We start from the raw sequence: 144,179 nt of genomic DNA, 5'->3' as shown, positions 1-144,179 counted from the left end.
TCAAAGTGAACCGCAGTCATTAGTGTTTCCTAACCTGCTCTCTTTTTCCTCAGCTGTCATGTCCAGGTTTGCTATTTCTAGCTCAGACATGCTGGCAAAAGAGATGCTTATGAAGTGAAGCTCAAGTGCCAAGTCCGAAAGTCCCTTGAGGCTGTGGATTATTTTGCTTGGAGACTCATCTCCACTCTGGCTAAGCAGAAGAGTGAAATCATGACAAATCTGATCAGTCTTTTTTCAGCCCACAAGTATGTGACTTCTGCTACTGTAAAAACTAGAATCCGAGGCTCTGGTCATGCAAAAACCTTAAAATTGTTCTAGAAAGGAAAGAGCTACCTGCAGGAGCACTTGAGCTGTGACAGCAGTGCTTCAAGCCTGTAGAGGAGAAAAACTGTGGACACCTCATCCCATGCTGGAGCTTGACGCACAGTGCCTGCTGACTCTGCACTGCTAGCGGCGTGTGCGGGAGGCTCACGAGAGTACGGTGGGAGCATTAGGCTGGTCCGGGAAGCCCCTGTTGAGTTTTGGACTCCTCCTGTGTCGGGCAGCCTGTGGGACTGGTACATGACCGTCAGCAGAAGCGGCTTTCTCCAGTCAGATTTTTGCTTTTAAGTCAAAGGGTATTGGATTGCACCCAAAGCTGCAGAAGTATTTGGGAAGTGTGAAAAAGACTTAGGATCATAACTGCAGATTTTCATTAGCAAAGATTAAAAGCTACTTTAAGTTAGCCTGACTAGAGGCTTTAGTTACTAATATAGCATTATACATTTCCAAGTCCCTATAAGTACAGCCAGAGGTGCAGTGTCAGCTGCTTTGCCTGTGTGACTACAGTTGGTGTCTGGAGACCGCCCATGTCCTTCGGTTAATGCCGTGGGATGTTGTTAGGCAGGCTGCCACAGGTGCTGCACTAAAATGTCCTGCTGCTTAGCTATCACCGCAGAGGCAGGATTTATATAAAGAGATATATGAGACATGCTTTTCTAAATTAGTAATGGCTTTATTAATCTGGACAGGAGTATTCTGACCGTGGACATCTAACAACAAATGAGAGAGCTATTTTTGTTCTTCTGTGTCTGTGCAGATACACGTTTGGTAACGCTGGTAGCAGCCAGCTTGCCAAGACATCTATCAGAGATGCTGAAGCTCGGAGTTACAGTGGAGCATTCGTTCGTGACAGCACCCCCAGCCATCCTGGCCCTTCAGGAAGTTTGTATCTCCCACTGGCTCCGTGGGCCACAGTACTGGCTTGCTGTTGTCACGGCTCTGGATTTGCTACCACCTCCATCTAAGCCTTTATTCACTTGAGTGAAGCACAGCATACTGAAAAGCAGCAGCGAAATCTCAAGCTTTGTGGGGTGCCTTGTTTGATAAACTTCACAGCTCTGCTATGGCTCCGGTTTGTCATAATAAAGTAACTGGTTTAGCGTACGCAGAGATTGTTTCTTTTTCCTTTCAGTCCCCTGTGCTTCTGATTTATTGTGGTTCCATTACGTGTCCCCTAGGAACTGCTCTCACCACATTTTCAGCAGACACGTCTTGCAGCAGATTGCTATTTAGAAGGTAAGCAGTTATTCCTGTTTCAAGATTTGCCATTCAGCACCTCTATGGAGAAAACTCACATTAATAAAGGAGAAAGCTGAGTGCACACAGCTCCTCAAATACAGTCCAGAAGTCAGACTGCAGAGCTAAGCAGAGAGCCCTGCCTTCACACGCTGTGCTGGCTGAGAGGCTTCAGCAGCGTTTTCCCTGGTTCTCCCCGTGGGGTGGGACGGCAGCTCAGGTCCGGTGTAGCAGTCCTGCGTCTGCTCAAAACAGAGAGAGAGAAAGACTGGGTTTGGTTACACTGTTTAATTTGTGATGGGATCCGGACATGTTTTCTGTTCCTCTTACATACAGTTCATGTCTTAAATACAGAGACAAGTCGTAACTGATACTACCTGAACTCACTTGCCCTTATGGATTTAATGCTTAGAGATTATTTTTTTTTAAATGTAATTTTAGTCCAAAGCCTTTTGACTGAGGAGGATTTAAAAAAAGAATAAATACAGGGATATCACATCTCTAGCTCCTAATATCTCTGAGATAATTTTCAACCCAACTCACCGAGTTCATTACTGGGCAGAAGCTGAGACTGACTTGCTTTCACTGTTTTTGATGTTTATTTGATGAGAGAATACTTGTTAACAAAGCTGCATGGAGGTTTAAGAAATACTTCAAGGTAGCATTAGAAAACTGCCTTGTAGTTTTCTCCAATTTGAATAACACACTTTTGTCTAAGTGACCCACATTTCATGTCTATTATCCTCATAAAATAAAAGCAAAAGTAGAAGGTCTGCCTAACATAGGGCGGTTCCCAAAGGACTGATAAAGAGCCATTCCTTCCTGATGCTTTCTAAAATTTACCCATCAAAACTAGAATGAATATTCAGATAAGTTTTTTTGTTTCGGGCCATCCTGCCTAGTTACTGACAAAGAAAAAAATAATATACCTTAAAGAAATAAGTAGCAAGGGCACTTAAAAAAAGAAATTAAGTACATTTATGATTATATTGGTCTCAGCTGTGTAAGTTTCCACTAAAGTTAAAATCCAGTGGTGCATTTCCCATGCTTACTTCAGAACATAACCCACTGTTTGTACTTCATCGAGACTATGTATTAATTGCTCACAGCCACAACAGGCTAACACCTTGATCATTACTTAAACACTTTCATGCTTTTTCTAAATTATTTTTTATATTTTTGTTCACCAAAACCTACTTGTGTTGCTAAATTATATTACTGGTTTAATCAAGTTTCATTAGAATAAGTTCTGCCTAAAGTTTAGTCTCTAATAATTTTTACGCATGCCCTCTACAAGATTTATTCTACTATCGGCAAAATCAGTTTAAGACTCTTACCCATCTTGAGTGGTATGCATCTGAGGATCAGCTACACCCTGATAGCTGAAGGTGTATAAATAATGAGTTGCAAAAATGAACCTGTAGGATTAAAGCATGCAGCAGTACTCACAGCACTGAATGCAGGGAATTGTGAGAGATTTTGCAGATTTCCTCTCGCTGTGAGATCCTGAAGCCCCAGGAAGCTTCCCAGCCTACCCGGCTGTAAGTTGAGGGGAAAAACTTCCATGGGTTTTCCTGAAGTAAAACTACAGTTCTACTTCTGACAGGCTCTGTGGAAAACAGGACAGTAACAGTAATTTAAATAATTGCTTTAAAATAAGTGTGCATGAGAAATATCTTTTTAGATGAGTTTTCCCAACAGAACAGTGGTTTCAGACTGAACTGTTAAATAGATCAGTTCTAGATGGGACCTAGCACTACCAGTGCAAACTGTTTACACTTCAGTACACAGTCACTAGGTCCCAGTGGAAATGTTTACTCTTAACTACATCCCTCAAGGAAAAAAAAAGCAAAAATTTAGGTTGTTACTATTCAACTGCTGATTCATTTATCTTCCATTTTCTGCTTCCAGTATGAATTAAGCTGTGTGATAGATCCCAAGAATCATTAATCTGTTTAAATAAAAAATATGACACACACCAGCCCAGAAGAGCCATCTGACACTGATGTCTTTTGTTTCCATTTGTGGAGCAGGCAAATTATATACTGGCTGGTTTGAACAAACCTATCCATTTGATTTCATCAAAGAAAGATCTTCATCTGTGGTGGTAAGTTCCACCACACCATTTGATGGTCTGTTTTTCATAAATGGAAACATTTCTGGCTCTTGGAGGGTGAAGGAGATGACATTTCCATGAGAGGAGCTGCTACATGTACTTTTGTGGTTCTCTCATTGGCATAAAGCTAGTAAATGCCAAACTCACAGGGTTCAGGATGGTATATATGTTAACCACAAACCTGTTTCTCCTCTGAAGAAGTTGAAAAGGAGCTTGCTGGAAACATTTTTCCACCCATTTGTGATATGTTTTACAGGTTAGGAAGGCTAACTTTATAGGTACCATTTACTCCCATTCAGCAAGATTGTTTCCATAAGAAAAGTGGCACTATTCCCTGTTCTAAATATACATTAAGTTAAAAGACTTCTTGCAGCCAGAGTTTCAAATTCTACAGGCATTGATTGAGCAATTAAGCCAACGTTCAGCCCCTGAGACTGGAACTCGCCAAGTTCTGGGAGGTACCACAGGAGAATAGACGTAGCCTCCATTTCAGGAGCATGTCTCCCCTCCACAGGGAAGAGGATGCCTTGTAGCACAGGGCTCCTCTCCCTGCCTCAAGGAAGTGTCTCCTTAAGATTCCCCCTACAACCACCCAGGGGACATAGAGGCCACCCAGGTCCAACAGACTCAATGGAGTTAAGGCTGCACCATCAACATTTCCTTCTTGGTCCTTAGCCTCACGTATTTGACTCTCTGGATTTGACCTGTGTTGTCAAGCCCCCGGAAACAGCAAAGCCAAGCCTCTACAAGCAAAGCCTCTGAGGATCCCTGAGCAAAAGAAGGTTAGAGGAAAATAAATTGCCCAGAGGAAAACATGTGAGGGAGCTCCAATGACTCCCTAACACAGAGAGCGAAGAAACCTAATGCCAGGTGCCAGATGGTTACATCATCTTCAGCAGCTCACCCAGTCCTCTTGCCATGCAACAGTGACATTGAATATGGGGAAAAGTATTTGAAGCAGCATGGGGGTTTTAATTTTTTCTTAGATAGTGCTCTTTACATGCCAGAGAACTTTTTCTTTATGTACAAGGCCTTACAGCCAGAAGTGTTCATATTCTACACAAGTATTTCTCCATTTATTTTTACCAAATAAAGGATAACATTTTTTCTACAGACAGTTTATTTTGTTCCCTGAGCATTACTTTAGACTATTGGCAGTCTAACTGCCTACTATTTATCAGAAAGCTAATTTGATCAATCCCATAGCAGGCAGATCCATGGCCCTCCTCCAGACAATATTGAAAATGCTGGTTTAGCATCAGGGAGGTTATAAATCCACACTGTGCAATCAAGCTGAAGGTTCAAGGAACAGCTATACTGAAAAAAAAACTAGTTATGTTCTTGCTACAGCCTTGAGATAATTTCTAAGCTAGCTGGTCCCTCTGGAGTCTGACTTATGTGCCAGAACAGCATATAAACTCCAACAATATTCTGATGTTAAAAGATAACCACATGGATTGCCAGAGGGAATAAGAAAATATTTGAGAGAAAATTAAATCTTCTGGGTCCTGCACATGTAAAAAAATTGAACTTCCCCATATTTAGACATCCCAGGAGAGTTTTCAGACCATGTGCTTCCTGCACTTGGGAAGCCCTTGATACTCTGAGAAAACCAGTAAATGTGACTTGTGTTAAAGATCACATGTTCTGGCAATATAACTTACTTTCCCATTAACATGGTCAGGAATACCTTTGTCTTGGAGATTGATGTATGCATGGACTTCTGCCTGGCCTGGCAGAAGCTGTAGCAAGGAATGGCCCACGTTTGGACAGAGTTGTTGGTAACTTGTTTGCCTGCACTGCATCTCGAGTAGCAGGCTCTCTGCATGCCTATGATGGAGGTGCTAACTTCTGTGTGGAAGTGTTAATTAACAATACATAGGGTCACCTCTCTACAGTTGAAATTCCTTCCCCTTGGAGAAGAACAGAGAGCAGCAGTGATGCAGAAGAGCATGCTAAAGCCACTGTAAATATAACGAGTGGGCATGTCTATTCCCTGAGCTTCTCTTCTTACAAGAAAAGAAGAACTATTTGGATGCTAGAATATCACTTCTCACAGATTACAAGCACAGACAGATCCTCTGCTGCAGAACAGGCATCTCAATTTACCTAATAAAGATTTACTGATTTGTAGGAAAAGCTTGTAAGTTGGTAACAAAGTGAAAAAGGAATGCAATACAGCCATGTCATCTCTTTCTGTGAAAAAATACGTGAGACAATGTACAACTCCTGCAATTCCTGCCTAAGCATCCTCTCTGAGAAAAATGCTTCTGGGACAGCAGGGTGAGGAAGATGGTAATTCTGGGGAATATGAAGATCAAGATTTTCCTTAAGGATTCCCTAGGCTCTGGGGTCAGTTTTCACTTGTAGGGATTTGTCTTCAGACCTATCTCCTCAAATGGCTTATCTCAGTCAAAAATTAAACCCAGGGAGGATGCTAAGAGGCTAGTTCAGAATGTAATAAAAACTATGCAGGACAGGTACTTTCCCCGGTCTTTTCTCCTGGCCAAGAGGGTACTAAATCAGGTAAAAGAGCAAGCAAAGACCTGGCTTTGTTGAATTATACAACAGAGAAAGAGAAAACCCTTTGTGTAAGCCCTTTTCCTACATGGCGAGTAAGGGAATTTACCTCCCATTACGTGTTCAGCAAGAAGTGTGAAAATACAACTCCTTCAAGCCTGTATGAATAGACATTCAATCTACATGACAAAGCCTTTGTTTTCAGTACCCTATGTGCTAGACCTTCACATAGACAATGAGCAAGGAATTTCAACTAAAAAAAAAATCGATAGGGTATGAATTAACATTTGATTATGTCAGATCTATGAAGGCTGGATGATCTCAGACATGCAAATAATATGATGGGATTATCCTATTACATATCTGCACTCATTTTTGTTGCATGATTGAGACAAACATGGCCAGAAAAGCAGTGACGCTGCCAGCCAATATGGAGGTGATAGGTGAGGAAGCTCTGTGGTCTGGAGTTAGGCTATAGCCAAGTTATACAGTCATTTGGAGAGAGATATTAGTTACACTCTCTTCTGATAACTGAGGTCCCTACATCCAGAAAGCTGCTTCTCTAAATTTTGTCTGGGAGGAAGGGACCAGGCATCCTTCCCCATGTGGGAGCAGCTGGAAGAGTGCTTGGATGAGCCCTGCAGCCCATATGGGACTGTGCCTGGTATGTCTCTATGTTTACCAGAAACTCACAGTTTTTGCACTCAGGTTTGAGTTATGCAACTCCTTCTGAGCAAATGGAGTTGCAGCTTCTTTATCCATCTGCCATGGTGTGTGCTAGCTGTGCTGCTATAGATCCTTGTATTGAATTTAGCCCTAAAGCTATTAGAGTTTCACAGGTACTAAATTCTCCAACATAATTTTCAGAAATATAAAATAAGGCAATAAAGTTGTTAACTTAGAACTCACTTGATATATTGTCAGCTCGAGGCCTTTCTAAGAAAACACATGGCAGAAAAGCAAAACAAAACTAAACAGCAACATAAATTCTGAGTTCATAAAATGTTCAGTGCAATTTGCAGCATTGATAGTTGTTACAGTCCTGTCTTATACTGCCAGGAAATATTTAAACATACTTAAATATATATGCATGATCCACCTTGCCAGACAAAACTATGTGCTACATAAAGACAGATGGGAATGAGCTGTGTATTCTGTACTTGACCACTGGATTGTGTCATACTAAGTCTGGTTGTAGTCATAAAGTTGGTTTATGCAGCTATTCATATTTACATAGAAGTTCTCAAGATAGTAATTGAAACAATAGTTCTTTTCTTACCCAAGAAAAAATAACGCAGAGAGTTTGAAAGTACCCGAGCTCTTCTGGAAGATGCTATTGTAAGCAAAGCTTGCTTAACATTGCCTTCTTTTCAATTGCACAGGAAGGTGGATCAAGTGTAGCAGTCACCGGACAGAAAATAAAACAAAGCACTTGGAGCTCGGAGCCAGAGCAATATAATGCAGCAAAAGTTGGAGACAAAGCCTGTGAATCATTCCAGATATAAAGTGGTAGGGATTTAAGCTTTGGACAAATATTACTCTGCATTAAAGACATGTGAATCTTCATCAAGAAATAAATCTAAAACAGGATTATTTTTTTAAAGGACCTGAAAATTATATACCTCTGTCGTCCACTAACCCTGGATTTTACAAGAGAAGTATAGACCATCTGTTCAAGAGACCAGTAACACAATCTGTGCAGCTAATCAGCACAATAGTAGTAGCAAATGATTTCATGGGGGCCTATCACATCTGGTTTTAAAACTAGTAGACTTTTTCATTTTTAATACATTCTCTGCATCTCTCATAAAACCTCTTTTCTGATAGGATTTATGCTTTAGTAGACAGCTTTTAAAATTTTTTATCAGTCTCTGAACAGGAATAGGCGTGAGTACATAAATACATATGCAGTATGGTGCATGGGTATTCCTGAAGCCAATTACTGCCTCTGTGAATAGCAGTTAGGGTTATGTCAGCAATGGAGAACATCACTATTATCATAAAAGATTAATATAAAACCTTCTTGCATGGACTCTCTTGATTAATTATACAAAAAAAAAAAAACAAAAAAAAAATCAGCAGTCCATTAACTGAACTCCCTAGCTATTTTTCATCTTTACTATCCTATATAACTATTATCTGGGTATAATTTTTACTAATTTTACACATTTTATTAAATTCTGAATGTGGAAATCTGGAACACTTTACTGGGTGAATTTTTGATCAATTTATTTTTGCCAAGAATTTAATAAAATGTGTAATAAAAAGTGCTACAGTGTTCAGAAATCTACTTACTACTTCTCCCAATGGCAGGAATACCTGATACAAAACATCTACGTGAACATATCTTAAAGCATTTAGGGAAAAAAGTGTTATCAGGTGTTTCAGAGGATAGTGGGAGATGCAATGGCTTTTTTACAGCAATGTTATACAGATCTGATACAAATATCCTGGCTATTGTACCAAAACATCTTCAATACTTCAGTGAACCTCACTAACATTTCCTTTTGCATTTACCTCTATAAAGTCTACCTGACTGCTTCCCTGGAAGGATGGCTGTGTGCACCGCACTTTCTTTTCAGGGCACAAATAGAAAACTGTGACCTAAGAATTTCAAGAAACAAATGGAAATGCATGAAAAACCTGACCTCGTGACCATGTTCCTGTCTGTCATCCACCAGTACAGAAGGAATTACAGAGAAAAAGCCACACTTTCTGTTGGTGCTGCACTCTGTAGGAACAACATTACTGAAACAAAAAAGGAAAAGCCTCCCTGAGTGGATCCCATGATGGACCAGCTGCAGTTCCCCTGCACTAGGCGTGAGCAGAAAGTGACAGCAAGTCTCGGGTGGCACTAACGCCCCAGAAGGGTCTGACCGCCCCTGGCCAAGTGAGCATGGACCAAGGGGGTCCATACCTTTACCTTGCTAACAGTACAAAAGGGATTTGTTGGCCTGTGCCAAGAAAAGGTGTGGATGGCACTGTGCATTGGAAGCTCTGAGTTCTTTGGTACCACCTCACTGTGAAGGAGTCATTTTATAAGTAGAGCAAATATAGTCTTTAGAGCTAGCTGGAAAAAAGAAACAGGAAGGATGTGTATTTCTCTTTTTTATTTTTAAATCTGAAAACTACTTTGACATTTACCATGTCTTCATGTTCAAGTGCCAGAAACATTGAAATAAAAATTGCCTCATTATGAACCACTTCTGTGTGCTTCTCTAAGACCTCTGGCTCATAAGCACAAATAAGTTCAAACTGCCTGATAATTGTAATGACCCTAGATCTGGACATTCTACATCTGGAAACTGAATATTGTTTGCTTCCTGACAATAAGGCATTAAAAACAACTTTGGAGTACACAAAACTGATTTAATTACTTCTTGCATGTATGAATTTGGAAGAAAAAAAATCCGAGAAATAAATTGATAGAAAATAGACCTTTTGATTTCACACAAAAAGCAGTAGGAATGCTGTTGTTCATATCACTGTCTGTCAGCAACTTGGAAAGTCAGTATGACCAAATAAAAATACAGCAATGTGCTCTGCAGCTTTATTCCAGCAGAAATATTGGCTCTGAACACCATGTGCCTCCAGATGTGTAACTCTGGTGGTTTATGGGATTTTCACCTAATTTCTCTAAGTCATTATGTCTCCAAATGGTTAAATCAATCAGGAAAGTTAAAGAATATAAAATATCTATCTTCCATATGCAGCAAGAATGGGAAAGCAGGAATGGTTATGAGGAATAAATAAATAAGAACTGGAAATATTTGAATGACCTCATTACTGAAAATATTGTTTATATATCTTTGTCCTGCATTATTATTATATGCAGGATTTTCCCCTTTCACACTCCTGAACTACTACTTGTATTTTTTCTGGCAGCGTGAAGGAGTTAATAGTACTCAAAAGAAATCTGTGCGAGGGAAGAAACTCACGGCCTTCCCTCCCACACCCCTGTTGTTCATGCCAGCAATTCCCCAGCAAGCTGGAATTTCCTTTTCTTATGGCAGCTAGCCCAGAGCTCAGTCCTCCAGCCTTGGGACCCCAGGACATTCCTGTGTCATCTGCTGAAGTCTGGCTCTTACACAATGGGCCAGTGTTGCAACCCTCTTCCCAAGAAGACCTGTTCCTCTGGTAGCCTTATAAGCTTAAACCCTCCCTCTTTCTTCCACAAGAAATAAGACCAGAGGAGACTTCTGCCTAATCAGGTCTGCTCCTTTGCTCTTGCATCTTAGTGAGCTCTACCAGAATGACAACTCGTCTCAATTCAGAGATGATCAATCTAAGCAGTTAGCGTTTCTAATGGGGGTATTCAGACTAGGTATTGAACTGGTTCAGGAAACTTAAAGATCCATTCTTATGGGATGGGGCTTATTCTAGGCTCTTAGCTCTGCCCAGAGACCAAACACTGTCATTGATGGATTTGGAAGCAGGACTGCATTTACATATTCTGCTCATCTCATTGTTAAAATTCTGGTCAGTTCTACTGATAACAGGGATGCAACTTGAACCTGTGAGAAAATGAACCGGGCCCTGCTAAGTTAGGAGCAACGTAACGGTGATGTATCAACCAGGAGAGTTTGTATTTTTCCTGAAAACAAATTTGACTTGTTTGTTATGCTCATCTGTTTGCAAATGGCATGTGCTTTCAATGTATTGACTGCAGTAGTTCCAACATATGGATTGGCTTTAAGGGAAAGAAGCTTTTCTGCACATGAACTCCACTCAAAAGCAAGGGTGGGCAGAAAGGGTCAATGTACTTTTGCAATTTATGAACAGTTTTTGATCAGCTTAATTTAGGTGGTCTTTAGACAATGTAGATGAATATTTAAAGCTATCTTATTATGATTAGGCTAATTAAATTAATTTTGAGCCACAGATACTGAGTTTTAATAATAGATTATTGATGTGTAAGAAAGTAAAAGAGACCATTTGGATTTAATTTTGATTCCAGATCTGATCTTTGCAAGACATTGCCTAAGCAGGGAACTCCCCAGATTCCCATCTATCTTCTGCTCCCACCCTACTCTTATCCTTATCATAACAAAAAAATTCCAGCTGTGAACAGTTTGACGACTGAGTTGCTTATCACCACTGGTCTGTAACCAGAGCTTTAAAAAATGCTAACACAAACAACACAAAGCTCGCATAGAAAATTAGCTCACTTAAAAATATAAAGTGGAATGGCAGGAAAATGTTAGTGCAAGGCCTTTAAGTTACCTGCTAAATCACAAGGAATTACAAGTGTATTTGGCAAGCTATTACTGTTAGTCCCTTAAGTGCTCTGGAGGTATGTAGTTATGCCTGCAGGCCAATGGACATAAACAGAGGACTTAATTCTCCTCCCAGTTTCCCTCCACCTGATTTGCTGAAGTGGTCTAGCAGCTTCTGCAACATTAGCATGTGCTCCAACAATAATGATGCAGTTTAGTAAGTATAATGACAAAATCTGTAAGATATTTAGGCCCAAAATTCAGGCTTTCTTGCAGATTTCTAAAGGTCTTTTTTTTAAAAAAAAAAGTACTTCATGAAACATGTTTTTGAGTTGAATGGTTAAAGGATGACTTGCAGTCAGGCACTTTCTGCTACATTTGCAATTAAGAATTGCATTATCATGTAGGTGGCATAGCATGTCTACAAACCTATGGGAAAATAAAAGGAGTGGGGCTGGTGGGGTCATCAGCAATGACCACCTTGCTCTATGCTTCCAGTCCCTCACCTCCCAGGAGGGCACAGATGAGAACAAGCTACAGTGGTCATCTCTGAATTCAAACTGCCACACTCTCCTATTGCATCTGGAATAACTGTCCCAAACAAACATTACACATACACATACAGAGTTAAATATTTTAGATCTGCACCTACATTCTTCAAGGCACAGAAAAAGAGGAGACATTTTGGCACCTGTAGCAGAATGCAACCCTCCTGCTTTCAGGGAGGACCGACCAGCCTCCAAAACAGGGAAATACTTATCAACAAATTTTACATTTGTTAATTTTTTTAGTCTCAGAGTCTTTTCCAATCTTTATTTTCAATGCTGAAAACCGGGCAGCTTCTCGGGAAGAAAGGAGTAATAGTTCTGTCTGAGAAAGAAAGTGCTTCAGAGAATGATGTGCTTTGCTAGACGTTGTACACAAAGCAGAGCATCTTCTGTCTGAGGATTTGAAAGTAAGCACCGGCTTTCTCCTTCACCACTGTGGATGCTTTACAGTGCCCAAGTGGCAGCACCTAAAAGAAAATGTGAGTTACTATAGGACATTTTCCCACCGCTGTGCAAATATTATGCTTCAGTGACAGAGCTTTCTATAATCAGTGTAATAGTCAGTACTATCACCTAACGCAGAGTATAGCAGAGTATAACCTGCCTGTGTAACTCACTGCTGCAGTGACAGAAACAGTTTGGTTTCAGCCACTTCATTTAGAATATTGATCCCAAAATAAAAGGCTCATGTTTTAAAGCCTTCTTACTATAACACTTTCAAAACATTTCAATGAACTTTTTATACTACTAAATTTGATCTAATATGTCCCACATATTTAGCATGTTAATCAGATACAGAAATTGCTAAATCAGGAAATTTGAGGGCACTATAGTGTGCATTTGGTACCTAACTGCTAATTTTTTTACCACGATAAAGAATCTGTGCTTTGACTCTATTTTGTCTTCATTATTAAATGATCAGTAATTCTGTCTGCCACAGAAGCCACCTACACATTACAGGCTTCATGGCTGTAGATGCTGCTGAATGGAAACCAGCAGACATCCACAAACAGACGTTTTACTGATCATTTTTACTGTCATGGAAACAGTCATACAGCAATTTGCATAGCCACAGCATCACTGAACTTGTGTGTCAACATGAGCAACAGAAAGAATGGATTGGGCAGGGAGCATGAGAATAAATGTATCTTTAATACTGCCACAACAGTTTCCATCCAGTCCAAAGCTTCCTACAGATCTTTATGCAGGAGAGAGGATATAATTTTCAGTGCACAACAGGTTATGTTGCAGAACAGTGTTTTCTGTTCAATGGCAATAGAGAGACTTTTTGTGTAGCAAGAATTTTCTCCTACATTTAGGAAGGCAGTTCTGATACTCCAGTAATAAGAAGGTGGGAGATTGAGAAAAATAGATTATCATGGGATGGTAGCCAGGTTATGTTATGATAGCAGGGAGTGCTGCCCACTGCAACGTTGGTTACCAACACTCTGAACTAGTCAGCACCACCATTTTGGCCACATCAGCAAAGCAGAGTTTTGCACTAAATGGACTTACTGCTCTTAAGCTCGACTGAAAACAAAACAACCCTTAAAGATTGGAGCAACATGAGATATGACGCAGACCTCAACACTTGAACCCTTCAAGACCTAGATCTCTTTGTTTTGCCACTGAAGATCCCTCCAATGAGGTGCTAAGCAGCAAACCATACGTGGAAGACAGACACAAGTCTCAGCAAAGTAATAATGTACAATCGTCAAAGATCATGGAGCAATTTCTAAAGATGAAACTACCTGAAAACTGTCTTTTCTTGCAGCCTCACCAGTTTCACTGGTAGTCGGCAACTGAAATTCAACTTTACAGCTCTTAACAGATTTCTGTATATTAACGGTGAAAGGGTTTTACAGGCATCATCCCCTGCAGTTCTCTAGTCTACTCCAGCTGTATAGACCCTGAATGTTAAAAAGGCAAAAATTTTACTTACAAGGATTTTGTTTCCACCAAGAGATAAATTATAGACCACTTCTTTGTAACAAACAAGAAAAAAAAAGATATGTGAGAGTGGTTTGAAATATTAGCGTGTTAATGATGTTTTAATATATTTTTGAAAGTTATACTTGCAGATAGTTATTCTAAAATAAGTGTGGATATTTATATACATAGATATAGATCTAGCTGACAACATTATCATTATAAATAACAACATCAAATGAGGAATATCTGGAAAAGCACCACTCAAGTTTTATTTTCATCTATTAAAAAGATGTTGAAATCCTGTTCAATTTTTTTCTTTTTCCAAAGCCAAGGTTGTCCTGACTTTTCTGGGGTTTCCTGTGTTTGTCCTTAGATAACCTTGAGGACAATAAAGAAAGTCAGAATACCTGATGGGTTTTTTTTAGACAACAGCTATTTTTTCACAGCTGTATCAAGAATGGTGATCTTTTAAGACTTCTCAATTTCCTTTGCCTGTAATAGTAAAGACTTTGTCCAGGAGAAAAATTCATTGGTAAAATTGCGACAAGTTGCCCATCAAATACATATATGAAAGTCAAATAATAAAAATAATTTCTAGAAACTTTGTTCAAGAGAATGACTACTTAACAGTTTAGCAAAAATAAACACTTTATTCAACATGAGATACAAAACATCATCTAGGTAGCAAAGCAATGGGTGGCAAAAACATTGCAAAATATTTGAAAGCAAGTCTCAGTGGTAGCTTGTAAAAGGATGTACTTCACTTTTCATTCTGAAACAGAAATTAGGACCCTTTTACTCATTTACTCAGCTAGTACTAATTACATTCAGATTACACATGACTGTAAGCAACATAATCAGAAAAGTAGGAGGAAATTTTCTAATTCCCTTGGCTAAGTTAAAATTCCTAAATATGTAAAAGCAAGCTAGGCACTTAAAAAATTTGCTTTATAGCCTTAATGACTGTAAAGGAGGACTGAAAAAACATTATGTTGGGTTTTTTTTTTCAGGACTTTTTTCTCTTTAAAGAGTTATAAAGAGAAATATCAGCAATACCCATTTTTCAATTTTCATCATCAAGTAATCAAGGATGACTACTACAACTCCAAATCCTGTGCTCTGAATGCATGAACACATAAGAAATTATTCCATTCTTGATTTCTGATAGAAACTGTATTTAAAAAAACAAGCCACCATGAAATGTTTTTAATAATTTGGTTAAAATTCTTATTTGTTCTTAATGACTAAAAGTTTGATTCCTGGTATCTCTAATGTCAGTAATGCATTAGTTCTCTAATAATTGAAGCATGGGGCAGGGAAGGATCTCTAAGAAAAAGAACTAACAAAAACATCTTTCTTAAGCTTTAGAAACCATTATATAGGAAGATTTATAGTCCACCTTTAAACAAAGCCAATCTAGCTTTTACTGAGAATATAAACTGTATGTGTTCCTTCTCCAATTGTCCCTTTGAGTCATGAGGTTCAGAATGGGTGCCCTTGCTTTCTAAACTCCTTCCAAGAGAGAAGTCTAGGTACAGCTGGATCCAGACAGTCCCAGACTTAGCCAATGGTTTATGTCTAATGGAATTCAGGGACAACTCAAATTGGGCTCATCCTGTGATCCATCATTGGTAAAAGGTCTCTCTGCCTCGAGGAGCAACCTTGAAAGGCATCCCACCTAGAGGGGAGATCACCACCATGCAGCCACAATGCCTAGCAGAGAGAGCTCTAAGAAGGGAAGAGTGGCTGGAAAGCTGCCCGGCAGAGAAAGTCCTGGGGGTGTTGGTCAACAGCCGGCTGAATATGAGCCAGCAGTGTGCCCAGGTGGCCAAGAAGGCCAATGGCATCCTGGCCTGTATCAGAACTAGTGTGGCCAGCAGGTGCAGGGAGGTGATTGTTCCCCTGTACTCAGCACTGGTGAGGCCGCACCTCGAGTACTGTGTTCAGTTTTGGGCCCCCCACTACAGGAAAGACATTGAGGTGCTGGAACATGTCTAGAGAAGGGCAACGAGGCTGGTGAGGGGCCTGGAGCACAAGTCTTATGAGGAGCGGCTGAGGGAGCTGGGGCTGTTCAGTCTGGAGAAGAGGAGGCTGAGGGGAGACCTTATCGCTCTCTACAACTACCTGAAGGGGGGTTGTAGTGAGGTGGGTGCTGGTCTCTTCTGTCAGGTGGCTGGAGATAGGACGAGAGGAAATGGCCTCAAGTTGCGGCAAGGGAGATTTAGGTTGAATGTTAGGAAAAATTTCTTTCCTGAGAGGGTCGTCCGACATTGGAATAGGCTGCCCAGGGAAGTGGTTGAGTCACCATACCTGGAGGTATTCAAAAAGCGTGTGGATGGGGTTTAGTGGGCATGGATGATGGTTGGACTCGATGATCTTGAAGGTCTTTTCCAACCTAAAAGATTCTATGATTCTATGGCTCACTGAGGCTGTCATATTTATGGGCTAAAGTGGTTTGCTCATAGCCAAATTGCATACTGTGGGAGAGGTATGCATGAGACTCCGTGTACCCACAATTTTCTTTGCTCCTTGATAAATGAATCTTGGAAAAACCACCCACTTTTCACATGCTAATCACATGATCGGTGAGCCAAGCTCATATGCATCAGTGCTCACTGGGTCACTCTGCTCCTTTGTGGGTTGTCTAGAGGAGTTCTTGGCCTGGCTATGACTCAGGCCTTTACCTCCTCTGGAGCTGCACCAAACTACTGCGAGGTTGGCTAAGGGGGTCGAGTGCATCCCTTACACTTAGGCACTGTAGCTGCATGGTGGTGGTCTCCCCTTGAGGTGGGATGCCTCTCAAGGCTGCTCCTCGAGGCAGAGAGACTTTTTACTGATGACAGGTCATTGGATGAGCCCAGTTTGAGTTCTCCCTGAATTGCAACTGGACTGCACACCAGGCAACTCTCCCTTGAGCAGGGATGCTTCTCAAGGTTTGAGATCCCTTACCAGAGATTAAGAGATCCTTTCTTACCCAAGGCAGAGAGACACCTTATTTGCAACAGATCCTCAGTAAGTGACTGATAGCATGCTGAATTAATACTAGTGAAATCCATGTGCCTAATTCCATTAGACATAAACCCTTGACCAAGTCTGGGACTAGGTCTGGATCCAGCCGCACCCAGACTCCTCTCTGAGAAGGAGTTTAGAAAGTGACGGGGTCTGCTCCAAACCCTGTGACTCAATGGGAGTTTTTCCTTACCCTTTGCATTGATTCCATTAGACATAAACCATTGTCTAAGTCTGAGACGAAGTTTGGACCTACACTCCATCAGGAGTTTAGAAAGCAAGGGGTCCACTCTGAACCTTGTGACTCAAGAGGAGGGTCTCCCTTTCAACATTTTGCATCTCCGGTCTCTGTGTGAATCATTCTAACTCGATTCTAACTCAACTCTCCTTTGTGTGTTTCTTCCATGCAGTAATTAATAGAGTGAACCTTGCCATCGAACCTTGTGAAGTCATACTTTTACAACATCATATTAAAATCACTTTTGCTAACACCTTTGACAGTGATTCTTTAAGCGATCTAAATCACTCATCCACGACAAATTGGTGTAGTTGGCAGGATCCTAAATCAGGATTCACGACACCAGTGTAGACCTGTCCTTCCCATTTTGTACCAAAATCCTACTTAGGCTTCAATATAAGTTAGATTTAAACCAAGGCATCAAAAGCAAACAACTCTGATAACCTAAAATTCTGTGCAGGTGTTTTTCTAGTAATGAATAATTAAGTATTTTGATTAATTCCTACTCTTCAAGCCAATAGGGGTTTTATCATCAGTTTTAAATGTAATAAGCACGCCCTTAAAATTTTTAAATACATTAAATAAAGACATTTTAATAAAAAGACTGCTTATTTAAGAGCATTTTATATCAATTTCTAAAATGGAATTTTTACACTTAGAATAAATGATGGAAAAAGACCGGTTACTCTCCCAGCTTTGCATACCTACCAATTCAAATTGCTTTCTAAGTATTTCAGCATTAAAATATTGCAGACTCTGAACATAATGGCTTACATCTGCTTCTTTGGGGCTTTTACATCTCCAGCTCAGAGCTAGAGCATGAGAGCACAAAGCACAGGAGGAAGGGAAAGCCACTGCCCATGGGTCTCGCAGGACTCCGAGCAGTTCTTCTTATATACCACTCCTCCATACAGTGCCAGACAACCCCCAAAGGGTGGGATAGGTTTATATGTGTTGTCACATAGGTCCATGAGCACCACAAGGACAAGCTTGGTTTCTGGTGGTTTGGGTCTTGCCCTTGGGAAGAGAAGGTGGCGCCCAGCAGCTGCGGCACAGCCTGGGGCTGGACGTGGGCTTGGTGCTGTGGTGCACAGCTTGGAGCCCTGGAAATGTCCCTGTCTCTCTCACATCAGATCACGCACAAATAATGAGAAAGAATAGAGAGACTGGGTTAGAGGCACAAAGAAGCACAACCTCGCATACTTAGGAAGCCAGGCTAGAAGAAAAAAAATAATCTCTGGCGGATTAAACTCCCTGTCTATCCTCATGCCATTGAGCTGAAATGTGTGAGCAGGAGATGTAAGTGGTATCAGACTTTACCTTGGAGGACAACATTATCCGGCTATCACTTTCAGAAACATCTTTCTAAAAGATGAGCCAAGACTCAAAGGCATTTTAACCTGGGAATTAAAGAATTGAGAGGAATTATTCCTCAAAGGAAACCACCCATGTAGTTAATTAGCAATGAGCCCTTCCACGACAGGGTGCTTTTTCATAATTTTACTTTCACTGAACTCAAATGAATTGTATATTAGCTTTTAAAAATGCTTTGAAATGAAGATTTTTGGACTTAATGTAAGTAGGCATAAGAGAATGTAAAGGGGGTTAAAAGTTCAGGAAGATACTCGAGACAAATAATTGCATAGAATGTGTCAGTACATTCTTGAGGAGGAGAAAAAGCAATGGTCGTTTATGAATGTTTAATGATTTTACTCCAGGATCAGCGAAGTCTTAATCAAAGTGGGATGCATACTTAGCCTGATCAAATAAGGCATGAAGATTCAAACATTCTTTCTGAATACTAATGTGGTATTATACTTGGACTTTTAAGTAATCAAGATTTGAAAAATGTCAGAAGACCTCCAGAGCACATGGAAGAAATATATGATTTGCTTAAACATTTTAAATTTCATGTCTTAACAAGGATATTATCCTAATTACTGAAATTAAAGTGTCTACTAAACTTTTTTCCAAGCAGACTCAGGAATGCTGAATGTCATTTGGCAAGCATACTCTCAGAAAGGTATCTGAATATTCTCTTTAGCATCTGAAGCTATTTATCTTCTCTTCACCAAAGAGTACAGCATGCAATAGTAACACATGCACAGAAATGTTGAAAGTTAGGAAACTCCACCCTTCTGTGTTATGTCAAGACTGCTATATTTACCCTACATCCAGCTCAGATCCCCTCAAAGTGTTCCTTCAGTGGGAGAGGTTCCTATTTTATTTTTACATGGAATCTGCAATACACATATACATATCTATAGATCTACAGAGCAAGTCACAAAACAGGCCCACTAAAGGAGATACGTGCCTTTAGGTGTCCATAATATCACAAAAAACATTTTTTCTCTGTTCAAAAATCCTGCTACTTGAAATTTTGTGGGTTATATTCAGAATAATTGAAATCTGAATTGACAATCCAGGTTTTTCTACTGACGCATTCTGTTCAACCAAAATAATATTTTCAGGTAGGTTTTTTTTTGAGGGGGGAGAAAAATTAATATTAAACTGAAAGTTTTCAAAATTTTGGCTTAATCGTTTCCTCCAAATGTAGATGCGCACAGTATACAAGTCTGTGTGTCTGGTTGCCCTATTCATGCCACGAGGAGATTCCTTGAAGGACACTGAGGCTCTCCTGAGTCTTACCTATCTCCAATGCTATAAGCCTCTATGCAGACACAGACTAAATGCTAGTGGCCTGTGCTAGCACAAGGATCTTGTTTGCTCCAGAAAGATGTGAAAACGGTTAAGTATTTCCCAGGAACAAAAAGAACTGGCAGGAGAAATATCCTGCTGGTTTGGTTTTGTAAAACTTTTTTTTTTTTAAAATACTTAATTTACTTTGTTTTCTAATCAATATTAGTGCATTTAACTCCAAATATGACCTAACAGTTTATTAGGTTTTGTAGTGAATTAAGGCTACAGCTACAACAAACAAGATTTTAACTTAGCTCTGCTAAATTGGCCAATCTCCAAAGATAGCCCAGTATGAGTTCTTCTGCGCTCCTGGGCTTTGCTTTTATTATTTTCACTGTTATTAGATATATATACACACATTGTATAAACCTGAAATAGGAATGATTATGAAAGCACAGCTAGTAGTAACCTCACTCATCCATGATTTGTAAAGCTCCTTGTAATAGCTCTTCATATCAGAAGGAGACTGCTTCATCAGTTGTATAGAAGTTCAGCGATGGTCAATGATTGCAAGTCAAAGTCTCTTACTTTCAAGACACAAGGTCTATACAGAGAAAGTCAAAGATATTTAACAGCAGGCAGTACAGACCAGCCAACACACACATTTATTTTAATGAGAAGCGATTGATGTTAAGGTGTCCAATGCAGAAATACTTTTACATAATGTATGTCTCCCACAAAAGTATATTTAATATTTCAATATTTATTTAAATTATATACATAGGAAAAAGCCCAGCATCCCATTGTAAAAGAATTAATGGATTGAGCTATGCAATTATTTTTAATGAGTAAGGTTTGTGCGGTTAATCTTTAGGGGCTGAAGCAGTAGGTGGATAAGTTACTTATGAAAGAGGGTAGTGCCCATATGATTTTACTGTAGTGAGACTATCCAAAATCTGTTCCTTGCTAAATGTATACCATATAAATCTATGAGAAGATAGCAAGCAGAGAGAAAACTCAGTGCATGTATGAAGATCAATTACATGCACAGGACAAATAATCGTTAATCTTGAACTTTGGGAAATGGATGGTTGTCCCTTGTTTACTTTAATAAAGAACCAGGATTAGTAGTTCCTTCTAGTATATACACTGAAATAACTTCTCCTTCCTAAAAGGACATTACTAGGTTCCTGCCACTAGCTAAAACTAATATGCAGAAGTACTAGACAGCAAAAAGTACTATGAATTGGGTTTTTTGCCTACATCTAAATATGTGTCATTAGAATTTTAAAATAAATTCTTGTAATGTGCATTTAGAAGTGCTAGTAACCCACCCACTTTGCCTGTACTTTTCTAGGGTCTTTTAAAGTGTTTGATGGAAATAATTCCACTGTTATGGTAGTCAGAATACCTTGCTTTAACCATTATAGCTGTGATGTAAAAAATGCAAACCAGCCATACCCAGGGAGAGCTGGATCCAAACAGAATATTCTGACATTTATGTTGGTGGTATTTCTTTCTATGGCTTGATGGAATAAGTCTTGAAAGTATGAAAATCATCAGCACTCACAGCACTCTGGAAAATATTACTAGAGCTGTGTTGTTGAACTTGTCTTTTGCTCCTGGAGGTGGCCCTTTCAAAACACAGCTGAGCATCTTTGCCAGTGCTCAGTGCCAGTGTTGATATTGCTCATTTTGTGCATATGCTGAACTCATAGTTTCCACCACCGCTGACATTTGGCAGAATTTCTTTTTAGGAAGAAGTGAAAGAGAAATCCTTATTTTAATGGACTATCTGAAAGAGCAGCTTTTCAAACAACAAAAAGTCTAGCACAGCTTTCTAAAGTCAGGTGCTTCTGTTTACAGAGTTCCTAAGGGAAAAGGGTCCAGTCAGTTCAAATCAACAGCATCTAGCCCTTAGCAGATTTTCAAGGATACTGGGTTTGTGGGTTAGTGCTATTAGTTGTGTCTAGCCAAAAAGGATACTACAGCTTACAGTCTTATGGATCCCTTATTTGATAAAGGAGTTTGGCACCAAGTATTTGATCCCGCAGTCAAGAACTGATTTCTGGTCACTGCTCCCAGCAGTTAAAGGAATACCCAGGGAGGCACAAACACCAGCTCTGAGGCTCTGCTCTTCCAGACAGTATTGGCCTATTGCTGGATCTAATGGTTCCTGACTCCAGTTTGACAACTGAGAGCACAGATTTATCTATACTTGCTGGGCAGATAATTGCTCCTGGCAATTAGATTGACAAATCCTCAAAAAACTTAGATAATCTCAAACTTAAAATAGTCGTTCTTTTACTTTCTTTCCCTTATGGTACTTACTCTTGAAAAATCACTCTTTTCTCCCCTAGCAATGCAGATATTTTGAACTAATAAGGTAAAGCAAATATATAGGGCCATCTATACTGCTGCTTCCCCCAAATGGGAACATCACATGCTCCATGTAGTTAATGTTTCCAGATATATTGGCTCCTTGACTGTTCACTCTAAAATGTTTTCATAAGTATTTTCTCCAGAAGTGACATTTCTGCTCAAAATACCAGTAGAAAAAGCATAAGAAAAGGTTGTTTTATTATCTGTGTCTCTCTATTGGAGGTTTTATTTTCTGTCACTACACAAATACTAAGTGTTTAGAACTTAGAATAGGTATCAATTATTAACAAAGATGGTGGAGAAAGAAAGCACAGTTTTTCATGACAAATTACACCATAAGCAGAGTTCCATGATTTGGCATGCTGCCTTTTCATTCTTCAGAGGACAAAGAGAAGAATGACTAATACATCAAATTCAGTCCTGTTCCCTTGGTTTTTTTGAAAAGCACCTTGCTATCTAGGACCACCCTTAATTTACCATCTTCTGAAGACAGAAAATGTAATGAAAACATCCGTCTCTGGTTTCCGCTAGCCCGTAATATTAAACATCAGAGTAACAGTTATTCTCCACCCACTCATCAATCATGCCCCTACTCCATGCATACTCCTCTGCTCTTCTGACACGTTATTTAAATTACCTAAAACGGTAGTTCTCCCACGGTTGCTGGCAGAGCATGGGAAACTGAAAATCCTTGACTTAGGTAGGATAAGCACTACTTAGCAACAACTAAAATATCAGTATGTTATCAACATTATTCTCATATTAAATCTAAAATAGGGCAGTGTACTAGTTACTGGGAAGAAATTTAACTCTGTCCCAGCCAAAACCAGCTTAAAGAAATTTCCACTGTTGCAGAAGGGAATGAAAACTCTGACTTCTATGAAGTTAAGATGTACAGTACTTTCTTTACTTTGATGATCCAAGGCTTTGGATTTTAATTCCTTAGTACTCTTAAGGATTTTAGAATTCCTGGACTTCAACTCATCACAACATGCCAAGTGCCAAAACCCCACAGCAAGAGGTTTGTAGGAGCTACATAGCCAGCCACTTCAGGGATATTAAGGTATTTATATCCACCCACAAGCTTCCCATCCCTCTTACAATTAAATAAACAAATTGTCTTATACCTACATATGACACTCGGAGCCAACCTGGGTTCGCTCTGCCTGTGCCCTGGAGTGGCAGGACACAAGCCAGCCCTGTTCTAAAAGCCATCTGACAGCATGAGTGTGGCACAAAGCCCACACTAATATACTTGTTCCTCTGCAGGACTGACTTATTCAGTAGTGCCACGCTAATACGGTGATGTAGCTCTCCTCTCAGCTGGCTCAGAGCACCACCAGGGTGGGCTCGTTTCTGCCACATACCATGTCACCATACCCATCTCGGGAGCAGGCTCACCAGTTTGTGAAGCAGGGCTGCGCCATGGGAAGATTTACGAGACACAGCTGAACATCACCAGTCTCTGTGTTGTCAAAAACTAATGGCAATTTCCTTTTAGTTTTAGTAGTAGGGGCTGTGCTTTTTAGCTGCACAAACTCTGCTTGTTAACCTCACTGCTGCCACAAGGCTCTCTGTGGCTGCAACTCACAGCCTCCTGCTGACCAGTCTGTCGTCCCAAGCCTCCTGCAGCCCTGCTTCACAAAGCTCTCTTCATTTTCCCAGCCCTTCAAAGCTATATCTGAGGTTTTTTTGCATATAGTCACTCAGTACTGGTCCCAGAACATTTTGTAGAGTCCCTGACTCTTCCTCCACAGTAGGAAGTCACTGCCGGCCAATAAATTTCAAATCATTTATGAATGTTCAAGGGCTAGGAAGTTGGGTGTCTAAGGGTTTACATATGAAGGGTGCAGTGCATGCTGAGCCCTTCAATTTTATGGAGAACAATAACAATTTGCATGTGTGTGCACACGAGCGCAGGTGCTTCTTGAACAAATTTTTCAGTGACAGAATTTGGAAACATCAGTTAATTTTTCTCATCCTTTCAACTACTTCATTGACCTAGGCATAGACTCTGCATATCCCTGAATAAGATGATCACTACAGCTGTATGGATTTCTGCCACATCCTTAGTTACTCCTGAAGGTCTCAACAGCAGTGAATCATAGCTTAGTCCTGGCATTCATACCAAGGGCCCAGAGGCCAAGGAACTAATTGAAATCAGTGAGTTTATACATAAACACACATACATGTGTACAAAAATGCACGCTTCGCTTTGAAATGCATTAATATTTTCCAATCGAAAAATCAAACCAAGCCAGAAAAGTACTCACAAGTATTTGCTAGCTGCAAACTACTGGACTGGATACCATCCTAACTGCTAAGTTTGATGTGTGCAGCTTTGTCCAAGAGGTTGTCATCGTTGTTCAATATTTAAAAAAGATGTTATCTGAAGCTTTTGATTTATCAAGGCTATGGAGTAAGGAACAGAAGTCCTTCATGTTTATGTTGAAGAAATACTAACTCCTGAAATAATGCACTATCCTGTCTCCTCCCCCAATTTCAGATTTTGCTCTAGGTTTTGTCATTTGCCACTTTTTAGTGTAGAAATCTGGGCTATAACTGGATCTAGTCCAAATACTTCATGTTCTTTGGAGATGGAGGGGGAGAAAAGGGGTTTTATTTCAAAGGGCTGTGTTTTTGTGAATATCGTATTTCCATATGACATCATCCCACTTGCTATAAATCAACTGCCAATGAGAATTTAAAACTCCAGCTTCACAGGCATTTCTCATAGCAACAGTGATGCCTTTGAGATGTTCCTCATCCCATCACACACACAGTTTGTGCAACTCCTCAGCAGCAAAGACTCATCTGGTGCTGTCACAGCAATGCAGCGGTGCAGGGCCTGGGAGGAGGCACTGCCACAAGAAATAGCTTGTGAAACTACAAACTCCTCCTGACAACAAGTAGAGCACTCCAGGAGGAGAAAAAGAGAACAGGGATTAGAGGTGGCATGAGAAGGGCTTTTCTAGAAGGAGAGAGAAATTGAGCTAGCTTGCGGAACCTCAGTTTGAGGCAAGTCAGGGCAGATTGTGCTTATCTGAAATAACGTCTTAGCCATTCTTGTTATGTCAACCTAGGATTTCTAGATATAACCAAGGAGTGAAAGGGAGGACTTTGGCAGGTCTGGGATTGCTTCGCCCATTGTGTGAGCATTTCGCTGCGATGGCAGACACAGCTGACAGATCACTAGTGGCTACCTCTGCTGCAGGGACTCCTATGGCCAGAGAAGGTGCTGTGTTGGACACAAGCCTGAGCCCTCCTTCTCCCCATCCACAGCATGACCACACCTGCATATTTTCATGTGCTCACCTCTATGTGCTTCTTTTGCCTTTTTTTTTTCTTTCTTTTCTTTTTCGTATTTGATATACCTCACTGCTCTTATCTTTACTGGGCAGTCCTCCCCGTGTAAAGATGCATGGAGCATCTTGCTCCCACTGGATTTTGACAAAGCAGTAGGAGGAGGTAAAATATGAGTGGGACAAACCCCCTGAAACCTTTCCACATAAGCCGTCAAAAATGAGTCAAATGCACATATAGAAACTAGAGTTACTTTTAACAAACTTTCTCTGCTAACCAGCTCGGCTTGTGTTTTTTCTTTTAAGTTATTTTATTAACATAATTGAACTTTACATAAAAACACTAAGTGTTTTTATTACTCACCTTGAAACAGACCATTCTGATTAATCTCTTAGTATCTGTACTTACCCTTTGTTGATAATGAGCTGAGTAAACGCATCTGAAGACCTACACTTCTTACTGGCAAGGCCAGGACAGCACAGACAAACAAAACTGTTGTTATAGAGTCCAACAATGCAAGGCCAACAGAGTAGGTTTGAAGGCCAAATCACTTCCAGACTGACTTTTTTTTTTTTTTCCCTTCATTAAAGCATAATGCTTTGGAATGTTTTTCAAATGCAAGTCTGGTTCCCAAGGACCTGAAAAGGGCATTTGCTGATAAAGAGCAAAATGGACACGGGCCTGTTCTTCTACTTGAGGTTTTTTTGAGTCTTTGATATTTTGGGAAACTAGCAATCTTGCAATCCACAGAGAGTTAATCTTACTAGCTATATGAAACTATATATCTGCCTCTGGCTAAACTAGAAGTGATACACATCCAAACAATTACTTTTCTAATGAAATACTAGAAGGTATCCTTTACACACCAATCCATCATCTATAACGTCCTGTCAAAGCTGTTTTAGTATATGCCAATATACCATGGGAGTCCCCAGAAAAAAAAAAAAAGGAAAAAAAGGGGGGGCAGGAGGGAGGCCTAGCTCATTCTTGCCTGCTTGGAACATTAAAAAGGGACTTCAAATATTATCCACTTGCAGAACCATGGAACTTGGCACAAAATCCATGCCTTGTTACAGGCTCCTGGTTTTCACTTTCAAAAATGCTTTTACCTTATACGGCTGGGGGGTGAAAAAAAGCTTCCAAACTATAAATTTTGTTTGAATTGGCAACATGTTATCTCTCTGAGACCGCAAAGCGCCTGAATGAAGATCTCTTAACCATACCATTAACATCCATGCAGTATGGGCATAAAACCTGAAAGCTCCCCCAACCTGACTGTAAATCAGTTAGTCTAATAAAAGACACCACTTCGACTGAATAACTTCACCTTGTTTATCCCTCCAGATCATTTTGGTTAGTAACACCGATGTTATTAGTGCCTGGTACACCACAACCTCCACCTGGGTCTTCACCACCCTTACAGAAAAAGGCCTGAAAGTTCAGGCACCCTGGTAATTCCCCCAGCAAAAACAGCTTTGCTAGCCAAAGGGATACAGCAGCGGTGAGGCTTGAAGAAAGGTTTGTGATGTCCCTGTTGCAGTCACTGGCTCACTCTCTCTTCCTTATCTCTCACTACCAGCTCAGCCATCACCTGGGGCTCAGCATCCTCTGGTGGAAATGGGTACCAGACCGTAGAGTAAGCCCCTGCATATTGCATCTCCTTAGGCATCTCCTTACTAAGTCTTTAGCCATTTATTCTTTACCACTCTCCCCCATTTCATCTACACAAAGGTTTGTGGCAATAACAATAAAGAGGTCTCTATATACCCATAATAAAAAAAGCAAAACACCTCAGTCCTGCCCTCTTCATCCAGCCTGAGGCCACAGCTCACAGGTCCCGTGCTCCCATGCTTGGAGCAGCCTGTTTGTCTTGCCCTCCTGAAGGTCTCCGCACCCTTTCACGTACCAGCACGATGCTCGGTGCTCTCATTCCACTTGGTTAGCCTAGAGCTTTGAGGTAGGTAGACTGCTGCACGTGCTTCTTGGACTGCTCTGCCGTGCTCCAGCTCTGAGCCTACTCACCCTTGCACAGCAACACAGGCAAGGGTACCAAACACCTGCTCTCATTCCTGCCCTGATATGCCTTTGCTCCTGCTTAATATTTCTAGCATGTTCTGCTACCTGTACAGAGGAAGAAATGCTTTATTTTAGTAACTGGCTGCAACCTGAAAACATCACATGTCCAAAGTCTCAGAAAGCATAAGTGTCAAGCTCCCTCTGACCTAGCTTCTCAGCCTCTTAGGATCTGGCATACCTACCTCATCTCTCAGCTCTTTGAGAGTCAGGCTTCTAAGCCTCCCAAAGCATCTAGCTCCAGACTGTGATCAGAATTTGTGGAGACTACAGGTTATCGCAAAACAGGAACCCTTCGTGCAGCTACACTTGCTATACTACTAGGACTCCTGAAAACCACCTGCATTAAACGCTACAGCTGGTATGTTGTCCAAATAACTGAACTTCAAACCATCAGTATCACACAATTCTCAGCCTGCGATCCTTGTAACATAGTCCTTAACATAGGTGTACTCTTAGGTAACTACACAATTCAAAATCATAATCCTAATAGTCCATTCTCCTCAATGCAACACTTAACTATGCAATACAGTTTGGGAAGAGAAGTATGATGAAAAAGAACAGAGCTACCATCTAACAAACAACTTTGCCTTATTCTTCACAACACATTGCTTTTGTCATCTGTGGCCAACGAGAATTTAGGACAATTACAGATTAACCACAAATACAACCAAACACAAAGTCAGAGTGAACGCAGACCGACACACCACTAAATAGCCATAATCTATAACATTTCTAAATTAGATAATTCGTTTCAATTCATTAATTCTTAAATTAGTAAACTGTACACCTGCTTTGGCAAAGCCTGTTAGCTTCAGCTGCAGCTCGATGTTGCCCTCCTGTGGGCCGAAAAAAGGGAGATGAGTTGTGTTTCTTCATGCCTTTGCCATATCGAGAGAAATGTGTGCACGGTCCGCGCCTTTCCAGCTGAGACAGGGTAAGCACAGGTGAGCTGAGTCCCTGGGAATCATGTAAATGTAACATTATTCTCCAGATTTAATGCTTCTGGGCTACTTGTGGTACAAGTCTGCTCCAGGTCAGTCAAAGGAATAAACATCTGCATCTTGCCAAATTAGGAGCAGCTTACAATATGGTATTTATGCTGACTTTCTTCCAGCGGAGGGAAGAGAGGTGATACATGAAGTTTGCTGGAACAAAAAACTACTCTTTAATTTTTTCAGCAGGTTTGAATGGCGGAGTGAATTTTTTTTCATCCTTTGCCTCCTGACAGTACAGGTGCCCAACAGTGGGGTTTTCAGTCTTGAGGATCCCCAGACATAAGTCATTTTTGCTTCCAATTTGATGAAGGCCTGTCTCTTGCCTAGGCTGGGGTGGATTTGTCTGCAACAGCCTCCTTGTAACACAGTTAAGTGCTTGTTACTCATATGACACTTCCCATGTTGTTGTCACTTGGGGACTGTAGGTCCCCATTTCTGTAACAGACTGAATTTGAGACCCATCTGAATTCTGAACTATGGCTGAATTGATTTGGGGATGCCACATAGTTAGGTTGGTCTCCAGTTAGTCTTCCATTTCCTAAGGATAGAATAAAGGGGCAAATTCCCTACCAGTAGGAGGTAGGAAATGCTCCAAAACCAGTGACTTGTGAAACACAGATGGCACTTAAAGACTGGAAAGCTAATAACTGACCTCTTCAAGCCTGAAGCAACAGCCAGGAGACAGGATGGGAGTACCTGGGCTATGTAAGGAAGACCATACTCCTTTTCTTGTGCGTGATGCACAAGTAGTGAGAGCCGTGAGGAACACAGGGTAGTAGGGCTTCTTTTGTTATTTAAATTAATTAAATTCAATTAATTAATTAATTAATAATTCTTCCTGCATCAAAGCCCCTAGAGAATTATTTATAGTGCTGTCATGGCTGTCACTCCAGCAAGGTTGACTCCCCCGAGACTCCTCCAGGACCTGCACAGTGCTAAGGGAAGGAAAAGGTGGTTGACGCAGCCACAGGAAGAAACTGAGCTTCAATTCCTTTTATCAGAGCAGCAAAGCTCAGGTCTGTGCCAGGGTCACTGCAAACCTCAGGGACAGATGGTCTCACTTCCAGCCTTCCTTCCCAAGATTATATTTATGTCACTCTGGAGCAAAATCATATCAAGCTCAGATTTCCAGGTCATTTATTTTCACTGAAGATGCAAGTTGCCCATAGCATTGTTCCAAACAAAAACGGGAGTTAAATATTTAGCAATAGAGTTTGACTCTACACGTAGTCAACATGAAGCAATAAGTTGTGTAGTCTTGGATCCTTGGCAAAATCCACCTCCGAATTCAGAAATGAACTTTGTGGCTGGGTTTGACTGCTGCTATAGGCCAAACCAACATCTCAAATCCAAACATAACCTCAAACTGAGGAAGCTGAGGTCAGACAATTGCGGCTTGGGTTCATGTCTAGTTGTTACCAAGTCAAAGGCTTCCCTCTCAAAAACAGAGTGCTAATGATCAAGCAACAATCCAAATGCAAATGCGAAAGAAGCACCAAGAAAACATCTGGAAGCAATATTGGTAGGAAGAGAACATGGAGACGTGGCCAAATGTTTCACTGCCAAAGAGGGGAAAAAAAAATTAAAAAAAAATTAATGACAAGGGGCTTTTCCCTGCCTGCATTCAAAGATCATCAGCAGACCATCTGTGTAGAATAAAAGACTAGGAGAGAAAGTACATACGTGGCTAGGGAATGAGGAAAGAAGAAACTGCTAGAAAAGCAACTCCAGACTAGCTAAGGAAAAAGCTGATTAGCATGCAGTCAGCTGAGATCTACACAATAAATAGCATAATCAACATTCATATACATCTGTCCAATAAAGCCTGTGACAGCCACCATTTTTCCTTAACAATCACCAAGTTTATATCAGAAGTTACCACATGCTGGCAAACAAAGTCAAATTTCTGAAATCTTTCTTGCCACAATTGATCTGTTGATTAAGCATCAGGATAATGCAAGGAGTCAAATTAATGAAAGCCACTGGAAACTTACATTAATGCTTAGGCTACAGTGGCTGCTGACACAAAGAATTTAAATGAATTCCAGAGACCAGCTGGCAAAGAAAATATGTTGAAGCAGAGGGAAATTTTTAAAGCAAATCTGAAAAGGTAATTTTGCTGGGGCTTGTTTCTGAAAAAAAAAAAAAAAAAAAAAAAAAAAAAGTTTTCACTTTCCTGCAGCAGCTTTAACTTCAACAGAAACATTGCTCCTTATTGCCCGGCCAGTTCTTACACATGCACCCCTTCAGGGCAGACTTCCAAATATTAGATGGACAGAGATGCTGCGCAAATATTTACTCTGTTCTGTGAGGTAGAAAGCGAGGGGCAGTAAAATGCAGGTTTGTAATGTCTTATAAAAAGACAGAGAGATGCATGTTGCCAACCCATCGCTTGGTTTCCATTTCCCAGCTCCCAACACCTCTCTGCAGGATGCTGAGGGTCCCGTCGGGGTGGGGAGAGCCCACTGCCCAGCTGCAAGCAGGGCTCATGGTCTGTGTCCTCAGGGACAAGCTTTGGCACACACCTTCAAGCTGAGCTTCTTCCTCACGGGCTGCAAATACAGGAGCCAGTACCCCTCACAAAAAGTCAGGACACAGGAAAATCTGTTGTCCATACAAACTGCTTTTAGAAGAGCTGGTTCTGCAGCTGAAAGCACTTTTAACCTACTGTCAAATTATATAATGGAGCAAGGGACAAATTACTGCCTCTTTCCAGCCCTGCTCAAAGTGAGTTTCACAGGCTTCATTCTTCCTCGGAATCACTTCAGCTCTAGCACAGTTTTCCAGTTAAAAAGCCATTTCTGAAAGTGCCTTCACCCAAACGACAATTCAAATAAAACATACTACACGTAGACATTTATTTGTCCTTAATAGCACCTTCCTTGATGGATATATACTTTCGGTACATCTAGGAAATGAAACCCGACCAGAGATGTGAAGAATTTGCGAGGAGGCGAGATCCGATGAGTAAGCAGCTGCCTTATTAGCAGCTGTACAGCTCTTGATTTAGAGGCTTCATTCACTCAGAGCTGAGGAACATCTTCTGCGCCTGATGCTATAAATGTCGGTCGGGACTAAAAATGGCAACAGGACATTTTTGTTGTTGCTTCCCAGCCATGTCACCTGAGTCCAACAAAGCTGCATGGGTGATAGAGGAAGCGGATCCTCTGGCAGTGGCACATCAGTCCCGTCCCTCGCATCCGTGCCTCCTCCTTCACTCCTGCAGCAGGGACGGCTGTTGAGCGAAAGCAGAGCCATGAAAACAAACAGGTCTCCCAGCGACCGCCCGGCAGCCCCACACTCGCACCGAGTCCGCTCTGCATCTCTAAACTTTCCACCGATGCGACGAAACCCTGGTCTCTCCAGAATGGCTTCGTACTTTCAAAACTATCTGGATTGTCAGATCTGTATTCATTCCTGGCCAAGAATGACCTCTTAAGATAAACACAGCATGATTTAGCCAGCTGACAGCCCAGCTGTGGTTGAAGAGTGCCATAGGATAACCAGGGCATCCAGCGGGACACTGGAAGAGACCAGCACCATGGGATTTGTGAAACAGTGCTGACACGTGGCACAAGAGCAACTCGATGTACCTTTGTATTTCCAGCAACCTGCTTTCTTTTTAAAGAAAGCTGTTCTTTCCCCCTCGCCCCAGAAGTCTGCTTTAACCTGACTCAGTACAAGCAACCACAGAAATCCCTGAGCAATTACAAAGATATTTGCTACATTTTCCATTCTTATAGGAAAGAAGGTTCTTAACCCTTTATGGTCCTTTGGGGTTTAGTCTGCGTTTAGAAGGAGCAGAACCTTAAGTAACCACCCAACAAAATACAGATTTTTTGCTGGATTAGACTTTAAGGCTAGTTTAGGAGTTTATTTTCCAGTTAGTATTTTAAAAATGCTATTCCCACTCACCACATCTAGAAAGGAAATCCCACAGCATGAAAAGGCTCCATGTGGTTCAAAACTGTAACTTTTCCACTCACATAGAAGAGGGAGCTAATAACCTCTAATATGAAAACAATTCTGCAGTTGTATTCTCTGATCTGTCACATCCATAAATTCAAACGCCAATCCAAAAAACTCAAACTGGCTTTACTCACTAAGAAATTGCCTCTTCTCCTGATAATGACTTCCTCCGACAACAAAATTACATTGAAACAATTGAACTTTGCCAACAGAGAATTTATGAGATAGAAAGTGAAACCTTTGTGCTATCGGAGTCAGCAGCTCAAGATCTAGTCCACAGCAGTTAATGGAAATGGAATTATTATTAACAATGAATATTTATAAAACATAATAGTCCAAGCATTTTACAGTTTTAAGGTGTAAAATGGAAATCATTTTTCCATTTTGTCTTTTCCTCTGCAGCCTACAAACCACATAACCAGTTAATATACTCACTGAAGTATACAAAGAGTTTCCATTTAACTTTTTGCTACTTGACTAAAATCAGCAGGCAAACCCATCAAACTAGAGCTGATAAAAATGGCTCTATCCATCTACCTCTTGTTTTTAAAAGACTTGAAGAAATGGTTCTGTGCAGATTTTTTTTTTAATATAGTTTTAAGTTCTATAATCTTTTTTGACCTGGCTTTGCCAAGGTACAATCAAACATGTATGTCAGTGGTCACTTGAAATATTTGACAGTGTTTTGGTACGGACTGAAGACATCAAAACAAAATAAAACAAAAAAAATAAAAAATCAGGGTTTCAATCTTTGGAACAATAAGTGATTTCAAAGAAAATAAGATGAAATTTTACTTTTAGTTCTGGGAGATAACAGTTATTTTCTCACATCCAAATAATTAGCAGAAAGGCTTGGAAAAGGGGTCCCACCTTTCCAGGTACTTCACACTCACCACACGCGCCATACAGAAAGGGCACATCCAACTAACATCCAGGAAAACAAGTTATTTGCTCCATCGTGTATTAACACATCCCCTATATATTAATACTCAAACAACAGCATAAGAGTCAGAAATAACATTTCCTTAGAACGTCAAACGAGTGCGTAAGTGCCAGGCGCAGGAGAGATTGTGTGTGGCATAGGGAGGTGGAGAGCTCCCCACAGACAAGACAAGGGAAGGGAAGAGATGCTCCCACGGCACCGCATTGGCTGGCGTCGCTCTTGGCTCCTACAGTCCGGGAGGTTTTGGTTTCATACCAGAAGCCATTTTTAGAAAGGCACAGAATAGGACCAGGGAAGAGATCCCACACTAGACATCAGCTTGTTGGTAAAGTTTTGTCTTACTTTTTGCTCTGCACATCGAGCTGGCACAGAGCTCTGTCTGGTATTTGAAGCACGTCCCTCCTCACAGCCCCCTCCCATCCCGCCACCCCCAGACTCGAGCGAGGCTGCCGGGAAGGCGGTCGGATGAATCGTGGATGCTCGCCTGGCTACTGAGTCACTCAGCTGGAGGTCAAAGCCAAGACTGCAAACTGAGACTCTGCAGTCTCTTCCCAGAACTGTTGCCAAACGGTATGAACAAATGTTTTTCTGAGCCTCAGTTTTCCCATCTACTTGCAAAATACTTGGACGCATTTAGATGAAAGGCTATACAAGTACTGCTCTCGTACCAGACACTGTTTCATCCTCTCTCAGGTTATAAATTGCAAGTACTACCTAAAAATCTGGGTATGCAAGTATTTTTCAAGGTTTTTTAGGTATACATGTACAAACGCGCACTGCCCAAATGTGAACATATTACTAGACTTGAATTCTAAAACTGTATCTTAAGTATTATGTTTAAGTATTTTTGCAGTTATTTTGTCTATCCTAATTTCTATTATCCAGACCCCATCCTGTCTTTAATAAGCATCTGTAAAATTCGATTTTGGCCACAGGATGGCAGACAGAGTATAAAGGCACTATTTTATCTTCAACTTCTACTCACCAGGCAAAAAGTATATACATAAGGCAAAGTGTTTTTTCTTTCCGCTGTCTCTGTTTGCTCATACTTTTATTAACTAGGTTAAATACTTTGACCTCCCCAGCAAATTACAGAAGTGAGTTTATGGAACAGACATATCATGAAATCAAATTGAGAAAGGTTATTTCCAAGAAGAACCTTCAGTCAGATGTGCAGAAATTCAGCAATTTGCAGGCATGGTCCCAAAACAGATCTCACTATTTTATTGTTCATACATAGTGCTATTTTAATTGTGTTAAAATTACTGTTATTTCCTTTTTATTTAACAGAGTTTTTAAGATTATTCTTGCAAGCAGCCTTAAGTAACCACCAAATGAATTAAATTATGTTGTGGTATATTTACTCAATACATACCCAAGATAGCAGAATAAATGACCAGAAGCTTAGCAGACAGAAGGTCATTGTGGGACTACCCAAAACTCACCCCTAAATTATAAGCAATTTTTCTTGCTGCTATTATTCTTGGTTTAAGTTTAGTGAATTTGAGATTTTTAATAGCCTTCTGCGCCAACTTCTAAGGAAAATGAGCACAGAAAGCACCATTAAATATTGCAGAGCGCTTTCTTTGAGCTTCATGTGTTATCATTTAATCAAAGCGTAATGCAGTCCAACTTGCAGAGGGCAGCAGTTCAGTTCAGAGTTACAATGCTCCTTCAAATTATTTCCTGAGTGATAAGTAAGTACAAGATTGACACTGTGCAAAGCGATTAGTCCACTATCTATGCAAGTCTTTACATAGTCCTGAACCTATTGCTATTCTAAAAAGGAAAGGAAAGTTTTTCTTTGGCATTTGGTTTGAATACATTTATTTCTGAACTGAAGAAGAGAGACAAAGAGAGGAACTGGAGCCTGGAGAAGCATACCATGAAGAAACCATGCTTCACATTTAAGTAGCATTTATATTGCCAATGGTATTGGCTGTGTTGTTGGAGTGTTTTCTCCTCTCCCACAACACTCTACTACAAAGAAAAACATTCATAATTCAAAACTTAGGAGGTTGGAAAGCTAGCTGAAAAGGATAAATATTCTTTATCAAGATTCATTTTATACAGAGTGCTACCAACATGCTGAACTAAAGCCAGGTGGGAACGCAGAAAGAAGCTCTGTATCTACAACCAATTTCCAGGAATCTGAGAGAAGTGAAGTGTTTAACAAAGTGGTAAGGAAGGACTGCAGGCATCTCTGTAATTGCTTTACCAGTGGACCACAGGCATTTAGGAAAATACTGGATTCAAGAAAGAAGTTGGCACAAAGTAGGGAGAGATGCCATGTCTTAGTACTCTGCTTGTACCATAAGACATTCCTCCAAGTGACACAGACAGAAGGCAGCACAGTAAATTAAAAAAATAAAGACTCAAAGTTATCTAAAAGCTTTTGACAAGGAAACGTAAAGAGTAAACTTAAGTTGGGGTGGGGGGAACCTAGGATTTTCTATTAGTTGCTTTATGAATAATCCTCAGTGTTTCAGCTGACCAAATGTGACAAATGACAGCAGATATGTTTGTTGGGGTTTCCGGCCCTTAGAACACAAAATAAAAGACAGGAGAGTATCTGCTAACTTCTGACATGATCAATATATTTCACTGTCCATTATAGCTTGGCAACTGGATTGAAAAAAGACACTATGCTTAATGCTCTTTTTCTCATGAATGTTAGACCATGATATGCAATGTTGTCACTAGCTTACTCAATTCCGCTGCCTTGCACTTTTTCTAAACTCATTTCTTATGCATGAAGATTTATAACTTTACTTCGTATACAATCACTTGGCGCCATTATAAAAAAAAAAGTTTTATTTCTTTCCTTGTGAAAAGCAAAACTGAATTTCAAACCAGTTTTCTTCAGTAGTTTTTTTTTGGATCTGCAAGCTTCGTTAATGAAAGGAAAACATTCTTATGATTAGTAATAAACACTCTTATCTCTTCTTAGATATTTAAAAGAGAAAAGTTAAAAATCCAGTAAAGTTTGCTATAAGTTTTTATCATAGGCAAATATTCTGTGGCAGACGTTCCATCTGAAAGACCTTCCTTGGCTTGTTTTTGAAGTAAAGTAGCAGCACTACAATACAGCATGCTGCACATAAAATCTTCAGCTTGAAGATAAGCACATCAAAAACTGAGGAGCAGAAGCAGTATTTTTACATATGGGAAAGATAAAAACCAACCTACATTTATAAAATAAAGGTAACTATGCAGTAGTGGTATTTATGTATGAGTTACTTATAATAAACGCAAGGGTATCCTTCTCTAAAGTTTCTTTGTGAAGTAAGGAAATATTTTTCAGCCTTACAAGACCAATTCCTTTTGCATTAGCAAAGAGCTGCAGTTTTACTTTGGGAACATTTAACTCCGTTATCTGAAGAAATCAAATAATTCTGTAAGGGCATTTCTAGCAAAAAGAATAAGCTTTGCTTACTGCAGACCTCCTATACTTTGTCAACAGGAATTTCTTCATATTTGAACACTCAGATTATGTATTTTATCCATTTCCCTGAACGAAAGAAGTGTTCACTTCTCATGTGTTGACACATTTCTATAGTTCTAGTGACTTACACTGCTTGAGAACTATATTAGCTTCCTTCATTACCCAAGTTAAAAAAAAAAAACAAAGCCAGCCCCCCCCCCCCGCAAAAACTGTAGTAAAACACCCCAGATCAACGATGTGGAAAAACCACAGAGTATGCTATCAGCCTCCTCTCTTCCAGGGGCTTTGCTCTGTCTCAGTGCCTCTGCTTGGGTGTCCATCAAGCCCTGGTGCTACTCTACAATTGCCAGCCTGCTCCTAAAGGTTCACAAGAAATGCATCAGAAAGAGACCTCTGGCTGGATTTCCAACATACCAAGACAAGAAAAGCGTCAGTCACCCCCGTACGCAAGGAAGGTATCTTGAATTCCAAACTGCAAGACCCAGGTGAGATTTCAAATAAGTCTTTCATTCAACAACTGTCTTATTTATCCTAAATGTGGAGCTTGCCCAGTAAAACCAAGAGAACAGAATGGTGGACGTATGTCCTCTCAACCCTTGGCCCCAGTGGTCTCAATATAAAATAGCATCACCTGCTTTGCAGGAAGTAGATAAATTAGCACTTTAAGTATAAGTATTTTGCAAACTTGTTATCAGCTCTTAGGTACTTGCAAGCAAAGGACACTTCGAAGCTGTACACACACACACTCATTCTACTGGAAATTAATACTTACATCAGCAAGTTGCATTCACAAATGCAGTGAGTTTCAATTCCTCCATGAAAACTCTCAAAAAACCCACCTGTCTCTATACTTCCCTATTTTTTTTTCACGTTAACGCTAAATAACTTACTTGCCATGGACTTTTAATGCCAGGCATGAGACCTGGTAGGCATTAGAGCTACATGCAGTATTGCATGCTGGGAGCTTCTCAGCTAAGGAATGATGACTAGATTAGAAGTTTGGCCTTACTTTTGAATACATACGCTTTAACGGTATCTCTCATTTTTGGTTGTACATGAAAAAAAGACCCTTCAGGAAGAAAATCTGCAACTAGGAGCTCTTCCCATTCTTTTTTTTTTTTTTTTTTAATTACTTTTAAAGAAAGTTAAATTTGTATAAAAATAAAAATAGGTCTTCAGGCTGCAGTATTTTGATGACATTCCTTAAGTGCCTCCTCAGGGTTCTGGTCATAAAATACTCAATGTAGGGAGTAGGTTTGTTGTCTTAATGGCTGCAAAGTTTTCCTCCCCTCTGCAATATAATCTCAATTTATTTTTATTTTTTATGAGCTTCTGATTCCCACCATTTGAATGCTGCTATAGCTTTATAATGTTCTTTTGTTCCCTTCAGACTAGAAGTAAATAAGAATAGGAACAACTTGCCAAAACCAGATCCATTTATTTGCTCAAACATCATTTCAAGAACACCTGCACAGCTATTTTGGAAACATACTGGTATCTCCATTCATCCTTTCACATCTGTGTTATCCAACTTCAGGTAGATTATGTCTACCTAATGATGAAAAATGCACAGCATTTTCCATACCTTTTGCTCAGCTAAAGAACATCTAATTTTCCTATTTTGACATTTGAACAAGTAATATGGATCAATTAATTCATGGAAAGTTCATATTCCCTTTGTGTCAGTGATATTTAGAGAAAAATCAAGCCTTGCCTGTATACTCTTCTGTGCGCCATAATTTTCAGAATAAGGGAAACACTTTTTTTGAGTCTGAGCAGCACAATGAAAAAAATCCTCTTTGTAGAACACCACCAAGATACAGCCAGGCTATGGAAAATATCAAGCATGGGTTTGTGTTCATATACACTGTGCTGATTTTGGCTGGGATGGAGTTAATTTTCTTCATAGTAGCTAGTATGGGGCTATGTTTTGGATTTGTGCTGAAAACACTGTTGATAACACAGGGATGTTTTCGTTATTGCTGAGCAGTGCTCACACAGAGCCGAGGCCTTTTCTGCGTCTCACCCCACCCCACCAGCGAGCAGGCAGGGGGGGCACAAGGAGTTGGGAGGGGACACAGCCGGGACAGCTGACCCCGACTGACCCAAGGGACAGTCCAGACCATAGGACGTCATGCTCAGCATGTAAAGCTGGGGGAAGAAGGAGGCAGGGGGGGACGTTCGGAGTGATGGCGTTTGTCTTCCCGAATAACCGTTCCGGGTGATGGAGCCCTGCTTTCCCGGAGATGGCTGAACACCTGCCTGCCCATGGGAAGTGCTGAATGAATTCCTTGGTTTGCTTTGCTTGTGCGTGCATGGCTTTTGCTTTACCTATGAAACTGTCTTTAGTTCAACCCATGAGTTTTCCCACTTTTACCCTTCCGATCCTCTCCCCTGTCTCAGCTGAGGAGAGTGAGCAAGCAGCTGCATGGTGCTTAGTTGCCAGCTGGGGTTAAACCAACACACACACACACACACACACACACACATTGATGAATAATGAGATGAAGACTAAAAAGCCATCACCAAATACACATCACAACAGTGAAACATCACAGCGGTCACCTTCTCCAACAGCCACCAGCGATGCCGCAAGTCGGGATGAAAGGCTTGCCTGTGGGATCTGAGAAACTGCACTCACCAGTGGCCCTCTGAATCCACCTCATCCCACTGGCTGTATAAACTACAAGAAAAAAGTTTAATCGGGAAACATCTATGCTTTTCTACAGAGCATATCTCAGTTATACCCTTGATATGTAATAGCTCCCTAGTTCTGATCCTAAGGCATCTTTCACTACCACAGAAGCAGCAGTTTAAAATTTACACTTCAATAACACTTTAAAATAAAGATCCCTTGTCTCTGCCTTCCTTGCTCCTGCCTGCATTTATGCAAAAGCTATTGGCCACCCATGCTTTTCTTTTTTGTCCGTGCTGGAAAGCTGACATCTGGCAAACACATGAGACACAAAGGGGGCACAGTCTGGATAGAAAGCGACATGCGCGTGTATGCTTGAGTGATGGCGTCATGGGCAAGGAGTCTAAGAGAACAAAAAGTTCATACCTCATATGGCCAAAATGCTTCATGCAGATTAATGCATGTGATTGAAGTATAAGAACTGAGAATTTCCTCTTTTTGCAAGTAACGCTACCAAGGTCTCCACTCTAAAATTCATGACAGCATAGCAAAGACAAGCCTTAGACAGTCAGATCTGGAAATTTTAAGGTAAAACACTATTTTATATACCAGGACCTGTCCTACTTTACATGGTATGTGTTTTAAAGAATGACCAAATGCTTGAAATAGCTCCCTGGTGAATCACAGTTTGCAAAAGTGATTCAGAGATGACAAGTCTCTAAATTTGGCTGTGCCAAAAGTTCACTGTTGCATTGTGCACCTGCCCACCTCTTACATTCACCCAGTGCTTCCAAAGATATAAGCTAGCTTTTGGTACCTTATACTTAATACTTTCTGCGTCAACTTCTCATGCATTGTGTTTACTTCATGCTGGAGAACACTCCTTTAAAAAGCTGCAATGGCCTTGTGCTTTTGGGACTTGAAACTCATTAGGGGACACCACTTCTTACAGAAATGCCTTCAGTTACCACCATGTCCAAGTTAGAAGTCTCTGGGGAAAAAACAAGTTAACCCCCCCCCCCCAAATCCTCACCTCCTGTAAGCTCAAAGACTTGCCAGAATTCAGGAGCTAAAATATCAGAGGAGTTCATCCTTACAAAGCACATTTTGTTTTCTCCAAGCCCTTTATACATATCCTGGGGGCAACTAAGTTGGATCCAACTATGCAGCAAAGCCCAAATTTCTCCGTAATCAGTGTGCTGAGTGCAACCAGGGACTGCAGCAGGATGCAGCTCGCTCTCTCAGGTACCCTCACCAACTCCATCTCTCCATCCTCACTGCTGCCACAGGAGGATGGAGAAAGACCTATCATTCAAATATTAACAACAGCAGTTGGACACACCTTCCCATTGCAGAAGAGTAACACTTGTTAACAGTCAAGTTACTTTAAGGAACAAAGACCTAAGCAGTTATTCTGTTAGTTCTGCTGCTATACTACAGGGAGAAGATAATTTGTTTTGTTTTATATGCTTGGAAGAATATGTTTTAATTTAAAACTGAAAATTACTGCTCTAGAAACAAAGTGGAAAACAGTAAGGTTGCAAACCTCCTTTTCACACACCGCCAGTGGATGACTGTACATTGTGAGATTAGCAGCCCAAGTCTGTGAAAGCTTAAAGCCTGATGTGTTAGTCAAGCCCACTTTGAAGGGTAAGTCCTGATGTCTTAAGGTATTAAGTATTGTAAACCATCTCACAGGCTCAAAGTATTGCTCACATTAACTGCCATTCTAACTGAAGCTGTTAAAATGCAATGTTTTCATGCTCTGTCTGTACTACAGACATTGTAGTAAGGAAGTAGCTTGTACTAAGTTCGCTCTGCTACCTTCCTCCTCTCTCCGCTCCCCACTCCCAAAAGAGTGGGGAAACAAAATGGTGCAAAGCCATTAGCAGAGCAACTCCTTTCACAACTCATCAAAAATCTTGGAAATAGAATAAATCTGGTTTCAAGCCAAAAGACTTGTTCCTGAATAAATTTTTTACTATGCAACTATGCATCTCCCTTGCCAACTTCAGGCACTCAGAGATTCAACAACTGTAAACCAGTAGTAAGCGGAGCAGGCAAGCACAAAGGGAACAATATTCAGGACCCAAAACACAAGTAAGCTTTTTCAAGAAAACGCAGTCTTCTTGACTACCTAGATGGCATGGCATTGCCCCAAAGCACTGCCTGTGATATAGCCAATACTCTCCATGCTGGCCAGGCTCTCAGCTTTGCTACTTCTGAAGTTGCACTGATGCCAATAAAGGCTGTAACCATGCTGACTGAAATCCTACTTTTGAACTGTGTCCCTACTCTATTAAATATGTTAAGACGAATATGCCTTTATTAGATAGCTGATCTTATATTTGATTCTTGTGCAAAATAATCCTGAGGGGCATTGCTTTAAACACAGCCAAAACAGCTTTTCTGAAGCAAAGCTCAATCCAGAAAACTAACTTTCCAAAAGCAATAAATTACCAAGAGAAAAAGAAAATGATGACCATCTCTCTACATTTAGCAACCTTAGCATCACACCAGGGTATCAGCTGCTTCTCAGATCTCCTGTTAGTTTAGGATCAAGGTGCCATAGGAACACACTGCACAGCTCTGTGCCAATAGCTGCAGAAGGAAGCAATTCCATGGGCTAAATTTTGAACATTCCCGACCTTTGACCCATCCCCCCCCATTTCACCCTCCCCCCAGCCCCAAAATGCACTAAAAGACAGCTGTCATCCTGTAAGTGGGGTGCATTTATATAAATCTTAAAAGCTTTGTCAAATGGGAAGATAATTACAGAAAGAAAAAAGAAATACAACTAGCAAATAAAATGTTTCACTGAAGATAAAAGCATCTCTTTCCAATTGTGTTTAACATTTGATTTGTATACAAGAACAATGTTCTTCAGTACTGCTGAGCAAGACTATCTGCTTCATTAGATCCAGAATAACTTTTTGTATTAAGATACAGAAAGTATTTGGGAAACCACATTGGAAAGCCATTTGAAGTGACACTTCTACCATTTGGGTACAATAAAATCCTGCACCATCAATTCTCATTTCCACTTTACTGTTGGCTGGAAACTAACTTTCTGTCAGAGACCATCTTTCTTGGCAGCAGCTAGAGGGAAGAAACAGAACAACTGGGACTTCCTGGCAGTCATAAATTAATTACTTACTCCTGCAACTCTACAGTTAACTCTACTAGTGCACATCTCAGCTCTAAGAACTGCCAATATCAATTCTACAGATGCATTTTATACAGGGTCTGACCTCTAATTCATGCTCTGCTATGGAATAAAAAAAATCCCATAATTAAAAAAAAAAAAAAAATAGTCAAGTAATTTATCTGACACCTAAGTCACATCGGGCTGCTGAGACAGGTATTGTCTTCCCTTTCACTCAAAAAAATAGCAGAGCAGTCTACTCTGCCATGAAAGAAAGTGAGGATTCAGGGAAATGAAGATTCAAAAAAATACTTACTTCTTTCAGAACTGAATCTACTGAAGACCATATCAGAAATAAATCAAAGGAAACTGAAATGTATACATTCTTTAAAAAGCTCATTGCAGTAGCTGAAAAGAAAAATCTGAACAAATTCTTTCAAGCAGAAAAACAAAAGCAAAACTAGTACATACACATGGGACGAAGGAATTATAAGGGTCCTTTCTAGACTCTTCTGTGTCTTTAAATGTCTTTGTCTCCTTATTTCTTACATGCTGCAAAAGAGAAGCTGTTGTGGAAGCCCTGCGTTGAATTAACATTTATTCCATGAACACAGTAGATGTGGGGGTAAAGCCATTACCGAAGAAAAATGCATAATCAAATAGATTTCATTATTAGCACCTCACTGAAAATCTATCTTCTTTTGGGGCTTGTCATAGCCTTATTCCTATCAGCTCACAGTAAGAGTGGAACGGTAGTCCTTTGGGAAAAAGAATGACGTGGCAAATACATATTGGTATTATTTGTTGCACAGTGATGTTGAAGATTGAATGTGTCAAATACTACCAAATGTCCTGAACATTTTTTAGGAGTAGAGTTGGAATAGTTCATGAATATGAAATAAACCCAAGTTATACTCAATCTCCTTATGGTTAAAAATATTAAGAAATCTCTTGCCCATTTACTGCTCTCTCATCTCTTACCCACATCACAGTCTCTTCAAGTACTTAGCAGTGAAAAATAAAGCTAGATGAAAGCAGAACAAATCAAATACTTTACAATATCTCATCTGTTGCAGAGCACCTTTATGTCCCTGTACTCCCAAGGTTTCTCATACAGTGCTGGAACTTAGGTTACTGCTTTCCTGCTGATGCATATATCTTCTATGCCCCAAAACAAACTTTGTTAGGAGACACAAGAGTCTTTAAGTGCTTTTAAAAGAAGTAATGAAAATTAATCGCCTAACAGTGACAATTCTGTTTAGCCTGTGTGAGCTGATATACTCACAAGCTAACAGTACAGCAAAGCTTTCAGAAGTAATTCAGGTGAACTGTTAAGAACAAACTTTTTTCTGATATCTGTCAGTTCCTAAGAAATTAATGAGGACACTTCCACACACGTTGCCGTCCACCTGAAAGGCAGTTGTCAGCCTTTGCAAATACTTCATTAAAAGAAAAAACAAGAGAGAATCTTAGCAATGTGAGCATGGTGAACACATTTTCCCTTCCAATAAATGTGCAGCACAGTAAATGTAGCATTACGTGTCACTACGTGACAGAGTGCATTAATAGTTGCAAACATAGAAAATTAACAGTAAGTAAAGCCCTCATATATTTGTTGAAGGAAAAAATATACATTAAAAAAAATCAAATGTGACTGAGAATTACAAAATACATAATTAAAATACAAGTCTTGGAAAAAAAAAATTCTGCAAAAGAACTTCCCCTGTGTGTTACAGGATTGTATTTTTGTGGGTTTTTTTACAAGAAAGGTCCTCATAACAGTAAACTGTCTGTAACTGATCCAGTGGTAAAAACATTATTCTGTTCTGAGTTAGCCTAAGAGGCCATAGGCAAATGCTCAGAAAAGGTGATCAACAAAGGCTGCTTTCATTCTGAAGGCCTGGAGGTTTTCTTATCTGTAACGTTTGCCTAAGCACAGGCTAGAGAGAGAGAGAGAGAGACTCACTAAGACAGAGGTGTTCCATGTCTGGAAACAAAGTCAAGGGATATCAATCTCCAAATATTAGCCTGAAATACAGAAAAGTTGACTGTGTAAAGAGAAATTAAAAGAAAGCAAAGAACTTCCTGTGAAAAGCCATTCCTTTTCAAGCCAGCCCATTTTAGTACAGAATTCAAGTTACCACATTTTTGTGTATTTGCTTCAGCATAACTAAGTACAGTTACAACCCATTCCTCAAAACAGGAGAACACGAAAATAAGCAGACAGGCTTGTTTTCAGTAGAAGAATAATCTTTGATGTCCTCTCCCAATCTTTTCAGCTCCAAATAAAGCTTCTGTTTAGGGAATGTGATATAAAGCTTCTTCAAATATTAGCAGGTAAAAAGTGAACTACTGCTTAGATCATCAAAAAGCCTCTGTATAAAAAAAGGAAGGTTGGTACAGAAAACAAGAAACATCCATCCTGCTGGGGTTGTTCTGAAAGTGTAATGCAATGTTTGGTACACAGGCACCAACTCATATAAGAAATAATTTCAATAGTAACAGAGTAAATAAGCCAAAAACTGACACTTGGAGAAACTTCCAATCTAAACGTATCTACAGTTCCTTTAAAAATATTCATCAGTAAATAAAATTTCTGTAAGAACAATGGAAACATGCAAAGAAACTACCTAATACAGTCAAGTAAAAGCTGTTACATTAATTTAAAATTACCCTTTATTTTTCACAAGTTTTTCCAACACGTTGTGCATTTTGGCACGGTAGACTTTGAGATAGTTAGCTTCAAGTTTCTTTAAATTACAAACAGTAAATACAGTAGGAATATTTTAAACCGATTTCTTTAAAATAAACAGCAAGTTAAGACCCTTAGCTGTAAAAGAGAGACTGCCACCATTTCATTTTCCTGATACAAAATTCAAGTAATTTTAAGTAAGAGTAGAAAATTGTCTTTATAAAACATCCTATTATTAAAATTTACCAGCATTCTGAAAATAAACATCAAATTTCCAGTATCAATTCGGTGCAATTACACATTTGGAAAAATAACTCATTTTAAATGAAGGTCACTTGGTGAAGAAAATTAAGTTTTCAACAGGATGAGTTCTCAAAACAAATGATAAACCATTTTTTCTTAGCTAAATTATTTAACCCTTGCTCCATCTCTACAATTAATTTGTTTTTTCTTCTAAAGATGTACATTTCAGCATTGAAAATGAATTAAGAAAACAGGCTACTGAGATGTTTTCCCTTCAGTATATACCAGCATATGGAATTATTTCTTATCCCCAACAACTGTATACAAGATTCACTTCATTTTGTTTTTATGCTGTGGTTTTTAATTGGTTGGTACCAAATATACACACCACAAAAACTTTAGCTGTGTCACTTTACTGAATGAAAACCACAATAAATTTTTCAGATAATTTTCTATCTAGGGTTGTTTGGGTTTTTCCTCAACAAAGGAACTGATTCATTACAAAATGCTTTTCCATTTTCCCTCCTTACCTACTCTTTAAGACAGCAGAATGGAAAAACAAGCAGGACATGTTTACTTTGTGACTCAAGGCTCAGAGCAGATATCGAGAAATCTTCAACAATTTCAGAACATTTTCTTTCTTTCATTCTTTTAGCCCAAAGTAACTTTGCTGTCTAGGAACAGTAACTTAAAGTTTCTTTTATCACCATCTTCCAAAAGAAATCTATAAATAAATGTTTATGTAAAGAATCAAACACTGCTGCTGAAGAAGGCGGGGGGAGGGGGGGGGGAGAAAAAAAATTAAGGATCAATAAATGATACTGCAATGTATCTTGTGCCATTCAAGATAGGAAGTCCTTCATGTAAATGAGTAAGTCTTCCTGGGTGCATGAAACTCCATCCTTTCCTGGGAGACTCAATGGAGCAGTTGTACCTAAGAAATTTACATCCACCTCCCTGTAGTAAAAATACAAACAAAACAAAACCCCAAACATTTACCTTGTGTTTTAATAGAGTAAGTTCCTTTTTATTTATTCACTACTTAAAATATTTTGCTATTATTAATAGGCTGTTAACAATATTTTTTTTTTTTTTTTTTACTATCACTACTAACAAGGTTATTTAAATGACACCATCTTCAGAGCAATACATAACAGACATGCATTTGCAGTTAAAGATTTCCACTTGCTTTGCTTTAGCATTCCCTGGATAACAAGTCATTCAAGCAGCAACTCTGACAAACACACCTTCAATAACTTTACTGTAAATGATACCAAAAAGAAGCAAATCATGTTCACAGGCCTTGTTCCAGGACTGCATCCCTATTCAGGATAGCATTTAAACAAGTCTTAAATAAATTAATCTCGCTGTTGCTTTCAAACTGAAGGTGTGTTTTCTAAAGTAGTAAATTGGACAAACACATTGTGTTAAGAAGGACTGTGAATAATACAGGTTTATAAATGTAACAGGTTAAGTTTCTCTACTAGTCAAAGCTGGATATTACTGCCACTGCCCTCCCTATCTCCATACTCTGGGGACTGTTTTATTTGAATCAAAATCAGAGTAGAAAATAATTTATCTCAGGAAAAAAAAAACCAGGAAGGAACAACAGTTGAAAATTTTCATTCTGTGGCTGATCTAAAAAAGAATCATTAAAAAAGTTGTAAAGAAAAGAAGCCATTTGAGTCAACTTAGGACTATTTACAGTATTTCAAAAAATTGGTTTTCACTGTCCAGAAATGAAGCATTTCAGAAATGTTAAAAATTAAATGCCTAACATCGCCAAAGTTTTTCTTTAAACCCCTTCTCCTCCACCATCTGAAACCATTTTGACCAATTCAGTCTGACCGCATCAACAGTTCTGGATCCTGCAATTGAGCAAATTTAGTACTTGTCAAAAATACCAATGAATAATATAGCTCAATTTATGACACACATCTTTTCAACATGGTGTTTAAGTATATCCATTTGGGCTCTAGTTTGGAGATTACATTTGACACTCAAAGGACAACATTTTTTAAGTCAGTAAATTGTCAACTTACTTGAAAGTCCTCTCCTACTTTGTTGAGAGCGATGTTGATTGTGAATGTAGAGGAGTCATGATGAGGTCTGAGTGACCGTTGTCTGTCCGGGCTATATTTTACAACAAAATTCAATAAAGCATACCCCTGAAACAAAATATACAGTCAGACTTCCACATGTGAACCTCCAAGTCACACATAGTCTTGGGGTTTTTTGTGCTTAAAGCTGAGTTAACAACTCAACAACATTCATCTATAACTACTGCTACATCATATATGAACTCCCCAACCAAACCAAATAGGGTATATTCAATAAAATACTTAGAATTAGTCATGCCATGCAGTAATTATCTGCAGAAGTTTTAAACCCATACCTTAGTATAATAGCCAGCAAACACTTTTAGCGTTACTGGGGCAATGAACTCTCTTATGAAATGCAGCCATTCATTATCCAGTCCGATTTGCTTCATATGAATATCATCAGTTGGGACATTTTCATAACCTCCAGAAATACGGCTGTCCTAATGAAAACACCATAAATAGCCTTGAAATATGGACATGAAATGTTTCTGGCACTTCTACAAATATTTCTCTGAAGTCTGCAGAATCACAAAACTGCAACAAAGCAACGCTTTAGTGGGCATACATGAGCTTGCCGTACAGGAATTTCACAGCTAACTGCTGTGGAAAAAAAAAATGCTGAGCTATCAATGAGCAAAAATTGGAAATTTTTTAAAAGGTGAGTCAATATTTGGCTGTGTTGCCTATAAATAAGGGCTTACTGGGGTAATGGTTTTATTTATTGAGATGTAGATGCAACTGAAGTTATATCCGATCAAGAGAGTACATGCCTCAACTTGACATGGTAATAAATGTTGAAATAACTTGAAGATAAAAGTATGTTAAAAAAAAAGAAAAACAAACACCTTTCCGAAGGCTCCTCCCTGTGGTAAAATAATGACTGTAATTTATCTCTTTTCCAAGGTACCACGTTTGTGAATATGACAACCATTCCTCCAATTTTAGCAGTAGTTAATGAGTACCTTGAACTTTCTGCAAACACAAAAGCTCATAAGATTTGTGAGTAACTGCTATAGAGGGACAAGTCTGACAAATTACTACTTAAGAGGTAAATGAGTAAAACTTCTCTGAAGTTATCAACAGCTATCCAAGATCAGGCCTGGATAATTGTCAGATAACTACTACAGCAACTCCACGCACCACTGTTAGTGTCTGAATTTGCTAGTCCAAGGTTTGCGTTGGATTTGCATGGCAAGGTTTTGGTAGCGGGGGAACTACAGGGGTGACTTCTGTAAGAAGCTGCTGGAAGCTTCCCCCATGTCCAACAGAGCCAATGCCAGCCGGCTCCGAGATGATCCTGCCGCTGGCCAAGGCTGAGTCCATCAGCAATGGTGGCAGCACCTCTAGGATATCAGATTTAAGAAGGGGAAAAAAAAAAAAAAACCAACTGTACAATGGCAGCTGGAGAGAAGAGTGAGAACATATAAGAGAAACAACCCTGCAGACCCCCAGGTCAGTGAAGAAAGAGGGGGAGGAGGTGCTCCAGGCGCCAGAGCAGAGATTCCCCTGCAGCCCGTGGGGAAGACCATGGTGAGGCAGGCTGTCCCCCTGCAGCCCAGGGAGGTCCACGGTGGAGCAGATATCCACCTGCAGCCCGGGGAGGACCCCACGCCAGAGCAGGGGGATGCCCGAAGGAGGCTGTGACCCTGTGGGAAGCCCGCGCTGGAGCAGGCTCCTGGCAGGACCTGCAGACCCATGGAGAGAGGAGCCCGCGCTGGAGCAGGTTTTCCGGCAGGACTTGTGACCCCGTGGGGGACCCACGCTGGAGCAGTCTGTGCCTGAAGGACTGCAGCCCGTGGAAGGGACCCATGCTGGAGCAGCTCGTGAAGAACTGCAGCCTGTGGGAAGGACCCACAGTGGAGAAGTTTGTGGAGGACTGTCTCCTGTGGGAGCAGGGGAAGAGTGTGAGGAGTTCTGCCCCTGAGGAGGAAGGAGCGGCAGAGACAACGTGTGATGAACTGACCCCAACCCCCATTCCTCATCCCCCTGTGGCACCGGTGGGGAGGAGGTAGAGAAACTGGGAGTAAAGTTAAGCCCGGGAAGACAGGAGGGGTGGGGGGAAGGTGTTTTAAGATTTAGTTTTATTTCTCATTATCCTACTCTGATTTGATTGGTAATAAATGAAACAAATTTCCCCAAGTCGAGTCTGTTTTGCCCATGACGGTAATTAGGGAATGATCTCTCCCTGTCCTTATCTCAACCCACAAGCTTTTCATCATATTTTCTTTCCCCTGTCCAGCTGAGGAAGGGGAGTGATAGAGCAGCTTTGGTGGGCACCTGGCATCCAGCCAGGGCCCACCCACCACAAGTTAATTGAGGAATATCTCTAAATCTACTGAACAAGCTACATGGTAGACTAAACTAAGCATGTTATACTATGAAGCAGATGTCTCAGGTCATCAGCAATTGTTGAAATGTTTGTTGCAGTACACTGTGACTTATTATTATAAAGGTACTCACTCATTAAGGTCATGTTTATATAGGCTGACACTTACTTGGTGTTTTCCACCAGACCATTGTCCAAAATGTTCCATTTCTTCGACCAATTCATCACAGGCAGTGTCAGAAAATATGGGAAACCAAAACACATCTGGACATGGCTATGAAAGCAAAAAAAAAAAAAAAAATTTTAAAAACTACATCCCTTTCAGTGGAGTTAAGCTATCTTTTATTTTCAACTGCTAAGAAAGGACATCTTCACTTTTCCTGGTCACTAAAGAAAATCAGTTGTTCTCATCTGAGCCATAATTCAGATACAGTTAAATAATTAAGCTTTGTCTTGATCCACAAGCACATTCTCACAGAATGAAGCAAAAACTACAAGCTACCTTGTAAGCCATGACACAGCATTAACAACCACATCAGTGCACCCACACATTCTGTGGCCTGGTTGCTCTAAATAACAACCCTGATCTTCTACATTACAAGCTATTAAGAAAACCAGTTTAAAACTTAACATTGTTTTAAACACAAAAAAATTTATCCCAGCTTCTTAAGGAAGCAAAGTTCATTATCACTGTCCCTAACTGTCACAGAACTGATCATCCAACACTGGTACAATTACCATCTTAGAACTGCTCTGTCCAGATCAGTTGCATGAAAGCAAGCCACCAGACAGACAAAAAAAACAACCAAACAAACAACCCACACAACAAAAAAAAAAAACACCTCCACCACAAACCCAAAAAAACCCAAACAAAAAAGACCTCTTTGCATCCAGCAAAAGGCTTTACCTTGGATTCATGGTTGTCAGACCTTAGGAATCCATAGGGAAAGGCACACCAGAAGGAAAGTCTCTAGATAAGCTTGCCTTTACTAGATACCAGAAAATACAGAAATCTGCTAGAGAAATTCTATTTGGCCTTCTGCCAGTGTTACTAGCTAGTTCAAATAAATAAGTTAAATACATCTGTATTCTGGAGAAGGCAATTACTTGGACAACTACATTATTCTGAGCAATCTAGCAATTATTTTTTTGACTCCTTTCATCTAGTTTTCAAAATGACAAAAATTCAGTTCTGACCCAAAACATCAAAGAGCTATTCAGTCAGAGACCAAAACAGCATTTGCATGGAAATAGTTACTGTATGCAAATTTATTATCAGTCGGTCCCACAAGTTTTAAGAAAACTACTTATACCCACCTGTTCTACTATATTATCAGTGAAGATCTTTGAGTAGTTGGGATTTATATAGGTTTCCTTCCAGTCCTAAAAAACATGATTTTAAGACATATAAATTCATTTGTTCTGTTTTAAAGTGACAAAGAATAATTTATATTCTATTCATTTGATCTACTCAAAGCATTGGAAACAATTAAACAATTTCTTATACCCATAAATGAACTGGTTCTCATCATGCCAAAAATCATGAAACCTGTTACATCAGGGCCATATCTCCAACTTCTTACTCTGGTCATCAGTTGGCTTGTTGATATGATATATTGTCATTTGCTTAAATGGGTGGTAGAGAACACCTTTTAGTACACAACCAATATTTAGTGCATAATAAACAAATGTTCTCCAAGCAAAGTCTTTAAATCCCAAGTCCTTTATAATAAACTTCACAATTTTTCGAATAAAATAATCATCAATAATCAGATGCATACCACAGGATTTTCAAATATCTGCCAGAGGTCATTGTTGTAGTGGGAGGTATTGTAATTGGCTGTAGAAATAAGTCTTCCAAATTCATGTCTGTTGGTAATGTACATGAAAACACCCTATACCAAGTAGAGAAAATGTCATTAGCAAAAATGTCCATCTTAGCAAAAATGTTTTTAAAAAGTCTGTTTGTTTATGCCTGCACTTTCATAAAATATATCACACACTTGTACATACATATTATACACATACTGTTCATTTAGCATCTTTACTTTTCAAACGGTTGATTCTAATCACCAACTAGTGTTCATAATTTCTTGTTTACAAGCATTTGGTTGAATTTATTTTCTAAACACATTAAACCAAAACATGTATTGTTCATAATGTAAACCCCCATACAGTTATAGAAAGGAAAAAACCAGAGAAGTGATTGGTTGATTTGTTTTCCAGAAAACCTAAGCAGACACAGTGGAAGCATCTGTTCTCAAACTGAAAATACTCATACAAGAAAACCAACATCTAGGGTTTAGTTTCTGATTAAAAACTGAAAGAATAAGCTAATAATAAAAGGGCTAATGGAAGTCAGAACAAGAAACTTATTTCAGAGTATTCACTACATGATCCTTCTGGTGAATTGGCCTGAAATAAAAAGATATTGGCAAATACAGCATATAAGAATATTCAGATCAGGATACAAAATAGCTGAGCACTTTGCAGTATGTTCACCTACGCAAACATTGCAGAATATGTGCAAGATATCAAGTGTGGTAACATACAGCTTTATTATCAAGCTATTAACAGAAGATATTAACAAAACTGTCTTGATTAGAAATAGTAGCAGAAAATAGTCTTTTTTAAAAGAGACTTAGGTTCTGTGGGGGTTTTTTTTAGTTTACTGTTTTTCAGACTAAAACTTCATTTCTGAAGTGTTTGTGACTTTTGGATTTGCAGCAGATGAAGACATTACCATTTGGATACTTTGGTATTTCTGTCTATGTTTTTGTCTGAAAAAGAGTTAAACTGTTAGAAAGATAATGATTATGTTAAACACATGCCCAGTTTTGGGCACTTACCAAATCATGAAATAGCTGCAGCAGGGAGAATAAGGAGGGTCTGGGTCAAGAAAAACAGCTTAAAGTGACATCAATTTCACAACTGCCCTGTGTAGTCAGAGGGGTCCTGGCAGACCTGCTAGCGATTTGAGCTTAGTCCCTTCCTAGGGCTGCTGAATCAATTTTAGCTATGGAAGCACAGCTTCAGCACACCTTGACCTCAGAAGCACTGAGAAACCCCCTGAAGAAACAACGAGCCTCTCTAAGATGCTTTGAGCTGGTTGTGAAGAACCTCTCCCTGGCAAAAACTTGAACCTTAGAAGACTGAAGAGAAAGCTACAGCAGTATTTCGTTACAGTAAGTGGACAGAGGAGAAGTATCTTCCTGTGGTAGAATAATACTGCACGTAATAGTAACTAATGAATAAAAAAAAAATAAAGCAACACCTTTGGGGGTCTGAGCATATGGAATGTTTCCGAAGAAGGGGAGTCTTTTTCCCTTTGTAAAGTCTAAAATGAAGGAGAATCATCACATCAGTTTTCTGATACATAATCTCTTTCTCTTTTTCCGACTACTATTAGGTTTCCACAGTTACGTTAGGGAAATGGCAGCCTTTGATCAAAAGCTGATATGCCTTTACAGACAACATGCATCTCCAAGCAAAGCTCATAATACACATGTCAAAGCTGTCTCCACCAGCCCCTTCTTATCTGCTGCAATACAAAACCAAGCATGTACCAGACCATCGTACAGCACAGACTGAGAAAGAGGAAAAGAGAAAGCAATTTTCTGATGAGCCAGTCAGATTAGTTTAATGAGCGCATGGGAAGCACAGGTTTGCAATAACTGATGCTGAGAGGGTTTGAATACAACAGAATTGGATGGGGATGTTCTGAAGAATCATAACAAACAAAGGAGATCATGCCTTGTTATGAGGGAATAAAAAAAATTAATACTTGCCAACTTTTCTTGTTCAATTCAGCAAAATTATTTTTCAATGCTATAGTGTCTGGAAATAGGTCTGGTTTAGGTCTTATTTGTTTCTGTGCTGAAACTAGTGTAAATATCAGTAGAAACGTGGATTTACATATTCATAATTTTACAGTACAAATAAGTTCTCTCTCATTACTTACAGCTTAATGCAAGTAACAAATTTCTGATACAGTTTTAATCTATCTGGAGAAATTAATGAGTAATTCATGCTCCTTAAGAAGATTCCTACCATTTCATAAATCTCTTAGGCTTTTTATATCAACACTGTCCATCATTAGTTTAAATATGTATCTACTTAAATATAAAATTGCAAAATATTCCAACTTAGTCTGCTAGAAGTTTCACACTGTATAAAAACGTGCATAATAGAGATGCTCTAAATGCATTGATAATTTTGAAGCCATACACAGCAGAGAAGTTGAGCCCTCTTTCATCTGCTGAGGTTGCGCCAACGAGGAAGGTATTTTAACCTCAATAGGAATTTTCAGTGAATTTAAGTAAAAACCATCATGCAGTCAGTGCACCAGTGCACTGGCCTTGCCAAAACCTCTGTTCTCAGCAATTTAAAGAAGTACCCCTAAAGTGTTCTATGTCACAAAAATTGGCCAGTACTTTGAATTAAAGTAAAAATATAATATCCAAGATCAATCAAGTGAAGCAGTCAAGTGTAGCAGGACACAGAAGTCTGTGTGTATTTAAAAGCAAGCTGCTATAGATACACCTTACCATTTCCCTGGCGTTCCTGCAGAGAGCCATATCAGGATCCAACTTATCACGCATAAAGTAGTTCTTTTCCTTCATCTCTGATCTGAGAGTTTGTCCCTTAATTAAGTATATATTAGCCATATAAGGAATGTTCCATACTCCTCTGTAAAAAAAAAAAAAAAAAAAAAAAAAAAAAAAAAAAAAACGACAAAAAAAAAAAAGAAAACAAACCAAAAAAACCAAATGCAAATAGTTTAAAGCTATGAAAACTAATTTGTTGCCTATTCTACCACATCAGGGTCTCTGTATTTGCTGACAAGACTAAGTAAGTTTCAAGGACATGAAGGTGAAAGGTTCCCAAGACATTTGAAAAACTACAGCTGGACATTGTGGACATCTCAAATGTAGGCGTAGGCAGTAATTCAACTTTTATGAAGTATTTTTATAAAAAATAGAAAGGTCAAATTCTCTAAAGAGTTTTAACTACAAATGTACTTCATGTTTCCATAGTTAAGGCAATCAGTCAAACTCTTTTATAATATTATTCTACACTACCAGATGGAGAAAGTAATTCTAAAACAGATTTTTAAATGAGTTTAAAGACTTCACTGAGGCTTCACACAGCTGGTCTGACCTCTTCACACAAATACCCAAGGACCACAGCAGGCCATGTATTTATGTGAGTTGGGCCAATATCAACAAAAAAGCATTGCTGTCACAATGCTCGCTCTGCAGATTTCCTCCCTCCCACTGCCACGAGCACATCTTTCAGTGCGACTGAAAACGAGCCAGTCCTATCCAAGCAGTCAATCTGTTTCAGACCTTTTTGTTCTTCCATGGCAATGAAAAGGCATCACTGCATGGAAGAGTCAAGCTTAGAACAACTTACACCACATTCATTTAGGGGAAGGACAAACCCAAAAGGCTGTGATGAAAGTATTTCTCAAGAGCTGCTTAAGATATATCTGACATAATATACAGGAAAAAACACATGAAGAAATTATAGCTGTTCAGCTGATAAAACATTTGCCCCAAAGAGATGAAGAAGTCATTTGATGAATGCAACAATCACTTCTTTTGACTGAGGTTCCTGGGATACAGTTTTGGGTTTGCTATTTGTTTGTCTTGCCATTTTCTGTATTATGCACCGCTAGAGTAACCAGACACTATCAGACAGGTACTGGTAATGACTAATGTCCGTTACTAATACCAGATCATTGCGTTAAACACTTTGCTTCTTTATTGAAGCTGTGAATGGGAAAAAACAAATGGGAAAACAAATGCATTTCTGTGAAATAGAAAAAGCTACACAATATAACTAACCTAAGCTCTTCAGGAATAATACCATATTGCATGAAAATGTAAGAATATTTTGCTAATAACCATACTGGGTGCCTTGACTTTAAAAATTAGCTTACAATTACTTACACTCTGTTCCCCTGGACAATATCAACATAATCTTCTGATCGAGCATAATAGCCATCTGGGCTCAAAGCACCCCAGAAATTGGACCAAAGCTTCCCATGACGAGTTACAAGTGGAGCAATTATCTTTCTGTGAAGTGACATATTGAACAAAAAAAAAAAACACGAACTGTTATACATAGACTATATGTCAAAATATACCAGCTTTACACAGTTTGGAGTACAGCATAGTTAAAACACCAATGACTGTCAAGTTTTGGAACGGCAATTCTGAACTTAAGCTGGAAGAAACAGCATCCAAGCACCCACTGCCCAGAAACAACATTAGCGTAACAGAAGCAAAGATTCCTATAAATCAGAGGTGGCTTGATTTTCAGTCAAGCAAAAAAATACTGCCCATAGCATAATGAGAAAAAGCATCACAAAGTCAAAGACATGAAAATAAAAATAAAACACAGTGAGACTTGGCTTACCCAAAATTTAATAGAGTCAAAAGGGGAAATCTAAGTTGACCAGAATAAAAAGAATAAAATGGCACTTTGTTTCAGAGGGTGCCTAATGGTAGATATATTTTGCAAAGCTTCTGTTTCTTCCACCTAGTGTACTTGGCTTTTAGCCCCTTTCTACAACACTATTACAAGGAATATAATGCAAAGGACTGGCAGCCACATCTTTACTTAAGCTCCATCCCTTCTCACTAGTAGGTCAAACTAGACATTGATAATTTATCTTTCTGTGATACACCTGAGATTCCCAGATTTGCTATGAACAAGGAAACACTACCTACCTAACATGGGAATTTACAAATTGGCAGGAGTGAAGTGTATAGCATTCACAGTGGGCCCAGTCTGCTGAAAGCTGCTGCTGATAAAGTCACAACTTTGTATAACTCTAAGAGAGCATACTAATACAAGGAGAAACTGGTCATTACAGCTGCTTCATCTCCAATACCTTTCCACTATTTTATTGCACCTATGATTTAAAAAGAAAGTAATAATAGTGCAATACCAGAGTAGTAAACTCTAGGGAGTTTTTGTTTGGTTTTGTTTTGGGGTTTTTTTGTTGTTGTTCTTTGAGGTTGGTTTTTTTTAACATTTTGTGTGTGACCAAGTTTGAAATCATTAGTCAGGGAAATCTTAATTCATTTCATAAAACCTGCTTAGACCATATCATTCTCTTCAGAGATGGGCCCCAGAGAATCCTTCCAAGCCAGAGGAAATTCTATAAAATCAAGAGATATACTACACCTGTTCTGTTCTATCAGTATTCTTAAAGTTTTTGGGTTTGTCAGCACGACATCTGCATCTATGCTGAAGTAATATTCACATGCTTTATCCTGGCGACAAAGGTCCCTAAAAAGACAAAAAGGAATGGTTAACTCACGCATGTCCAGAAAAGATTCACAAACAACAAAAGAAAACCCTCAAAAAACCCAAACCACAACCAAGTGCTCTGCTCACACATTGCATTAAAGGTCCTCTGCAGTGTAGTACTATAAAGAAAGGTGTCTTTAGATTACAGTACTGTGATAACCTAAAAGAAGATTTTAAAACATGGATCAGAAGCCTTATATTTTTCTTTTAATAAACTAAGTGATCTCTAACCTTTACCAAGTACTGTAAGAGCTACTATGCGCTATCCTAATGGAACACAGGGGAGTTGGGGGGGATGGCAGTGGAAATCAAGCCACTGATTTATATAGCTGGATATCAGTACAGTCACTTAATAGTGAAGTATGAGCTTATTAAGTAAGCTTCTCTAGTAAGTAACTGCATGTGGCTGTAATAGCATCTTTGGGCAAAGATGCTACAGATGTGATCTGCTGATCTGAACAGTAATTGAAACCTTATGGAGAGTACAAGACAAAAAGTATTCAGAAATATATATTTAAAGACCTTTTCTTAGTCTTTTTGTGACTTACAGGAATAACACAGTTGGTAAAGAGAAATGTAAAACAATTGAACAGGCAGTGAATGGAAATTAGAAAAAGGAATTGAATTTGTCCCATACACTATTTCTATCAGTTGTGATTTTGATCTCAGGAGAATAAATTATTTGCATAGATAACCACACCTTCAAAAGAAAGCTTCCACCAAGCAGAAGAGACATTCTACTATAAATATAAAAGGAAGATACACAGACTACATTTGTCTGTTTCTGGCAGTGTATACTTGCTAGGCCAAGATCCGGTATAGTGAATTCAGCTTTCCCATGCCAACAGAATAGTAGGAGATTATAGTAAATCAAGTATAGTTTTACAGAAAGTGGAGCAATTTCTTCAAGTCATACTACAGCATTAGCTTTCTATAATGCAGGTGGTATTATTGATTCTGTGTATTTTCCCCACTATTATTGACAGCACTCGCATTAATTCCATCATAACAGCTTGAAACATTAAAATTATTTTACTTTCTTGCTTTAAAATGTCTGTAAACACTGCTTTAGTCTGAGTTCCACTTGATTTGATTGTTTGTGACTGTTTTCTGTGAAGAAAAAGATCTCTGTCGCTTCAGAAAACCTGATAAATGGTGGATGTGACAGGCTACATACAAGTCAAGGCAACTGCTGGCATGGCTTCCCGCCTACTCCTCCTCCATTCCCCTCCGCTACCTAACACACCACCTCAGTCAGCATTTAGTCTGTCTCCCGTAAGGATTACTACTTATCAACACCTTTTAAGTCTTTTCATTCAAACTTTCTTCTGCTCAAAGGACTTCAGAGGTATGACTTTGTTGGGATCACAGTAGAAGGTAGAGCTTTTTTTATTCCATAAATCTAAGCAATTCTTCCTCTTCAAACTTGACCACTAAAGACGTAGTAATGATTTGAGGCAAATTTTTAAAATACCAAAATGACAGAAATGGTCTTCCCACTACTGCTGAAGTCACCATGTTTGGACACACACCCATAATTTAAATCTTTGGTCAGTCTCTGGTTTTGCTTTAACTGAGATCTCCTTCACTGACATCTCCTTCACTGACAGTTTTCTATCTTATGTATACATGTTTTTCCTTAATCAGCACTTTCTCACATAATTGCCTCAATTGAAAGCAGCAGGTTTTATTTTGGCCATAACACAGTCCAGCAATTAAGTCTTTATGGCATTTTCCATTACTAGCCTATTCTGTTCAAAGCTTTACAACTACTGAATGCAATTCACATGTAGCTTTATCATTAGCATAATTACAATTATTAATAGTAACTTGACTTTTATATTGCACTTGACATTAGATGTTAAATTTCTTCCGAAAACATTCAGCTCCTTTATCCTCATTCTACTAATGAGGAAACTAAACCTGAGACACCAACAGACTCAGTGCCAGTCCAGGGTTCCAGCCACAACACTGGCCAGCACCTCCCTAAAAACAGCTAAACCTTTTTCTGCTAACAAAAATATGAATTAAATTAGTGTATTTAATTATGAAAATGTGAAAAAAACAAATGGAACAGATTTTTATTTAGTTGTAGGCAAACATGACTGGAAAATTGATTACACAATTTCAAAATGTATGGTCCTTCAACTTTTTCTTTTTTCCTTTTTTTTTTTTTCTCCCCCCCCTTCAAATCCAGAGCCAGAGAATTCTATTAAAACTGGTACAATGTGTTTAGTGTTGAAAATCCTTCTTTTCTTCATTCACATAGTAATCCAAAACACAAAATACTAAATTAAAAGTTTTGGTCTAAGTCACACACACTCATCCAATGATCTATTGAGAACTCTTTGAAACCATTACTGCCTTAAATAGTCTAGAAATTCAGCTAGTACAAATCACCTACAATGTGAAACCTCTAACTTCAACCTCTGTAACCAAGAATATTAAATATATGCATTTATATTATATGTATTTAGTATATGTGTGTATATACAGATATAAAAATGCCAAAAATCAAGGCTATTATTGTGACAGTACTTTGAGATCGTTTTTTTTCCCCTATTTCTTTCTATAGGGCATTGAAGACTGGATCACCAGATGGCAAAACTTCATGTTTAAAGCATAATTCTCCTTGCATTTCCACATAAAAGTCACCATGTCAAATGTGAAGTATAAGTTTTGCCTTTGCACTTTAACGTCGCTAACAAAAATCTCCACAAAACATTTCAGGTTTCAGATATACAGAAAAAGAGCTGTAAAAGTTTCTGTCAAAATTAATAAAGCAAGCCTACTCTTAAGAAATTCATGCATCTTCTCTTTGGGGTTTCAATGTTGCCAAGTAGCTTTCCCAAGGAAATAAAAGTAATCCTGGATATTCTCATGCTTTAAAGTATTACCTTCTTACAGTATATGCTAACCTCTCCAGATGTAGAAATCCCACATTATATGTGAAACTATTTATTATGTATATCCAGGCCACAGCAAGGAACAAGTGGAAAGTGCCTTCTAGCAATACTCATATGTATAGTAATATACTTCCTAATCTAAATTCAATGGCTAAAACCTTTACTCTGCTTGCTTTACACTTCCACCTGCTTATAAACTAAGACCAAGTGTTGAAAAGAGAGCTACCTTTTTGTACATAAATTTAAAGCCATTTCAGTGTAGCGATTAACAAAAATTTAGCAGATTTTTTGTTGGAAGTGTGAAGTGAAGCTCAGCAGAGCAGTATTTCAAGTATTTTGCAATCAGAGCAATGTTTAACTTTGCTTACAAACAGCGAGTCCATCTGGAACGGTGACCTCATCTGAAAAGGGTAAGTGTCACCGCTCTTCTCTTCATCAAACTTTCCACTGAGATATTCCAAGGGGCTAGTTGTTTATAGCAGTAAGACATACGGTGTACCCGATTTCTTTACCACTGAATCACTGACATTTATTTATTTTTTAGACACAGTTTGAATTTGCAATTAATCAATTTAATAATTTTTATGCCCCTCACAGTTTGGAAATACAATTCTAAATGTGGACTGTGAGCCCAAAGGGAGAGCACTTACACCATTTGACAGACCTCTGAGAGAACAGGTGTCCCAGATACAAGTCTGCAACGCTCACTGAAAGACTGCGTGACATTGCCTGCCATTTTGGGTTACGTTTTGCATCTCTCCTGATAGCCACAACAGCATAAAGAAACTCTTATCAACTATCACCAAAACCAAATAAATATAGCCACAAAACAGATAAAGCACTAACGTTTAGTTTTGCATCTCAGACTTAAGTATTGTTACCACAGTTACTACACCTGGAAGCTACTGAATGAAATCAGATATGGGTGGGAAAGTTGCTCTTCTGCAACACTCAAAGTTCAAAATGTTCCTCCTCCCTCTGAGGCTGAAACCCAAAACTGCTCAAGTGTTCAGGAGAAGCAGCTCCAGAAAATCCAGGTCTTCAACAGAAATCACTTGACATCTGGGAGACACAGATTAAATCCCTGCTCTTCCTTCAGCCACAGTCAAGATACCTGCCCTACTCGAAGGACTGAAAGGGGGTCCTACTGTGTCCATGTCTTTGTTTTTCAATACCAAATGGGAGGTCAGAGACAATTACTTAATATCCTCTTTCAAGAAACACACAGGAGACCCCAAATTCAGCTCAAAATTCAACAAGGTCAATGAACTCTCCAACTGATTCTGATCTCCCTACTATTCTTCCTGAAACTTTTAAAAGCTTTCAATGTAAACTTTCATTAAAATGCACACATTGGCACTAAAAGTTGAGGTAAATCACATTTTAAAAAAAGTTCAGGAAAAATCCTAACTAGTTCTATCACAAATATTGTTGAGGGAAGGGGCGGGGGGGGGGGGAACCAAAAACCAAAACAACAAAAAGAAACCCTGAAGTCTGTAAGTACTGTGGGGAAAAAAAGATTATGGAAAATAAGCTTTTTATAAATAAAACCTGAGAAGTGAATGAGAGAAATTCCTGTATTTCCCCACTTTCTGTTATTGCTTGACAGAGAATGTAACAGCTGGCTGAAATATCATCTCCAAACAAGGAAAACCACAAATGAGTTTTTTCTTAAAGAAAAAAAGAGCCAACTGTAAGAACTCTAATATATTCCTTGTAGACAAAGGGAAGGGAAAAAAAAAAAAAAAAAGCATGGAAGTGCTATTTTAGGGTTTCAAGTGATGTACGTGCAGAGAAAATATTCAGACAACACGCAGCTAAACTTTCCTCCTCTTTATTCTACTTTATTTTCCTCCCTTTTTATTCTGTTTCAGCCCACAATAACAAAAGCTATGCACTCCTGTTTGCCAATATTGTGGAACTGTAACAAGTTTTTGCTGACTGCACAATTTTGAGTCCTTTCTAACACCTATCCAACTTTCAGAAGTGCGAGAGAGGGCTTTCCATGTCAAGAATAAGCAAGAAAGTAAATTCTTCAATTATTTGTTATTATGTGAATGAGAAAAGTAGACATGTTTGCTGCATGGCTATGGGTGGAATTAAAGAATGTTATTTTCTCACATTTACATTGACATAAAAGAGTCTCATTTACTGAGAACCTCACTGTGATTTATCATCACTTTTTACTGAGCTAAAAAAAAGGAGGCAGGACGGGGGGGGGAAGGTAAGGAGAAAACTGACCTAACTGCATTATATTCTCAAAAGTATTCTGCCGAAAACAAAGCAGACCTTCAATGCTTAAGTTCTCTCTGTGTATTAATTGAAACCTGTTTTGCTGCTTCAGATAAATAGACTTGTGTGAAATGTGTGAGTGAGGAGACCAAATTAATTCTAAATCTACTGCAAATTAACAGAGAGATACTAAAATCAGCTACTTTGGAAAAAGAGAGAAAGCAAGCATTTGAGGGAGATGGAACAAAACTATCAGTCAATAATGCAGAGAGAGACAGGAGAAAATTAATCAGAAGACTGAATATATCAATCTCCGTAAATCAAATCATTAAACCGGTTTGAAGAATAACTCTTTTCAAGTTATTCCCATTGCAGTATTAGTGAGAAACAAATGAGGTTATTATGTTGGAAGCCAGCTGAAGGATTGAAAGGAAATAATTTTTTATAGTAACTGCCTTTGCCATGAGCATCCCATACTTCTGAGCTAGATTTTTTGAGGAGGAGTTGGTGATGTTCACAAGGGCAGCCAAGCAGACCAGGAGTGCAAAGGAAGCAGCAGATGAACTGAACCTGCTTCAGTCAAATTGAAAGAAGCCATCAAATTATATCTACGTTGTTCACATGAAAGATCCTACTACTAACACTCATACTTTCTGGATGATTCAGTATTTTGGCATGGTCTCATTCCTCATGTATTATACTTCACATTTTCTCTATACACTATGTATCTCTTTAGGACAGAATCTTTATTAAAGAGGCCTTTCAAAGCAGGAGCAACATGGGTCAAATTATATCCAGACAATGGATAACACATAAGAGCATAGTGTATCCAGTGGTACATATCACAAGTATGATTATCTCCCTGCCTTGCCTAACAGAATTTGAAATTATTTTGTGCAAATACACATTTAAATTACTAATTTTTATCCACAGATCAAGCAAAGACCATATATCATATCAAAATCTCTGTCACATTATAAGTCAGTAGGTTCTATCAAAAGATGACAGGTTTAAAGATATCTTGGTGAGATTTAGTAACAGTATAGAAATTGATTACACTAAAGATTCTGCCTTATGGTGTCTATATAACAACAAAGAGGAAAAGGTAACTCCAGAAATTCCACCTCAGTTACACATAGCATACAGTACTTCAAAAAGTTTACAAACATGGTACATGTGCTTTAAAGACTATTGGAAATAAAGAAAGAACTATTTATAAACGTGTGAATGGCTGCTTACACTAACACTAGACATCTGTAATGTTTCCTAGAAAGGCTACGGGAGAGACTTGGACCTTGACCAAATATCAGCTTCCCAGTGGCTTCAGCACAACAAAACCCCATTCAAACAAATTTCCAAGAACACCACGGAGACTCAGGACTAGACCTTCATTCTTTCAGCTGATGCCATGAACAGCCTATGCTATGCTCTTAACCTCTGAAAGAAAAGGGTCTTTTGAAATTAATTTCTCTGCTCTGACACTCATGGCAGATTTGGGAAAAAAGAGAGTGGAAGAATTATATGAGAATGAAGCCTGCTCAAGGGCCACAGTGAGGACTTGGTGGGATCCTGGTCTGTAAAACTCCATAATCTGACTGATGGACATACTGGTAGAGTCACAAGCAACTCTGTGGTAGTAGCCAGTGCTGTTGCCACTAAAGAGACCCCTTGACAGGAAGGTCTGACATAGGATACATATTCCAAGGTTCAGATTTAGGCCTGGCAAGTGCCAGGTTTAAAAGGTAAAGATTTGGATTCCCTAATAAGAACAAAAGGAAAAAAGAGAAGAAAAAAAAGAAAAAAAGAAAAGAAAAAAAAAACCAAGACCAAAGGATAAGATAAAGTCAGTTGCCATTCCAAGTCCTTTATTTTTTTTTTTCCCCTGAAAGCAGAAACTTCTGCTAGAGCACTTCTAAAGGATATTCCTGTCTCTTTGAACCGTAGGAAGAAAAATAATTCTATCACCTGTATGCCCAGGTCAAGCTTTAACAATATTTTTACTTAAATGCAATGTCATTAAAAAAAAAAAAAAAAAATGGGGAGGGGACAACTAGGACAACAAAACTGCAACCGTTAAATGCATATCCAGTCCAAGAGGTACTTCTATTCTGTGAAATCACTCTGTGAGAAGTTAGCTTGAGAAGATTTTAGATAAAAAATAAAAACAAATACATTTTTAGAAGATATATTGCACTTAGAATTTCTACTTACATTTGCACCTGCTTCCACATTACTGCTACATATAATTTTCTGCCCAAACTTTTTAAAGTTTGTTGTATTGTACCATCTATTTTATTTCAATAGCATTCTTTTTAAAAAAAAATTTAAACTTTACCATTTATGCTCATCATGTTTTAATACAACCCATGTTTGAGATGACTATAATGTAAAAATAAGCTGACACCTCTTATTACTTTGTAGTCTACTATTGTCTATGCCTTCATTAGAAGACAAGATGACAGACTATCGAAGTAGTCCAAACCAGAGAGATGTTCTCACAATGACCAACAGCTTTTTGACAGAAACCACAAAATACTCAACAGTTCGTATCTTATATCTAGATCTTGTTCTACCACAAAAGCTCCCACTTTTGTATCTTAAGATGTAAAGTTGTTAGTGTTTAAGATGCAAAATAATATACATAAGATGAAAAATGTTAGTTTATGCATCATTATAACAGATTTATAAATTAGAATTTACATTCCCATGTTCCGGGCTTCTGCTTGACTCAGATTTTCTTCAGGTCCAACAATTTTTATATTTCTGATAACGTTCTTGGCTTTTTCCCAGAATTTCTTGATGTGCTTTTCATGGTAAACCTCCTGTAATCATGTTAACATTGTTTATAGTGAATGAAAAGTACAAGTTGCTGTGAAATCATAAACATAGTGTCCAAGAAAACATTGTATTCTATCCTAAACAAACAGATGGCAAACAGGATTTGAAGATATTCCAGTATATCTGTCATTAAAATGAAGTTCTTCTGTCCAAAATTTTAGCAAAAGAATCCAACACATCAACAATATAAATCAAAGCTGTACCTCCAGACTGATGACGCAAGATTCACAGGCTGCTTATGCAGTATTTTTTCAGGATATTTATTTTACGATCTTCAAAACCCATTCTACAACCTCAGTGGCACACAGGAGGTTTTTTTATGCCACTCCAGAATGGTTTTAGAGAGGGAGCTGCCACCTGTACCCTACCTCTAATTTAAGAGATCTCAGCTGCATGCAATGCTTCCAACCCAGTGCCCTTATTTGTAGCTTTTGCATATTGTGGCCAATATTAGAATAATTAAAATATTGGGTAGGGTTTCCCATTCCCTATGATTAAAAAAAAGCTATTCAGTCTTTTATATTCATTTCAAAAACCATGATTTCTGGCTGAAGCAATGAAACCTAGCATAGCCTACAATTCCTACGTGCATATCATGTTTATACCTTTAACATCCCCTTAAAAAAAGCACACTAAAGACTTTGAAGATAAGCTCTACTTCTACTACCCAGGCCTTTTGTGCTATGATATCAACAGTAATGCACACCAAGTGAAAAAGGGCAGAAATATATTTTCCTCCCATTTCTCTTCCAGCCCAGTTTTTTCCAAAAGACTTACACACATCTGTCACCTCACTCATGAAAACAGCAATACTGAAGTCACTGGTGAAGTATCAGCAACACCAGATCGTTAGGTAATTAGCAAAAAGCATAAAAAAAATATTCAAAAAAGCAACTTATCTGTAATGCCATTCAAAATATACCTGGACATACCAGTCTTCCCCACGGGACCCAGTGGGTATCAACAAGAAGGAAAGCAAATGCAATGTCAACTATCGGATAATAGTTATTAATAACATGCCATAACTTTTGGTCAGTCCTGAAGTGGTCAGGCAGTTGGCCTAGACGATCATTGTAGGGCCCTTGCAACTGCAATTATTCTACTCTTACTCTATTGTTTTATGTCAATCAGTACTTCCCCCTGAAGCAAAAACTTTAAAATACAATCTTTTTCATTAGTAAAAGAGAAAGAATCTAAGCAGTTTCTTTAAATAGACTTCAGTAAGCACTGCCACAATTTCATTTAATTTATGTATTTTTTCTACTTCAGCACTCTAAATGCTGAAAGATTATCTCTTCCTATGCAGTTTAACTATGTACATACACAGAAACCATATACTCCCTCACACACTTTCATTCATACCATAATTTCCAAAATTGAAGCTTTGCACAATACTAACATCATACTTACATTATTATGAATGAAGATACTGAGTGCCTCCTTCGGGTAGTCCAGAGTCAACAGTCTGTCTAAAAATTTAGGTAGGAAAGGAGTGGGTTGTTCAATGAAAACACCAATTTTTACTCTTGGATATTCCTAAAAAAAATGATATTTTGACACAACCAATAAGACTTGCCTCCTTTCTGAGATTAGTTATATTAAAAAGCAACTAATGTCATGTTGTTGTAACTTAGGCCATACAGCTGTCAAACAATCAAAACCAACTAGCTCAAACATGTTATGCCCCCTGTTTATTTTCACTGACTTCACTAAATAAGCAAAGATAATGGATTTAACATTACTAGAAAATTCTATGAATCCCAATAACAGAAACTGGAAGTAGAAAATAATGTATTATGGGTTTTTTAAATTCTTACTTTAAAAAAAATATTAAAATGGCAAAAAAAGTATTTAAGGAAATACACCTAGAACTGCATGGCAAATGCATTTTTTGTAAAGTAACACACATAGATACGTTACATTTACAAGAAAATAAAGGGAAGACCAGGTTTTTTTAAGTAGTTAGAGAATAAATACCACAAAATATTTTACTCATCTGTACTTTAAGCCAAAGACTGAAATACCTTTCCATACACTTACATGCACTATTTCCCCCTGACCATTATAAGTGGGCTCTGCATTGCATCCCTACTCACTGATTTTATCAAGACCTTTGATGAACTAACTAGAGCTTCTCCCCTTGCATCCAACGATACTGAAGTTTTATCCACCTTATTTTAATGTGAATTCACACCTTTTGAACAGTGGTATTAATTCCTGGTTTGTATGTGCTTGATACAGAGATCATGACCACTAAAACAAACCTAGACAGCACTTTGGTATTGCTAAAATATATTATTTCATTATGCAACACAAAGAAATTTAACCTTCAAAGGCCTTGACTGCCACAAAGAAATGCACTATTAAACAAAAATTTTCTCCACCTTTAAAACAGACAATTAGTATAAACGCCTAACCCACTACAAGGCTGAGAGAGAAACCTTATATGAGTGTAAAAGGCTGCAAGTTAGCTTCCCATAAGCAAGCCAACACCCACTTGAAAAGTGTCTGGATAAACCATCAGCACACGCTGAGATTTTACAGTGCCACCATCTATATCAGAAACCCAGAAACACACTGGCCAGCGCACTAGATCAGAAACGTTAGGCACCAATGTTTACCCTGACTACCTCCTATTCACAACTTCATCTGCAAACCTAATACATACTCATGCAGACATCCTAGTAACTTCAAAACAGCTGATGAAGACAAGTACACTGACGTGTCCTGAAAAAAGCAACTGTGATATTCTCGGACAACCACTCCATTGAGGCTGGTGTCACGGTAACTGGTACTGCTGATTGCGAGCAATGAGGAAAGGAGCATGGGCCATCAGGCTTAAGCTGAACATGCTACATATGCTACCAATACTAGAACTGCTGCAACAATTATTCTGCCTACTTCTCTAATTCTAAGCCATTTTCCCCTCATTCTCCAGGACAACGAGAAGCAGGTTCAGGCTGGATCTGCAAAGGTTATAGGGACAATCAGGAATTACTAACACTCCTTCAGTACACTGAAGTGCAAGCCGCTTAGCTCTACACTAAAATCTCAGGCACACGACCAAAGCAAAATAGCGTTTAAAAAATTGAGAGTAAAAATTCCTGCAAACTGCATCTCCTCAAAGCAGAGAGTTCATCAATTTAGACCCTGTTTCACCATACTATAAAGAGTTGTCACTGCATAATCTGAATCTAGGTCACAATGAACAATTTTAATAACCAGCATTTTGAGTATATCAAGTCAAAAGTTTTGGTTCTTCCCAGCTGTGCCTCAGCAAAAACACTTTGGAAATACCCAGTCTGCACCGGGATGTTACAGTTTCTCTGACAGATTTTCTCATTTTCACTAAGGTCATACATTTGCCTTTTAAGGTTTACTTTTTCACAAGCAGTAGTTGAGTGAGCATATGACAATTTTTGGAAGAAATACAGGACAATGTCTCAGTATGACTTCACAGAGCAAAGTCCAGGAACCCTTGCCACAAGAGTCACCAGTGAAGTGAGAGAATCAGCAAGGTCATCCTTTCCACCCACACCGGGAAGTCTCCACACCAGTAACAAGCTTTAGGACTTACGAACTAGCTCTAGGGAGGTTCGGTTTGTTCTCCAATTTAATTTAGGTTTTAGAAAAAACCCTTAAGAAAAGTGGCAAAAATTTACACTTACAGAGTCAAGGTGTGTTCTTCAACTTATTTTCCGCTACCCTGCTTTAAGCTGGGCAGGTAGCTAGTTTGAGGGTGACACAGGCTGCTGACATTAGCAGAAGAAAGCAGTTACTGAGTGTTTCCACACCTCAGCTGTGATCAGAGCACAGGAGATCCTGCTTCTGTGAAGAGGACAAGGACTGAGCAAAAGACTGCATATGTGGCTCCCAGCTCCTTCACAGGTAACCCCGAAGCTCAGCTTTTCACAGGCCATGCTCCCAGCACCTACTCGCACTGACCCTGGTAGTGCCTTGGGCTCTTCTCCTCATCCATCACAGACCAACCTACACAACCCATGGCAATGCTTCCACTCATCTCTGCCTTGCACGCACCTACCCCTGACCTTCACAGAAGGAAGGATAGCCCTATGCCCATGATGGGTATTTCAGCTGTTTGTTCTACAGTGGAGCTTATCTGTTTTGTACTGCTAAAGTCAAGGTCTGTAGGTAAGCCCAGCCCAAAACTTTAAATCCGCAACACCTAAGCTCATCAAGTCAATGACCCATTTATGCTAGAATTCATCTAAAGGAAGTCAAAGCCCAAAACATAGCTGGTATCAACAAATCTGATTCTCTGCTTGCTTATGAGAAGAACAAGCAAAATCCTCAGAAGATATGTATCAATGCAGAAAGTTAAATAAAACAATATGGGAAGAATGATTAGAGGCACAGAGCCAGTACTGCTCTTTTCACTGAAGATTTTTTGTTAAGTAGCAACCAGCCAGGCCTGAACAGAAAGCACGTTCAGAAAATGAAATATTGCTTGTAGTTAAAAATGCCTGAAGTAAACACTTCCACTGAGGCCAAGGAAAAGTCTCGTTATTTCTGCTGGCAGAGTGAGTGAGGTATGAAGTCCAAAGAACAAATTACAGTAAGGAAGACACGTTCCAAGTAGATGTACATAAACCATAAGAAGCTATCCAGTAAATCATTGCAAGTTACTCCCCACTACTGGCTTTAAGATTTAAATGCTCCCCAACCATGTTTTAATTACCAACACCGTTAGGAAAAACTCAGACAACTTCTTTTCCTCAGGTAAACTTTATAACACCATTCCAATGTTGTATCTTCAAAGCAAAATTAAAATTAAAAAAAGATATAAAAAGAATCTGAAAGTTATCACAATCCCAGCAATAACTTTTTTAATTTAATTTTTTTAAAATTTTAATTTATTCCAGTCCGTAAGCTACTTATTGTTGAGAAATTCTTTCACTTTGTCCTTTCATTACAAAGATAACAAGCCACTACTACTTTCATGCTATCCTCAACACGACCTTCTAAGACCTTTTCTCTTTCAAATCTTCAATACAGAACAGAAATAAAACAGCTGCTGGAAACAGTCTGCTAAGAATAATCAGAAAGTTCTTTTAAGTACAAGCTTTACATTTCCACATGGTAAACCTCAGTTATTTACTCTGACTAAAAATTTACTGAGTACAAACTGAAATATTCATAAAGACACTAAAGACGTCATACTTGGAGCCAAAGCACCAAAATAAGTTCCCAAATATTGGATATACACACACACGCCATGTGTACGTGCATGTCTGTCCTATAAGAATTCTGAAGACTTCTGGAACTCATATCCAATCTCAATTACATCAGATTTATTCTACAGAAACACATTTGCATATACAATAGAGATATCTGTATCATCCTTTACAAGGTAAAGCAGTTTTGACTATTTCGCTATATCTCTTAGAAAATAGTAACTGTAACCATGTTACAGTTAACTGTTAACTTCTATTTGTGACAGAAATTGTTAAACTGATGCATATCAAGTTTTTTGTAGGTCTGCTGTTAAAAACTTAAATATCTAAAGAGCTTTTCTACCTCGCCAAAAATTCTAATTATTCACTTGAATCTGGCATGATTCAAAAATGATTCATTCACCCTCAGTGAACAGAGGTAAGGCTGTGGAGGACTTTTGGGTATGGGATCATCTTCAGTAATATTGGGGAAACCTATATCAAAATGCATGCATGAAAACATTTCTAAAAGTATTGATAATTTCAGTAAATTAAAATTCCATCTTTACAGTTTCATATACCAGAAAAAATGTCCTGAGGTGTCTACAAAACGTAATATTGCATACTGAAGTCACTTTGCCTCAGAACTACTATACACCTATCAACTGCATTCAAAAGGGTTTTGTTCTAGTGAAAAGTATTCTTACCGTTACTGTTGACAGGTCTAGTAAGTCTAAATCGCAAATACTGCAACCAGTTTCCCGTGTCCAAGCATTAGGAATATAGTTTCCCAAATAATTCAACTGAATCTGGTAAATAAATGAACAATTCAGATTAATGAGAGGTGCATGCTAAATAATTCAGGCTTACTGATTGAGTCTCTTCTACCTAAAGGCAATTGACTGTCTTTTTTTTAAATTTAAGATTTAAAAAACAAACAACCCCAACCCCCCAACCACTCAAAAATAGCTGGTAAAATCTTTTTCTTCTTCTTTTTATTTACAAAACAGAGATTATATTCTCCTAGCACCTACATTTATTGCTTCAGTTAAACCAAAAATTTGTTGCAAGTATAACAGCTACCAACTAAATGCTTGTATGACTTTAAGACACAGACTATATAGATCATTCAGTTCTCAAAAGCTTCTAGGTGTGATTTCAAGCAAAAAAAAAAAAAAAAATTATTATAGCTTAATTCTTTTCCCAAATCTGAGAATCATCAACACTACATAAAACACAAAGAGTGACCATACAAAAAACACATAGTGAATGTAGAAGATAGATGCCCAGACGATGCATTTTTGAGAAGCGACACCAAGATTCAGAAGCCAGCCAGGGGGATACATTTTAAAGCAGCATCTAGCTTCTTAACACATTTTGAATTGGCACTGAAGAAAATATGTACTTTTTCTGTCGATGGGCTGCCTGGGCTGCCCTGCCTTCCTGGATTCCACAGGAAGTTTGTGCAGAATGTCACTCTTCTCCACTGCCATTTGCAATGGTTAAGGGATCACTTATGCCAGGGAAAGTCTGCCTGAGGGAAGGATGCTATTCATTCCTGCTCTACTGCCCTCATAAAAACACTGAACGGACAGAATATTATTTTGCATAATAAACACACTCCAGTCCAATACTCAGTCTGCATTTTATCATACTTTGGGTGTTTGTTTATGCATATTGAAAATCATTCTAGATTACAAATAGAATTGCTTGAACTTCATCTCAGAGATGTACAATAAAGTCTGCAAAAATAAGTATTTCACAAAAAACCCACTGCACTTGAGGAAAAAAAAAAAAGGAAAAACATTACATGTCAGGATAATTTGGTATCCATTTCAAAGAAGTGTCTCTGATGCTATTTATTACCTTCAAACTGAAGAGATTAAATACAAAACAGAAGGTTCTTATAAACGAGAAACTTTTAGTATTTGGAGTTAATTCTGCAAATTACTTTCATGTTAGTTTATTTACTAACTAGTGAAAATTTTTTCCAATCTTATTATACTGTTGTCCTCGTAAACAATAAATTCTACTCTATGTTTAAAACAGAAGAATCTAATCACATTGACAAAATGATATATAGCAAGAGTTTCCTCTTTGCTTTTAAAACTACATCACTACATGCAGAGACTGAGTTTTGTTTAATGTAGCGTAACTCGTGGATTAGTATAAGGAGTTCCCACCTAAACTCCTTGCCCAATCATATAATACAGTACCTTTCTTTTCATTGGCAAAGCATCAGCAAAGCCAGTGATGACAGATAACTTGAGGATTTAACTGAGGCAAAAATAACTGTAGCAACATGGAAGAAATTGGTCACATATTTCACCACTACTGAGTAGTTATAAGCCAAACAGATAATGGCATCATTATATTCACTAATTCCAAAGATGAAATACAGTGCAAAAACTAAGAAGCTGCAGTCATTAGGATATTAATGAGTTTCAAACTTTATTTCATTCTCCTGGGAGGCATTTTTCTGAAAATAAGGAGCTACAGCAAGGAACATGTATTCAGAAGAACTTAGAAAGTAGCCACGCCCAATCCTTCAGCCAAGAGAGGCTATTAGAAATGATACACCTTTACACTTCTTTGCTGTATAACAAAAAAATGCAACTACCATATGACCAAAACGTAGCCATTTCTCTCAGAGAAACTGTGCCAGGTCCTCTGGACCACTGAATCCACACACATGGACAGAATCTGCCAAAACAGCTACTTCACAGGGCAGACAGTGCTCTACCATGAACCCAAAGCTCTTGAGCCACAGGTACATTGCAGGCAGTGATCGATGACACTGAAGATGCAACAACAAAAGCCAGCCGTGCATGTGTGTGTATATATATATATATATATACACATGCACACTTACGGACATACATACACATACATATTTTTGCCTATATACAATACTTTTTTTTTTTATATATGTGTATACAAACACACACCACAGTCTGCAGTAGGATCAGATGTGTTACTGTTTTGTACCCCAGTCTGTGACTCTTGGTTTGATTTTTCTCCCCCTGAAAACCTATTCTTCTGATTACCGTTCAATAACCAGATAGACGTTCTTTGCTAGCTTCGAGAACTGTTTTGTGATAGTGAACAAATTAACATAAGCTTAACTGCTTCTAATATCCCGTGCTATGATGAATTTGGGAGCAGATGAGTTGTTTCAGCAGCGATATCAAGTTACAGTGACAGCAGAATAACATGATGGAGCGAGCTATTAGAATTTTTTTTTAATCCTTGCAATTCTTTATTAACATTAATTGGAAATGAGCAGTGGTAGTGTGCTATGACTGTTTCGGACTCTTCCACCATTGTTTTTGCCTCGATTGAAAATGCTGTCTTTGCACAATAATAAAAACACTCACTTTAGTTGGACCATTTCCATGAACGGTGATTGGTAGTGTGTCGTACACTGAATTCCTTGCTCTTACTTTTCCCTCTTCAAATTTCAAAAGGACTTCATCTGCAAATCAACAAAGATCATACAGTAATAACACTTTATAAATAAGAGCTAAAATTCTTTAAGTTCTTGCTGATACAATATACCTTGCTGTTGCTATCACTGTCAATGTTATTTATTTGGAAGCTTTTGTTCATTTTTTTTAACCAGACCTTGAATTCTAAGCTCTGTATGCTAAATAAGGTTACATCAAGCTCCAGAGTTTGCCATCAGCAGCCTTCAGTATCTGAATAAAATCCACTTTAAAAATAAAACTAATTTTGTGCAAATGGTATTTGTAGAGAAATCATAGTTACTTCAGATATGATTTGACTATAAAAAGTTGTTCTGTAATTGGAGGTTAAAGGTAAGAAAGTAAGTTTGCACAGATGCCATTTTTCAATTTAAATTCATGACAGTTGGATAAAGGAAATTCTACATTATTCTACACTCCATTTCATTATGTATAGCCATTTGCTTAAGAACATCTAAAATGCAATTTTAATTACCAATCTTACTCCTGTCATTAAGTTTGTGAAAGGCAGATGGAAAAATGGTTCTTAACTTTGTGTTTATTGCTAACTTCATTCATTGAAAACTATTTTTTCTATTTTAAATCAAATAATTTATCACTGGGAGAAATCAATTAATATTAAACCCAAAAGACCTGTAACTAATCTGGTAATCAGGTTTACCCATCCAAATATTTCTTTAAAACAAGCATATGTTTAGGGAACGATATTCGGCGTTAAGCAAAGAAAGTGTTAATAACAGTTAATAAAACACACAACATGCAGATCATACACTTACCAACAGCTCCATTTAGGGTCTGAAAAATTGTACATTTGTGGTCCAAAGTAATGTTAATGCGTTCCTGAAATAAAAGTACCAAAGATATTGAGGCATTCTAAGAGCCAATGTTTTTATGGAAATGTTGCAGTTATACTGCAGTGGCAGCAAGTAATCAGGCAAAACTACTCTACGTGTTCAGCTCTTCAATGTAATTCTTAATTTTATATTGTTAAGTTTTTCTATATTCCTGAGTTGTGCAGCTGCATAGCAATCAGTTTTATATATGCAAAAACTTTACCTAAACTTGAAGGTTAAAGGTCATAACTCCCCAAAGAAACTACAATTTGGTAGTATAAGCCAAAGAAAATTTGTCTTATCTTAAAAAAATTTAAGTAGTCTTGGCCAAGCAACAAAATATACTGCGTTTCACAGTCTCAAAAATATGAAAGCCAAATTTAAGTATCATGTCAGAAAAAAAAAACACCACTAGTTTTAAAACATGTTCCTAATATTGTAGTATTAAATAAGAATCTAGGTAGGATTAAAGTACCTTGTTTTGAAGTTTTAACATGTTGATCAAAGTATGTAACCTTTAAAACACACTTAAAAACCCTTATACAGATAACATACTCTGTTTTGGTGTTCCAAGATTTTGTTACGTGTTTTACAGCATTGGACATTGCCATGCAGAGAACTAGCGCTAATGTATAGTACAGTATCCCAAGCTAAGTGCCATGGAGGCATTTTGAATCACAGTGCAGTAGTGCACTGTGCAGAAGTACACATTTTTTTGTCTAGAGGACAACCTGTTTAGACAGCTAATTATATTACTTCTGACTTTGCTGCAGAGTCAGCTTTAATGTCTCTACACCCTGTCCTTTCAATTGCATATCTAGCATCTGACTTAACTTGCATAAAATCAATTTAAACATTAAGGGCTGGAAGGAATGTCCTATGAGGAGCGGCTAAGGTCTTTCAGCTTGTCTAGTTTGGAGAAAAGAAGGCTGAGGGGAGACCTCATTGCTCTCTACAGCTTCCTGAAGAGGGGAACTGGAGAGGGAGGTGCTGATCTCTTCTTGGTATCCAGTGCCAGGACACGTGGGAATGGTTCAAAGCTGCGCCGGGGGGGTTTAGACTGGACATTAGGAAGCATTTCTTTACCGAGAGGGTGGTCAAACACTGGAACAGGCTTCCTAGAGAGGTGATCAATGCCCCAAACCTGTCAAGTGTTTAAGAGCCATTTGGACAACACCCTTAATAACATGCTTTAACTTTTGGTCAGCCCTGTATTGGTCAGGCAGTTGGACTACATGATCATTGTAGGTCCCTTCCAACTGAAATATTCTATTCTGTTCTACTCTATTTCTGTACCTGTATCTAAACATGCCTCATGTTTCAGGCATAACTTAATGGAAAAACATATATGTATTTCAGAAACTTCACATCTGCCTGAAGCATACAAATGCTCAAAATCAACCTCAAAATTCTGCAATATCAGTTTCTAAGTCTTTTTGCATCAATACATTGTTAACTTCCCTTAGCCCTCTTTTTCCAGCATCAGGGCCATGCCTCTGACATCTATCACGCTTTAATGCTGCTACTCAGCAGAGAACTTTGTTAAGCTAGGGCATGGAGAGGTCTTCACCAAAAATTTATGATGCAGCTTTATTGAACGTATCTGCACAAAATGCTGAAGAGTCAGAGGCAGCTGCAGGCAGGATCTGAAATGGCAGCAAGCCAAAATATAAAACACTGGATCAGCAAGTAGTTCAGTGACACCCTGGAAAAATGCCACATTCTTGAGCGTCAAACTGCCAAGTACATGGGACCCTCATTGAGATGAATGTGTCCGATCATATACCTCAGAGCTATTATTTCTAACAACGAAGCACAACCTGTCTGGATCTGCAGACAGCCTGAAATAATATATCAAGTCATGACCCTTTGGAAGCCTGTTCATCACTCCAACAGTAGGAACCTCTGCAGAACAAACACAAGTATCAACATGGCACTCAGGAATAAAGAGACAGCATTCCTTTTATTTTTATCTCCCAATGTTTTATGAGGAGCAGCATGTTGTTTCAAGCAGAAAGAAATGAGAAAGCCAGTCACTACCTACCCTTGCCAATGGGTCAACATAGATTTTGGTGTAAAACAGCTGGTCATCATCATTATCCTGCAGATCCCATTCCTGCACAATACGATTTATATATGGAGCATAACCAATAAATCCTGCAATATCACATACACATAAGTTATTTCCATAAAAAGCACTACTCTGCCAATGCTGTCCACCAGTCAGGGACTTCATTCTGACTGTTTGGTGCCAGCAAAGTAAGAAATTCCTACAACTTGGCTCAAAATCCAGTTTTCTTCCTGTGACATGTACCAGTTCTGTTCTAAAGAGTTCATAATTAAGGGCTATTTTATACTAATGCTATTTTAAGGGAAAAAATAGGAAACAGAGATCTGTTTAGTATGGTCCCAAGAACTCCAAAGCATGAGATTAGACTACTACTGTTCCCAAGAAGCCCATCTGTGGAAAAACTTTCATTTTCATTAATCGCTTCTTGCTGGCAGAAAAGCCTGAATCTAATGCTGCCAGAACTACAAAAAGAATACAACTCAAAACCAATATATGTTAAGCCAGAACAAAAAAAAAAGATAGGGCAGATAGGTGAGGTAAAGAAGAGAGGGAAAGGAACGAGGACACTCCCAGATCTGCATGCTGCCCAGCACCATGTACCTAGGAGAAGTGACGTACTGTGGTCTGTAGCAGTTAAACACTATCAGTGTCAGTGCATGTATTAATCAACTGCAAAATTATTACCAAAGCTGGCATTTAAAGGAGGATTCCAGAATTAACATGTCATTGAGATTAACAGCAGTAACTCACACTTTTCTTGCAATGAACAGCCTAAGCCACACTGCCCGGCTCAGGCAGAGTTACCAGCACATCTACACTCTCAGTCAGGAAATTCTGTGACCCAGCTAAACTGTGCCTATAAACAGCATGTACTGCTTTGACTGGGCTTGTACACTAGATTGTTTCTGAAGTAGATTCAATCAGTGGCAACTGGGTCATCCCTGTACAGTGTTCCATTGCAAGGCACAGTTGCTTGCTAAGCTGCTACTTTATTTACCTGCTTTTTACAAGTTACTGCCAACAAATACTATGTAAGTTTGAATGAAAACTATTCTTGAGCACAGAAGAGGAGCTATTCAAGTGGGGAGGGAAAGAGGAAGAGGAAGACAGCAAATCCAGTCCTCCATTTTATATTTGGGGAATTCAGAACAGTTTCACATACAAATACATGAAACAGTTAACAGAAGTGAGTCATATTCAAGTTTAGGAGTGAAATATGTTCAAGAATCACACTTGCCTCCAGAGTTCAGGAATCGTTTTCCACTCTTGACAACAGGATACTTGTCAGCTAGCCTTTTATCTGGCCAAATTAGTCCATCTGCTGCAAACACCACTTTATGATTAGTTTCCTGAAACTTCTTTAGCAGTTCGTCAGGGCCCCCCGCAAAGATAACATCATAGCTGAAAATAAAGAAAAGATATCCATTAGATTAATTTTAATGCTTTTGTGTTGAAAACAACAACAAGTGGTTGGACTATTCAAATTTTAGAAATCATACAGACATTTTATTCTGAAAAATCTTTTATTCTGAAAAAATTATTTATTAAATTGTGTTTTACCACCATGTAAAAATCCTATACCCTTTTAGAAGAAAAACTTCAATCAATACTATTTATCCAATACAGTTTCCCCTTCTATTTACATTAATTTTTTTTAAGCTTCCACATTTTGGACATTCTTTTTCCTTCAGATTTTGTCTACTTGAAATTATTTTCACATTTCATGTATTTTGAGTAAAAAATATATTTTCCACTTTAGAAAACTGTTTATGTGTTTAAGAACAACAAACAAAAAAATCAAAACTTAGCAGATGAAATAGTGTAGGACTGAAGGATGATTTAGGTGACTTTCACTGCAAAACTCTAGATGATCTTGTTCCAAAACACAACAGCACTGACTTTCTTCTGAAAAGTCTTATCAAGAATATACTTAGATATTTCTCAGTAAAGTGTAGTTGCCCATGAACTTAAACTGTGTTGCATCCTGACAATATATAGATTTCTCCTTCAACCTCTTTAATGTGCTGAAGACTTCAGAAGGCTCTAAACTTCACAGTAACTATTTATGAAAAACTTTACCTGCCTTTATGTGTTCATCAGATTTGACTCCCAACTCCTACTGAGAACAAAGACCTAAAGCTGGAAGGTTCATCTCTAAAAACAGCGGTTACCCACAGCCAAAGGTCAACAGTACCCCAAAACAGAAAGAAACATGCATGTGTTTGGCAAAGGTCATGTAAGAATGTAGTATCACAAGCCTATTGGTTTCTTGTTGTTGAACCATATCAAAATCAATGCCTCTGAAAAAAAACCCAAACAACCCAAAACCTCAAAATATGTATAAATGATTAAATTATTCACAGTATAGGGTTCCTTTGTTAGTACTTGAGATCTACGTATAAATGTGCAAACCACTTCAAGGTTCATTTTACACAGCATGAAACCATGACACAGTAATATTGGAATCATGTCATAGATTAGTCTCTGGCTGAAGAAGCAGAATATTTGGATTTAATGGCAGCATCTCAGCCTTACAGCTTCCTCATATGAATGCAAGTATATTCTTATTCCACACATCTACCTTAGTAACTGAAAATCATCAGCCCTGATATAGGGCAAAGGAATGGTACAGCAAGATTTTGTTCTTGCAAAGTCTTTTAGCCGGGCTAAGAAGGACAGCAGTACTCCCACCTGCAGTACAGAGAAATTTTTGCATTGCAATGTATTACCCAGCAATAGTGCCAACAGATCAACCATTACTGACTTCTAGTACTTCTTTATTACAGTTCTGAAATTATTTAAAATGTCTTTTCTTCAAAGGGGATTTCATGCAGTTGGCCTAAGAGAACTGAATAACAGCTGGCTTACAAATGCAAAAGAGAAGATTTCTACCACAGAGCAAAGTATGAACCCTGGAGAGGAAGTGTGTTATGTAGTCTATATAAAGTAAGCGGGTTTCTGAAAACTCTCACTGTTTTGTTTTTCTGTAACTTTGGCAGAAGAATGTATGAAAAAAACATTGTACATTTTGGAGTTGCCCCAGTTTTGCAAAAACTGCCTGTTTCTGCCCAAATATACAGGAATACATTTCCCTCCCTTTTCCATTCAATTGGTGTAGCCCGATTCAAAGCCAGAATGAGCCTGAAGAACAAGCAAGAAACAGGAGACAAGTTGAAGACAGACAAAAACAGAGATTTGTCTGGAGCTTTAACTTAATAGCTTATGGCAGGCTGTGCTTCTCCTCTTTGATCAGGTTAGTGCTGCTGCTGCAATGACTTACAGCTGTGGGAAGGAACCAAACACCCCTGGAACATTGCTTCCAAGGACTGTCATTCTGTAAAAGAAAGCCAAAGTTGAGCAACATGCTGGGCTAACCAGCAGCTCTGCTTGCGAAAGGGATATGCTACTTAATACAGCACAGTTTATTACACAAAGCACAGCGCAGAGCTGCTAAACTGTATTACCCATTATTGTAAACTTTACACACTAATGGATATTATGCAGGCATATGAATCCAGCATGGACCTACATTTTCTACTAATTTTCATGGCCCGTGGTTTTGTCAAGAGGTGACTTATGGCCACCATACCTCCCACTGGGCAGGACCTTCACCAGCCTTCTATCCCTTGATGCCAGTCTTCCCATCAGCTGCTTTATGAGGCTCCTGCTTTTCTCTCCAGGCAACAGGAAAACTTCTGAAGTCAAACTAAAACCTACAAATCCATCATTTGCCTTGCTTACCTGCCATGTCAGATTATGTTCAGTCTATCCGGCACTCAACTCCTACTGTAAGGGAGGATTCACCACTAAGACCATCACAAAATGGGTCCCAGGACTATCCTTGACAGTTTATACTGTAATTATGGGTGATGCACATACCTTACTTTAAGCAGGGCTTCAAAATTTGACAGGGAAGAAAAAGTGTGGATATATCCAGGAAAAAGCAGGCTGCCTTGGCAAGCTGGAAAAGCTCAGATAGTCTTTTATTTATTCTTCATAAATCCTTCCGATTAAGTAGAAAGCAAGAAGAAAAAAAAAAAAAAAAAAAAAAAAAAAAAAAACAACAAAAAAAACCCCACACAACCAAAAACCCACACCAGAAATTTTCCACAACTCCAATCCCATTTCCTGAAGCTCCCAGATGGCAGATGCTTGGGGCTGGAATCCACCCATCCCTCCTCCTCTTCTGCAGCAGCAAAGCATCCTGTCTACGCAACCAGCGCTCCCAGCAACACAGGGAAACGGCAATGGTGGCTTAGGTCCTCTAGAACAGAATGTGCAATTTTTGTATCCACAACTTTTATAACAACAAGGACTTTTTACTATTGGAGCTGCAGGCTAAGAGCTCCAAATACGTATTTCATCTTATTTAACTGGACTGTTCAGCCACACAGCCATTTTGTCACTTACACTGTATCACACCTTAACTATTTTGAGGTATGTAGAAAATGTAATTACCCCTTACTTTCTGACAAATGTTTAAAAAAACCCCGAAACCTGAGAGGCTTCAAAAGTCTTCCACAATACAAATAGATGGCTGTGGGAGTTCTGGATGAATAGTCACAGCATCAACCATTTTATCCAGTCTACACTGGCCATTAGCCAATTCAATCTAAAATGGTCCAAAGTAAACCAGTAGTTAGCTCTTGCAAAAACAAGCCTAATTTAAATAGCGTTCCATCTGCAGGCAAAGCATTTTGCTATCTGCACCTAGACACAAACTGTCCACAGAAGTTCAAACTATTTCAAGAATTGTGAGCCATATAAAAACTACTCAAAAAAAAAAAAAGGCAAGCTAAGTTTGTTAAGTAAACAGTTCACTAGAAATGATTTGCCTAGTTACAGTAAGTAAACCAGACGTTTCCTTTCCCCGCCCCCAAGATTAATATTCCAAATGCTTCATAATGAATATAATGAAAAACACTTGAAAAAGAAAGGAAGTTCACTATATTTGTCTTTTCCAAACTTACTGCTACATTGATAAACATTTAAATTGCAAACCAGGATTCCTGGAAATGAAAAAGCTCATTAGAATTAAAATATAATGCTAGAATCAGTAAACTATTTTTCTCTCCTATCTGGAATCAGTTCCACCAGCTTTAAATCAATATGTACTTGGAATTATGGACCTCAAGAACTTGGGAGGCCTTAAATCCTGGGATTTTTCATAGCAAGAAAGATTATGGCATTTGCACTTCAACACACAGTCCTCTGTATTCTCTTATCCATGCCAGCAGACAGCCTGCCCCTCGAGAGAATAAATTACGTTGGAGAAGAATTTGAGCTATACCCAAATCTGATAACAAATTTGCATATTTTACCATATAGGGAGAAAATAGTGATGAATCAGTATAATAAATTTGCAAACAAAGAAATTCAATGTAAGTAGCAAACATTTGATTCATCTGAGTGTTTAGTAAAGAACAAAATAACCTCCCAAATTAATCTTAACAAGTTTCAGTTATTGCATGATCAGTAGGACAACACTATGAACATGTAATATATTTACTTTTAGAAACATAGTTTTTCCACTTACCAAATGCAAAACTGACCAAGTCAGTAAGAAAAAAATTCAAAAACTGAACGTGTACCTCCAAACTCTACATTACTTCTACTGTCAATTAAGTGTACAAAGAAGATATTTGGCATAAGTTTCCCTTATGAAGCTTGTTCATAAATTGGTTAAGGTGATTCAGACGTTGGCTTTCTAGCTCTATCTTCTACTTATCACAAGAGGTAAAATTAAAACAGAAAACTGAGTAGCATCTTTAAATTTTCTACCAGTTTAATAGTCTACTCCAACTTTCCTAAACTCTTCGACAAAGCAAGAAATGAACTTTCCAGTAAATACCACTGTCAGACCACTTTCTCTCTCATGATGATGTCTGCTATACAAATCCTGTTGAACCTCTACCTTACAAAAGGGTCCCTAAAATTCTTCAGCTGTCAAATGTTTAAAAATAAATAAATAATAAAAGCAGGTTAAAAGCTGAAAGAAAATTCTGGAGCAGACATTCCAACATGACTCAGTAACAGCAGCATGAACCCATGCACAAACCTCTCCAAGCTTGCACTCAGCTACCTCCCCAAGGCTGCCTGTCTGCAACTGGGGCTTCATATCCCTGATTCAAGACTTGGTCCCATACCGTCCTCACAGCGATTCTTTTAGAGCTGTGCCCCCACTCTGGTTAATGCTAGCAAGAAAGAGCTTGGCAGCTGCTGTGAGCTGGATTCTTAGCTGCCCTGATCACGCTCTTGTCACAGGAGCAAAAGATGGGGGGGGGGCAGGGAGAAGCAGAGGGAAGCAATGGAAAAAGTGGGATCTGAACATGTTTGAGCTTCCTGTTCTCTGTGACAGGGAGAAACCTATCTGGCTTCCAGTGAGGATGTTCAAGCATAGCTGTGCTATGAGCTGTAGTCTGGCACCTGCAGCAGCACTGCCTCTCCATCCTTCCATCACACAGACAGCACAGGCACCAGGGGTATATCTGGCACCAAGACTCTTGTTTCAGTTCTACAACATGTAAAAGAAGTTCTCCTATTAAGTGCTTTCTGCAGGGGCCCATTTTCCAACTTCCTCCATATCACTGTTACTTCATGGATCAAACCATGCTCTGGTCCCTACTGACCACTTTATTTCTGGAGCTGCTTTTGCTTCCCCCCCCCCATTCCACACTCCCAGACAGCAGCCACGTCCTGCTCTCACTACAGCTGAGCAGGGAGAGGACAAACACTTGCCTAAAAGCCTGTCAGCTCCCAATAACATTTTTTTATGTCCTCAAGGCAGGAGAACTATGAACAACTCTTTCATCTGTAAATCCGTTAAAAAATAACGCTTACTCTAAGAGCAATCTACTATTCTTATGAATGGAGAAAAATGGAAGCAAACTCTTCTCAAATAAACAGCAAGGGGGAAAAGCAGCATGCAACTTTCAGCACAGCACAGCAGCTACTTTTGCGTGCCTACCCAGACTAAAATGTAAAGGCAACAAGCCAGGTTTGCTCACCATTCAACAAACATTACAACCAAGTCCTCTTGATTAGCATAGCTTTTTATGCCTTCTTTCAGCAGTCGAACTTTCTGCCCTCCACCAATAGAGTTAGGCAGCTCACCACCTTTCCACTCTTCACCTTTTCCAAGTACCTGGAATAAGAAAAAAAAGCACTTTTTGCTAGTACCCCAAAACAGGCTTTTTGAAGCAGACCCTTACTGAAAACAGATGTTAAAGCAGAAGCAACACATTAAAGCATAGCAAGCCAGCATTTCCAGCACCGTAAGTCTTCCATGTCTGAAGCAGCATTCAGCACAATGACATCACTGCAAAAACACGAGAGAGACATTTCTTAACCAAATAAGAATCGAGCAATTGCCTGCTACCACCATTTATTCAAATGTGTCTCCTTCAGAAAATAAAAGAAAAAAGCTAATAATTGTTTCAAAATTTGTATTAGAAAAACATTCTGAACGAGACTGTTAAAAGTCAATAGAATCACTTTAGGAACAGGAGACTTTGGTGGATCAGGGTATTATTAATACAAATGCAAGCTCCAGTCTTTCTGAAGTCCCTCCAGAACACTTTTGTACAAGGAAAGGATAGGTTCCCCAATATACAGCTGGCTGCTAAAATCAGCTAAACTCCTCCCTAGCCAAGCACTACAGTGAATTACATCTCAAAAAAAGAAAAAACCCTTAAACTTTTTGTGGGTTTTGAACATAATGTTTTTGGAACTTATAAAACCTGGAAGAAATACACTGCATGATGTTTTGGACAAATCTGCAAAGCTAATAGACGTATCCAGAGCTCAGGCTTCTCAGGTGCTTTAGTACAGCATTATCATATTAGGAAAGGTTCTCTCAGTCTTCCAAGTTCAGCAGTAGAAGTCAAACTTCAGAGACCCAAATAATTTCCTATTTATGGTGTAGACGCTGTGGTAAGTAAGCAGAAAAATTGCATAACACCATCTGAATTCCTAGATTTTCTCTTGCAGAACCAGTTTGTGGGGAAAGTTTAGAAGAAGGTTAGTGCCCTCCCCTTTTCCCAAGATCAACCTCAGTACGTGACATATGTAGATGTGGAACAAGGCAGAAAAGGCTGGCAAGAATGATAGAAACATTTTGTCCTCTCAGAGAATTACAGGTTCCTGGGAAACACAGTGAAACTTTCAGTTATGACCCTCCCTGCTTTCCTGCACCAGGGATCCAGCCTTGTTTAAGGAAGAAAGAGACATCCAAAGCCCTCTGAGTGTAGTGCAGCTTCCATAAGTAGTCATGCAAACAAAGTCAGCTGCACTGAAAAGCAAGACTATATGATAAATCATGACAGAACCTGTAAGTGACTGAGGACACTGATCGCTATAGCTACTAATCTGTAAAACAGGTCCTACGGCAGTAGAAAAAGCATGCTCCCATGGTCATTCAGAAGGGGACCAGCAGGTAAGCAACAGGGACAGCAGCAGGGCCACATGCAAGTGCCCTACGTGCCCCCAAGCTCTGTAACTGTTTTACTTTGCCCTAGCATGTGGGAAGCTAATGCAACTTCAGTTACTATCACACTGTTTGTCTTAAACATATGTTTAAGTCTTATGTACTGTATAGTATGAATATTTGATATGAAAACATACAATACCTTTACTGTGTAGTTGAAGTGCTTTGCAGTTTGCATGAAACGGTGAAAGCCATCAGTTTCCTTAGTTGCTACAGTAAAAACTAGTAGCTTATCTGAGGGAGAAAAAGAAGGAACATGTTTTAATATGTTTTCAGGCCACAGTTTGTGACGTAAAAATGCACCGAACAGCACTGGATCAGTGGGCTTTATGACTTGCCAGCATCTCATTCAGAGGAGGCAAATACACTGTCATATTATAGGCATGAGACATTATTAAACAAGAACTACTATGGACACGGGTGCTGTATTTTAAATTATCCTCAGGAAGAGGAAGCCGAAAAAAAATCTATCTGCTCTGTAAACAACTAGCTCAAGACACGAAAACAAAGCCAGTATGACTACTGGACAGGAAGGAATCTTCAAAACAAAAACAACATTACTTTTCAGTCTGAGCTAATCCTGTGACCTCTTATCACAGGACTGAATGGTACCAGAGAACTTCACCCAACCTCAGTAACTCCCCTGAAAGCAAGTGGTTCATATTCTTCATTAGAACGGGGGGGGGGGAGAAAAAAAAAAAAAAAAAAAAAAAAAAAACACCACAACACAACCATGGAAACCAGTCTCCCAACAGGCAGCATTTAGTGCTTTTAAGCCCTTGGGCTGAGACAAAAGAGCAAGGGTTTGGGTTTTTTATTCAGAGCCTCTGTAAATTATAGCAGTGCTAATTTTGCCCTCTTATGGCATGCAGGCAAATGACCGTGCAACCAATTTCCTTTTCATATTGAAGGGCTTTTGACATAGTGCAAATGAGGCCACGAATTCCCACTAAACAGCTTCCCGATTAAACTACTGAACAACATTCAGCACCCTATGCAACATGCTGCATAATCGAGGTACATAATTCAAAGCTACGAGGAAGACAGTACCTCTATCCAACATCAAGTATTTAATCAGACCAGCCTGGATCCCAGAGCACGTTGCAGTTCCTCAATTTGGTCTGACTTCAAGCAACAGCTGCACTCTAAACAGAGCCCATGAGATCAATCCTTACAAGAAAGTAAAATTAATTGCCTCTAATGAGCATTCCAGACACAGTGCCTGTTGTTGCTTCACTTTCCAAAAAAACATCCTCTGGGTTTATCTTCTCGAGCACAGTAACATGTGCTAGAAGTGGCTGCTGTGAAAAACATTCCTATTAACCCTTCAGCCTTGTCCACCACCACAGACTTAGCAGCCCTCAGGCACCCGAGATGTCATCCTGAGTGTATTCAAATCAATCACCGCTTGCCATTTTGTTTTATTTGACACCAGCAAAATTAACACACAAGATGATGATCTGCTTCCCACTTTGTAGAAGAAATGCACTTCGCAAGTTACTCATGTGATGCTCTGCAGCCAAGTACCAGGGTACTTCAAGTACACCTCTGCTCAGTCAAGCAAAAATACCTGTAGGAGCAGAGACATATCTTAACATAATCTGCATTATGTTGCAGGGCAACATAAAAAACACTTGTTCCAATGAAATTCAAGTCTGTCTAAAATAGCCACAGCAGGCAAACTATGGAGACTAGTCTCAGGAGCCACTGATATTTTTTCCACTGAAATAAGGCTTAGATTCAGCCCTAGTCAACAGGTCACTTCCAAGAACACTCCGACCAGGTCAGACAGTAGTCTGACTAGTCCATCCTCAACACCAGCTGTAACAGCATACATGAGGAAGAGCAAGGATAAGACAAGCATATATGATGCTTCTTCTGCCAGTCTCAGTTTACAGGTTTTCCTGACCTGGATGGGGTTTCCGTATATTCCAGAACACTCAGTCCACTTAATGACCTTGCTCTTACCTAGTCACTCCTTGAACTGATGTAACCTTTAAGCAGTGACAGCACCATGTGCCCGGTACCTACTCCAGAAAAAACAATGTTCTGTGCCTTGAGCAGGGCTCATTCAGTTTTTATCTGACACTGCCCAAACTCTTCAGCTACAAACAACACTGCTACCTGTACTCCACACTACACCCAATTTTGCGTATTTCTCTCGCATCCTGCCATAGATATTTTTTTTGGGGGGGGGGGGGGGGGGAAGGGCACGGGGCAGTGCTCCTTGTCCTCAACACTCCTAGTGAAGATTTTAACTGCTGGCGCTACTGAACCACACTGACACTCCTGCAATACAAGACACAGCAAAGAAGAAACTGGAAATAGTTGAAATGCTTCCATCAACCCAACTTGAACACCCAAAAACTTTGGGAAGACAGTTTTCACAGATTAATTGCTCCATCTTTTTCCCACTTAAGTGCTAGCAGCCTTTTGTAGGCAAGAATCAGAAGAACCCATGAGTACATCTCAGAATGGCAAGAGGACCTCCACAGAGGATTCCAGTGCAATGCGTTCACAGATGCACTGACTCACAGACAAACACAGCAATAATGGTTCAATACCTTCAAAATCGTTTATTCTAAAGGTCATGCAATCTAAAGTAATTCTACAGAAGTCACCACAGAATGAATAAAGAACATATCTTAGACTATGACTAAAACAGAACTGAAGACAGAGGACAGGATTTTTCTCTATGGAACAGATTAAGTTATGATTAATTTTTGTTCAAGCACTGCCTTTTCAAATTAGAGGGAACTGGAAAAAATCTGATCATACCAGACTGCATCACCAAGCCAAGTGAATCCATTATTGAGAGTTTCCTAGGTGACCAGTCAAGCACTGACTATAACCGTGGAATTTGGTTTCAAATAGACATATTTCACACCTACCCCTTCCTGAGGAATGCTAACAGCAAGGATTTCAAAAATCTGTACTTGACAACATGATGTAAATGACAAAATGTGGGCGGCATCAGATTCCTCCCATAGTCACTAAGTAAAAGAAAGTATTAAATCAATGTACAAGTACAGTTTGGGAAGCAAAAAATAATCTCCTGTTCTTTATGAGATATTGTTACTCTCTTTTAATGGAACCCACAATAATTCCACCCACACATTGTTCATGTATTTCAAGATTCACTATGGAGCCCTGGTATGTTACTTGAGTTCTATGGAATAGGAGGAAAGAGAATGACGTGCTAAATCATAAGGGATTTTAACCAATCTATATAAAACAGAGAAAGCTGAGCAGACAAATAATGCAGTTTATATTGACATGAAACTGCAAAAGAACCTGTATTATACTCACAGCCAATGAAGTAATCTAAGTAGGCTACCTGAGTTAGGTTTGCAAACAGTCACAGAACAACAGGAAGCTGTTTTTATAAAGGTATTATTCACATTGGAAATGTTTTCTTTTTAGCATACTTGCCAATGGTCAGTTTTTTTAAATTACAGATGAAGAGGTTTAAAAGGCTTTATTTCCATGTCTCTGCTGCACCACAGAATTTTAGGTGCATGTGGTACTTAAATAATTTTTAAGTGCAGCAGAAGTGTAATTATAGCATTTAGAGTCCATTTAGAATTATAGTTTCTTTATAGACTCCTTAATCTTTGTTGGGGTGGGGTTGTGTGGGGTTTGGGGGGGGGGGGGGGAGTTGTTTGTTTGGGGTTTTTTTGTTTTGTGGGTTGTTTGTTTTTTGTTTGTTTGGGTTTTTTTTTTAAAGTAATCTGTGTCTGACCAAAGAGCAGAGAAACATACTTTTATTCTGTCTATAGTGTGTATGGACAGGCAACGCAAAGCGTATTAAATGATATCTACCTTGGCACATTACAGAGGGTATTATTAACCAAATGAGGAAAGCAGCACCATTCTCTTCTAGCTATTAAGACATTACAAAAATATTAATGTTACTCCTGTAGGCTACTGGGACTTTATTTAGATGTAAGTGGCGACTTGCACCAATTTTATTGGCAGAGTTCCACTAAGTGTAGCATGGGAGATACTTGTTTCTTCCCATGGAAGTGAGTGAAGAGAATGCTTCTGACCACCAAGTACTTCTGCTGATTTCTTTTTAACCTTTTAACTTCATTTACTTTGAAAAATCTACTCCTTGTTTGCTACATTTAGGTACAACAATCTCTTAGAACACCTGTCCCATTTGTGTCTAGTAACACAAATACAAAGTGACTTTCACGAACTGGAGGGACTGTCAATGTGCAAGTACAACACAGATCCCAGGGGAGTAAGTTTATCCAAGTGCCATTTCCATTTCAGGATGTGCTCAGCTACATCTGTTTTAGCGGCAGCCACCCACAGGGTCCCTGCTGTGCGGAGCAGGTTTGGTACCACGAAGAGCCCTGCCAGTGCAGAGGTTCAATGCGGCACCAGAGCCCTTACCACAGGCTGAGTCGCATGCAAATGTCGCCCTGAGAGGTTGAGTGACTGGTCCAGAGTCCCCAGCAGCACCGCTGTGCCGGCTCTAGGGCTCCAACTGTGCAATGAAGACCTAGGCGTAGCAGCAGAAAGCTGTCTGCAATTACGCAGACCCCAAGTTACCACTGTGGCCCAGCACTCCCCAGCGAGCGAACCACAAAAGTCTCAGTCTTTGCAAAAACCCCATGATGAATTCTAGCTGCAGCTAGACACTTCCTGCTTCACCATCCACTCTGGCACAAACCCCTGCTCTGCCCTCCACTTACACGTCTACCCTAAGGAGCTCTGCTGTATGGTCTTGCATATAGACTTGAGCTATCCAGTTTCTTAATCTGACTATCCCCCTGACACGAGGGGACAAACACACACTCAGTAATATTTTCCAACAAACAGTAACAACATCCTCAAACTGCAAACATATACAAAACCAAGAACACAGCAGGCGGTCGCAGCCCTCCACGCTTGCAGGGCACTGGGACGCCGCAGAGGGTACGGGCTGCCCGGCACGGCTGGGCTCCCCTGGCACGCAGCCTGCCTGAGGCATCTTGGCAGTCACTGGAGGGGATTACCAAACTTGGCATTTATTTCCACAAGTGAAGTCAGTTTGTGTAAAATGGAAATGCAAACCCTATACTGAAGTTCAACAGGAAGGCATGAAAAAAAAATCTCTGAAGAGCTTCATGCCATGTTTGAGGGTGCTGAAGTTACTAGAGTGCAATTATTCCAGACAGCTTTCTGATAGTTACATTCACAAAACAGGTGTTCTGTTTCGAAAACAAGCCTGAGAGAGCACGCATTTGGCCAAGACAAGTATATCCAGTGACAAACAGAATCCATTTTTACATGCAAATGAGGAAACCCTTCAGCACTCGAGTTGTGAAAAACAACACTGGATATAGAGCACATGCAGTGTATTAGGAAATCCAACGGAAGTTTATCAAAACATCTCACTCTTTTACTCAATCTTTTGTGCTGCTATCATCAGGGATCTGACTGCATTATAAATATTTATTTCCAGAAATAAGAACTATAAACCAGAGCCTTTGTCTTCAGTGAATTGCCTGGCAAGGTCTCAGGAAGGAATTGCCACGGCAGGACTGCTTTAAGTAGCAGCGACCTCTCTCCTTGTACTTTGGCAAAGAAGTACGCAAAGAACTGCAGTCATTCCTCACACACCCACGTGGTTCTTATTTATCTTGAATGAACATTGACGGAGATTACTACATAATTTCTACCAGGGGTTGCGGGCACTAGTACAGTAGCTTCAGAGCAGCCAAGACTGAGGATATTGCTCACAGCCACATGGGAGCTGACATTTAGTCCTTGGATTCAAGTACCATGCACTTCTCTGGAGTAGGAGTGAGCTGTAAGATCAAAGGACATCTGTGCGTGGTACCAGATTATGCCATTAAAATCTATCTCTATCTTTAAAACTAGTGGCTTATAATGGTAAACAAATGATGTTTGGTTCCTAGAATACAGTTTTATCCATGTTCTAGCGTCTACATAAAGCACAGTCTACTTTCCCATTTGCAGATTACATCCCACCCAGAACTGCTCAACAGAGTAACAACTGTGCATCAATCTCTCCATTAAATTAGCAAAGAGATGTACGATTGCAAAATAATTCACCAAAGGTTTCCAGCAAGCAAATAAACGAATTGCTAGAGATCATGGAAAAAGCTTGGGAACTGGAAGCCTACTATGAACACCTCTGTGGATTTAATTAAAAAAAAATTTAAAAAATACATACACGCTGCCAAAGAAAGGTCAGGTGGTAACCTTGGCAGTGATCTGCATGACCTTAATCTAAGACATATGCTGGGCAGACACCTGGAAGAGAAGATGGATGAGATGGATACCTGGAAGAGGCACATGGACACATCTAAGCCCAGTAATAAAACTATGTAATTGTGCCTATTATTATTATGTCTCCCGCATCTCTGGAAATGTGGGAGACCAATGGTACAGTTTCCCACAAAAAACCAACCAAACAAAAAAAACACCAACAAACAAAACAAAACAAAAAACCAACCAACCCACAGACTGGATTTAGCTTGCCTTTACACCACATAGGAACATGCTTCTCCACCACTGGAGAGAGGCACTAAAGTACAACACAACTGAAAAAGTGTTTCCAGCCTGGATTCCTCTCATCACACTTCAAGATCAAGCTGAACTGAGAAGTAGCTGTCAGAATGACAGTAAACAGCCCCAACTAACTGCAGACTTCTGATTGCATTTCTGCTACTATTTATTGTTTCCACAGATCAACTGTTGAAAAAAAAGAAAGAAAATAAAAGGGGGAAAAAAGCTGTTTGGTTTTGGATTAAAGTTTTCAGTATGCCTGTTTATTTCCAAGGCAGGCAACTTACCCCCATGTATAATCTTCTCAAATTTATGAGTCCTGACTTGCTACTTTCACTTCCGACTTCTGTACTCAGCCAGTAATGAGAAGGTGAACTAGAGGAATTGTCCTCAACAAGTTCTACTTTCCTTTCTCATGCACCTCACCTAAAGCACATAGTCCATCAACAAAATCCATGTTCTGAGACTTTTACAGTAGTTCAAGTTAGAAACAAAATGTAATTAGCAGTTTCCTTGCCACTCTGCTCCCCTAAAAGGGGAATATTTCTGTGCCTGGAAGAGAAATCACAGTCCTCAGCTCTGCCCTCAGCGTAGCTGCTTGCACACCAGAAGCTCCTGGTGGGTGCTTTCCAGCATGTCACCAGCCCTGTTTGAAGAACATGCTGTTTTAATATCATTGCCCCGATAAGCTATTGAGTACAACACCTTTGAGTTAGCAAATAAAAGGATAATAGTGCAGGCTGAGCTGTGTGCAGGTCAGCTTGCAGTATGTGAAGGCATGATCCATAACTGGGATTCAAGATCTAGAGCTGCTCATAACTTCATGATAAAAATGGTTAATTTTGGAAGAATAAAACTTTAAACACTATTTATGAATGCAGTGTCGCTATACAACTTCTCCTGTAATTTTTCTAACAGATGAGTTATATTGCTGGAAGATATCCTGGAAAATGTAAAATACTCTACAATATCTTCTGAACAAGACAAAACTTACTGAGATCAAAAAAGATGACTGATATAAAGCCTGTTGGAAAATATCTTATTTAGAGGCTCAGTTGCTGTTTCCTCCATAAAACTGAATAACGTAACAGTCTGAGTTCCCAATTAATTGCACAACTGTGAAAGAGCTTTTAAAGAGAATGCGGCATGAGGTTTAAGCCCGCAATAGTAAAGAAAGCATTCAAAAAACTGAAATGGATCATTGGGCTACACAATACTGTATGGAGTCAATACAGTCATGATAACCAATTCTCTTCCCATGCAGTTTTGATGACTTTACTAAAACCAATTCATCCATATGCTTCCAAGCCCTGTTGAAGCTCTGCAGATAGCTAGAGGGTCACTGATGGTACCAACAGCAACTTCCCTTTCCTATTTATATGGACTCAGACCGTATGTTCAAAACCCAAAGAACTACTAAGCCAACTAAAAAGTTGAAATACCAAAGAGCACTTTCAAAATCCAGATTTTTAGCAAAATACAATCTTCCACTTATCACTCAAGAAGGCAATATTAGACTCCTCAAAAAGAAAATTATTTTTTTTCCCCGATAAATAGGAGTTACAGCCCAAACTTAAGATTCTACATCAAATAAAGCTTTTGCAAACTGGCATACTCTGAAAAGATGTCAAACAGCTGGAGACAGGAGAAACCCATCATATGCAACATAACCAAGATTGTAAGTTATACCTACATACATATACTAGGTTAATGTAATCCAGCAGCAAACAAAGAAGATCTTAAGTACACAATGTGAAAAAAAACCAAATTTTAAACATATATATCTACCAGTGTCTGTCTGTATGATATACATATGGCCAAAGAAAGTAGTAAGGCAAAAGAATAATTTCTGGTAAAATAAAATTTTTGGCATAAAGAGGGAAAAGACAGAGCCACCCAACAGCTGTTTATTTCCCCCCAGGATTCTTTAGAAACATGACAATGTGCTGAAATAGCAAAGATGGTCATCTTCTTTTCTCAGGAAAGAAATGTGCATTACGCTCCAGGAGGGGGAAAGACAACTGGTGCATAAACAATACTACTTCATATTTGGAAGTTCTGGGATTTTTTTATCCTGATCTTTATATTATACAGTCAACTTCTGTTCCACACAGTACACTTTGCTGCATGCTTCCACTCATCCCACAGCTTACTGCTTCCCAGAGAGGCAGACTGGTTTCAAAGTCCATTAACCACAGCCATGATCACCTTGTAAGACTGGATCCTCTGCAATTTAATAGCATGCTTGGGTTGCTGTTAAAAAGTATCCTTGAAGGTGTGACAAAATATTCTTGAAAAACTCATGAAAGGTTGGAAAGTAAGATTTAAAATAAAAGATGAAATTAGAATTAACAGATAGCAAGTTAAGAACAGTCATGGGTTGCCAAACACATAGTACATACTGATTTCCTATACCAATGCACATTCTTACGTGAGAGAGATGGATTTCTAAGAACCAATGCTTCAAATAAATCTTAAAGGCCTGATTTTGAAGAAGCAGACCTTTCTGTACAGACCTCTTTGCAAGTTTGGTCTGTTTTCCTCTGGATCACAACCCTCCTGTTAATCACTGCACTTCAATACATACATGTCTTACTGCAAAATACAAAGAGCAGCACAAACATTATTTATGTCATTTCCAAAAAAGTATGAGATTCTTCTTGGCTAGCTGTTAGCAGACGTATACCTTCTCCACTTTAAACCAGACAAATTAAAACAAAGTAAATAGATGTCTGGCTTTTGATGGTATAAGCATAGTTATTGCAGAACTAATGTAGATACACAGGTATCACCTCTGCTACCACCTGATCCTGTTGCAAATAGTTTATGACCACAATTGGCATTTATGATTATCAGGGATCACTCAATGCATGGGCTGTCCATGGATAATCCTTCCTGTGCTCCTCCAGGTTATTTGTGGACCTTGCTGAAGCTACAGAGCAATAGCTATTGGTATCAAAATTCCCAACACTGTCCCGAGCCAGGGAACAGGACTAGTAAAGGCAGGAAGTTTTCAGAAGCTGTCTAGGGAAAGAAACATAGAACGTATAATTTCCCAGTTTCAGTTACTTTTGAATAGCTGGTACTGTTGCAACTTCCTCAGCCACAGTAAGTGTTGCCTCTTGCAGGGTTCTCCCTCCTCTCACGTGTTTTAAAGGAACAAAGAAGCTAGAAAGTTAGCAGAAATACATGCTTATATTAAGCAAGAGCTGCTCTGAATTTTCTCATAATATAGAATTTACGCTAGATTAGCACTTGCTAACACACAGCCCCTGGACAGGACACTAAAATTTTCTTTTTATTTTTTTTCTTTTCTACTAACTGAATCCAAACTGAAGTTTTCCAAGACTTAGAAAGAGACTTATCATTCAAGAGTCCCATAATTGTTAAACACCATCTGCAATCTACATCCATTTACAAAGAGGTGAACAGCGCTACAGCAACTGTGCATTTCAGAATCTAAGGTTTGTTATGAAAACACTGAAGATTTCTCATGCAAAGAAAGTCCCTCATGCTTTAATTCACAGCCCACAGGGATGCAAACAGGCATTTCCCTCTTCCGTGCGTACTGACTCAAAACTGCAAGCCTGCTGAGCTGCTGCTTACTGCCTGTCTTTTATCACATCATTTCTGATGTCACATACATACAGCATCTAAAATGTTTACATGGAAATGATCAACTGTTGAATAGATCCAGTTCTAAAAAAAATTAAAAAAAATAAAAAAACACCACCCACAGACTGTATCTCTAACTATTTTTCTGTATATCTATATATACGTACACACACTTTCAGACAAAGACCAGTGATTATTCCCAGTATTAATACACAACTGATTTCAGAAAACATTTGAAAGCTGATTCTGTCTCTGCTCTTAATTTACTTTCTTTTAATTTAGTCGTATTGAATATACGGTCAACAAGAGCTCATTAAGACCTGTATGTGCACTCATCAATCAACCGTGTCAGTCCCGGGTGCAGCGGTGGCGGGTGCTCAGGCTCGCACTCATTGTAATGCAAGATTTCCTCATTTTCTAGCTGAACAAAACCAGATACAAACAGCAGTAGTTTTTCCATTAGCTTCAGTGGACTTGGATGAGACCCTGTTTACTGAATCAGTTATTCTGTAGTAAAGTAAAGATAAGACACGTTCCTTAGTTCCCAGATAAGAAAAAAATTAAAATCAACTGTTTGTAAATTACATCATTACCATGCATGAAGCAACCCCTCCAATAAGAGCTGCCTAACTTCCTGACAAGCGGGGAACAGATAGGTTACAGCTGTTTATTAGTGCCCAGATCGCAATCAAACCACAAAAATCTTCTTGAGAGTGGAAGTGGATGGAGTCATGGCACAGGCTGGGTCTTGCTTGAACATGCCGACTGGATCACCCTGCTATAAACTGTCATCAGGGCTGTGCAGCTGAGAGCAGGACACAATTAACATCAGCTGTCTAAGTGAGAAAGTTTACTCAGCTTCTGCCTTTTCGTAGCCTTGCCCTCACTGTCTCTCATAAACATGCATCTAGAGAAGAGCATGCTTCTTCTTAAGCCCTTGTTTAGCAAATCCAGCTGTTTAAACAGAAGCAGTCACACACAGCACCAGGCATTGTTAAAGTCCATTCTCCGAAGCTAATCAATCCATCAATGAAACTCAGTAGTTAAGATCTGCAGCAACAGTTTCTCCTTAGACTAGTCTTTGCTTAAAAAATAAAAATAAAAATTTTTAAAAAAAAGAGAGAAATTGGAACTGGGACTTGAGCCATCCTGAAGACACGTAACTCTCCTTCATGCCTGCACTGTGGTTCCTGTTGTCAGCGAATGCTACCACCCCGATTAGTCAGTTCATTTGAAAAAGATGCCCTACAGCTTCACATCTGGCCCTACGTCCAGATAGTGGACATGTAAAATTCTGCAAACAGAAACACAGGCCATGCAACCCTGGAAAGAGAAAAAACCCATACTTTTCAAAGACCCCTTTTCTGTGTGAACAAGCAACTTTAACTCCACGGTTGTGAGATACAGGTGTGCCCTGCCTTGAATAACTCAGTCCTTCAAATCACGAAAGAGCGCCAAAAACGCCTGTCCTACTTCTGACACATGACACCATGACATGTCACATATGACATACATTTAAAGACGCTTTTAACATCAAAAACTTGACCCAGCAACTTCAGTTATTGAATTTATGGGCCTGGTCCTGATCTAACACGTGTACAATTGCTTTAGAGTGATCTAAAATAGAATTAGTAAACTGTTTACGTGTTTACGAGGACAGCCTAACAAAAGACTTTTGCTGTATTAAAGTTTCATGTGAACTACAGAACTAAACAATCCTTTTTTTTTTTTTTTCAAAAAAAGTAAAAAAATTACAAAAGCAAATCTCTCAGATACTGATTATTTTCTGCACAGCTGATTTCAGCGAGAACCCCTAATGGGCTCATTCAGTACATTAACACTTAGACCCACAGGTACAGAATTAATTCTCAGAGGAATGGCACTTAAATGCCAAACCTATTTTTGTTTCGCATTTTTCTGTCTTTTTTCCTTACAGTTTGTTTGCATTATTTACAAATACTGCATATGTCAGCTTTAAAAATATACTTGCAGTTACATCGCAAGAATCACTGCTACCATCAAAATGTACTCCCCACCCCCGCCCTTTATTCCTCCGCGTCTAAGAAAATCCACAGTGGACCAATAGATTTGCCACTTGTCTAAGAAGGAACCCTGGAATACTTTCAAAGGGCAGACCATAAGAATTGGTGAGCCAACCACTAAAATAAAGTGGAGTTCTTCAGAATTGTCCTATAAATTTGAATGTAATGTTTTAAGCCAAGGCAGAGTTCCGCTGTTTAGCCTTAAACTATTAAGGAAATTGGTCTGTAATTACTTTGTACTCCATTATAAAAACAGTCATGTGTTCTTTTAAAAGAAATTATACAGTAATCCACAGTATCTTTAATTTTGGTTCAAGCAGAGACAGAATGAAATGATCAAATATGTCAACTGTATAATTTGTCAATAATCTAAATATTTCAACAATTAGTAGGTACCTAAGTTTCTGCAGTCTCAGTGCTCAGTTGGAACCAGTATATTATTATATGAAAAATGGCACACAGGCATGCACATACACTGAGAACATGAAGAAGCCAGATTACTCTGATGATCAAATAGAAGATTTACTCTGTTTCTTTAGTGGACTTGTCATTTGTTTGTTTTTCCTTCTACTACAAATTGTAAAAGGAATTCTAGCTCCTGGAAAAAAGAAATCTGGGATGAAACAGGGACTTTACATATGTAGTCTCCTCATTACCAGTATCATCCATATTTTGAAAATTGAATTCACCTTAAGGAAATACTACAGAAGCAGTTCTATCAAACCACCTAAAGCCACTTGTGGTGTCAGGCTGTGCTTGCAAGCACGTATTCCTTGATGATTAAGTGTCAATTTATTCTCTAGAGCTACAACATTCCCACACATACAGACACATTCCTGCTACCGATCTGTTTGGTCAAGTTGTGTTTTGTGCCGGAGAGAACCACACTCTATTTTTAAATTAAGAGGGAACAAAAATATCCTTCACTTTCAAACTTGTTTGCCTTGCAACTGATCCCTCAAAAACTATAAAACTGACATTATAAATGAAAACAAAAATGCCCTTATTGCAGCCATACTTACTCTTCAAGACAAGGGAATTCACCTGAGCAGCACGTCAAGTAATTTACATTTCAGACTAGCAGCAATACACAAATGGAAAGATACTGGTTTTGATTACACAATGTAACAGTGCTAATTCAACAGACCAGCTAAACTCTTCCCCATGAAAAGACTGAGTCACTTTTGCTTAAGTAAGCAGTGAGGGGAAAAAGCCAAGAACTTGGACATAAATCATGACTCTCCAGAATATGCCACCAACGTAAAGAAAACTTTGAGAAATAATCTGTTAGTTTAGATCCTCGACAGAAATGCATTTCACACAAAAGCTCCCTGGTTCAGACAACCATGGTAGTTGTTCCACCGTACCTTCACACTGCAATTTACAGCATCAAATGCTGATGATAAAGATCACAACTGTTTTACTTTTTCTTGTTTTAATTAGAAATGCATTTTACAGTCAAAGTTGCAGTGATCTTGCCCAACCCCACTGCACATCGCAGAGAGAAGCGATGTCACATTCACCACTGTGGTCTACCTCCACAGCCTAAATATTCCCTCCACCTAAGGAAAGAAAGAAAAGCCTGGCCAAAAAATTAAGAAAAAAACAAACCCACTGTAGAGGTTTTATTTTGGAACAGAGACTGGTATTGTGCAGTCTCTAAACCAGGTGCTATGAAGAACTCAGACTGCCAACTTTGGGTGTCTTCAAGGATAAGTATTTTCAAGTGAAAAATATGTGATGGAAGAACAACTTTGCTGCTTTGCACCTCCATAGCCATGTTTGCTTACTTTTAACTAATTTCCAAACACACACCCCCCCACACTATGCACTGTTTCATTTGTTATTCACCATTCATTTCAAAGCTGGAGCCTAAAGGTATCTACACGAGTGATCATTACCCATCTGAAGTGGTGCACACTGGTGCTACACGCATTCCTAAACACTCCCCGGCAGTCGGGATGATGGTGCCCGCAGGTCACGGGTAACCCAGACCTTGTCCTCTGCTGGGTCTGGTCCCGAGTACATCACTCTCTGCCTTTACCCTTCACCTGTAAGAGCCAGGTGGCAGCTTTTTTGTACAGTCCTCACAAAAAGGGCACAAAACTCCCAAGAGACCTAGAGGACGCTTCTCCCCAGCACAGGTTTATGTAGCAGTTTTAGATACTGCGGTGACAAGATGGGGCAAAAGTAGCATCAGCAGAGAAGCAAGAAAGAGAAAATCAGGCAGAGGACAGAGGCAGGCGCAGAGTGCCGTACTGACGGCCTCTCCTCCACCAAGCAGGCCGAATCTTTCAGTACTTCTAATAAGTACGTCAAGACAGTTGAATTACCAAATTCCCTTGTTTGTGCCAGGTGCCTCAGAGGGAAATGCCTATCCATCGCTCACTGTCACAGCGACCGTTTTGGCTGAGCCCAAAAAAGTCAACGGAAACGGCGACAGTACGTGCTGCATCTCCAAGTGAGTCCTTGCACAGCTAGACCAGTCAGCAATTACTGCTCGAAGCATTTGTGACCAGCATTTGACAGATGCCGGGGTGGAGGAAAGCGCTCCCGCAGCCTGCCGGGCTACCCACACCTCCCGGCCAGGCTGGCTCTGGAAAGCCACCCACGCTGCTGGGGCCCCCCCGTGACAAACCCCCTCCCGACCCACCCTCCCACCAGTGACATTTCAGGAGCACATACAGACAGCAACCAACCATGGGGCCCACCTCAAAGCCTGCCCGTTTGCCACCGTCACAATCTGCGGCCCCAACACCTCAGCGCAGCCACGCTCCAGCCGGCCAAGTCCCCACAGCCGCTCTGGGGAACAGACTCAAAGGCAGAAAAGCCATTTCCCGTGCAAGCGGCTGATGAATAAAACGTTTTAGGTGGGAACTGCATTTACATCTGTTGCCAAGACCAGTGTCCGCTTCTAGTGCGATGACAAATGTCTTTTCCACGCACTCTCTGTGCGTCCTGGACTGCATTACGTGATAGCAACATGCATGCAGCAAGTACGGTGCAACGGAAATATTTTTGCTGTTGTCTTAACACAGAAACTTTTGTATCTTCACCATGCAGGAGTCAGTGTTTCAGAGCTCAACAGTGCTCTTAGCGATTGCTTGAAGCACAAAGCTGAGGCAAAGGAGCACAGGAGGGATTTCTGCAAACATGGTTTACCACAGGGCCGTGCTGACTGCTCATTGCTCAAGTAACCACTGCTGTGCAACAGGCAGTTCTCTCGCTACAACTTTTCCAAGCCTTTTCGAATAAAGCAGTAGTCCTATTAAGAAATAAAGATGCAGCTCAGCCATCAGTTCTAGACACTCTTGTTACAGCTTATTTCTGAAGCAAGCAACACTAATGGACCGCTTTAAAATCTGACACGGCGTCTCTGCATGCTGCTTTACACCAAGTTGTACAAGTACCAAGAGACTTGAAATTAAAAACCAGATTTTTAGAACTAGAGGCACACTAAGGTCTGCCTCTCCTCAAGCAATACAGCGGGGAATATCAGGGAAAACATTGAAGGGTTAGAACTGGAATAAAAACAAGTAACACAGCAGGCAGTATTTGGGGTCACAAAACTACTCAAGGCGTGGTTTCAACTCAGCAGTCTGCTACAATTCAAGCTACTAATGTTTAAATTAAAAAGAATTAAGATTTTCCTCTGTGAACACCTATACATAAATGTATTGGTGCTTTCTGGCACTATCATTCCTGTAGCATCATTTTCATTATTTATATAGATGCAGCAGCCTATTTTTAGTTTGCTGAATCATACAGTGCTGTCTGGACTACGCACTCTTTGCTTTTCACACCTTTGAACACCAGCAGGATTAAAGAAAAATCCTTACCATGCCAGCTATTAGCATGACATCCTACAACTCAAGTATGTAGTTAAAAAAAGCATTATCTGAACAGATATTTTTGAGAAAATGTAACTGTGATTGCAATAAATGATTTCCAAAGGAGCATGACTTACAATCTCACTGCCCTGATGACAGGCATAGGAGCTCAACTTTTTCCTCAAAACATGCCCCCATAGGCTGCACCTCTGAGGGACAGTGAAAGCTGAACAGTAATGCTCACGCGCCCCTGACAGACTGCGAGCTACATTGCACACCACAACCTTCAGAGAAATCCTCTGAACAACTAAAAACAGCAAAGCATTAAGAAAACTGGAAATGAGAAGCTCATTGAGTCTGGTATTCATCAACACCTTTTTTTAAAAATAAAAAAAAATTTTATACTAGTTATCAACCAAGTCAGCAGTTTTCCTATCAAAACTAGAACTTGCTGACAAAACTTGCTTCTCAAAAAAAAAGGAGTTTCCTTCTGCCCACCAGAAGTAAATTAAGCTAGATATTAAAAATAACTTGATTACACTCTTGAGTAAACAAGCCAAGAAATGAACTATTTTGGATTTCATGTGGTAACAATCTAGTGGGATGAAATACCTTTGTATGCCTAGAATCAACATCAGAAGTACAGATTCTAAAACAGTAATAGAGCAAGAAATATGTTTTGGCATATAGTTGGACATACATGTGCTTGGACACCTCTCTCTGAGGGAATTTCCTGTATACATTCTTTTATTTTACATGCTGCAGATAAAATTTCTTTCTATCTTCTGGCTCCTTGAAGCTAAAGTGACTGCAAAACGCAACGAGCAAAAAGCATGCAAGCCTCTGAGGGACGGCAAGGGGCATTTAAGTCTCCAGCTGACTTTTGCATGAAGTTGGAAACTTTATCAGCCGTTGCTACAGTTTAGAGAAGCAGCAAATGACGCTATGCTTTTCCCAGCCTTGGAAAAACATGTTCATCAACACCTTGTTTCAGGAAAAGGGAAGAAAAGGGGGGGGGGGGGGGGGGGGGGGGGGGAGGAGAAAGTCAGGGAGACTCACTTCCCATTAAGGAATCTTCTTCTTTCTCAGTGGGGGGGTTACGCATCTATTTCTGTATGACTCACTCCGGCGGGTTAAAGCACTTTCAGCCAAGCGGCTCCTCTCGAGAGCAACCTGGGGAGCCCTGCCCCGGCCGGCGCCGCAGCCCCCTCCCGCACCGCCGAGCCCGCTCCGGCGCCCAGAGCGGCATTTTAAAGTGCGGAGCGTGGGAGGGGGATGGGGGGAGGGGGATGGGGGGATGGGGGGGGGGAGAATAAACGAGGAAAGCAGCGGTTCTCGGTCTCCGCACAGGGGACGGGAGGGTCTTCCCTTCCTGGCGGATGTTACCGAGCCGGGAGGCACAAAGCCGCCGGTACCGCCCGGCCGGCAGCGCATCCCCGCCGCCGCCGCCCTCACCGCGCCCAAGCTCACCTCCCACAGGCGGCGGGACCGCGCCGCGGGGCTCCGCCGCCGCACCCCCAAGCCCCGCGCCGCCCCGCGCCTCACCTGCGGACCCGGGCCCGGGGCGCCGCTCCGCCGCCGCCGCCGGCAGCGCCAGGGCCAGCAGCAGCGGCAGGAGGAGGCGCGGCGGCCGGGCGCCGTTCCACGCCATCTTCCCCCTCCGCACCCGCCGGCCTGCCGCCGCTCCCCGCGCCGCCAGCCCCCGAGAGCGGGGGGGAAAGGGGGCGGGGGTGGAAAACGAGGCGGGGGGAAAAACGGTGCCTGGGGAGCCGCCGCGCCCGGGCTGCAGCTCCTCCTCCGCTGCGGGCAGGAGCGAAGGGCGCTGCCGCCCGCCCCAGGCTTTATACGGCGGTGGGAGGACCCGGGCAGCGAGGGCACCCGGCGGCGCAACGGGAGCCGCTTGTGGCCGTCGCGCCCGTGTGCACGCTGCTGCCGCTGCCGCCGCTGCTGCTGCTGCCGCCGCCGCTGCCGCCGCCGCCGCCGGGGGAGGGGCGAGCGGTCGAGCCCCGCCTCGGTCTCAGCCGCCCGGGCCGCCGCCGTAGGTGCGCGGCGCTGCAGGCGGCAGCCCGCCGCCGCGGGAACGGAGCGGACGGAACCGGGCCGGGCCGGGCCGGGCGGCCCGCTCGGGAGTGCGGAGCCAGCAGCTGCTCCGGGTCGAGTCCGGCTGGGCCCAGCGCGGTGCCTCCGCTCCCGGTACCTGCCCGGGTGTGGGGCCGAGCTGGGGTTAGCGACCCGCTCCTGGAAACGTTCTCGACCGTGCTGGCTGCCTGGGGAATTGTATTCGCCTCCCCCTCAAAACATCATGTTAGTGGTTTCGTTGGCCGCCATTACGTCCCGATAAACGTATTGCTGAAAATTTAATGTTGTTCGGGAGATTGTGAGCAACGGAAGCCGTTACTCCACAAGCCGACAAAAAACAATCTAACCCTTTCGCCTATGGGCATAGAGCACTAGTGGCATCGGGACGGCGCTGCACGTCCAATCTGCTTGTGAACGACATACATACCTGTCAAACGCTCCATCATTTTATCATTCAGATTTCCGTAAAGGAACACAGTTCGTTGGTCTAATCTTAACACAGAAAAAACTATTACACGTGTATCATTAAATCACCAAATTACAGAAGGCAAGCACGGTGATGATGGAGGAGATGTACTGGCCCACTCTTTTTCCTATTGAAATACAAGGTATATTCAGGAAAAAAAAAAAAAAACTGTAAACAATAGCTTAAATGTTTAAAAGTCATGTAAAATTGTAAAAGCAGATGGCAGCCTATTGGAATCAGTGTGGATTTACACCTTGGAAATATTACTTGAGGACCAAAGGCATAATCCAAAACAAAAATTAGTGCTGAAAGCAGGATTCATGTATTTGAGAACCACCTCCATAATCATCAAATAGACACCTCATTTTTTATCCTAAATGTCTCTATGGGCCTAACAGATGTGCTTTTTTGGAGCCACATTGGAAAGAAAAAAGGGGGAAAGAAGGGAAAACTTGACCTTGGCTACTGCAACCATAAGAACTGCATGCTTTTGTCTGGAACCCAGAGCAGAAATCAGAGCCTGCATTACATGCCCAGATGCTTTTATAGTTAATTGGGAGAGCTCATTCTTTCTGGACCAGGCAGCACACACAGCAGGGAGGGAGGTAGAGCAAACCGAAGAAAAAGACTGGGTCCCTGGTCCCAAGGAGCTCCTAGAAGAGAGAAGGCCCAGGAAAGCAGCAATTGGGAAATACTGAAAATGCATTCATGCAGTGATGAAGCTGCAGTTGCCAACTATAGGAGAAACAGAAAAGACCCTCCAGTTTCTTGGGCAATTACTTGTGACCTACTTTCTCCTGCCACCTCTGTCAGGCACGCAGAGATTCACCAGAGAACACATAACTTTTGAATGCAGACAGTATGACCACATTTATGCACACATCCAGGAACGGCCTCTGCTCACTTTTCCAAGAACCAGCACTACTGCTGCTGATCAACTTTTGTAGGTACATAGACTGCATTAGCTGAAAGCGAGCAATGCCATCACTGGGATGATACTGCAAGTACTTCTATCTCCATTCTTTTTTAAAACAAGTTCAAGATTTCAAATAAGAAATTGGGCTTGTGAAAAATGAAGATGGAGAAAATAGTTATCATATTACAGCTACAGTTTTAAGGTAGAAAACAGGCAAACAAGCATTTCAAAAGAGGTCCTCAACAGATCAAACCTCACCTCTGATCCAGAACAGCTTAACAGTAACACTTGTACTTGGAGATAGAAAGAAAGTGTAATTACAAAGCTGAAAAAATATGAACTCATCGAGAAGGAATTAAATCACAAGAGACATGTAGAACACAATACCATCAACCATGAAAGAAATGATAGGTTACGTCAATAAAGTCTGAGGGGGAAAAGACAGGACTGTTGGGCATCATTTCAGAATACCATGGAGATGATGTCATGGCTCCCACGGACATGACAGGAAGCAGACGAAGCTTCAGCCGTAAGAATTGAGGGTATAATCAGCAGCCGAGTGTCACGTACATATACAGTGCTCTGGGAAATCACAGCTTGGCACCTCACCTCTGTCAGAAGCAGCAGCTAGTTTTGCCAGAGACTAATACACAGGTCCTGAAATAGCACTGTTAGGTGGAAACCAATGGGCATAAAGAGTAGGGAGCATCCGAGAGAAATCCTAAGAGGCATTTTGTTATCAAAAAGTATGTGTAAAGAGTAGCAGGGAAGAATGAAAAGAATTAGTGAAAGAAGGATGTAAATATGCAATAATGAAAGAAAAGGAAATAGCTGGCAGACAGATTTCTAATGTATGAGGAAAATGGGTTGAGAAAACTGTGATATAAACACAGCTCATACCTGTAAGTGCAAGCCCAGACTTTGGCTAGAAACTTTTATATTTTCTTGTCATTTTCCTTGGTCTCTTGAAAGCTAATTTCATTTTTGACTGTTCTTAGAAAATGCAAGCTTTGCCCCCCAAGAGAAAACAGAGCTGAAAGCTACCCAAAACACTGCTTTCAAAGTGACAGATGTGGCCAAGACATCTCCTATCCCCAGAGGCTTCACTCGGACACTGGCCGATGGAAGGGAAAATGCTTGTGAAACTTCAGAACTGAGCTCCGCCAGCTGCACAGTGCCCAAGGGCTCTGTCTCGCCCTGCCTCCACAGACACTTGGGTTAGAAATGCTACTTTTGTCCAGAAATACCAACTTCAAGGCTTGAACTGGCAGCTGGTGGTTAGCAGGGTCTTCAGCTCTTCTGGTGCTGTTGCAAGCTGCTTCAGTACTGTATTACTGTTACAGCGTACTCAACACTTAAATCTAAGTGTAAAGCTATGTAGGAACTTACCCTCAAATCAAAATCATTTTAAATAATAATGTAGACAGTGTGTAATATAATGTGCATATATGTACGTTATACTAGAGATTAACTCCAGAAACAATTCCTACAAATGTCCCAAGAAACAATCGCACATTCTTGCTGTTGTCACTATTTGCTCCTTTGACTTTTGACTTTATCAAGCCTTTTTTCATAAAGAATAAAACCTTCCTTTTCCTCTGCAACAAGGCAATTTCTTCATGAGAAATGACTCAGTTTGGTTAAGTAGGCATGGAGGAGGGGAGAGAGTTCATTAATGTTCGTTGTAGGGCTATGAACATGGGAGCCCAAGGACTTTTCTGTCCTACAACTCCAGAAATACTGAGCAAAACCAAAAAGGGAGCAACTGCAAGCAGTCCTCGCTTCAGAAAGTCACTATGAAAAGCGATTTTCTGTAACCTCACAATCAGTTGCCAAACTAATTTTTTTTCTGACCCAGTGCATTTTCAACAGATCAGCAATAATATCTAGAATTCAGCTGACAGATACTTAGGCAAAATTCTACAGGACCTCTGCAGAAGACAACAGCTTCCTGAATTGTTAGTAAACTCCATTCCTTCAGTGCCTTTTCCTCAGATGCCTAGATAGTTCTTTTGCAGTCTCAGTAACTCCCTGTCTGTAGCTGCCTACCCCTACCTCCTTTTCCCCATCTCTTTCCTAATTGTCTATAAGAAATCATCATGAGGTTGGCAACTTCCATCTTCCATAAACCACCAACAATTTTATGTTTCAAAATGCATATAGCTGGTGCCATGTGGAATGGAAACAGACATAGTTCATTGCATCACCAGCCCATGACTGCAGCCAGATGGAGCTAGGTCCTGTCGTAGGAATCTGCCTTCTAAACTAGAGAAGCTTCTTATAAGAGACCTTTTTCACATCCTCTGACTGCTTTTCATTTCACTGTCTTTAAGAAGAACACAGTCTGTGTTCCTGCTGTGCTTGCCTGTCCTTGAACTCACCTCACCTTGCATCTAGGCCTCAAAATATCTTCTTTTATTCCGGAGCCCCACTAGAATACCTTTTCCACAGATGCTAAAATGGAGCATTGTTGGTCACATGAACTTCCTTCCCTAATCTTGCAACACTGAAATTGTTCATTATACAGTAATAAAATCAAAAGAAAAGAAAAATAACAAGGCTGGTTTGTGGCAAGCCATGGCACAGAAGGAATTGTCAACAATTCACCAGCAGCAGTATTCCAAGAATTAAAACTAAATCATCAAGCAAGGTTCCTAAGTCCCTTATGTCAACAAAGCTCCTAAAGAATTTTCAAACAGATAATGAATTTGACATATAATAGCCAAAAGTCTATTTTATCTGGTTAAAAGTCAGTCATTCCCCATGTATTCTCAATAGTGGCAGTCATTAGTCATTTGTTATGAAGAACAAATGAATTCCTGTCCCATTCTGTCCTAGTTTGTCCCCTCAAATATCTTTCTAGTTTCATAAAATTTGCCCTCTCTTTGTGTTACAGAGGTAATTCCATAGCCCTGTGATTTCATTGCCTGGGTCAAGTGCATACAAACTATAGAATTAAACAGAAGTTTTTTGCTTCATGGGGTTATATCACTGATCTAATTTATTATATCAAAGTAGTAACCCTGAGTTTAGCTTTGAGATTAGATTAGTAAAACACCTTTGAGTTAGTAAGTCATACTTAATTTTTCCAGTTATATTATTTACCTTGTGTAATTTCTAAAAAGAAAATACCGGTTTTGAATTATAAATTCAACCCCTATCAGTATTTTACATGAGTCAGGGGTAGCTGAAAATAGAACTTTGTTATTATAGAATAGTACTACTAGAAATTAACATTTCAAAGTAATAGCTTAAAAATCCCTTTTCAGTCGTAGGAAAAAACGTTCTTCAGATATATTTTGTTTAGATGCTCGTGGCTGTTTTAATTGGACCTCAAGCCAATGAAATACTAGAAGTAAGCTAGAATTAAAAAAAAGAAGTATGTATATTTTTTGCAGAAATGCATCAATATGAATGTAAAGGCCCATCTGGCAATAATATGGCATTAAAACGTGCATCGCATTGCCTGACTTACTATAAGTATACGAGCATTTAATAAGGGCCTTTTAAGTACTTCAACCCTAATAAGAAATCTTCCATAGACATTTTATTTCCAAGGATCAGGCTAAATGTTACTGAAGTTCTACTCTTGCTGTCTGAAAATAGTTTCTCTTTGGTTGCTTCCCTTTAATTTATCCTCAACTTCAATAAGAACATTTCTTTGAGTTGCCGCCCCAGTCTTGTTATTATGGGTACGATCCAGCCTGTTGCCGAGACGTGCTGAGCACTCCTCAGGGGTGCTGAGACCCCACTGATTTCAGTGGATGCTCAGCATCTTTCCCTATTGAGTGCTGAGTCAATCCTTTGGGCTATAGTCATAGTTTCTTTCCCAAGCCACCCAATCAGAAATTACTTTGCTTCATTCACTCATTTATAATTATAGCTATAAACAGCCCATATGAGCAAAAGATTAATAGTGTTAGCAAGCATTTCCAGGGTATAATCAGCTGTCATCCCATAATTACTCAAAAGATTGAATGAGTGGCTTTGAAATTACAAGGAGAGTTACATTCCTTTACTGAGACGGAGCAGCAAGACATGAGTGCCCATGAAAAGCCGTGCTAAGTTTTTGTCTGTGGTCCATCCTTTGGCATTTATGACATGATTGCTCCAGCCTCAAAGTCCTATCCTGCACTACAGAAGTCAGGGAGCATCGTAAGAGAATAAGTCTTGCTGACCTGGCCTTAAGCCAGATGCTTTAGACCTCCATCACTGCTTCTGGTGGACACAAAGGTCTGATCCCCATTTTTTCACTTTCATTGCATTCATTTTTACGTGATTTATATAGGCACAAGAAACTGAGAATTAAATCCTCAGAGCATCTCTTGTAAACCCTGCTGATCAGGGTTGATCTTGTAAAGATTTCAGTCCCATCACCCAATAAACTATAAAATGCTTCCCAGAGTCTCAAATGAGAGGTGTTGAAATGGACAGTTAATCATAATGACTAATTTAAAGTCTTGCTTTTGTTATAGTTTAGGGATGCAGAAAAGAATATAATGGAAAACTGGCTGAAAGAAAAATAATTTTAAACATTTACTGTGGGATTAATAGGAACTAGAGGAAAAATGTGTTTATGAAATTGAAGCTGGGAGTTTATGTGAGTGTTTGTGTCTATGTCAACAAAACATCGTAATGTAAAAAATGTTCCTCTGAAGTAAGCCTGTGGTGTTAAAGAGGCTGAAGTGTGTCACATGGGTATGACCAATAGAGGAGGGAAGGTCAGTATGTATTTTACAATAGTTACCCTAAAGCCTACTTTTTTTGTGATTTCAGAAGCCTAGTGGAGACTCCTAGAGTGGCAATTTGGGAAAACCACTGGAGCAGAGAAGCATGTCCCACAAGTATTCCCCTACGGGAAGACATCAGATTTCATATTTTCTGTTACTGGAATGGTTTTGGTCGAAGTTTCCTTTCCTGCTTCTGCTCTGGGAGTTTTATGACTGTTCTGCCTGTCCACAATGATCTCATTCTCTCCAGCTGACTTGTGTAAGGTAAATAGAAACTGCTGTCTGACAAAACCTAATTTTGACAGGTAGGTCTTTTTATTAATTTAGTTTGATTTATAACAAAATTGCCATTAAATTAGTCTTATTTCCTACTTCCTGTATGATCTAAATGAGGAATCCCAGATGGCCCCAGAACAACTTCTGGCAGCATTTCTGGAACGCTGGATTCAAGAGAGAAAGAAAGGAGATGGACTGGCCATTATTTTGCTGCTGCTACAGTCCGCTTGCACAGAGCCTTCCAACTTCCACTTTTCAGCAGGCATTGTGTGAAAGAGACACCACAGGAAAGGTGAGGAAAAGCTAAGAGTCACAGATCTTACTTAATTTAGTGCCACTCTGGTTGGTCAAAATATCATATGGCTTTGCAATACCTAACTATTTTGCCTCTTGACAAGAAAACCTTTTACAGGGAAAAAGAGGTGGCAGCCAATAAAAACAAGGTGTGGAAAGTAAAAATACTATCTTTAAATGAACAGTTAAATACAGTTACCAGGAAAGTTGAGGTTGTGAGCAGTGTCCCTGACACGAGCAAGAAAGCGAGAAAAATCTCATGACTGAATCAGTAGGAGAATGTGCTTTCAAGCTTAGAAACATTTAGGAGCTAAACGCTGCCTTTGAGGTTTTTTTTTCTCATACTCTTCTCCATCTTACATTCCATGTGCACATAGTTTTATTTGGTAAAAAGGGATATGAAGGGAGGTTACATTCAGATCACTACTAGAAAACTTCCTTTGCAGAGCAGGGGTCACAACTGTGAACCCACACTAGTGTACTTAATCACTGAACTCAGTGACTGGTAGGGTAAGGGTGAGAGCGGAACAGATTCAGACCTTTAACACTAAAATGGCCAGGAGTTACTTAAGCAATGAAAAAGTTGTAGGTTTCAGGCTGCGTACTGTGAAAGTGAAATGCTTTCAGTCTGGATGCTTCTTCTCCATTGTACTTCTTAGGCCAGTGAGCAAAAGCATGCATGCCTTTTTTTAAGGCTGGGAGCTTGACTGTTCTCAGCTTACATGGGAAGGGGCACAGAGGAGGCAAGCTTTGAATAGCAGCATAGTTTTGATAAACGTGATCCACTCTGCATTCAAGACAACTCGCTTATCTGCTGTTCAGGGAATGACTGGAATAAATTGAGAACTTCCAATAGATCCTCAGGAGGGCTCTTTTCAAAAGATTTAGAAATTTAATTATTTTTTAGCACATCACTCAACAGAAGTCAGAAGGATGGCTAGTTTGAATCTTTGCAGTAATTTCTCAGAGACTGCAGTTCGTGCTTCTTTAGTTTGGATGCTCAGGAAGATGAAGTCTCTAGCTAAGATAATTCTGATGACTTGTTAAGGCTGGCTCCTGTAGTCTGGGCTTTAGGAGGGTAGTTTCAGTGGTGATCTGGCTGCTTCACTTCCACATAATCCGAAGCCTGTACAGTTCAAGGCAACATACAGATTGATTCTACATTAGGGAATGTGATGGAATGAATTTCCTTCCTGTTTAAAGAAAACTAAACAAACTTACTTTATGTATCAGAAAGCAGCAGCAACCTCCTCCAGAATGGGGAGGAACATCGTGATGAATAAGTAGCAGGAGTCACAGGTAGCCCAGCAGTGCTCCAGCACTGTGAGTGGGTGCTCATAAAATCCCAAGCAGAATTAATAAAGTGGCCAAAATTGCACATAGCCTGAGCATCACATGCTGATGAGCCTGGGTCACTGTCTTCTGCTCTTCCCTTTTCCTCAGTCTTTCTTCACTCCATCAAGAGGATATGTGTCGTGTATAAGGCTGTAGCCAAAATGAGTTTTGTAGGGTTTAGAAGAGCAGAAATCACAATACTCAACCTAATAGTGTCCTCAGATAAACTGTGCAGGCAGCCTTTATTCCAGGGTACCTAAAGGAGGAGGCAAACTTGGTAGGCACAGAGCACACATCCCCAGGACGGTCCTGGTAAATGGCCAGGTAAAAGCCATCCTGTTGTCATAGCAAAGAAAAGGGGTAGACACAAGTCCCCTTTCCTTGTATCCCTGTACCAATGTAAGGATATTCTTGCCTTTGAGATGATTACACATTAACAATGTCCTTCGATGTAGCCAGAAAGAAATAAGGAAAACCTTATAGCCTCTATATCTGACTCTGGCAGGCAGCTGCCTAGCACATTATCACCTCTGCAAAACCCTTACTTACAGGAAACTGTTATTAACGTGGCTGTCTCCTTGTGCTTACATTCTGCCTGCTAGAATTCAGAACTCTGCCGAAATAAGGCCTGCAGAACTCACTGTGGTTCAGCTGTAATGCTCCCCACATGTAGTGGGGAATATCGATATTATTTATTCTTGCATTCAGGTTCCCAGAGTGGGATTTGTACCCCTGATTCAGGAAAAATAAATCAGTAATACTACTCTTGTTACTCCGCTTGGAAAGGCTATGTAAACATTTGTGTTGAACTACTAAATTGTTTCTAAACAGATAGATTTGATACAAATTATAACCAAAAAATATTCTTTATGCCAGTCATTTTCATATTATTTCCCTTTCATGTATCCTCATTTTCAAGATGCTGCTTCTTCACTTTTTCTACCAAAATATGCTCATGCAATGTAGCCAGAGCTGTATTAGTACTGTATTAGTACTGTATTAGCCTACTCTCAGTATAAAAGCTCTGCAGGTCCATACATATTTCATTCCCTGTGTTTCATGACAGAGACATGTGACTATCTTTAGCTCAGTCCTCTTTTTTTCTGTATAATCTTTTGTTCTGCCAGCTCTGCAAGGAGATGACTCAACCATCTTTAAGTCTGCCAGTCTGCTCCAACCTGGAGCAGTACTCAGAAACATCAACACGCCTTTCCAGCCCTTTGGTAAACGCATTCAGCCATGAGTACAGCATTTCCAGTCATGTGGCCTTCATCTTTTTTTCAAGATCCTTTTGAAGTTCTTGGTTCATGAGATGCAAGAATCAGATCCCAGGACTGTGGATCACTTAATCCTCTCACTTTGCATTGTGCACAGCATTGTAGTGATAGTCTGCAAAAGCCTACTGAGCACCTCCCAGGCTAGCAGGGGACTAGAAATCTGAATGATGATTTTGAGACTATTATTAAATATTTACTGAGCCATCAGAACTCCTCAAATCACTACATAAAGCTGTTGTGAGGTATTAGTATTGCCACAGGCTATTCATGTTACCCAGTTTTGAGGTTCATCCCCCTAAAGATAATAGTGATAACCTCCCCAGCTTTCCAAACCAAACAACAGAAATCACTTGCTCTCAAAACAAAATATAATCTTTAAATTGGACCATGCTTGAAGTAGCTACCAAAGCCAGAGAGAGCACTATGATGCAATTTCCAAAGGAAAACAAAGACAAGATAAATGCAGAAAAAAATCCCTCTAAATCACAGAAATTCAAGAAAACGCATACACCACTAAAGCCAGGCTTCTGCAAAATCTCAGTTGCAGCCTCTTTCTCATCTTGGTACCTTGTGTGTCTTTTTCCAAATCAGTGTCAGAGAGGATGAAGATCCTTGTTGTTTTAGTGAGTAGGCCATTTAATGCTGCTCTTCATATCTTCCTTCTGCAGTTTGTGAGCAGCCCAGCTTGCTGTATATCAATATGCCTTTGTTCTGTTGAATCATTACAAATAATTCTCTAGTTCTCAGACATAATTCTAGTGTTTTATTCCCCTTATGGTCTAGGACTGTAATTGAGACAGCTGATGGTGCAGCTGAATATAAGCTTCCATAAACAAACGCTGTGCATTTGAACTCAACTGCACGTAGGCCATCCACACACTTTTTCCACTCTGACTGTTTCTCCCTGCAGCCAATCGGGGAAGATGTTTTGGCCATGACTCCGCTGTAGATTACTCCACATCATACCAACATCCGATTGGAGTAAGGAAAAAGCTACTGGTTAAATATCCATGATTTTTAGCCAGCATGCCAAGAGTCTCAGACGGGATGTACTCCCTCTCTCTTTTGAAAAGGATCAGTGCTCCCAGGCTGACCTTCAAAGCCGAGCTCTGTTTGTGGGAGTATGTACTCTTCACCTCTCAAAGACAGGGAACTTACTGCACCACTTGAAATTTTACTGGCTGTGTTTGCTTTTCATATAGTGCAGACAGGGGATATTAAGCAGAGATTTGCTTTACAATCACCATTTATGTCATTTACTCTTTTTCTTTTCATCCCAGAGAAAGCCTAACCTTTTTCCCATGGAATTTCTCTTAAGTGAGTCACAGAAGTCAACTGTTGCCCAGGCACTTACAGGAAAGATGGATTTATATTTTATGTGCATTTTTAGGAATGCTATTCTGTCACACCATACATCTCAATGACTCAATTAGGTCATTGCATTGTAGAGGAAAACAGACGTGATTTATCAGTCTGTCATTATGGAGAAGGCTTGTTTCTGAGTTTGTCCATCGACTTCTAACTCCACACAAACCTCAATCTGTGATTCCCATCATTTTGGGGCTCCATAACCAGAGAGCATGACTGGGCAGAGAAAGACTTTGATACTTTGGTGATTAAACATTTAAAAACACCTAATTTAGATGATGGATGAATGACAGCAAGGAAGCAGCGTCTCTGCACTCAACCCACTGAGAAATACTTGGCAGTCAGCAAAGATTCAGAAAACAGGTACTAGCATATATGCTTTGGTTCTCCATGTATGCTCTGCCTGAGATAGCTATTCATGACAAGTCACTGGGGGACAGCTTATGTCACTGGCAACAGGACCTACAGGCACTCTGCACAACACCTTGGTCCTCCCCAGCTGACACAAAATTGCACCCTTATAGCAGTGCTATAGGGAACCCTGTGCCTTTTCAGTGGTGATAGAGGAAGTGAATACTGCTTTTAAGAAGATGATTCATGTGAATGCTTTTCAGCCTTCTACAGATTTTAAACTTATGGAATAAAATCTTAATCTTGCACTAAAACTCATTCAGGAGTCGCATATGTAAAACTTTTAAACCAAAGTAACTTTGTGCACTAGTCATCTGCTCCATTATTAGCAAGGAACTGATGGGACTTAGAAGAAACTTAGTTACTGCTCCACGGGCACAGAAATCTCCAATAAACAGGGCACTGGTCTAACTAAATCTAATACAATCATTAATTCAAGTCATTATTTAGAGAATCCCATCATATATGAAAAAATGAAAACCTTAAGCACAAAATTGCTAGATTAACAGGAGCATCTTCATAATTCTACCTGGCTGCTTTTTTTTTCTTTCTTTTGGGAGAAACAAATTACAGTTCTTATATTTTAATGTGAGAAGAGACATTTGATCAGCTGTTCTGACCAGAATGTCACACTCATTGCATTCCTCTTATGTACCTTCATATTACAGCCAAGACCATGAGTTAGATTAAAACATTTTGGTCCTCAGCACAGTAAACTGTTGACACCATGCTGACAGCCTGTTAACAGCAACCAGCTATTAGTGGAATTGCTGTGGGAGTTTGTAGGAAGGCATTTGCAAATGCTTTATCAATACAGATTTACCTCAGCAGCAAAAAGGACAGCCACCACCAGTTGTTGTGGCCTGGGTAGACGTGCCATATTCTTCCCCCTAGCTGAAGAAAAAGGATTTGAATCAATATGAATTACAGGTAGATAGCCCAGGTGGAGCAGCAGGTGACGGTCTCAGGGAAGGGATGAAGTTTCAGGAATTGCAAGAGTTTTCCATGTACCTGTAATCAGGCAGCACCAAAGCACGTCTCCGAGGCAAGCACTCATCACGCTCTCTTATCCAGTCACTCCAGGCTGCAGCTTGATTATGCTGGGATTTCAAGCCCTGATATTTTTTTAGCACCCTTCTCTTGCTTTTTTCCACTGCCAGGTTTTTTCCATTTGTATTTTTAAATGGTCAAATTCTAATCTTAAATGTACATTAACCAAAAATCCCCTGATCTGCACCTGGATAGAAATACTGGTGTGGCTGGATCTGAGCTGAGACGCAGAGATTTACCAGTGGTGCTAGGTGCCCTCTGGACCGGGCAGCTAATTGCCTTTGACTTTGCCGAGCTTTGGCTCAATAGGATTTTGAAGTCAAACATATTTCATAGAGGTTTACACCTCATTACATCCTTTTGAAAAGATAAAAACTTGACTAGTGCATATTTCTGTTGGTAAATTTGGCTTCAGTTTATCTGATAGTGAAAGCTTTTGCTAAATTTCAGCACATAATTACTGAAGTGCAAATCCCCAGGAAAAACAATTTGCTGTAAAGATTTTGTATTTGCAGCTTAAGAGGCGTTGATTAGTTTATGTTTTACTTTGGCACCGCATTGTAGTAGTTCCCTTAAAGCATACATAACCACTGACATTTTTATAATTTATTTTTCATTACTTTTCTTTAATATGCACTTTTACACAAATATTTCCTTCAACTAAACTTATTACTTAGAAAGTTGAACACCATAAATGGAGCACAAACAACGCACATAAATTTAGTTGATTTCTTCAACAGAAATTTTGCCTTCCTCTCTCTTGCTCTCTTCTCTACCATTGAAGCATTAATTATTTGCTCTTTTCCTTTTTTTTACCATGGAAAAATGTGTGCTGCAGTGCACAGGTAAGTTCTTGTTCATTTCAATGAGTGGCTTTAATTCTTAGTACATTTTAATATTAGCTCACTACCTCTCATGGCCTTTCCAAAGTTTGTTCAGTGGAAAAAGAGGACAGGGCACAGTAAGCCCTTGTCTGTGGTGAACAACTTTGCTTGTATTTCTTTTCTATCCTAATCTGGCAACAAGCAGAATACAGACATAAACAGAGTGCCAGCAAGCTCAGCCTCAGTCCACTGAAAGACCTATATTTTCCAGGAGCCACAAATCCTGCTCCCTGAAAAATGAGAAATTTGCTGACACAATAAAGCAGTGTGCTTGGTTCCATTGTACAGCCATACTCAGTGGGATAAAAAATATTTTTATACCTGTTAGAAACTTTTATACTAGTTTAAAAGTTTTATACCAGTTAAAAAGCAGGACTGGCTGCAGGAGTAAAAGAAGACAGGATTTAGCTGCTAAAGTGTAGGGCTCTGGCAAATGTACACAACCATTGCAGTATTAGGATTTATTTTGTTCAAACTACCCAGGGCGTTGCTGCGTGTTATACTGCGTGGCTGGAGAGAGGCACAGTAAAACCAGGAGACAGAGCCTGAGCTAAAATATCAGCTGGGGGGATTGGGTAAGATCATAAAGTACTGAAGGAACAACTTACAGAATATAAAGACTGTTGGAGTGAGCTCATCGGTGATGTACACGACAGCTCAGTTGTACAGCGGGGTGTAACTAAATAGAAAGTGGACCAGCACAAAGCAGCGCTTGTGCAAGTTCAGATACTTTGGGAGGTTGTGCTGTTCAAATTGTGCCAAAAAAAATCCCAACACTCAGGAGGAACTGTACACTTACACAAGAGGGACTATAGTTCAGAGCAGGAACATGCAACCAGGATCTCAAGTACAGAACACTGTTGCGCTGACCTGCTAGTTATACGTAATACCAGCAGAACATTGCTGTAAGCCACAAAGTCAAGGCAGCCCCAAGGTCTTTAGTGTCTTCAGGGTCAAAACCTATGGCTGGGTCATTTAAATTAGCAGGTTACCTTTTGTTTATACTTTTCTTCTTATGAATATCTTTAATTATAGCCTTCACCATAAATCCCAGCTTCCCCAGTTTGCATAGGAGTTGCCACACAGCATTTCCCACCCACTGCTCGCTGTTGGAGCTCAGTGCCAGCTCACAGCATCACCACAGTGCCAGTGCCATCTCCCAGCTTCATATGCAGTGTTCTGGCAGCACTGCAGCATTTGACCACTTACCTTTGAAATATACCTTTGTCTGTGCTCCTTGAAGTTGTGACACAGGGTTGCACGGGAATTTTCCTGTCGCTGATTGTCTCCGTGTCACTCCCTCTCTGTAGCACACGCAACAAGTAACAGGAGGCTCCTGGCCAGAAGGCCAGGCCAGCAGTCCCTGCATTGCACTAGCCCACTCCCCAATTTTTTTTTTGTATGCATTTGTAATCAGGGACTGAAGCTGGTTGCGCAGCAGAGCCGAGGACACCAGGACTTGCTGAGGTTCTGGTGCATACAGTACCAGTGCAGGCTCCCCTCTGTGTGTGCTGCCCAGCCTCGTACCAGTTTCTGTTTGCTCCTCAGTAAATGGCAATCAACAAAGGAGAAATATCAACTTCCTCAGATGCTACCTGCTGCCCTGGTTCAATAACTAGGTCAGCTAAAGGTTAAACCCGCCGAGGCATGAACAACAAGTTTAAATTAAAAAAAAAAAAAAAAAAAAAAAGGAAAACACAACCAAGGCCCAGAGGGAAGGCTGGAGCAGATTCCCAGGCCCATGGCCATAGCTCTCCCATCCCTTGCCCTCTCCTCTGTCCCTCGCCCTCTCCTCCACTGCCCTGCAGTGCTTGCAGTCCATGTCATGGCCATGCCCACTGAAGCCATGTCATGTCTAGGGAGGTAAATGCACCTCAGATGTAAATCAGTGACATTAAATCATCAATGAAACTAGCCTGTTTGCTTCAATGTACCCTGCTGTGATATATTAATAACTTTTTGCATTATATAGTAAATTATGTCAGAAATCATAGTCCAATTCCAAATTCTACCATTTACCAAGCCTAATGCAACTTTAAGGACATTACACAGTATTTGTCTGGCATTTTTCAAATCAATCATGGTTTAACATACATTCACACACATTTTTTAATTTTCCTAGTGGCACGTAATTGCATCTGAAGCTTAAGGTTTTGCAGTTTTGGTAGTAAAGACACATCTAGGTTTCCACATTCATGTAGGGAATACATACTTTGGAGATAGTGTAATCTGAAGTTCTTCCACTGAGAAAATCAGAATGAGGACTAACAATACCGCCTGTGAAGCTCAGAGCAAGGTTTTAAGCAGTGAAAAAATAATTTCTGTGCTAACACTGCCATCTATTGCCACCCACTGAAAAATAGGAGACACAGTCATCGTAAATCCCTGTTCTCATCTCTTCTCCTTCTTTGCTATTTGCTGCAATGCTTTAATGTATATTTTCTCCTCACTGCTGTCTTTAATAACGTAGTGTTATCAGGGGAAAAAATGCAAATAAACCAAAATCAGGTGTTATGTCAAATTCATCTGTAGAAGAGAGGATAAAGTCTCTCCACAACAAAATCAGCAAAGTATGAATGTGTCCCTGTGGGTGATGACAGGGAGCTACTAGAGTCCGAGAGCAATCTGATCCAGTACATAAGCATAGCATGTATAAGTACATATATCATGAAAGCATGCATAGAGCCCTGATCTAACACAACAGAATTCTCCACTAGCTGGGCTCTTTCCTCCACCCTGGGAGAGCTGTACCTTTTTCTTTGTTATTCTGTCCCTCTGACCTCTTGCTATTTTCTGTGGGGTTTTTATACCTTTTTTACCTCCTGTCTCACTCATGTTAAGATCAAATCTTACCACATGATTGATTTTTGCTTGACATGGCTTCTTCATCTTGTGGTGTAGTGGTGGTTTCCTGTCCATGCAACCTGTATGTTTCCTTGCCCTGCTGTGACGGTCTGACAAATTATAGTCAATGTCTCAAACATTCGTTAAAGAACTTTGGTGGAGAAAATGGCCTCTGTAAAAACACTGGAGTTTTGTGAACAGGACAATGTGGCCAGAGGAGAAGGCCCCACGGAGGGTGGGACTGTGCTTCTCCAAAGCTGCAATTCCTTATCTTAAGTGACCAGGAGAAAGAGCACAGCGTATGCGCCTGAAGGAGGGGCCCCCACGGAGGATGGGACTGTGCTTCTATCTTGAGCAGTCATGCCAGCAGGGAAAGACAGGCAACTCCCCAATGAACCCTTCCAAAGCTCACCGACTGATTCCAGAGAACCCCGGGAACGGGAACTGCACGTGTCAAGACCACCGACTAACACACTATAGAAGAAGGGAGAAGGAGTTCTCAGTGCCCACCCTCCAGAACTGGATCTCTATGCTGGCTGGACCAGCGCTGGACCCAGGACTGGTGAAACCCTTTTCTTCTCTCTTTCCTTCTTTTCTTTCTTTCTTTTTCTCTCTCTCCCTCTTTTTCTTATCTCTTTTCCACAGTCCCTACACCTCATCCTTTTAAACATAAACCGTTGACCAAGTCTGGGACTAGGAGTGGCTCTAGCCGCCCCTGGGCTCCTCTTTGAGGAGTCCAGAAAGCAAGGGGGTCTGCTCTGAACCATGTGCCTCAACGGGAGGGCTCTCCTTCTGACACAGTTTCATGTTCCTTTTTCCGCTTCTTTTTCTAACACCTCCCTTCTCTTTTCAAACAGCGGCTTAATGACATGATGCAAGGTTCATATTGATAAGTTCACTTGTAATTGGGCAAGGTTAGCTAGGTTGAATAAATGTTGATTGTTGTTTGAACTCCCCTGGTGTCATTTCACCTTAATTCTGACAAAGGAAATCCACGAACCTGAGTTGCTCCAGTTTCGGGATGCAATACCTGGTCATGAGAGGTTCCCTTATCTGCAAGTTCTTCAAGTTCCACAACTTCCTTGCTGCATCATCCTTTTACCTTTACCATTTATCAATTTCGTAAGTATTCCTGTCACAAATTAGTAGCATTCATAGAATCATAGAATTGTTTAGGTTGGAAAAGACCTTTAAGATCATCGAGTCCAACCATTAACCTAGCACTGCCAAGTCCACCACTAAACCATGTCCCTAAGTGCCACATCTACACGTCTTTTAAATACCTCCAGGGATGGTGACTCAACCACTTCCCTGGGCAGCCTGTTCCAGTGCTTAACAATGCTTTCAGTGAAGAAATTTTTCCTAATATCTAATCTAAACCTGCCCTGGCGCAAGGCCGCTTCCTCTTGTCCTATCGTTTGTTACTTGGGAAAAGAGACTGACACCCACCTTGCTACAATTTCTTTTCAGGTAGCTGTAGAGAGCGATAAGGTCTCCCCTCGGCCTCCCTTCCTCCAGGCTAAACAACCCCAGTTCCCTCAGCCGCTCCTCAGAAGACTTGTGCTCCAGACCCTTCACCAGCCTTGTCGCCCTTCTCTGGATGCGCTCCAGGACCTCAAGGTCTTTCCTGTAGTGAGGGGCCCAAAACTGAACACAGCACTCGAGGTGCAGCCTCACCAGGGCCGCATACAATGCCCATTAGTAGTCAAACACTTAAGCCACGCAATTTTACAATACATTCCCTTGAACAAAGATTTGACTGTCTTTATTACCGCTGACATTTCCAATTAGTTACCCCTGCACCTAAAGTAAATGAGCTAAATTCAGTTCAGGAAAACCAATTGCTTTCTCCTTCCCTGACTCACGTTTTATTGTGCAGTCCTTGCTCCCACCGTCAGCTTTTAGTCAAAGTTATTCTCATTAGTAAAACCAAGATGACATACATGAGGTATGTAAGGGCTGGCCTTGGGTCTACAAAAAGACCCAAGGAGGCCTTTTTATGAACTTTGCAAATATGAATTAAAATGTTTTTAGGAGACCAAGTGTAATACAATATATTTTAAAACAATGCTTCTCCTCCGATTAACAAAATTATTCTCTTTCCTCAATTAGCGGAGTAAATTACCTTTTTTTCTCTCTCTTTTTTTTTTTTTTTACACTTCCAATTTTGATTTCTGGAAACTGGAATTAACTATGCTTTTCTGCTGAGAAACATCATCTAAATTATGCCTCTCTGTGCCGTATAGACCCTATTTCATTAAGTGACTGCATCTCCTGTACAGCTGGAGATGAAAAACTTACAGGGATGATACAGATGGAAAGGTCATTAACAGAACTAGAGAAATCCATCTGCAAATCTCACTCTGTAAAGGTTTTATGTAACAGCTCTATCTAACTGAGATGGTATTGAGTAACAGGCAGCGTGCTGAAAGTCTTCTAATGCTTTCCAAAGCCTGGATTTATGGATAGGGGGATAAATCACTGTATTGCTTATAGTCTGATGGATGAAGAGTAGAGAGTTCTAGAGCCTGGTGATTTATTAAATATGGATGCTGTTATGGGTTCTTTCAAAATGAAGAAAGACAGCTCAAAGAATGATTTATTCTGCATTTAGCACAATCAGTTTCAGAAATGAGCAAGTGAATACAGCTCTCTCCAGAAGTTCTTGAAAAATGTAAGGAATAAGCATTTTTCAATTAAATATCATTAGGAAAAAGTGAGAGAGATTATAAAGGTGATAAGGTATTGTTTGGTTAACTAAAGAGTTACCCCTTGACAGCTTTAGTTAGGACTTCTCATGCAATATTTTTAACTTCATGAGAGACTGTGAACCATTCCACAAGACAAACGTCTGTGAGCTGTGTAACCAGTATCAGAGTTATCCAGTTACCAGCTGATGGAAAGTTCCTCTAGTCCAATGCTCTCTCTGTCCTTTTATGATCTGAGGTTGTGGAACTTTCCTGTTCTTACCACAATTCTGGCAAATCTACAAGGCTTAGTTTGAACTTCTTACACCTTACTATGTAGCTGGATTCACATCCTGATTCCCTTGGGCTATTTAATTCTTCACCTTACTTACTAATTTTGCTAAATACATGGTAAAGGAATAAGCTGTAGCAATTTTACCACAGATTCAAGGAGCACAAAATCAAAAAATCTAAATGACAACAGCACAACTTACACAACTTCATTGGGTTTCACTGTATTTGAGAAACCCATTTGTAAGCAAAGATATCTTTGCTTTGGTTACACTTTACAGAATTGTTACTGCTTGCAACTGCAATTCTGCTTAACATACAAGAAGTGCAACATTTTTTTCCTACACATCCTGAAGTGAAGCTTATCATTCTTGACTGTTTGAATTCTCACATTCTTCCCTTACTGCTCTACAGACATGTAAGTGAATTTTTATATGTAATTTTGTATGCAAGGTTGTTGGGACAACAGTACTTCTAGGACTTATGGTGAATACCTAAGCACAACATTTGAACATAAAATTTTGAATTACTTAGAGCAATGAAAATAAAGTCTCCTGGTTATGTCCCATTAGCCCAAGGTCCTAATACCTTACTTAAATTTGCATAAACTTCCCAGTTTATTGTCAAGGGATGAATTTATGATGCAAGGTGCTTTCCAGCATAGGCAAAGGTATCATTGTTTTGCCTACTTGCAAAATATTATTCCATCCATTCTTCAAACAGCCACCACTCTAATGCAAAAAGTAAATGTAAATTCTATGCAGGACCTGCCATGGAATTAAACAGGTATTTTCAAATATCTCAAAAAAAAAATTTATGGAATATTTGAGTAACTCTGCTCTCTGTTGAAAGTGCAGCTATTGAACGTGCTTGAGCCTGGGACTTCAGAGCTACAGACAGAACTGAAGCTGTGTGTCACCCCCTGCAGGAAAAATAATACTGATGGGCTTAGCCATATGAATCCCTATAGCACAGCTCTGGTCCTGGATGTGTTACTTTGGTTTCTATACACATATCTTCTGTTCCTAACTGAAGCAATCAGAAACTTTTAGCAGATTTTAGCAAGACTGAATTTTTGGTATCTCATTAATTGCTGGTCAATAAAGCACAAAATATTTTCAAAATAACAATAATTTCATTCCCTAAGAATAGTGCTGATGAATCAAAAATGCACCTCCAGCAATTCCTATTATTAAAGACACCATATTCAAGGAATTTTGTCTTTAGCAGCAGAAGCTAACTTTAACAACTTTAAGGCATAATACACAGTTTTAAAGACTTTCAGAACAGTATAGATTGTTGCCAAAAGTTTGTACAATTCTTATAACATCAAAGAGAGTCCAGCTACATAGCAGCAATGGCACTCCACTTTTCCTCTGCTTTTTGACTGGCCAGGAGCAATCAATAAATTGAAAATACTGAACAAAAGGAATCTTTAGGAGAATTAGAATACAACTGAAAATATTGGCAAGGACCTCTCCCCATAGCTGGTTCCCAAGAACCACTATACGCACATGCTTGTGTGAAGCTGGGGTAAGAAATTGCAATTTTATCCATTGCTTGCACATTTAAATAAAGCTATAAATGCTAAGAGATAGACCTGCCATTTCATGCATCTGCTTTTGAAGTGGAATTGTTCTGTTTATTATTCCTGTGCCCTCACACCTACAGACAGACTTACAATCTGTGAAAACCATGGACTAAATGAAGAGGAAAGAGGACTGGAGAAACTAGAAAGTAACTAACTAGTTTTTCCTTGCCTCAGGAAGAAACACACTCATGCACAAAGCAATTACTAAAGGATTATTAAACGGAAGCAACCACAGGCATTTATATTTCCTGTCTCCTCTAACTCCTGTTGGTGAAAATCAAAGCCTTAAGTTTCAAAACAATGCAAATTATGAAACTAAGTTACAGTAAAGGAGTCATATTTGACAGCAGATTTATTGCTAATTAATACAATTTTACAGTGATTTCTGATAGTTCTGTTCACTTAGATTACTTTGATTTGAAGGTATATATTTGTTAAGAAGTTGGAAACAACAGAATGTGAACACCAAGGCAAAACTACCAAAGAAGGATACAGAGGAAAAGACCAGGACCTCTTTATTAGGCTCACTGCTTATATTACTATCGAATATAAAAGTAGTCCTCTTTTTTAGGAACCAAAGTAATTATGAGTATTTATTTTACAATTCCAAATTTCTTGGGAAAAAAGGTTGCTATATATTTCTATAAATTGATCTGTACAGACAAAGGGTTCTTATTTGAAAACTACAAAGTATTTAATCAGATTACAAAAAAAAAAAAAAGACCATAAAGCTTTTAGTTTATAGAAATATATCTACAAGCGCAAGATGTACATTCCTCACGTTCTTACTGGAGCTCTGCAATCCGCTGGAAAGTTGGGAGATTTATGTTCTTCTTCCTTCTATATAAAAGTTATAGATTTCATTGCCAAACTCCTGTTCGCTGTTGGTTATCACCAGCATGCTCAAAAAACATGAAGTCCTAAGAAGGAACCAAAAAGCAAACAAAACAAATACTTCTTAAATGTGATTCTTAGTTCAGAGATCTCCTGGTTGCTTTGCAAGGTATTCAAAGCACCTTCCTCTCCGAAACCTCAAATGATAAGAAGGTGGGGGCACCTCTCTCCACCCTCCCATCACCTGGGTTCTGTCAGAATAGGACACCCACAGAGAGAGAAAGAGGTGGTGAAAGACCTACATGGAAACTTTAAACTATCACTAGCCAAAGCTATGCTTCCTTTACTCAGGACTCCTGCCCTGGCTTTGTTCAACCTGACTCAGTCCCCTCAATTTTACCTCAAACTGGCGTCCATCATAATGGTCACTATCTTTAGTTTACATCTGGGGGCCCCATTTTCTGTGTCTGGAGTCCTGGGTTGCTCGCACTCACTAATGCTGTACTTCATGCACATGGTAGCACACGAATATGCACAGCTAAGGAAAACCTGGTTCACGCACAGGGCTGTTTGTTAGAAGCTGGTAAGAACTTTCCAAACTCATGGTGCTTCACATGTCCCTTTCCTCCTCCTCTGCAGCTCTGCCAGCACAGAAGCACTTTTTGAAATGGTACCTGATGCTGAATTGCACAGGTAAGTGGAAACACGAGTGTGTCACACACTGTTTTCAAAGAGCAAAGTGAGCTGCGCTGCAGTATTTGACATGACGGAGTCAGAGTGCAGCAGAAAAGTCCTGTATCGAGTTAGATGTGCCTTGCCTCCACAGAAGTCCCTCCCATTGAAAATTACTCCTCTGAGAGCATTTAATCCAGCTCAGCTCAGTGCTTCACATGCTTTCAAAAAGGAGAGTCAGGAGGAACTGGCTGCAGCATTCAGCTGTCCAGTTCACCAGCTCAGCAGGCTGCTCTGGCTCTGGATGGGTCTCTTGGCTACTGCTGATCTTCACTTTTCTGGTCTCCCCATCCACAAAAACATGCTTTCCTCTGCAAATGAGTCTGTAAGGAGTCTTTCCTTTACAAGGTTTCTCAGTCCCATCACGTATGAAGCTCTGCTTAAATACAGTTAGCGCTTCATGTAGTCTAGAATAAGCTTACTATCTGAAATAATTTCTTTGTTGCCCTCCATGGTTAGTTTTACACACAGGAAGTTCACAACAAGCTGTCACCCACTTCAAGGAGCTCAGAGTCAAATCTTTTATCAGCACAACTTGAACATGGAGATGAGTTCATATTCAAGTATCAGTGAATGACAGACTTACGATAAGGAAACAAGCACCGATCATGACAGCTTTCATTTTTACATTAAGGTCCATTGGGAATGTGATTCCAAAGTTATCTGCATCTGTAAAGGCTTCTTTCAAAAACCCAGTCCACTGCTTAGAAATCCTCCCAACAGTAGAAGTCTCATCCACAGACTTCACCTAGTTTAATACAAAATTAAAAGAACAACATCAAATATGTCATTCGTAATATTCCCAAATCCTTTTCATGATAGATCCATTTGAAAGCTTCAGGTTGTGTTATTTGAATTGATGCAGCCATTGAATGCAACTGTTTGTACCAAAAGGCAACCTTGACTATCAGAAAGTCAGTCTTAAGTAGCACAGACATGAACTTAATTCTAAACCTGACTGTGGAGTTCAATGCTTTAATGGTGTTGGAAGACAGCTACCGCACGCACACACACACACTCTGCTGGAAGTGTTGTCTTTTAGCCAAGAGAGTGAATTAGTTTATCCTGCCATGTATCAGGAACTGCTCAAGTGAAAATTAAACAAATTACATTCTTCTGTTGCGAAGCAGAGATTAGCCCTTTGTCACCATTATGTTTCCTAAAGTTAGAAGACCCCGGTCTTCAGGGTCATGTGAAAGACTAGTCCCCAAAATAAAATTATACCAAATTTGCTTTAGCAACTCTTTGCAACATCATTTTAAGTATTAAATGGTAGACTAGTGTATCTAGTAGGCCTGTCAGTCTGAGGCTGGAAGGAGGATCCGGGGAACTACAGGCCTGTCAGTCTGACCTCGATGCCAGGGAAGGTTATGGAGCAGATCATCTTGAGTGCCATCACACGGCACGTACAGGACAACCAGGGGATCAGGCCCTGTCAGCATGGGTTTATGAAAGGCGGGTCCTGCTTGACTAACTTGATCTCCTCCTATGACAAGGTGACCTGCTTAGTGGATGAGCAAAGGCTGTGGATGTTGTCTACCTAGACTTTAGTAAAGCCTTTGACACTGTTTCCCACAGCATCCTCCTGGAAAAACTGGCTGCTCATGGCTTGGACAGGTGTACTCTTTGCTGGGTAAAAAACTGCTGGGATGGCCGGGCCCAAAGGGTGGTGGTGAATGGAGTTAAATCCAGTTGGTGGCCAGTCACAAGTGGTGTTCCCCAGGGCTCGCTATTGGGGCCAGTTCTCTTTATCAATGATATGGATGAGGGGATCGAGTGCACCCTCAGTAAGTTTGCAGATGACACCAAGTTGGGAGGGAGGGTTGATCCGCTCGAGGGTAGGAAGGCTCTACAGAGGGAGCTGGACAGGCTGGATCAATGGGTTGAGGCCAGTTGTATGAGGTTCAACATGGCCAGGTGCCGGGTCCTGCGCTTGGGTCACAACAACCCCATGCAATGCTACAGGCTTGGGGAAAAGTGGCCAGAAAGCTGCCTGGTGGAAAAGGACCTGGGGGTGCTGGTCAACAGTCGGCTGGATATGAGCCAGCAGTGTGCCCAGGTGGCCGAGAAGGCCAACGGCATCCTGGCCTGTATCAGAACTAGTGTGGCCAGCAGGAGCAGGGAGGTGATCATCCCCCTGTACTCGGCCCTGGTGAGGCCGCACCTCGAGTGCTGTGTTCAGTTTTGGGCCCCTCACTACAGGAAAGACATGGAGGTGCTGGAGCGTGTCCAGAGAAGGGCGACAAGGCTGGTGAAGGGTCTGGAGCACAAGTCTTCTGAGGAGCGGCTGAGGGAACTGGGGTGGTTTAGCCTGGAGAAAAGGAGACTGAGGGGAGACCTTATTGCTCTCTACAACTACCTGAAAGGAGGTTGTAGCAAGGTGGGTGTCAGTCCCTTTTCCCAAGTAACAAACGATAGGACAAGAGGAAATGGCCTCAAGTTGCACCAGGGGAGGTTTAGATTGGATATTAGGAAAAATTTCTTCACCGAAAGTGTTGTTAAGCAGTGGAACAAGCTGCCCAGGGAAGTGGTTGAGTCACCATCTCTGGAGGTATTTAAAAGACGTGTAGATGTGGCACTTAGGGACATGGTTTAGTGGTGGACTTGGCAGTGCTAGGTTAATGGTTGGACTCGATGATCTTAAAGGTCTTTTCCAACCTAAACGATTCTATGATTGTGATTCTATCCACTACTTAATGTGTATGAAAATAACAATGCATTAATCACTATTATTTTTAAGTGGAAGATGTAACTCTTCAGTCATTCAAATCTATATTTTAGGTCTAAATTATCTTGATTTCCTTGGTCATTGAATGATTATTAAATGATTAGATGAGTGGTTGTAGGAAGTCATTTTAATAAATACCCAATACAGCTGAGAATAAAATTTTCTTGTGAGGGCCTAACATAATAGATTCAAAAAGATTTTGCTGCTAAATATTTCAATTAAGAGATTTGTGTGCAACCACAGAGAATCAGTCTCACTGATCACTGATGAGTGGCTCTAAGATGTCATTTCTGGAAGTTTATCTGGCTTATCTAGGGTAATCTAGATATCTAGAGAAGTGAAGTGATTACACTAGCATTAAAAGATTATGTACTAATTACTTAATATATACTACAGTTCAGTTGACAGGTAATAAGTCGAGCAACAAACTACTATCAAACTACTATCTGAAAGAAGATACAAACAAACAATTTTTAGCATTGCATACCTCAAAATGAATGTCTTCACAACAGCTGCAGACAACACATGGGCCAATAATTTTCAGTATATCCATTCTTTTCTCATCTTGAATGGTAAACTTTGGTAGGCAGGGATGCCAGTTCTGGACAACATAACCAACTGGTGTTCCTGGAGGTGCCTGAACTTCCAGCTTCACAGGAAAAAGAAAATCGCCATGTGAATGTTCATGCTTTGATATACTTGTTAGACAAAATCCACACTAGCACACAAACCAAACACTAGTTTTTTCCACAACAATCTGGTTTTCCAATGCATGAAGCTGCATGGGATTTTCTGTGAACATTTTCAGAAAACTGCACACAAATTGCAACTTTTGCCTTCACTGAAAACAATAAGATCCTCCTAAGGCTGTGGAGCAAGCAAGGTATGTATCTACAGTAGAAAGATCAAAGTCTAGTCATGAAAGGCTGTGAGCATCCTCAAAGCATTCAGTGAAGACATCGCAGGATGCAGCTACTACAAATCCCTCAGTAAGAATTCTGAGTAGGCTCAGATTTGAGGCTTCAGAAGTTGCATCACCCCATAATTATTTTAATATTAAAAAAGCTCATCGTTTCATGTGTTGAATTTCACTACAGCTTTCACAGCAGTACAGTGAAAACTCTAGCTGTTATTTTATGAAAACCGTTGCCCAACTCTTACACCACAAGTCCATCTCCAGCACAGATTTCAGCACTATCCACGAGTTCCCTGACATGCTGTTGAATCAAATTTTTCATTACCATAATCAGAAGTGGCCAGAGCGAACCTAACTGTTGCAGCACACTAGCTTCTTCCCAGACCAAGGAGACGCCATGCACAAATCCCACAGATCTCTTTCCCCACAACTTACAGACAAAACCTGACTTGTTTCACCTCACCTCCTGATTCAAGACAACCTCATCTTAAAACTGCACAGGTGGACCATGTCCCATGTGAGGGAAGATGGCAAGAGGGAGCAACTCACCTCCTGTAAGCAGCAGGGAAAGCAGCACGAAGAACACCGGAGGGGTCTCTGCAGCGTTATCACCTCATGGCCCAGGTTGTCTATAATCCGGATGTTGAAGGGTCGTGATGGCCCACAGCAATTCCTGGTACAGCAGTCAGTGTCCTCTGCTGCAAAATACACCCTTTGCCCCAGCGTATTCTTGATTTCATATTTGTTGTTTGTTTCAAAGCCAGTCAAAACTGAAAAAAAGGAACAGAACTGTTAAATTTCTGAGGTGCGTCTGGTCAGAAAAGTCACCATGCTAACTCTAAAGCTACCCTTTGGGAAGGCAGGCCTCACTCAAACGCTGTCAGAGGCAGCTACAGGCAAAGGAAGGTGGCGGGGAAGGACCCTCAAGCACAGAAGCCTGACAGAGAAGTTCAGAGAGGAGAAGACACCATGAATGCAGCAACACAGAAAGAGCATGGAGATGTCCATCAGTCCCCTCCCACCAGACACGGACACCTACTGCCAGAGCAAGCACCACAATTATAAATAACACAGCATGGAAGATTCCCAGGGAAGAGCTGAAGGGATGAGAATTAAATAAACTTGTGTATTTGTGGGTGAAGCAAGAAAAGGGCTCTAGAGGGCACAAATACGTTCAGAATGAAAAGGCCACCAAAAAAAGCCTCGCAGTCAAGATTCACGGCAGCACAAATAGAAAACAACAAGAGCCAGGACAGAAATTTTGATTAATTTCTCTAACAAATGAAAGTACTCTTTGAAGCATTATGGAAAGAAAACACAGCAGCATTAGGTGTCAGCCGAGATGGATGGTCCATCTTATTTCTTCTATTTGAAAGACACAACATGACTTTGATATTCTTAAAGTGAACAGAATGAGGGGAGCAGAAAGCAAGCAGTTCAGTTCAGTAAAACAGCAGAATTGCCTGGAAATGAGATTGGAGCCACATGCCAGTCTATGGAATTAGATGGAGTAAGAGAGGACAGAAAAGACGCCCTTCAAGTAGGGAAGAGAGGCAAGTAGAAATCATGTGAACGAATAACATGGGAAATGTGCGACTTCAGCTATAAATAGCTACCAAAACTATTCAGTCGCATTGCTATGTATCTTTTAAGATACAGAACCTGCTTAAAATCCTTTGCTCTCCTCTTTTCTCCTTCCTCTCCTCCACAACTTCTGCAGGAATTGAGACAGATAAGAGAGGCAGGAAAAAGAAAGATGGTGATCGACCTTAAATATGTAGTGTCAAAGAAAGTCTAAATGTTACCATTCTTGGGATTATTAGATTTAAACATTTCTCTGTTATAAATACTTTTCACTTACTCTCAAGAAGTTCAATTTGCTGATGAATTAATATCTGGTCAATCTGTTTGTGGTTGAAAAATTAAACAGAATAAATAGTTAACAAGTTGTAACTAAGAGAAATCTGGTTTTAAGAAGCATTGCTGTTTCATTTCAGAATGCAGATTTATTGATCAATACTTTGTCTAAAGGCAGGTCATCTACTGGTAAAGCTGTGGAAGTTGCTCCATCCCCCCTGCCCTGTTCTCTGTCAGTTTAGTAGAACAGCGTTTCAGAGCACCAGAGCAGATGGCAGAAGTTGTAGCCAAGCTAGCCTGGTTACAAGCATGCAGGGCTAATGTGCCTGTGCTCCTTTCAGGACTCGGTAGCTCAGCTACAGAGCCTCACAGAGCCTCTGACACCACATATCCCAGATGCCTGGGATATCAGGAGTCCATACAGACAAAAGCAGGAAACTGAGAAATTTTAGAGCAGAAGCTCAGCTACTGCTCAGCTCTAAGTGAAACTGGGGAAAAGTCAGCCTCTCCTCACTGATGCCTTTTTTTTTTTTTGAGCAGTTTGCAAAACTGGCAACAGTACATCAGTGTTAAGCCTTGATATTTGCTCCTAGTGATGAGATGAACTGTACTTTTACAGTACAACGACATATTCTGCAATGTGGAAACAATTCTTATTTTGCTATTAGCATCCTCCACGTTGTGAAGTCTGACTAGCGCCTCTCCTAACATTATGAAGAGGTGTGAAGAAAGCATCATGTAGAAAATTAAGCACCTCTAATGTGCTACAGTTGCCCATATTACATATATATTATATACACCTTGCCAATTCACATTACATCTCACAAACAGTAGCTTCAGAAATCAGAAGGATGTATGATAGACCTGTGCCCCCAGTCCTTTAGCATCTCACTTGGCAGGAGAGCACTCTGTGAAGTGCTGCAGCCATAACAGGCACCTCCACACTCAAACATGCATCAATCACATTACAAAAGACTTCACTTAGCAGCCCAAAAGCAGCAACCCACGGAGCTGCAACAAAGGCAGATGCTTTTCTTAGCTTTCTTGATGGATGGAGGCTGCTTCTCAGGTGAATACCTGTTCTCTGGGGAAGGAGGAAGGGTGCAGGTACCTGTGTGAGGTATTCCAGTCCAGGAGGGCAGTTGGGAAGAGAAGGAGGGATAGGCATCCAGATAGTCCCCTCCTTCACAATGGGCTGGTTCTGGATGGGTGGAACAGCAAGTCCAGCTGGGACTCCCATGGCCTGTACCTGGAAGCCATAGCTCCCCATGCCTGCGACACCTAGGGTGGTAGGAGAGATGCAGTTATGAAAGTTAGATGTTGGAAAAGAATTGCCCCATGGATCTTCAAAAGATTAATTCATTCACCATTTTGAACTGTGAAGATCCTTATACCTACAATGTATTTCAGTTATGAATACTACAACCTTCGTGAAGGAAGTTACACTGGATTGGGAAGTTCTAATCCCTCCAGACAAAACCAAACAAAATAAATAAATGCATCATTCTTGAATATAGCAGAAATTTTATTCACATAAAGATAGGCAATTCAAAAATTAGAAATAAATAAATGAAGGTTATTTCTAAGTAGAGAAGACAGAATACCTTAAAATACATGAAAAGTATTGGCATTTACAAGTTGTCAGTTGAGCAAATGAGGAATTCTAAGACAAAGTTTTCCTGGAATTACACCTTCTACTTATGTGATAGGAAATGTCCTTTTAGCAAAGTTCATGTGCAGTTTTCAAACCAGATGAGTGTGATGTCGTCTGTTTAATGGATTCTCTTTCAAAACTCAGGAAAACTCCTTCATGGAGGAGGTGCATAGTAAAGGAAGAAATAGTTCCACATGTTGTGAATGCCAAGGAAGTCTTCTCCTGCTAGCGCTCAATTGGAAACACAAGCTCTGATGAAGCTCTTCAGGGTCTACATGCTCAGCACCCCACCAGATGGCACACACAGCACTGCTCACAACCCATCCCACATCCCCGGGGCTGTGCACAGAGCCCTGCCTTGCTTGCAGCAACACGGCCTGTGCTACAGAGATGTTTTATGACCTTGTCGCTGAAGCTGCTGAAGTTGCTATTGAAAGTTACAGAACAAGAACTGTATTTTTTCCCTCATTTAATATTTTCCTGGTAGGCAGATAGGCTTTCAATCTGATGCAGAGGAACCTTGTATTTTACTCAGAAGCAAGCACAAAGCAGAAGCCACAAAGAGTATTTTTGTAGAGCTGTACAAAGACAAATAGTTCGAGATAATGACTTGTAGGCTTATCTTTAGCCTAAATCAGTTCAGCACCAATGTTTCATATTACATTACAATACATGGACTATACCATGTGAAAGCTCACTCTCTGGCCATAAGCAGGACAGTACCTCAGGTGATGTAAACAGCTGTGCCTTAAAACTTGTGGGTGGCAGGATCACTCACCCCAGAGAAGGATCCACCATTATGGAATACTGTGCTGGTTTTGGCTGGGACAGAGTTAATTTTCTTCATAGTAGCTGGTATTAGGCAATGTTTTGGATTTGTGCTGATAACAGCGTTGATAACACAGGGATGTTTTCGTTATTGCTGAGCAGTGCTCACACAGAGCCGAGGCCTTTTCTGCTTCTCACCCCACCCCACCAGCGAGCAGGCTGGGGGGGCACAAGGAGTTGGGAGGGGACACAGCCGGGACAGCTGACCCCGACTGACCCAAGGGACAGTCCAGACCATAGGACGTCATGCTCAGCATATAAAGCTGGGGGAAGAAGGAGGCAGGGGGGGACGTTCGGAGTGATGGCGTTTGTCTTCCCAAGTAACGATTACACATGATGGAGCCCTGCTTCCCTGGAGATGGCTGAACACCTGCCTGCCCATGGGAAGTGGGGAATGAATTCTTTGGTTTGCTTTGCTTGTGCGTGCGCGGCTTTTGCTTTACCTATTAAACTGTCTTTAGTTCAACCCACAGGTTTTCTCACTTTTACCCTTCCGACCCTCTCCCATATCCCACTGTGGGGGAGGGAGTGAGTGGCTGCGTGGTGCTTAGTTGCCAGCTGGGGCTAAACTACAACAAATACAAAATCACTTTTATGTCTGAGCACAGGCTTTGCACAGAAATTGACTATCTACTGCTATTGTGTGTAAGTATATGCGCATACAATTATTCAAAACGAAAAATGCTCCCCTGACCTTCATCGCACAGGCAGCACATGCTCATTCCCTGCTGAAGCTACCTGTACTTGCAGACCTCAGATTGCCTTGCCACAAGGTACACAATTTTTGAATTAGGAACAGCACAGTAACTTAGGCCAAACTTTTTGCATTTTATCTGTAACCTATTCTTTGAGCCTGATTGTTAGATATTGCTCATTGTGATTTGGTTCTTCAGAAAGCAGTTAGTTGCCAGAACATGAGAAGCTATTTAGGAGCGGTGCATTTTGAATATGGGGCAGAAAGTGAGATAGAAGAGGAGAAAAGCAAATGAGTGAAAGTGTAAGGTATAACCACATGCAAAGTACAGCGACAGAGTAGTAAACAGGAACAGAATACATGGACCAGCAGAACTGCAAGGGGAAAATAGTTTTTTTCCTCAGTTCTGGATTTCTAGAGAGAAATAAAGTGAAAAACTAAAATAACATGTTAATTAAAAAATCTGATCATCAGCAAGAAGCTGCCACACATTAATTGCTTTGCATCAGTAACACCTCGCTAACAAACTTCCCACAGTGACCACTGAGGAACATCCAACATTTTTAACTTCTACCACTGTTGGTACCGCTTACCACACGCTAACATGTAGCACCAAGAAGGATGGAAGATGACTTTTCAGCAAAACAGAAATTAACAGAAACTGTACAGAATAAACAGCAGAAAAGTAAATAAGAGCTGGTCACCCTAGTGAAACCTCCTACTTCCCGTGCTTATTTCCTGATACAGCAGATTTGTAGCCAAGCAACCTACCTTGGTAAGTCCCAGGTATATACTGTGGGTGGCCATAGGGGACTTGATTTCCTGGCTCATAGTTAGCGTTTGAAAATCCAGTTGCTGGGGCAGGTTTATGTGCTGGAAGAGTGGAACATACACTTTGAGTATTGCTCAGTTCCTCCCACCCTAGGGTGAAGGATCCAAAACATTGCCTCCTTTTTCAGGTAGATATACAAGAAAATTAAGTAACTGTTTTCTGTATAGCAAAAACTACATAACAAGCTTGTATTTATTCAAATATTAAACGTCTTACTGGAACTTAAAGGAGTTCTGATCCTTAAACTGCAGAAAAAAGGCAGGTATTGCACATGATGTCATGAAGATGTCACAGAACCACAGAATCATTTTGCTTGGAAGGGACCTCTTGAGATCACCTAGTCCAAATCCTGCTCAAGCAGGGTCAGTTCACTCTGTCTGGAGCAGAGGTGCCTTTGTTCGATTATATTTAGAAGGAGGCTTTAATTCAAAGAATTGCCCGAGAACTGACAGGCTGCCCTCCTGTACAGAACAGACTGGTAATGAGCCATTTTCCACTACATAAAACATCTTCCCCCAATTTCTTCAAGTTAGGACTATTCTAATGCCTCACCAGCAGACTCAGAGGGTTATGGATTTAAAAACAATTACCAAGTTCAGTTTGTAAGCAGAAATAACTTGAATTTCAAGATGATTTATTTATTTTATTTAACTTCAGAAATCAAGATCTGAAAATGTAAGCTATATGTTTTGTAAATGATTTCATTTTAAAATGTAAATAATTTCCATTTAAAACATTCATACATATTTTATAAAATTAGAAGGTAAAATGATAGCTAAGCTAATATTGCCTGAACACCTCGGAAGGATCCATGCTATCTTTCATATTAACAAAAGATGACATTTTGTTTTTATTTTACTCACCTTGCATTGCTGTGGATCTGCTTATAATTGTTCTGCAAAACAACATTTTTATTTCATGGTTTTTTTAATATATAATTTCACACAAGAGTTATTCAAAATTCTTTATTACTGATGAAAGGTACTTGCCTGTCTAAACCATATGAGAAAGCTGAATTACAAACACAAGCTTTAAATATCTCAGCTTCCTTCTAGGCTATGTCTCCACCACAATGTAAGTCTCAATTATCTATGCCTGCATTCATGAAATACCCTGAAACCATCCTCAACTCAGAGGAAAGCATCGGGATGTGCAGTTATTTCATCGCAGTGCAAGACTCCATTGTGCAGCCATTCAGAAACATCATGCAATTCATATGAACCAATTACTGCAGTAATTTCAGAGCAACTGGTTTAGAGTATTGATGTTGACTACAAAACCTGCTTGGGTAAATCCTGGAGCAGCCGTGATGCCATGCTACCACCTATTCAGTTCTTTATGCTTTTCCACTTCTGAAGTGGTACTACTAAATATCACGTATCCAATTTTTGTCTCCATATGATAGATAATAAAAGGTGGGCTTGCACAGGCCAGTGGGCTTCCACAGCAGAATATCATGAGTGAAAGGGCCAACTGATTGTCTCTTTCTTTCTACTCTTCCAGGGTTGCCAAAATGAGTTTTAAAAAAAGCAGAAAGAACATTTACTGATGCCAGCATCAACCTTGAGAGATACTCCTTTCAGTCTCTGGCGTAACAAGAGAAGGAAGACAATGGCAGCAACTTCTATTAAAGACAGAGGTCCAAAATAGCCAGGAGATCCATAAGTGGAAATATAAAAAAGAACGGTATAGGAGCTCCTTTTTATAGGATCTAAAGCTTTAAAGTAAACAATAAACCTAGTTATTCTTTAAAAAGAATGCGGTTCAAGTTAAACTAGTAATATATTTTGTCTGTTACAGTTCTTCCAACTAGTTCAGTTCAATGAAGATGGTCATTCAAAGTTGGAAATTAAACTGAAACTGAAAGCAGTTCCTTCCTGCTTTTCACTCCGAGAGTAAAAGCAGATGTCACAAGAGGATGTTTAATGGTTCTGGGATGACATGGCATCTAGCTCACTTCCCAACTTGTACACAAGACACTCTTTGTTTAATAAATTGGTCTTAAAGTGTTCCTTTTTTAATCTATTTTTTCTTCTACTTTACTAACAAAACCACCATCCTGCTTTACGTACTTTTAATTGGATTCTGGTCCCCATATGAATACAGGTTAAAAAAAAGTAATAGGAAATAATTTAAAATTATACATCTAATTTTAAAAACTGAAAGAACACATTTAAACTACATAACTTAAACCTTGCTCTCGCAGTTGATAGTACAGACTGACAAGTTAAATATATGACCACATTAAAATATGTTGACAAAACTACCAGCTTGTAGGAATAGCACAAATTAAAGATGAATTAAAAAAACATTATTTAAACTAGCAAAAGATCAGTTTATCAGTTTATACTGTGAGATGTTCCAGCTACCTGAACTTCAGTGAAATACTGAGAATTACAACTGAACTCTTCAGTAAATGGAGAGTAGAGACAGAATCATGTGATTTATTTAAAAGAAAGGCTTTATAATAGCCCAGAATCTTTTTTTTCCCTACAACCACATATATATGCCACTGTGCAATCTAGGATGTAGAAAATGTTGGTATGTTCTATAGCTAGAAAAGCAACAAGGATTTTACAAAGTTCAACTCCCATTTCATCAGACATGATGCTAAAGAGAGTAGTTAAGATTGTTTGTTTTATTAAAATTGTCTCTTTTTGTCTATTGCTTTTTATCTAGACTCCTTCTACTACCTCCAATTCAGTCACCAAGATTAACACATTGTCAGTCACGCTCTGCTTTTCATCTGAGTCATTTATAACGACTGTGAAATAACATAAAAATCTGAAATACCAAAGGATTGAGGAACAAAACCTCAACTTCTGTCAACCTTTATATTGCACAATATATTGTTCAGCCATGTTGTTACACATGGGGAAATTTACTTCTGGTGAAACCTCAGTCAAGAAACACTAGCAATGGGCAGAGCAGTCACCTAGAAATGTGTTGGTTCCAGCTGCCTAGGTTACACAAAGCAATGATTTGAAGCCTACATTTTCATTTCAGTTTAATAAAATGAGGCTTTACATGCTGCTAGGTGCTACTAGTTCTAGTAACAGTTTTAAAATAAATCCAGGGAACAATCATTGAAACATTACTTAGCAGGGAAAAGTAAAGGTATTTGCATTTAGCTCCTACTAATACAAAAGAGGGAGAATGCTATTTCTTTGTAATGGAGTTAAAATTCCACAGAATTAAAGAAAAAAAGAAAGAAAGTTCTTCAGCAAGTAGAAGTCCATTACTGAATTAATTTTGGTTCAACAAAAACAGTATCTGCAGAATCCCTTGTGCTACGCTGGCTACATGCTGCAACCTGAAGAATTCACAACATAAACTGAGAAAGTTGTATTGGAGTGAATAAGCTGGCCATGGTGTTCCAGACAAAGCGGCTGTATATCTTTGCGAACATCTTAAAAAAACTTTACAAGGCCCTGAGCAATCTGACCTAAATTTGAATTTGGTCTGGCTTTAAGCAGAGGAATGGACCAAATGACCTCCAAAGGTTATCCTTTCCAACCCCAATTATGCTAGGATTATAAGGGTCCTTCACATTTTATTACATTACCTGAGGTATTTGCTTACCAAACATTCCCCAAAATCCCCCAGCTGGAGTGCAGAAGGGCAAGAGGAGGGCGAGGACGAGGCTCCAGCTCCCAGCACCTCACCCCTCACTGGGGGGCTATTTTGGGTTAGAGCCATGCAAGGGAGCCTGTGCCAGGAAAAGCCGACGAGTTTTGCGTTTCTTGACAGATTCCCATAGTAACTCATAGCTCTGGGTCCACTCTCCCAAAGGGAGTATAGATGAGATACAAATACCCTCTTTTCTCTGAGGAGGGGACATACCTGCGTTCTGCTTTACACAAGGGAAAGCAGAAGTGGTTTTGCTGGCAGGGAGGAAGCACTGGGGCAACTGGAGACGCTTCATGCAAAGCGGCCGACTGATAATGAATGACCCTTACAAAATACAGTCTCTGGATGGTCTGAGGTCCCCCCGCTGTGCCTGCATGCCGGGAGTGGGAAAGGCAGGGGCTGCCCGCCCGCCCACCCTGCAGGCAGCCAGCCGCCTCTCCTAAAAACACAACTTGAACCCCCCAGCATGGCTTCCAGCCTCAACCACTGTCGCAGAGAGGAAACGAAAGACGAAAGGACCGCCACACACACACAAAACACAGTCCTTCGACTGCCAAGAGCTGCCGTTCAGCTGCGAGTTAGCAAGCTGACAGCAGACCCCCACACCTCATTTGCTGTACTGCTCACGAGAGAAACTCCTACCAAGAAGTCTCATTGTTCATACCCTGTCCCTATATGTTGTACTATCTAGAACCCTTATTGCCAGCCTTCCTCCTCATCCATAGGTGTTCCCAGACTTTCTCCCTTTGTTCTCAGATGTTGCAGTCAACTGCTGCCATAGCCTAAACCCTCTCACCCAGCACCAGCACACCCAACTGGTTCCTCACTTTGTCCTTACTTTCTTGAATCATTATTTAAATGGGTAACATGGAAGCAACTCTCAGAGGCACACCCAGGTGCCCAGGCACAGTGTTCTTCCCCCTCCAGGAGTTTTGAGCCCAGGCATTTAAGGACAGGCAAAAACTTTCGGAAAGGAAATCGAGGAAATACTGGTTCCAAAGGAAGTCAGAACGTAACTGTTCTAGTTCAGGGAACAGTAAGGAAGTAACGTCCCTAGATTATTCCTTTTTAAGAAATGGCAGAATGTCCATGTTTCTTTCCAGGCACTTTCTCATTTTCAGAACTGCGTTACACAGCTACATTTCTGTTACCCTGATGCATGTCAGTAGATATGCTGCAACTGATTTAGAGATATTTTAATTCAGTTAACTACAAAGCTTCTGGGTTTTACCAGAAAAACCAGTATACTAGCATGACAATCAGTTTCGTTTCTTATCCAGCACACTAAAATACTGCCAAGAGCATATCAACATAAGCCTCCGAGCATAAACATCATGCACGGGGCCATTTAAATACCAAGCCAGGCCCTTTCCAAGGTTTATGACTCAAAAACCAGACTTAGAAAGCCAAATAGCTGTGAGGCATGCATTAGTTCACCCTAGCTAGCTTTGCGGCACTTCTTTTCATCAACACATCATATTAGACTATTCGGCCACTGGATTTTAACCTTGACTGCTAGAGAAACAGTATATTGAAAAGTAATCTAGTTGATAAACAGGTTATTTTCTACTAAAGTTAACAAAATAGCCTTCAGAGAAGGAATGAAATGAGCTATAAGTTGACATAAAAGTATTTTGTTCTGAGAGGTACCCTCTCCCCTTACATAGGCATCTCTCCTAAAACCCGAGAGTCCCAACACCTGAGAGACAAAAAAAACAGGTCACACTCTGGGCATCCAGCCTCGCTGAGACCAGGGCACATCTCGTAACACTGCTCGCTTCACTGCTGGGTGACAGGACCACCATGGCGTGAACCCTGCCCGCTGCTGACAGCTCTCTCGAGCAGGGCTCTCCCAGGACGGCCTCGGCAGCAAGATCTCTCCTTAAACCAGTCTTTGCAAGCGAGTTACTCTGCTGAAGAGAGGAGACATTTTCTAACTTAACGTGCAATCCCCAGCTGGAAAACACGGCCCTTCTAATCATTAAGCATCCCTGTGATGAAACAAACAAACAAAAAAAAAACCAAAAAAACCAAATAGATACCTGAAAGGACCACCTAGAAGAAATCACATACGGTAAATACCTGAAAGGACCACCTAGAAGAAATCAATCACATACGGTAAAGACACTTATATTCACAGCAAAACAATACCCGTTCCCAAAGCCGAGGAGCCGCTGCAGGGAGTCCCGCACCGAGCCCCGCTTCCAGCCGCGCCGGACCCCGCCGCCGCCGCGCTCCGCTCCGCTCCGCAGCCGCCCCGCCCTGCCCGGCCCGGCGCCCCCGGAACCCCCGGAGGTGCGGGGCGGGAGCTGCCCGGGGCCGGCCCGGGGGGGCCGCGCTGGGCGGGCCGGGCCGCGCAGGGGCGGGGAGCGAGGGCACTTCCCTGTTTCAAGTAAAGCGCGGCTGTGAGCCGGACCCAGCAGCGCGGTCGCGCCTGCTCGCAGCGTTTCCCCGGCGCCGCGCCGCTGCCGAGGGCTCTGCCACTGCTGGGGGCACCGCGCGAGTCAGCACTGTCGACTCGTTTAACCGCCTTCTGTTGCTGTGGCAGCGGAACGGAAGGTCAGATGTTCGCTTAAAATGAAGTGGTGCAGTATTTGTAGAAGGTGGCAACTTCTGCCTCAGTATAACTCCTACAACTAAAATGACACTGGTGTTTTTTCGTTAAGGAGGCAGTTCAAACTTGCCCGTGTAACTGTTGTCCTTTATATGTGTATCAAATGACTATTCACAGTAGAGTATAATCCTAAAAAAAATCTTAAGTTTCCTATAATCGTTACACTATCACCTCCTCCTGTCTGAAAAAGTTTCCACTGTAACCTAAAAGTTCAGCAAAGACAGCTGGTTTCTGTCAAATATCTGTCAATGGAAGAAAAAAAAACCCAAACACCTTTGATTGGTGCTTACCCTGATGCGCTATTTCTGAAAGATCTCCTGAAAACACAGGTGATTTGTGGAAATTATTACCTTATCTTTGGTTCATTCTAATGTCTGATACTACATTAATACTTAATGGTATGGTACTATCTGGAGAAGTACAGATAGTGCAGTGCATTCACATTGCTTGAGGAAACACTTTTTAAGTCTGAAAAGGCCCGAAGTTCCTAAAAGTTTCCTAAAACTTGAAGTATTTTTTATTTCCAAAACATTTGCTTCTAGATAGTGAGTCTTACAACAAGGGGCAGTTTCATGATGCAGAATCCAGACATACGTGATGGTGAGAAGTGGGGTAAGGAATGGGGGCACGTATTAATTTGTTTACTCTTTTGATAACAAATTGAACCATACAAGGTGAAGCCCAAGAAGGACAGACAGTACTTTAATTTCAAACCTGACTGTTTACAAATACATTTTGTGCGTGGTCCCAAGTTTACGGTACCTTCCTGTTTCCATGTAGGCTCTGCGGAGCCACTTGCCATCCTTCATCCATTAGCAGCCCTTTGGTGATAAAGAATGGAGAGGCCCAAAAAGAGAGTGTCAGTAGAGCTGCTGAAGGTCTTTCATGTAAAAGCAGCTGGAGCTTTGGAGCCAGATGATCACTCTAAAAAAAAGGCTTATCAGGGTTTCTGTTAAGTAAGGTATACCATACATTTATTTAAAACAAACAAACAAACAAACAAAACCATACTGTGGTATCTCAAAGTGGCCCATTTGCTGTTGAATCACGTGATATTAAGACAGGGAAGTGTTAAATCCCTTACTTTCAGCTCAACATTTTAAGAAAGAAGGTACTTTATTACAAAATGTGTTGTATATTCCAAATATTTTCAGGTTAAAAATGATCAAAAGATGCAGTTAACATCAATGTTACATAAATAAGCCATTGTGTGAGCCAGCACAGGCAGGACGCAGGAACGAGGACATAACCATGGAAGAAATGCAAAGACAAAATTTATCTTTGTTACCTTGCCAACCGGGGCATCCTGAAGCAGCACCCGGGCAGAGGCACGCAGGCGGGGATGCAGGCACCGCGGAGCTCGGTCCGTGCTAGAGGATCACTAACCCTGCTGTTGTTGCCTGTATAGCAGCGATTCGCGCAGGCATAGTTTACCACTGTGGTTTGATCTTTCCCACAGCAGGGCAGGGAACTCAAGCGTGTTCGATGGGGTGCCTCTAAATCTATCACAGGCCTATGTTATCTAAACGCAGGTCTTCTACTTATCAAACACACAAGACTAAATGATTAGTACAATATATGTGTTTTTCTATACTCCAGCTGCAAGTCACTTGAGTGTGTTTACAATCCTCCTCGCCAATCTTCCATTATTTTCCCACAGCCATGAATATATTAAACTGAAATGCCTGATTTTACAAGGGTCATTGTAGATTTACGCAACGGTTGTTGATGCTAATCATAAAATGTTCCAGGGTTACAGAGGAACTGGTAAAATATATTGCAGAGGATTGGCCTGCAGAGACATTTTTAAATGTCACTGTTAAGATTCATGTGGAACTCCTATTGGCTACAAACACGTAGTCTATATTCTTACTGTAATGGATTGTCATTTACATACTAATGAATTTTTAATCTTTAGATTGTATAAAAACAATTAGATTCTAGATTTTTTTATAACACATTACAGTGAATAACAAAATATTTTCTTAGGTTTTGAATCTAATACTGAATCCTCCTGCTAGTTTCTTCAATGTTTTTGGTTCCCAGATCATTCAATAAACATGATAAATTGAGCTTTAAAAAAAAAAAAAGTATTAGGGTCTTTTAAACTTCTGTTCATATTGTTGAAAGTCCTGTCTTTCACACTTCATAAGCCTTTAGATATTATTACATGTACAATGTGTACAGGTGCAGATAAAACCTAATGAGATGCAACATGCAAGTCTTATTTTCAGGATAGAATTATAAAACAAAGCAAAGAACAGTTCTGTTCTGTCAAAGGATCTAAATAATGGATCTATGGTACCAACATGCACTTTTGCTATTTCCATCTCCAGGCTGCTGCTATCCTTTTCTTTCATTATCCATTCCTACTCCACAAGGCTTAGGAGTACTTCGAGGCAAGTACTAGTTACCTATGAAGAAGTTAATCCTGTTTGATAGGTGAGTAGAAACAACAACGTGTGATGTTTTCACAAGAAGGGAAAAGATAGTCTGCTCCTTCTGTTTTAGGGACTAGCTAGCTAATTCTTAAAATCGGATGATCACAGTGTCAAGGGAGCTATAAGGTATTTCAGATAGCATCAAATATAAGCCCCTCGCCCAGACAGCACAACAGAGTTACCTCTTCGCCAGATCCCACGGCTTTGAATACCTTTGCAGCAAGGTATTAACTGCAGTTCAGCTTGGATCGCATGTTATATACCTTGAAGTAACAGATGAAGAATTAGATGCTCCGAGGTTATAGAGCCTAAATTAGAGACTTACAGTAAGAAAACCAGCACCAGTCCTGACAGCTTCTCCAGGAATACCAGGGGCACATGGAACTCCTGATGGATAACCCTGAAAGACAAAATTACCTTGTCCTTAGGAAAGAACAGTTCTGAAAATTAAATATTGACCTCACACCACTCCAAGATAGGATGCTAGAAAACAGTGTGAAATCCTGTCCCAACTGTCGTCTCCTACAAC

At 40.1% G+C, this 144,179-nt stretch overlaps 2 protein-coding genes across 8 annotated transcripts; both read right to left on the bottom strand.

Annotated features, from left to right (window-relative positions):
* Window positions 1–45,327: 45,327 nt before the first annotated feature.
* PLOD2 (procollagen-lysine,2-oxoglutarate 5-dioxygenase 2) lies at window positions 45,328–119,909 on the bottom strand. Of its 4 annotated transcripts, none has more exons than XM_041126806.1 (20): window positions 117,687–119,909; window positions 85,522–85,613; window positions 83,902–84,038; window positions 78,132–78,295; window positions 76,868–76,980; window positions 74,767–74,830; window positions 73,883–73,980; window positions 71,213–71,314; window positions 66,742–66,867; window positions 65,194–65,315; window positions 57,230–57,334; window positions 55,987–56,112; window positions 54,580–54,721; window positions 53,307–53,369; window positions 51,814–51,927; window positions 51,350–51,415; window positions 50,202–50,306; window positions 48,000–48,146; window positions 47,647–47,772; window positions 45,328–46,561 (listed from the first exon to the last, which is right to left on the bottom strand). In XM_041126806.1, the coding sequence occupies exons 1-20, from the start codon at window positions 117,844–117,846 to the stop codon at window positions 46,406–46,408; spliced, it is 2,328 nt and encodes a 775-aa protein (XP_040982740.1). In that variant the 5' UTR covers window positions 117,847–119,909; the 3' UTR covers window positions 45,328–46,405. The 4 variants fall into 4 exon arrangements, with proteins under 4 accessions (XP_040982740.1, XP_040982742.1, XP_029884421.1 ...); XM_041126808.1 differs by lacking the exon at window positions 117,687–119,909 and adding an exon at window positions 115,367–116,184; XM_030028561.2 differs by lacking the exon at window positions 117,687–119,909 and adding an exon at window positions 102,937–103,321.
* A 4,315-nt stretch (window positions 119,910–124,224) lies between these two features.
* Window positions 124,225–140,864, bottom strand: LOC115347358 (phospholipid scramblase 1-like). 4 transcript variants are annotated; one of them, XM_030028650.2, is made up of 10 exons: window positions 140,747–140,797; window positions 140,638–140,690; window positions 135,829–135,860; window positions 134,905–135,006; window positions 132,069–132,238; window positions 130,962–131,004; window positions 129,650–129,870; window positions 128,672–128,833; window positions 126,043–126,204; window positions 124,225–124,810 (listed from the first exon to the last, which is right to left on the bottom strand). In XM_030028650.2, exons 3-10 carry the CDS (start codon window positions 135,833–135,835, stop codon window positions 124,751–124,753), a joined length of 927 nt encoding a protein of 308 aa, XP_029884510.1. In that variant the 5' UTR covers window positions 135,836–135,860; window positions 140,638–140,690; window positions 140,747–140,797; the 3' UTR covers window positions 124,225–124,750. The 4 variants fall into 4 exon arrangements, with proteins under 4 accessions (XP_029884510.1, XP_029884508.1, XP_029884509.1 ...); XM_030028648.2 differs by having other exon boundaries at window positions 140,638–140,864; XM_030028649.2 differs by having other exon boundaries at window positions 140,678–140,864.
* Between the last annotated feature and the right edge of the window lie 3,315 nt (window positions 140,865–144,179).

The sequence above is a fragment of the Aquila chrysaetos genome, chromosome 10 (assembly GCF_900496995.4).
Source record: "Aquila chrysaetos chrysaetos chromosome 10, bAquChr1.4, whole genome shotgun sequence".
NCBI lineage: Eukaryota > Metazoa > Chordata > Aves > Accipitriformes > Accipitridae > Aquila > Aquila chrysaetos.
Note: the sequence above shows the minus strand (reverse complement) of the source record. Positions and strands in the feature narration are given on the sequence as shown.

Bases quoted from the DNA above. Each gene is read 5' to 3' on its own strand.
- PLOD2 (XM_041126806.1), bottom strand. From the start codon at position 117,846: ATGCAGGGACTGCTGGCCTGGCCTTCTGGCCAGGAGCCTCCTGTTACT. The intron at 84,039-85,521 runs GTATTGTATGTT...TTCTTATTCCAG, and splicing joins ACTTCAACTACACAGTAAAG to GTACTTGGAAAAGGTGAAGA. The intron at 56,113-57,229 runs GTGTAGTATATC...GTCACTTCACAG, and splicing joins ATACTGATAGAACAGAACAG to AAAGATAATTGCTCCACTTG.
- LOC115347358 (XM_041126756.1), bottom strand. From the start codon at position 135,874: ATGTTGTTTTGCAGAACAATTATAAGCAGATCCACAGCAATGCAAG. The intron at 132,239-134,904 runs GTAGGTTGCTTG...CTACCACCCTAG, and splicing joins TATACCTGGGACTTACCAAG to GTGTCGCAGGCATGGGGAGC. The intron at 131,005-132,068 runs GTACCTGCACCC...AACCACAAACAG, and splicing joins GACTGGAATACCTCACACAG to ATTGACCAGATATTAATTCA.